The 144179-nt window shown below is 36.9% G+C and overlaps 4 protein-coding genes across 4 annotated transcripts; all 4 read left to right on the forward strand.

Moving 5' to 3' along the window:
- Window positions 1–3054: 3054 nt before the first annotated feature.
- On the forward strand, window positions 3055–16298 carry LOC139716831 (acid-sensing ion channel 1-like). Its single transcript, XM_071628364.1, has 10 exons — window positions 3055–3281; window positions 5843–6010; window positions 6797–6955; window positions 7624–7748; window positions 10606–10772; window positions 11477–11621; window positions 13187–13243; window positions 13833–13977; window positions 15374–15465; window positions 16165–16298. Exons 1-10 carry the CDS (start codon window positions 3055–3057, stop codon window positions 16296–16298), a joined length of 1419 nt encoding a protein of 472 aa, XP_071484465.1.
- A 7101-nt stretch (window positions 16299–23399) lies between these two features.
- On the forward strand, window positions 23400–38363 carry LOC139716832 (acid-sensing ion channel 2-like). Its single transcript, XM_071628365.1, has 9 exons — window positions 23400–23557; window positions 29125–29292; window positions 30424–30548; window positions 31525–31712; window positions 32710–32854; window positions 33833–33889; window positions 35608–35752; window positions 37135–37226; window positions 38236–38363. The coding sequence occupies exons 1-9, from the start codon at window positions 23400–23402 to the stop codon at window positions 38361–38363; spliced, it is 1206 nt and encodes a 401-aa protein (XP_071484466.1).
- A 3423-nt stretch (window positions 38364–41786) lies between these two features.
- Window positions 41787–56873, forward strand: LOC139716833 (acid-sensing ion channel 1C-like). Its single transcript, XM_071628366.1, has 9 exons — window positions 41787–42013; window positions 42709–42876; window positions 43987–44154; window positions 50144–50268; window positions 50890–51077; window positions 53117–53261; window positions 54523–54667; window positions 55860–55951; window positions 56749–56873. Exons 1-9 carry the CDS (start codon window positions 41787–41789, stop codon window positions 56871–56873), a joined length of 1383 nt encoding a protein of 460 aa, XP_071484467.1.
- A 3133-nt stretch (window positions 56874–60006) lies between these two features.
- Window positions 60007–72015, forward strand: LOC139716834 (acid-sensing ion channel 4-like). The gene is made up of 10 exons (XM_071628367.1): window positions 60007–60032; window positions 61446–61703; window positions 62849–63016; window positions 64208–64369; window positions 65082–65206; window positions 65782–65969; window positions 68050–68194; window positions 69639–69780; window positions 70329–70420; window positions 71891–72015. Exons 1-10 carry the CDS (start codon window positions 60007–60009, stop codon window positions 72013–72015), a joined length of 1431 nt encoding a protein of 476 aa, XP_071484468.1.
- Window positions 72016–144179: the final 72164 nt, after the last annotated feature.

A 144179-nucleotide genomic window follows, 5' to 3' on the forward strand; every position in this document is an offset into this window, starting at 1 on the left:
TTTTTTTTAGTTTACGTTTAAAACAATTCAGTGACAACGATTCAGTGATGTTAGAGTCAAGGCTATTCCAGAATGTCGGACCTGTATGTACTATTGTTTTAAGAGCAAATGCAGTTCTTACGGGGAGAAAAGTGAAATGAATTTTCCTGTCTTATAGGGTAGGAATGTATAACTTTATTTTTTACAAACATGGGAGTGAAAGCATAAGGTAATTCGTCTTTAGTTTACTGGTACATAAATATCCCAAGGGAGTTATGTCATTCTGTGTATTCAAAGATGTACATGTATATAAGGTACCTCTTTCTTTCGTGAGGTATTCATTAATTGATATAACTTGTCGAATGACACCTATTATACTAGTACTGCAAAATGAGGAGCCACTAGACAATGTTTACGGTTACAAAAAATGATAAGAAATGACATAATCACAAAAGATTTATTTCTTCTCACACTTTATCTTATTTAAAGCATTAATCATCCTGTGTTCTACATACATTTCAAAATATAGTAGGCGGTATTCGTTTTGATATCCATCGCATCAAGGATCACATTGTGTAGAAGGATGATAATTGATATCTCCTTATAATTAAGGCTTTATTGCGAACATTTTATGTGGTGGGATGTTTTGTGATACAACAGACACATATGCATCAAAGATATCTTGATTTCCTTTTAAATCACTGCTCCCAAAGGTAAACAGGACCTTTAAATTCCCGCATTTTCACTATGATGTGCTTTAAATTCTTTAAATAATTGTCCAAAAATTGTGAGGAAAGACATCTTCATCTTAAACCAATGTTGTGTCTGATTGGCATAATGCATTGAACATTGTTAGATGGACTATGACATTCATCTTGTGATTTGTAAAGCTCAATTACTTTCTTGTTTGACCTGGTTTAATTACCCATTTCACTCTATATTCATAAAGATTACCCTAAAAGTGATGTGATCTTCTCCCTTGAAATTGAATTGAAGTTAGACGTATAAATGTGTTTGATTAAACATGTGGTTGCAGAAGAAACAACAACGAAAAAATGCGTAGCAAATATTGACAAACAGCTATTAGGGACTAACAGTTACGTAATCTTTGCAAGTCCATCATGCTTTTTTTTTCCGTTTCCTCTTAATCCATCTCTCCATGACTACTAAAACAGTCGAAAACATGCAGCTTTTAACGACACCTTATGCAAAGCAGGTTCGGGAAGATCTTTCAGTGCACATACTAAGTGTGTGTTCATTTATATTATGCTCGTACTTGACATATACATTGTACAATCAAGTTGTAAATAAAGCTCATGACAGCTAAAAGTAAAACAATGAATGCACTCTAAATTACAGATTCGTTTATCTATGTCCTTATTTCTTTTGTGCATGGTGATGGAACTTTATCTAACATTCACGCAATGCACCATCCCAATTCCCTTCGACAAGCAGGGTACACTTGAACAAAATTGACTAAAGAATTCTTTTTCTGAAGAAAGTTTTCTTTTCTCTTTCTTTTATTTTCTTTCTTAAATATTATCAAACTTATTGTCCTTTTTTTAAACCAAAATTTTCCAAATATTAGAGTAAAAGGTTGTTAAATTGCAATTTTAAATCTGCATATGCTACTTCGTGTGTGTGTGTGTGTGTGTGTGTGTGTGTGTGTGTTTTATTTGGGTTGTGTGTGTGCGTTGGGGGAGGGGTGATATCTCCTCCCTACACCCTACCCATTTTTGGTTGCTGCGTTTATGATACTAGGTTTTCAAATGATTTGAGCAATAGATGACAATCACGTCACAATTCCAGAATTTAGAGTGTTATTTTGTTTAATAAATGACCAACGCATCTTACATTATTTAATGTTTATGTAGAAAAACTTTCAAATATACCAGATATATATATTGTACACTAAGAATATGAACTTCTAATGGATAATATGCAACAGGTAATTCGTGGGTGAGGGGGATATTCCTGGCCCATCCATTTCATCCAGTTCGTTTCATAAATGTTGGTCATCATGGGCTCACGAACGGGTAGAAATGGTGTCTAATGACACGTTAGTAAATAATAATGGTGTTGCGTAAACGTTGATTGTGTCTAGGAAAAGAGATTCGCCCGTTTGTGCAGGTCTATTATTGGCCTGGCCATCTCTGGGAAGCCAAGCGAAGTTCATAATGAATGTTGCTTGGCGTTTAATTAACGTGAGTGCAGCCAAGAGTGAACGAATACTGCTTGTTGACTACTTGCTTGTCACTGTGATATCTTAATAGTTAATGTCATGTCGATGCCATGGCTTGGTTTGCTGAAATGGTCACACTGCTGTCAAAAGGAATTAGGACTCGCATTACATCACTTTAATAGCGATATTGCTAGAAGCCAAGACGTCCGTTGTACTAGTTCACCTGCAACACTCAGTGGAATATAGCGGGGATCTAAATAAGGAACGCAACGGGAAGACTGTCTACTGGTAATCGTTCTACTGACAGGTAAATGTTGAATACTTTCGTTTCGTTCTCTCTCTCTCTCTCTCTCTCTCTCTCTTTATTTTTCATCAAATATTTTCGGAACATGCGATTTTTATTCTATGGAATTTTCACAATTATCGTGGCATTCGCTGGACGTATGTTAACCCATTGAGGATGGACTGAATTTGCTACAACACTCATTTCCCATACACACTTGCCCGAGTTTGTATATACTCGAGACTCGTCCTCAACGGGTTAAGATGGTGAAAACTCCCTTCAAATCGTCAGGGGACATTAAAAACCTTCTCTGTGTTCTCTAATTACTCTCATTTGCCCATCTTGAAGATAAAAAAATAAGTGATAAGAAGTTACATTTTACACAGAGAAGATCTACATACATATTTTTTTTTTTTCAAAATGAAAAAAAAAGTGGGAAAGAACTTAAATACTGGTTTGGGCAATAAGATTATCTTATTCGATTACAATTTAGTCCGCTGGATACGTTAATTGGTTGCAATCAGACAGAATGGTGGAAAAATCATTTAAACACTTTCTTTTTCAACTCCTAAATTTGCTGCTACCAAAAGACGTCTGTCTCTGACGAAAAATGCCCATCAACCACGTCGATGTCCGTCCTTTAAAGGACATAACCAAGAAGAAGATCTTCGTAGACGTGGTCAGTGATGGTAAAGTCGGACTGGACAAACCCGTAGAAGCCCAGATCTATCGGGACAAGGTTTCTTGGTACGCCATCTTCTACAAGTACATTCCGGAAGCTGTGAACCTGTCTGGGATGAAGTACGCTTTCAATCCAACGGAAGTCAGATGGAGGAGGTAATCATCAGATCTGCAGGAGGCAAATTTGAATAGCAGGAAATATCATGAATTCAATCTCGGTTTCAAGGTCCTGTTAACCTTTGGCAGCTGCGATTATAAAAAAAAGTTCAAGTTATCACATTTTGACGCATAAGTATCTCAAAACATCCTCCCGCATAAAAGAAAAAGAAATCGCAATAAATCCTGAAATATAAGGAGATACCACTTTCTTCTCAACAAACCATAACTGTAGATGGTTTCGTCTTGGAATATTTTTATCATAACTTATGTTCACATTTTTGATATCCATCAATACCTAACATTGATTATACTGATTCAGACAGTGGTAGTTTCTATCCCTAACTTATATTTTAGAACTATTTTGAGGCACCACTGCTGGGTTTTTGTTTCATCTGCAAGTGGTAAATTATGCCTTTGATATTATGGGCTATAGAACAAAACTAGGCAATGTTACACTCTAAATAACGCACTATAATTATGGATCGTGACAGTAATTAGACAATAATTAAGTTGCTGTCACACTGCTCAAATTAGCTCTATAATTACTGAAGTTAGCTATATGATCACGTTCATAATATATTGCCTGTCAGTCTGCTGTCATCTATTTTGTGTACATTACTATTTGAATCCACAACAAGCTAATGGAATAACGCCATATAAATCCGCTGGGATTCAAAATGAGAATGTGTTATCAAAGTGACAAAGTTTGCTCGAGATAAAGGTTTGCACATCCGTACATTTGTGTGTGTGTGTGTGTGTGTGTGTGTGTGTGTGTCTGTGTGTGTGTCACTTTTACTGCTACATAGAGTTACTGTTTGTTATTCATTATCTTTTTTTATTCCGATGGTTCGTACATCCGAAAATGAAATAAAGCTCGATATTCCCCGAGATTCGTCATCCGAAGATGACCCCCCCCGAATAATCATTAATCGTAGAACGAAATAAGGCTTGTAATTTCAAACGTTCGTTCGTACGCGTCTTATTTCATTTTCGAAATAACGAACATTCGGAATAACGGCATAATAATACTTGAATTAGAGTGCCCTATTTCATTTCCTATCAACGAACATTTAGATGTACGGAAAACTCGCTAAAATTATCGGTTTTATAATGCACTGGAAATATTTGGATCATTGGAACAAACGTCATTGAAAATTTAACTCACAAGTACATGTCGCTCCTGAGGTAAATTGCTTGAGAGAGGTTTTTTTTTTTGTAAGAGAATTTCCATTTTATGTGTATTTCATATGACCGTGATAAATGCTGTTGACTTACAGTCTGCTATCTGTACATACTACTCTCAGAAGATCATGCTGCTAAAAAGTCGGACGACATTAAACTAAGCCAAAATTACTGTACATGAATATCAGGCCCCTATGTAAAAGGTAATACGTATACCGCTACTCCTTTACTATCTATATTTCCGCTCACAGAATACGTCATAAATATGTGATTCTATACGCATATTCGATTTGCATAGTTTTCTCTGCAGGTTTCTCTACCTTTTTTCTCCATACCAAAAAAAAAATAATAATGAAATTCTATGTGCATTTATATTAAGCTTATGCACTTTAATCTTGTCACTTCTGTCATACTAGGCAACATGTACAAGTAGTTAGTTAAACATGCCAACAAAGTGTTAACACCTTGAGGAGTGAATAGATGAATATCTAGTTCACGATAGTTATTGTCGTCTTCTTTTTTGCACATGCGTCTTCACTGACATCTTTAAATTGCTGATGAGAAAACAACAACCACATACTGGATGGAAGTTTAATGTTTCACTTCTTTTCTATGCATTTTAGTTTTAATGCACTAACAAAATTCCATTAACTTGAATTCAAATTGTGCATGCGATTGACGAATTACCCTACATCAACGTGAATTAGCGTCGAATTAATATCTACTTAGTAGTAGCAATGATTAAAAAAACTCGCAGGCATACATACTCTTGCGTTGATTTTTTGTAAACATAGAGCTACTACTAACACTAATTAAAGTCGGTACTAATTTACGTCGATATCAGGGAAATTCGTCCATCAGTTAAAAAACCCCAAAATACTCATCTCAAGAATTTCATTAATTTGAACAATTTCTCAGTACCCGCTTCATGCTAAAATGATTAGAACTTTCATTGGCTATAGGGCAAAATCTCGGTGTCCTATAGTGGACATACGCCTGCCTGGTGATCAGGGGGTCGCAGGTTCGAAACCTGCCCGAGTATGTACACCCATGATTTGTTTTTCTTTCTTTTTCTGTCATGGCTACTACTTGAGACACTCACTCGGTGTTTATTTACGTCAATGTAGGGCAATTTTTCATCCCATAAAAAAAAACCCCAAGAACTTGAGGCTACAATTCCATTAATATGAATCATTCAAGTGTTCTTGACCTATAATCTTGGTTGTGTAGATATTTTTCATTGTTCCTGCAGTCACATATCAGTTATCTCTTCAGTAAAGATTAGATAAGAAACGCGTAATAAGTTGAAAAAAAAATGAAAACTTGAACAGTTAAGCCTATTATTTGAAATCCATTTTGTCTTTGGTTTTTGGCAGGACAATTTGGATGCTTGTTTTACTCACTGGTGTCTCAGTCTTGACCCAGCAAATCACCGACAGGATCCGCCATTATCTATCCACTCCAGTGAGTGTGGACGTGGTCTACGAGCACCAAGACTCAGTACCATTTCCGTCCGTCGCCATCTGCAATATCAACGCCTTCAAGTATGATAACATCTAACTCTATCTTACACTCACTCACCCACCCCCCCCCCCACACACAAACACACGCTCAAACATATTTCTTACAAAGTTCATAAGCAGTGAATACCTGGGAAAGTTCTGATACAATACCAAAGTAATCCACTGTCGTATAATATAACATGTACATTTACTCTCAAACTCATTAAACCTTTAAGTCTTTGGACGATTTCTTTGGCCTTTACCCAATAATCAAATATTTGTAATTAAGATAAAAACAATTCCATCTTAGAAGCATAATGAAGTGTAAGTAGTAGTTCATGTGGGTGGGGCTGGTCATTAGGCGTTTATGTAGGAGAAAGCATATCTTAAGTTGAGCACAGATGTTTTACAAATAATTAAAATCGATCTTCATTATAAACAGTTGAGATAGGCTTACATTTATGGTATGCTGTGTGTCTCAATAATCTTCAGCAGTATTCTAATTTCCAGATAAAAATAAGATTTTCAAAACCTTCTCATGGCAGCCATTAACGCAAAGACTAGAATAAGTTAAAAAGATTTTTTTTTTCTGCGAATTTCAAGAACAATTTCAAGTGAATTCTGAAAGGCTTCAAAACTGAACAGGAAAGCTAGTGGTATACTATCATTTTGATTTGATCTTGTAACATTGAAGAGCGGCATTCTTTTAGAAACATCCCACTATGCCTTTATCATTTCATCAAGACGAGCGTTGAATACGTCTAACGTGAACTGTAGGTTTGCTGTTGTTAAGATACTATTCCTTATTTTTGTTTTTTAATCAAACAGTTCATCACAGCTGAGGGACCCCGAGATGAGAGAATTTCTCGAAGAGTGGCAATTGGGGGATCATCTCAACATATCAAGATACCAATCTGTTCTGTCATCCTATGAAATGACAGACATGTACTACAACTTCTCGCATCTCCTCAATGAAACAGTTCTGTCGTAAGGTTCCATTGAAGTGTGACTGTTATTCTAATTTTGCACTCCTGTCAAATAAAAGCAATGATATGTCACAGATGGTGGACATATGTATATGTTTTAATATATCCTTTTCTATCATATTGTTTTGTCACATCATACATAGATCTGGTTACTACTGATTTCAACTAGACGTATTGTTCCTTTCAACTCTGATTGCTTGTTTGTAGTGGTTTTTATGCTTATATTTATGTAAAATGATTTTACATCTATATAGTTGGATTGAACAGAACCTTGCTGTAAAACAGCATTCACTTGCTGATCTTGCTATCCTGTCAAAATATGTTGAAATAAAATAATAAAATAGAATAAATATATTGTTTTAATGACATATAGATATTGCTGGACCCGAAGATCTAAAGCGAAGTGCGTTGGTATATATGTGAACTGGTTTCTCCGTTCTGGTATTACATATATATATATATATATATATATATATATATATATATATATTTTTTTTTTTTTAATGTGTTATATTTTTTACTGAATATATTTGATAATATCTCGTGCAGAAAGAGAGAAACAATATAAGAAAAGAGCAGGCTGCACAAAGGATGTACATGTTATATCACGTGAATTTGGATGATGTGGTAAAAAACATGTAATCTTCCTTCTATTGCTATGTGACTTAGGGTGCATTGGAACCAAGAAATATTGAATCACTCTGTGATGACAATGAAAATGACAGATTGGGGAATCTGCTTCGTGTTCAATGATATCGACAACGGTGAAGAGGGTCTGGTAGTCACCAATGCAGGTAATGATACTCCTCCCCTCCCCCAGTTTTTAAAGGGTCTCCATCGCCCTCTCCTTATGTACTGGAACGATAACAGTTTTCTGTCATCCACACTAAAAAGGACTCGTTACAGAAGGAAAGGAATGTAAAAAATCTCTCGATTTCAATTTTTTGGTGGTCATATGTATCGTGTATTCATTTCTGATATTCCCATTGTTGTAATGCATGTTCTCAATAATTATTGGAAAACGAAATACGTGACTCAAATGGTGTGACAGGTGTAGTGCTATTCTTGTTTGGAAAGAGGGGATTTGAACACAAAAGATCCTAGGTTCAAAGCCCACACGTGGTTCAGCTGTCAACTTTGGACAGTTACCAAACAAACGTATCTTGTGACCTCAATCACGTTAAAGGAACATTCCAGACGATTTTCATAATTCCACGTCATGTAGTACATAAATCGACAACTCCATGTATTTATTTCTGGAATTTATTGTGGTTCTTGAGTACAGAAACAATACTCTGAAAAACCTTAAAGAAATTGCACTGAACAAGGATGATGACATAGGAGGCTCACATATTTCAAAAAATGTAGGAGTGTAATTCCATTACAATACCGCTTGCTGGCGAGTTCACCTGTGCATAATCCATGCATACCTTTTTCTTTTGTTCTGCTTCCATGAGCCCCAACTCATGCATTCTTATGGTGACTCTGCCATGTCATCATCCTTGTCCACGGCAATTTGTTCTAATTTTTGAAAACATTCTCATTCTTCATCCCAGTTATCATAAATTCTGAAACTCTGTCCTCAGCATAACTGATTTTATAGCTGCTCAAATGTAAAAATCTGAAAATCATCCGGAGGTCTCCTTTAATGTATAAAAAGGGGTGTCTTTCTCCTGAATCTTGTACAGTGCGTATCAAAATAAAAAGGTAATCCACTTTTGGAGGGCTACTATTTCATAATTGTCATCTGTGGAGAGTACAATTTTGGTTGTGGGGGAAGGGGAACTCTTCTTCTTTCCATTGATACCTAATTTTGTTGACAAAATGTCAAGCATGACTGAGCACATGAACTTTAAAGACAACAATGACAAATTGCACGTTTTATACCAAGTTTGCATGTTTATTGAGACATTGCGTGTCTCATTGCATGGATGAGATCTGTCAATGAAAGTGGTTAATCATCAGGCCAGTTTGCACGACTGCAGGTTTGTGTTTAGGGCTTCTTCTAACCTTTTGTGGTTCATAACCTTCAACAAGACCACATTTGTGATAAATTGGTCGTTCCCATAAAGGCTAAACCATTATCAATTGTTTTCTTTTCATATTTAAGACACGGTTTGTCGCTGCGAGATATCTGTTGAAAATGAACAGAGAAAATGGATTATGTGGGTTGGCTTCTGTGGCAGTGATCAAGTTACAATGAATTGGACAGGTGGCAATGCTAAAGGGGACCCAAACCCAAAGAGCAATGTGGAATGAGTGAAAGCAGCAACATTAGAAGAACACATCAGTGAAAGTTTGAGGAAAATCGGACAATCGATGCAAAAGCTTTTTAAGTTTTTGTGTTGGAACCGCTGGATGAGGAGACTAATAGAGTTTATGACGTTTGAGTGGACAACATTATAAAGAAAATGTAAAGAAAATTCCCCCCCCCTAAAAAAAAAATCACGAAAATTACACATTCCATGAACTTGATACTGACGTACGTTAAGGTTAGCAATTATTCCCCCTGATTTCTGTGAGCGGTTAGTCATGTGCTTTTCCAAAATGCTAGAAAAGTGAATTTTTTTTTTTTTCAAATTCATGAAATTTTCCGTCGAGATTTTTTTCTCCATTGCAACTGATTGACAAATTGCCCTACATCGACGTAAATAAGCACTGAATTGATCACTGTTTTTGTATTAGCCACGATGAAAAAAAAATAATGGGAGTGCTTACTCGAGCAGGATTCCAACCTACGACCTCCTGATCTCCGGACAGGCGTCATCTCCACTAGACAACCGAGCTTCCGCCCGACAGCAAGTGTTGATTCTAATCCTTATACACGCCCATGATGTTTCATCATGGCTACTACTAAAACACTGATCAATTAAGTGCTTATTTACGTCGATGTAGGGCAATTTGTCAATCGGTTGCAGTGGAGTAAATTTTTTGGGGTAATTTTCCTATATTTGCTTTATTTTGTTGTCCACTTATACGTCATAACCTCTAGTCGTCTCCTCATCCAGCGGTTCCAACACCAAGACTTTAAAAATTCATAACTTTTGCATCGATTGTCCTCAAACTTTCATTGATGAGTTCTACTAATATTGCTGCTTTCACTCAATCCACATTGCTCTTTTAATTGTCTAGAGTTTCCTTTAAAGGTTATGGATCATAAAACCTGCATTCGTACAGGCAGGCCTATTTGACCACTTTCATTGACAGATTTCATCCATGCAGTGAGACATGCATTGTTCCTTCACAATAACGTGCAAACTTGGAAAAAGAGCAAATTGTCATTGTTGTCTTTAAATCTCATGTGCTCAGTCATGCATAACATTTGTCAACATAATTTGGTACCAATGAAAAAAGGAAGAGATCTGCTTTCCTCACAATTAACATTGTGCTCGCCATAGCTGACAAATATGAAATAGTAGCCCTCCAAAGTTGGATTATCTTCTTTTATTTGATACGCACTTCAGTAACTGAGAAAGGTGTGTCCACCGAGGATACCAAGGATAATACTGATATGATTGATCCAAGTGGGTATTGTCCGATAATGTTTTGCTTTTCTGCTACTGCAAGTGTTGATGTTGTCACTATCATCATCATTTTTGTCATCGTCTGATAGAAATGATTCTTTTTTTACTTCAATGTTTGGTAAACCAGGAAGCTCACGGGGACTAGAAATATTTCTGGACGCCCACCAGGCTGAGTATTTTTTCCAGCCAACAGCGATATACGGAGCTGGCTTTAAAGTTCTCCTCTACGACCGTGGGACGGAGCCCGTGATAGAAGGAAAGAGCTTTGCAATTGCCACAGGGGTGCAGACATGGGTTGGGGTAGAAATTATAGAGGTGATTAGTTTTTTGTTTCTTTTATTCATTCCAATTTATCCTTGATCAAGGAGCTTGACCTAGTCCCATGCCTTTATTGTAAGGGTGGCGTCTCACTTGGTTCATATCAAGCATTTCCATTTAATAAAAAAAAATCATAGAGTGAAGATAAAACAGAAAGCCACAAAATGTGTTTTCTGGGATTAGACGGGTTGACAAGTTTCTTTCGTGATAGGAAAGGAAAAAAATGTGGTAAAATATGTGTGTGATTATAAAACTGTAACACTGGAATCATAACTTACACCTTGTTCAGTTTTGCATGATTGTATTTTCCGTATCCCGTTATATTTTGCTTTACTTACTTAGATTGTTGTCGCTGTTGGGACAATCACAACAAAAAGGTTTAAGAAAAGAAATGGCGGCTGAGTCTAAGGAGAGCAATGTTCACAACCAGAAATCTAAAGTTTTTGAGAAAGACCTAATGAATATTTCCCTTTGAATCGTTTCAATTTGAATACATTTGTTATATTACACATAAACTAATATAAACACATATCATCTTTTATCGTCAGGTTCAAGGTTTAAGGACTAATGACGCAATCGAAGTCATGAAGGGATATGGTCGTTAGGTTTATCTGTCGGATGATATCCGTCTTTGTGCTCTCCGCCAATGTTCCATAAGCTTTCTTATTCGTGACTTCCAGGTAAATAACCTCGAAGAGCCCTATGGTCAATGCAGCCACAGGACGCTGAATCACTTCGCCAATTATTCTTACGTCGCTTGTGAGACAGAGTGTTTGTCCGAGTTCCTGATTGGTCAATGTGGCTGCAAGACTCTTGCTATGACAGGTGAGTGATCTTTTCGTGAAGTCTGTCCATCCAAAAATTTGGCAATTTTTGTCTGTACGAATGCCTCACTTGAAGTAAAAATTATGACTTGACTAGATTACTAAATGGTGTCAATTTAAGTTACAAGTGTAATTCAACTTAATACATTCTTTTCTAAGCGCTCAAACGTGCCAATTCTCCAAAAATCAACCAAAATTCACAATATTTCGTCGGTGGCGAAAATCGCCAACCGATCGGCTACCAAAACTTCCCGAATTTTTGCCAGTGATAGGCGTCGGGGAGCTTGACGTTGCGATCCGATGTCGGGGTTTCCAGCAACGCGTGTGCTATCGAGCATTCACAAAAACAAACAAACACACAAACAGACAAAAAAACAAAACACCAACAACAACCACGTTCCCCCTTCCCGACGGTTTCCTTTGAACATCGTCGAGGGAAGGGGGGGGGGGGGGGGGGGTATGGTCCTCGGCCGAGTCAATGAATACAGAGAAAAAAAAACGATGATACGCGGCTGATTAGTCAATGGACCCAGGCCGAGTCAAAAGACTAGTACGTCGCCGATGCATCGTCGATTACAAGTGCTTTGTACAACTGCGTTTTCTTTATAAATCACTGACATGCCCTCCGATATAGCTGCGGCGTGCTGGCGGTTAGTCGTTATCTAATCACCGTAGGGTCTTAGATGTGTCGCCGACATGCTGCATCGGCCTGGGAACAATGACTAATCGGAGGCGTTTCTTTTATCAGTCTGCGATTGCACAGTCACAAAAAATTCGGCCAGTCCTTTCTTCGCCGATTGATCGCAAAATGTTATCTCGCACTTAAAAATGACCGACAGGCAGCCGATCACCAATAATAGTCTGTTCTGTCGGTCGAAAACCCGATTGATCGACGAAGCATCTCACATTTGCCGCCGAATGTGCCTCTCTCAACCCCCCCCCCCCCCGAAAAAAAAATCCATCAAAATCCCATTGCGTCGGATCGTTCATGTCAAACCAGCTTTGTTAAAGAATGTCATCGACCTTTTGCCTACTATTGTATCAATCTTTCATTAAGTTTTCGTTGATCGCAAAAACTCTATAAGACGCTCGTCAGCCACTCTGCAACCGGTCAGTAACCGATTTGCAACTGAACATTTCTGATTTTTAGTCGTCAGTTAGTTGTGGAGGTCGGCAATGGGTCCTCGCGTATGTGTGACATGGTCTATCAAAATCACATGTTATGACAGTGTATGAGTTTGCAAAATAAAGTATTTGCATGATTGATTGAATCCTTCAAACGCATCTCAGGAACAGGAAGAGAACATAGTTGGATCCAGTTCGATGAGAAATGAATAGATTGCTTAAGTTTGACAGAATTACAACAATTCCCATTATCAGCGGTATTTCTGAAGATTGAACTATTTTCCTTTGTTTTACAAATCCTTTTAACATTGTAAAGAAGCTATCGGATTACCCTATATGTACTACCGTATGCAGTAACTAGGGGAATATTTTGAAGAAGGCTTTGTGCAAGCTAGATGTGGGACTGACGATTTGATTCTTTAATGTGTTTCATACACACAGGCGAAGCCAGAGAATGCACGGCATACCAGTACTTCTCATGTATCTCACCAAATATTGGTAAGGCTGTTCATACTCCAAGGGGATTCTTTTTCTTATTGTATAATATCTTTACTTGCTTTTGCCAACAACGTGTGTCTACTACTTTGTAGTATTGAACGTATTTCTTGACGTCACAGCAGGAGTTGTATCTTATTGTTTTTGTATTGTGCTGTATCTTATGGAGCTCAGGCTCCTATACAAAAATACGAAACATAAGAGATCAATGTACCTTTTGAAGTGACAAAAGGCCATAATTACAGTATAAAGGTTACTTGTGCACCGAGTGCTGAGTCCAGGACGTAATGATCAGCAATTACACCTTGATGTTCTCTATGAAGCCTGTGTGGTCTTAAGCTTTAAAGTACGTAAGAATTTGTCCCCAGCCCCCTGCCCACCAAAAATATAATTGCCTCCGTCTTAGAAAGAATAGTGGAATCAATAATAATTTAATATTTATCCGCTTTGTTAGATACTCCAGAAAAAGAATCAGTGAAAGTAAGTCAGAACTTGGTGTGAATTCCTTCCTTAAAACATCTGTCTACGAATATCCCGACGTGAGCCCAGTTTATGATGATGTTAAACATGTGTTTTGTTTCCTTACCTGAAGCTAATTACACGTCGGAGGGATGTGACTGTCCCATGGCCTGCTTTTCCCGCCAGTACGTCGAGTCCGTGTCCTTCTCAAACTTCCCTTCCGATTTTATGGCGAGCATCATTGCGGAATCATACAGCACGACCCCGTCCAATGTCCAGTTAGTGATCATTCTTGCATTGATCAGATAGATTTTATCTTTTGTTTTCTTTATTTTGGTCCTGTGTTGCACCCGTGCTCCTCATCTATTTTACATACTCTGTTCAGATTTTGGGACCTACGTTTAACAAACTTGCTTTAATTCGAAGTAGGCTCCATCATATTTCTCTAGCATTTATACGTAGAGCCAAATTTACGAAGAATGACCGCTATGTTTTATATGTTTACATCAATTTACTGGGTATTCTAGTCGGATATTATGTTTCACTTCATTTTATCATATTTGATGTACCGTCCTTCATTGAAAAATATGACATGAATTGAATTGAATTGAATTTCAAATTGAATTATAAGTGCAGCTGAAGACAGAAATCAATGCAAGAACACATCTTTTGTAATGAGATAGGCCTTTCAAAAGACTTTTTGATTTTTTTTTCTCGTAATAAATGGAAATTATTGACTTGAACTAGGTAGAATCAATTATTATGATGCCACAATGAAAGCAAATGCATGTGAGACCTGAATTGAGGATTGCAGAAGACTGAGCAGTACAGGAGAAAGAATTGTGATGGGGAGGTTCCATTTTGCTTATATTATTATGCATCTTTGCATCTATGGTATAAAAAACAGTCTTGCCAGAATTGGCGATGTGTTGTACCACGGACAAAGTTTTTGACTGTTCTTCTATCAATATATATATATATATATATATATATATATATATATGAAGAGTTTGTTCGCAAAAAACCGATAAGTCCATTTTTGAAGATTTTGAAGTACGGTCTCTGTCATAAGGTACAAAATAATACCTTTTGAATGATATATTGGTCACTACATATAAAGGTACATTTTTGAAGTTATGGTCAAAAGAAGCCAAACTTTTCTTATTATTCCCTTTATACTTCTTGACCTTTAATATCAAATATCTCCATTTGGCAAATATGGACTTATCGGTTTTTGCGAACAAACTCTTCATATATATATATATACATATATATATATATATATATATATATATATATATATTTTTTTTTTTTTTAATAGCATGGGCTTAAGAATCTCTGCAATCTGATTAGTCAATCATCATGCATTGATTTTTACTGATTCACAAAGAGCCATTCGTCCGGTAAAACCCGAAACATTGCCATTCGTCCGGTATAAAATCCGAACGCATGGTCTTGTGCTGTGTTATAGGGTGTACCGGAGGCATGATGGAAAGAGAAAAGAAGAATAGAACAACAACAAAAAAAGTAGTGGTTCTACATGACACTGATGCAACTGCCAAAAAAAAAGTGAGTAGGAGAGGCATCGTTTTAGCTCCGAGTAAGCGATAATTTATCATCATCATTATCAAACGACTAATTGAAAGTTTTACTTTTTTTTCCTCCTTTAAACAGGAAAAATATGTGTGCTGTCAATATCTTCATGAAAGACCTGTCCGTACAGAAAATTTCCCAGCAGGCAGACTACAGTGTGGCAAGCCTAATGAGTAAGTCATGTCCGTTGTGAATGAGATTGTTTGAAACCTTCTGGAAAGAGAAGCCAAAACCTGTCTCCTATAATGTTGGTAGATCATAATGTGTCCGCCTATTTATGTAACTACAAAAAGTATATATGCAAATGAATGGATGTCTTAATAAATCCCCCGAAATTAAGAATATCACTCATTGCATCATCGAACTGAATTGAATTGAATTCATTTCCACGTCATGACATCGTAGGGAGGAACACCCTGATCAGCAGAGCTGTTTTTCACAGGTGTCCACAAGATCAGCCGAAGATGACTATACTCATTCATCTTCATACAAAATCTAAAACATGCACACAAACACAAACCCAAGACAAACATATCCACTTCTTGAGTGTATATTTATGATCAACATACTTTGCAAATTATTGGGTGACATCATAATAGAGTGTCAAGTAGCAGTGTCTCATCTGCAACGACAGCGTATACGGTATCTTTATAAAACATGCTATCACAACCGAAGCAAACAAAAACAACTATAAGACAATAGTGATAATGATGATGTATTATATAAATTATCAATAGCAGATGGTGAAAATGATCTTTAGAAGTAAGGATGATGATGATCATCCAAGCTAATCACTAACACATCGTCAGAATCTTCAGCCTGAAACACTTTAGTTTACGACGATGTATGATATTGATATGTTCCTATCCCAGGTGATATAGGAGGTTCGCTCGGACTATGGCTGGGAGGGAGTGTCTTAACCGTGTTTGAAATCGTTGATCTCATCGGATACTCGGCTTACGTGCATTCCAGGAAAATACCACAGAAAACGCCTTCTACATCTTAGAAAAATACAGCCTTTATCATTTTTACTTTGATGTATTTCTTGACACTGCTTATAAATGTTTTTATATCTGCTCTGTATACAGTTTTTGACAACAGATCAATATGTATATAAAAAAATATACTTGTGATATATAACATATGCATGAGATACATAGTGTATGGGATATGTGGTTAATATACATTCATATATTGTTATTCATTGCACAAACTCCTTTGAAATAACGCTGAAAAAATTTGGTTTGAAATACTATCTGCAGCTCTCACAGATGTTTGTATGTATGTGAATGTGTATGTGAATGTGTTCATAGTATGTTTATTCATGTGTAATAATGATAATAATGATAATAATAATAATTATAATGATAATAAACGGTATTTATATAGCGCATATCACAAAAATAGATTAATGTACTATCAATATGCATGATAACTGTTTATATAAATTATGTGTAATTTACATGCATACTGCCAATGTGGCTCTATTGTGTGATGTTTTATTGATGAATAGGAACTTGGTCATAATGTTTTCATTTATCGTTATGGATTGTTTTTACAAGTGTTCACTTCTGTTCAGTGTAGACATAACTTCAACATTATTTATACAGAAGCGTTACATGACAAAATATTATGCACGTTCAGCAGGTTTAAGAGTTACTATATCAATAGTATATGTCATTATTGGAATTCGTATACATTGCATCTTACATGTGTGTGTACAGGCCTTGCTTCTTTGCATTTTAGATATCAAGATTATGGAGCCGATTTTTATGTCACAAAATTCACAAGTAATTACTTTCATGTATGGCAATGTCATTTTCGGCAAGAAGTGTGCTTATGATAAAAGGTAAAATCACATATTGTATTAAAAAGGTATGGATTAAACTTGCTTTTATACACGCTTACCTTTAATGCAGACCCATATTCAATATCTTGTAGAAATATTTGCAAAAATAACTTGTCTTGGGCAAATTTTACTCAACAGCCCTCAGAGTATCATTCCAATTATTTTCCGGAATCAAGGTTTCTCCCGGGCCAAGATGCCATCATTCATAAGGCGATACAGCGCATTGCAGAAATCAAATAAACTGACTAAAGAAATGGGTATTACCCCCCCCCCCCCAAAAAAAAAAAAAAAAAGAAAAAAAAAAGAAAGAAAAAAAGAGGGGTAAATAAAGCCATTGTGATGCAATTCAATAATTTTATTGGATGAAATTGTTAAAATGAAAATACTGCACTGAAGTCCACTATAGAAGGCCCTATTTGTTAAAAAGATATGACTTTGGGATGAATGCAGCGTTTTTAAGGTCCTGCTTTAATACCTTTGAGAGCAGTGATTCAAAAATGTTCAAGATATCCCATTTGATGCATATGTGTAGGTCTATTGTATCACGAAACATCCTACCAGATTTTTTTTTTTAATTTTTATCTATTTTACTAAATTTTCGCGGTACAGCCTAAAATATAAGGAGATATCAGTATCTATCTCATTAAACCGTAACTGTAGATGGTTTAGTCTGGAAACATTTTTATTATAAATATTGTTCACATTTTGTGTGTTTAACAACATTTAACGTAGATTATATAGATTCATATTTTACAGTGTTTGTTTCTATCCCTAACTCATATTGTAGAGCTATATGCTGGGTTTTTTGTTTCTTGTGCGAATGGTACATTATGCCTTTAATGCCGCGACTATTACTTAGATTCAATGCTCCCGACAATTTATGTCGCAAAATTCATTAAAGGCTGGGCGAAAATAATCTAGTTTGTGTTTTAGTTAGATATAATCAACCTGATCACATTGTTACTAAAGAAAGGGGAATATTTTTATGTTTTTTTTTTGGTCGAAAAATGAAATATAATTTGTATTGAATTGGACTGAGTGGAATATTGATATATAATAAAAGCGGTCGTGCTAATTTCACCTTTCAACAATATGCTCATGTGTCTTAATTTGTTTATGTGTATGTGTTGCGTGTGTGTGTGTGTGTGTGTGTGTGTTTGTGTGTGTGTATTATAATTATGATATATCTATGTTTATCAGTTTGAGCGTCTGTTTTTAAGCAATCAATGTTTAGATTGGGTGAGTGACGGGCTGCCGGACCCTCGACTCATTATTACCTCTTTGTGATTTTGCAAACTCTTATAAGCTCTGCTCGTAGACATTTTCTTTTTATCTTAACCACAGCTATATCCGGTTCAATGTTAGCATTTTCACACTCAGACAAAGACACTCAAACCTTTTGAACTGAATTGTACTGAATCTTGTTGGCAGTTCATATATCATTTTTCTTTTTATTAATATTACAAGGAAAGTCGTTTTAGTTATCTGCCAATATATAGACCGAAAATAAGTTTTAATGAAAAAAAAATACACTCAGACAAAGGAAGTATCATTAACCTTTTGATCTAAATTGTAATTAATCTTGTTAGAAGTTTATATATCCATTTTTTAAATTGATATGACTAGGACAGTTGTTTTAGTTATTTGCCAATATATAAACCGAAAAAAGGTTTTAATTTCAGACACAAATGGGGTTTTATACTGATAATTGTAATGCGGTGAAGTACGTCTTCCAGTCCAGGCTGGCTAAGGGATTAACAAGAAAAGACCGGATTTTGATTTAGGCAACCCACCTAATAAAAAGGCAAAACACAACAAAACAAAACAAAACAAAACAAAACAAAACAAAACAAAACACCTGGACGTTAAATATCTACATCTATCATGCAGCGTTGGAGATTGCTGCTGATTCTTCTACCATATACTACGGCCTCATCATGTATGGAGCCCAGATCAAAATTAACGAAAGACTCAGTACACTGCATCAATAGACACTATAAATTAAATCATCCATGCATGAGGTGGGTAATACCAACTTCAAGGGTGAATTAAAGAGGAAATCCACCCAAAAAATTAATAAACTTCAAAAAAAAAGAGAGAAAATATTACCTACATAACGATACAAAAATGACTAAGATCGGATAAGGAAGATATGCCATTTTGAAATCTCACATTTTCTTCGGAAAACATTGCTTGACCAGTCCTTATATGAATATTCAAATCAGCAAGTTAACGATGTCATGCCCTCTCAATTTCTTATTCATTTTATATACAGAAATGACCAAAATCTCATAGTTCAGCTGTATGAATATAAAACTTGCCTTAAAGCCTCCCAGGATAAAAAAGAAAGTTTTGTTAACTCTAAATTATCTTGGCATTGGGACATGATTTTACTTGTGATAGCTAAAATTGGCTAAAATATTCCCTCCTCAAAAATTAATAAAATCATGTGTAACATATATGAACAATATTGTGAGGATATGACATCACCTACTCGCTCATTAGAACATTTCTCCCAATATGTGAAATTACAAAATGTCATATCTTCCTTTTTTTCTCATTCCATTTTTGTATGATTCAGTAAGGAACATGTTTTCTCTTTCTTGTTAAGTTTACTTTATTTTTGGTGGATTTCTCCTTTAAGTAGGCCATAGGTCTAGGATCACTAAGCCAAAAACTACTTGATACAACCTGCACGTGATGAGATAACTATTCTTGCTATGCTGGGATGATGCAATACAGAATACAGCGTGATTCAATTGTAGTAATCACCACATTACAGAGTTTTTTTTTCCTATTGTTTCATTGTGTTTAATCAGAAATTAGTCTATAACTAGTCTGTAACTATCATTGTAATCTTGATATACGTGATAGACCAGGTATGAATTTGAATAATTAAGCAGTATCCGCTACATGCTTTTAGGATTAGAAGCAGCACTTGTTGTCGGCAGAAGTTCGGTGGTCTAGTGGAGATGATGTCTGTCCGGAAATTAGATCGTAGGTTCTAATCCTGTTTGTGTACGTACGCCCATGATTTTTTATCATGGCTACTTCTAAAAAGCAGTGATAAATTCAATGCTTATTTACGCCGATGAAGGACAATTTGTCAATCAGTTGCAATAGCATAAGATTACCAAACCAGCACTCTCATTCAAAGTGAATGGACAGCAAGATTGTAGGTGTGTGTGTGTGTGTGTGTGGTGGGGGGGGGGGGGGTGATTATACAGGGCAAGGGTACATAAATAATAGCCTATCATAAGTGTTTTCATTTCATTATTATTTCATTATTCATTTTGCGAAAAATTATGCCCGGCACTGTCAACCAGCACTTAACAAACATTAAGGTTATCAATGTTCAATATTGCGTAACGAAAGTCGTTGCGAAGAAGTTAGATTCATCCCTACTGGTACAGTAATTGGCCAAGCCTCCATTATTACTGGGCAAATTAATGCCTGTTCATGAGGAATATGGTGTGAATACAATTAAGCGTGATTTGATGACAAGTGACTTGCAAAAGCATCGATTGCCTTTTGCCCATTGTTTACAGTGTTTTCTTAGTGGCCTGTTAATGGTATAGCTAATTGCCAAGAGAATCACAGCTTGGGTTAGGAATAATCATCTAACGAAATGGTAAATTGGTGATGTCAATTGAGGCAAAAGATCGATACCAGTTTGCAAATGACTGTTGTCAGTAAAAGAATGCTTAGGAGAGGTAACGTTTGAGGAAGACAGGCCAATCTATATTCTGACAGGTAAATTTATACATATTTTCAGTTTTCGTCATTTACATATTAGAATGCATTAAGATCGAACTTCAGATTTTGTGATTTGAAGCTGTATGAGACATGCCTTGTCATCTGTATATTAGCGTTTGGAAAATATTTATCTTTTAACAGCTAGTCACAGCAACTGCACAAGTTTTCTACTCATAACGCCGAGGGGGGCACGTGCCCCGGGCGCCACTCCTTGGGGGCGCAAAAAAAAAGACGAAAGAAAAAAGAAAAAAGGAAGAAAAAAGGGAAAAAAGAAGAAGAAGTAGAAGAAGAAGAAGAAACAACTCACCGGAAGGGGGGAGGAAGAATGGTGGGGGGGGGGGGGGGCAGAAAACCAAATCAAAAAAGATAAAAACAAAACATAATGATTACTCGGACAAAATGACAATGTTTATTGTGTTCACACAAGAATTCCATGTTATGTAAGCTGAAATACAACAATTTGCGGCTCGCTCGCTGCGCTCGCTCTCTAAATTTTATATATAAGAAGAAGAAGGTGAGAACAAAATGTGATGATGGCGCGGACAAAATGACAATGTCTATTGTGTTGACACATGTCATTTTATGTTTAGCAGGCAAAATGTTTCACGGAGCAGCGGCTGCAATTTCTTTCGTTCTGAAGCGATCGCCAATTGGATCAAAAGAAGGCGCCAACGGTTTCGAAAATACGGGGGGGGGGGCGCCAAAAAAATAAAACAAGATAAGAACAAAACGTAATGATGACGTGGAAATATACAAATTTCGGCTTAATCGCTCGTACTAATTTAGAGTATTTCTTCAAGTCCTCAGTTTGTTGGTAAAAATCGTTATCTATAAGGCCGTCACTATATCTTGATTAGAATTGTAAGATTTGATAAGCAAAAAATGACAAGAGTTCCATGTTTTGTAAGCTGAAATACAAAAATTTTCGGCTCCCTCGCTGCGCTCGCTCGCCAAAATTTATCAACACAAAAAGGAGATAAGAACAAAACGTCATGATGACGCGGAAATATACAAATTTCGGCTCACTCACTCGTACTAATTTAGACTACTTTTTCAAGTCTTCAGTTTGTTAATAAAAATCGTTATCTATAAGGCCGTCACTATATCTTGATTAGAATTGTAAGATTTGATAAGCAAAAAATGACAAGAGTTCCATGTTTTGTAAGCTGAAATACAAAAATTTTCGGCTCGCTCGCTGCGCTCGCTCGCCAAAATTTATCAAAACAAAAAGAAGATAAGAACAAATCGTCATGATGACGCGAAAATATACAAATTTCGGCTCACTCGCGCGTACATGGGGGGGGGGGGGGCATTTCATGAAGCAATTTGTCAGATATCTCGTCTGACAAACTGTTAAAAGCTACTGAAATCCTTGCTTCTGATTGGCTGAGAGCAAATATTGTCCGACAAGTTGTCGGACAAAATGCTTCATGAAATGCCCCCCTGATTTAGAATATTTTTTAAAGTACTTAGTTTCTTAGTATAGATAAATCGTTATCTATAAGGCCGTCACTATCTTGATTAGAATTGTAAGACTTGATAAGCAAAAAATGACAAGAATTCCATGTTTTGTCAGCTGAAATACAAAAATTTTCGGCTCGCTCGCTGCGCTCGCTCGCCAAAATTTATCAAAATTCATTACATTTAAATCACTTTCAAAAGACCCCTTTTAAGGGCTTGAAAAGCATATCATGTGGAATTTGCTTAAAGTCCCTACCGGGATCGGGTTGGGGTTGAACACTAGTCTTTTTCAGAAATTAGGGACGCAATTTTCGCGCTTGCCCCGGGCGCCGTTTTCCCTAGATACGCCACTGATTCAAGGAGACATCCAAATAGTAAAATTGTAGACTTTCACATGTGAATAACTATACGTTGGTTGTACTGGGTACAGTGCTTCAAAATTTATAGTGATTAGGATGAGGAATAAGAATGCGTTCAAAATTCACAAGAAATCACAATGAACAAGGATGAGGACATGGCAGTTTCACAGTAATAATGCATTTAGTTGGGGCTCTCGGAATCAGAAGAGAAGAAGGTAAGCATAAATTCTGTACAGGTAAACTTGTTAAGCAAGTGGTATGGTATTGGATTTACATAGCCACATTTCAGAAATATGTGAGTCTGCTATGCCATCATCTTTGTTCAGTGTCATTTGTTTCGGGTTTTTGAGAACATTGCATTCTCTGCTGAAGGATTACAATACATCACAAATCTATACAATTTATGGAGCCGTCAATATTTGTTCTACTCTATTTGAAATTATGAAAATTGTCTAGCTTTTGATACCCTTAAGAACATATCTGTCTTTGTTTTCAGTAAGATGATGATCGCTTCGCGAACCCCAGTTGATCGTATTCAAGAAATAACTTTGACAAATCATTTTATTAAATGCCTGCAGCTGACAGAGTTCCATCAAACACTGGTCGCTATGCCTCACACTCACATTGATCCACTCGCTGAAGGACTTTACCAAGCAACAGACCGTCATAGACGTGGTCAGTGATGGCAAAGTTGGACTGGAGTGTGACGGGTGTCATCAAACTCAAGACGTATCGGGACAGGGTTTCTTGGTTCACCATCTGCTACAAGTACATTCCGAACGCTGTAAATCTGTCTGGGATGAAGTACGCCTTTAATCCAGCTGAAGTCAAGTGGCGCAGGTAAATGTTAGTTTTGTTTGTTTGTTTGTGTGTATGTGTAGAATCATGTCATCGGCATTATGTAATATTTAAACATGATATTGTGATTATACGTTTGGAAAAGTAACTCTTGGTGATTTGTGGAGGAAATTACCGTTATTTCAATCGAGCGTGTAGCGGTGGCATTGAAATTGTATCTTTTGTATCTTTGAATTTAGATTATTACATGCATTTATTCAAGCTCTTGTCACCTTTCCAGCAACCTATATGATATGTGGTAATCAGTTTTGCATAGAGATGTTTTCTTCATATCCCATATTTTTCTTTGTGTAAATAATGATGAATGTTGGACAGTGAACATTGATAACGCCTGGTAAGATCCTTGCGGTTTGTACCCACTTGAGAGAAATAGATAATCATCAAAGTCTTTAGTGACTAAGATTCAGTTCAATTCAATTCAATCAAATTTAATTTGATTTAATTCAAATTAATTCAATTTAATTCAATTCAGATCAATTCAATTCAATTCAAATCAATTCAGTTCAATTCAATAGTTTATTAATTTCCATCAAAGAAAAATTACTAAAAGTGGTACAAGTTGTCAATTTGACTTTCATTCATCTGATAAGTACAGTTCATCGGACACAATATAAAGTGTTTGCACATATGATAGATCGTTGGCACTGCTCTTTGTGTTACGACATAAGTGGATAATCTGTTGTGGGAACATACACACAGACAGACAGATGGACATGCCGACAGACATGTAATCAACATTGTAATAAGGAGTAGACTGACTTCGCAAGCTAATGTGACAATCAGGAAGGAAGACAGCTGCTATCCTCGAATGAAGACGTGATGCCACGCTTTGTTACGTTTCGTCGCTCATTTCTTCCCCCGTTTTTGTTTCGCTTCTTTAAAGTTTGGCTACTTTTCCTCTCAGAACCTTCTTATGTGTCTAAAAGCAATTACATTACAATCAAAATTCCATGACAGATATTTTCGTTAACCGTATTATGAAAACCACCAATTAAAATTCATTGTAACAATATCAATTGAAAAAATTCTACTTTCGCAGGGCAATTTGGCTTCTTGCCTTTCTCATATGTGTCGCGGTCTTGACCCAGCAAATTAGTAACAGGATCCGCCATTTTCTGTCGACGCCAGTGAGTGTGGTCGTGGTCTACCAAGATTTAGTACCATTTGCATCCGTCGCCATTTGCAATATGAACGCCGTCAGGTATTTTACTTAAGATTCTCCAATACACAAGCACACACACACAAACGCACACACGCACACACACATATGCACCAAAGAGGATAAAAATAAGTTAGGTGTAGGGTAAATGAACTAAGCATCAATAACTAGCACATAAACAAACAAACAATGACAAAGAAGCACAGACACATTACTTACAATGTACATAGTTTTTATTCGAAACGTGATAAATGAATATCACAATACACCAAGAGATATTTTGTCAGCGACAATCATTGAACGGACTTCAATTTAGAATATCCAACTTTGTCAAATGAGGATTCTCTCCTCTCTTATCAAAATATTAATCATCTAAAAATCTTGTAATTATTTCATTTTAAAGTGCCTGCAAAAACTGTTCGCCTGATGTTTGTAATTGTCTATATACTGACAAATGTGTGTAAAACTACTATGAAATTATATAAGATAATGCTCTTATTGCTTCTGTTAAGATGGTACTGAAAATACTTCAGCACGTATGTCACATCCTCGGCCTTAACACGCAGTAAAACGTCTTTCGTGCGTTCCTTCCTCTCCGTGTGGGTCATTCCTGGTCAGTTTTCCACTAACAGACCAACATGACTGCGCACTTTGACTAGAATTTGACCACAAATTAAGCATCGATTTGATCGATTAGCAAGGCGTGTTGTGCAAAGCCGTGGTAAATCCCTCTCTTTGAGAAGCTAGAATTGTTTCCGGAAATAATTTAACATGTAGCGTTGACGAGAAACTATATACGTTGTAGACAGAACTGCATGCCATACAGCCTCGCTGAGTTCGGTGTGTTTGGACTTAAATCCACTCTTTGAATCTCTATCCCACAGGTCGTCGCAGTTGACTGATCCGAGAATGAGAGCATTTCTCAGACGGTTTAACCTAGTAGAGCTCGAACCGAGATTGAACGTATCAGAATTCGAGTCTCTTCTTTCGTCATACGAAATGACTGACGTGTACCTCACACTGGCCCATCAGCTGAATGAAACCGTGTTAGCGTTTAACTATGAACTTCAATCATTGAAATGCAACAGTTTGAATTTGGGGATATCCCCTGCCTTTCATTTGTTCAACAAATTCATTTTGTTTACTTGGGCATTTTGGACTAGCCTACGGTGTAGAAACACGTTATGTAAAGAATAAAATGGTGTTGCGTAACGTTAATGCCCGTCGGTCGAGGAAGAAATTCACCCTTTTGAGTATATGCCTGGGTGTATCGGCCTAATCATCTACATTGATCTATGGGAAGCGAAGCGAAGTTCACAATGAATGGTGCTCGGATTTCAATTAGCGTGAGTGTTCAAAGCCCAATCTTGTTGACTATAATCGCTGGTCATTGTAGCATCTGCCTTGTTTTTAATCATGTCGATGCCACGGCTTGCTGGCTGAAAGAATCACGCTGCAGTAGCTGGTAAAAGAAATCATGACTTGAATTACCTCACTTTGATAGTGGTATCACTGGAAGCCAAGACGTCCACTGTATCAATCAGTTCACCTGTGACACTCGTTTGTGGAGTAAAGCGAGGATCTATTAGAAGAAACGCAACAGAAAGACTGTTCCGTTTTTCTTCCGACAGGTAAATTTTCGATAATTTCTCTTGTTTTCTCTTGTTGGTATATTCGGAACATACGATTTTTATACTAATGAATTTCTGATCATGTCTTTTGCTGAACGAATGTTGGAAGTAAGAAATTACTGGCCATGTTTACCAAACGTTCTCATTTCCCCATCAAGAAAAAAAACCCAACAACTAGAAATAGTAACATTCATATACGGCGTCTTTTCCACTGGATACAAAGGGCCATGAGATTTCATCCCTAGCATTGCCTAGTGGCCGTAGGAGTAGTATACAAATTACTCATTCAATTCAAATACTTTTTTTTTTGTCTCCCACAGTTGCTGCTTTCGAATTCGTATAAGGTCTACAAAAAGACGTATGCCTCTGGTCGAAAATGTCCATCACCCCCGTCGATGTCCATCCCTTGAAAGACCTTGCCAAGAAGAAAACCTTGGTAGACGTGGTCAGTGATGGTAAAGTTGGACTGGACACACCCGTAGAACCCCAAATGCATCAGGACAATGCTACTCGGTTCGCCATCTTCTACAAGTACATTCCGGAAGCTCTTAACCTGTCTGGGATTAAGTACGCTTTCAATCCGAAGGAAGTAAGGTGGCGGAGGTAATTATGAGATCTTAACGAGGCAAACTTAAATTGCAAGAAATATGAACTAAAAATCCCTTCAATATAACAGATTACTGAACAAAGCTAGGCCTTGTTACACTACCAAATAACACACAGTGATTCGTGCCAGTAATTAGGAAATAATGTAGTCACTGTCACGCTGCTCACATTAGTTCGATGTTTACTGGAGATAGCGGGCGTTTATAATATGGCTGCCGTTCTACCGTCATTTTTTTTTTTGTGTGAACATTATTACTTGTGTCTACAACAAGCTCATGTAATAACACTGTCTGCATTTCATTTGCAAAGTCAAAATTTGTTATTCAAATGACAAATTTCTCTCGCGATAATTGTTTTGCGAATCCGTACATGTGTGTGTGTGTGTGTGTGTGTGTTACTCTTAATTGCTATTAAATATGGTTACAATTTGTTATTCCACAAATTTCTTATTCCGATGGTTCCTAAATTCGATGACAAAGTAAAGTTTGATATCCTCGAGGTCTGCGTTCATCCGAAGAGAAAAAAGTTCGTTATTCCAAAAATTTGCCAATCCAAAGACTAAATTAGGCTTGTAATTTCCAAGGTTCGTTTGTACGCACCGCATTTCATTTCTGAACTTACGAACTTTCGGAATAATGCCATATTAATGTCTATATCAACAAACTCTGTTTATTTTCTAGATCTTCGTGATTCGCGTTTCGGAGTGATGAACATTCCGAATATCGAGCAATACTCGCCGAAAGCCATCATATTTTCTGATGCGCCCCCCCCCCAATAAAAATGGAGCTTTGAAACAAGCATTTGTGATATTTTGAATTAATGAACACATCTTAATACGCTTATGGTACATTGCTTGAGAGAAGTTTGTGTGTGTGTTCTTTTTTTCTCATGAGAAAATAGTTACGAATGTATAAATACATATCATGCCATACTATAAATTCTAGTTGCAGATGGTCCTGGTGCTATAACAGTCCGGTGAAATTAAAGTAGGCCAACAACTGTACATGAATATTATAACCCAATGTCAAAGGCAATGCGTGTTCGCTACTCGTTCATTATCATTTTTTTCTGAACACCGAATGTATCACAAATATGTGATTTTACACCTTCTAAATTTGGATGTATAAGGGTTTCTCTGCCTCTTCTCTGGTTATGATGAATTTCTATGTAAATTCATATTAAGCTCATGTAATTTGCCTTTGTTTATGTTGCTCCTGCAATGTAGGTAACATGTATTCCATCACAAACGTAGCCGAATTAGTTGAAAATATCAAGAAGCGTGAACGGCGTGAGGAACGAAAACACGAATAGCTGGTTCAAGATAATCATTAAACATTGTCTTCTGTCTCGAATACTTTCACTGACATCAATGATTACCAAAAATACTGAATAAAAGTTCAATGTTTCACTTCTTTTAATTTCATTTTAAATAAACTGACAAAGTGTCAGTAACTCATTGAAATTTTGCAATTGATTAGCAAATTGCCCTATGACCTAATTAAGCACCGAACCAATCTTTGCTAGTAGCAGCCACGATTAAACAAATCATAATCACGGACATAAATACTCTTGCATCTATTTTGTTCCCATCACTAATAATAAACACTGTTTAATTTGATGCATATTGATTTCGGTGGAGGAAAAATTCGTCCATCAGATGAAATTAGCGATTGAAAAAAAAATCGACGCAAGAATTTCATAAATTTGAATAGTTATGCAGTTCCCGCTTAATGCTAAAAGGGTTAGAACCTTCACTGGGTGTCGGGCGGAAGATCGCAGGTCTAGTGAATATTCGCCTGTCTATTGAACAGGGTAGTAGTTTCGAATCCTGCCCGTGTATAAACTGTCCATGATTTTGTTTTAACTATTGCTACTTATACTAGAGATTGCTCATTGTGTACTTATTTTGATACGTCGATCTAGGGTAATTTGTCAATCAGCTGCAATAAGAACAACTCGAGGCAAGAATTGCATGAGTTTGACTTATTCAAAATGTTCTTGACATAATCTCGGTTGTGTAGATTATCATTAATTGTTCCTGCAGTACGGTATACTTCGATTATAATCTGAGGTTAACATTAGATAAGTATCGTAATAAGGTGAAAATGAAAACTTCGGTACTGATTTTGTGAAACCGATTTCGTCTTCGACAGGATAATTTGGCTACTTGTCCTACTCGCTGGTGTCGCAGTCCTGACACTCCAAATCACCGACAGGATCCACCATTATCTATCCACTCCAGTGAGTGTCGACGTGGTCTACGAGCACCAAGACTCAGTACCATTTCCTTCTGTCGCCATCTGCAATATCAACGCCTTCAAGTATGATAATCTATAACTCTCTCTTAAATGCATACACGCACACACCCACAAACACGATACAGATACACATACAATAATCCACCTGCATATGTATACACGTCTACTCTCAGAACTCGTCCAACTTTCAACTCTTTCGACTATTCCTGAAACCTTCAAATTTGAATATTATTATTAATTATCATTTAAAATGAAGATTTTCTATCATTATAGGCTCCTCAATGATAGTAGAGACGTGGGCTATCATTAGCAATAGGCAGATCTAAGCGTTAAAAAGCTGTTAAAATTTATAATGTTACTTATTGTCATGCAGACATTGATATAAGAAATAGAATATCTGAAAAAGGCATTCTTTTTTAAAATACTGACAACAATATTAAAATGATTCTGACAAGCCGTAAACTGATGAAAGAAACCAGTGATATATTCTATAATCTTAATTTGATCTTAACTTCTTAAAGATTGACTTAAAATTGTACATTCATGAAGAAACATCGACATGAAGTCTATTTCCCCAATATGAGCGATGAATACACGTCTGATGACCTCTGCAGGTCATTGCAGAAATCATATTCCTTTACTTTTTTATCAAATAGGTCATCAAGACTGACGAACCCCCAGATGAGAGCGTTTTTCCAAGAGTGGCAATTGGGGGATCGTCTCAACATATCCAGATTCAAATCTGTTCTGTCATCTTATGAAATGACCGACATTTACTACAACTTCTCGCATCTGCTCAATGAAACAGTAATGGCGTAAGTTTCCACTAAAGTGTGACTATGATTCTAATTTTGTCCTCTTGTCAGATGAAAGCAATGATATGTCACAGATGGCGGACAAATATTTAATGACATGAATAATGGCATGAATAAAGTATTACTGAACCCAGAGATCTGAAGGGATGGTGGCTTGGTAAATGCTTACATGAACTGGTTAATCTGTTCTTATTTTAAATTTGGCTTTTTTTTCAAATTAATTACTTAATTCATATAATAATATTCCGTTCAGAAAGAGATAAAAAATCTAAGAAAAACAAAACAGACTGTATAATATTTTTCTGTAAATGCCAAAGTATGCACATATAAGATATTTCGTGGAAACATACAATTTTCCTTCTATCGTTATTTGACCTAGGGTGCGATGGGACCGACAAATATTCAATCATTCTGTCATGACAGTGAGAATGACAGATTGGGGAATCTGCTTTGTGTTCAATGATATCGACAACGGCAAAGAGGGTCTGGTAGTCACTAACGCAGGTAATGATACGACTTCTTCCCTTTGGTAGAAATGTATGTTTATATATGTGATATTATAATAATTATTATGTATTATATATTAAAACAAAGACAGGAACAAATAACAGATAGTAAAAAGTTTGAGCAAAGAAAGTTTTCATTATACATGTAATATTTGTTTCTGGTCAGTTTTCCCTTTCTTTGTTTCAATATATATTACAAAAATAACAAAAAGCTGCATCGCTTCGATGATCCCTCGCAGTTATTCCAGAGTTTATTTACATCCTTCGGGTTTATGTCAGGTTAATGAGTGTGTGTGTGGCACACATACACACACTATAGTTTCTGACCACACGAGTAAAGAGAATTAAGGATTGGGGACGAAAACCGAAGTAGGGCTTTCAATAACTCAGTCGGTAGATCACGGGTCTAGTAATCCGAAGGGTCTCGGGTTCGAATCCCGATTAAAACCATTTTCTTTGCTCTCAGAAAAAAGTTAAGGAAAGTTTTGAATATGATTCGTGGCCGTTATGCTTGTCGTGATTTTATTTCCTTGTATTCACGTTGTTCCGTTAATTTCCCATAAAATGTACTGTGTAATTTGTACTAGATGATTTTCAATATTTTGTGTTGATCGATTAGATTAGTTCTTTTTCATAAAGTCCAATATTTGTACAAAAAATACATTTGTATACTACGTTTGTCATGAAATTGAAGAAATTAATAAATATCAATATTAATCAATCAAAGCACGTCTCTTGTGACCTCAATCATGTTAAGTTAAAAAAAGAGTGTCATCTCTTCAATGTTGCAGTAACGGAATTCAGATATGTCCAGCTAGGATATCAAGGACAACTGTGATATGACTGACGAGATCCAAGAAGGTATTGTCTGACAAAAATTTGTTTTACTGCTACTGGAATTGCTATCATGGTAACTATCGTTATTATATGTATTTTCATCTGATAGAGCTTATTCTTTCTCATTGGTAAATTAGGAAGCGCACGGGGCCTAGAAATCTTTTTGAACGCCAACCAGGCTGAATATTTTTTCCAGCCAAAAGCGAGATACGGAGCTGGCTTTAAAGTTCTCCTCTACGACCGTGGGACGGAGCCCGTAATACAAGGAAAAAGCTTTGCAATTGCCACAGGGGTGCAGACATGGGTTGGGGTAGATATTATAGAGGTGAGTGTACTCTGTTTCTCATATTTATTCCAATTTATCCTTGATCAAGGAGCTTGACCTAGTCCCATGCCGTTATTGTAAGGGTGGCGTCTCACTTGATTCATATCAAACATTCCAATTAATTGCAGAAAAAAAAATCAAAGAGTGAAGATAGAGCAGAAAGCAACAGAATGTGTTTTCAGGGATTAGACGGGTTAAAACATTTTTTGCCTGACAGGAGAGGAAAATATGGCAAAATATGTGTGTAATTGTAAAACTGCAACTCTGGAATCATAACTTATACCTTGTTCAGTTTTGCATTATTGTATTGCCTATATCCCGCTATATTTTGCTTTACCTAATTACTAAGATAGTTGTCAGTGTTGGGACAACCAAAACAAAAAGGTTTAAGAAAGATATGGCGGCAGAGTTTCAGAAGCAGCGACGTTGACAACCAGAAATCTAAATGTTTGTAGAAAAACCTTATGAATATTTTGTTTTATATCGATTCAATTTTTATATGTTTGTTATGTATATCTACGCATAAACTAATATATACACATAAAATCTTTTATCGTCAGGACAAAATGACGCAATCGAAGTCATGAAAGGATATGCTCGTAAGGTTTATCTGTCGGATGATACACGTCTTAGTGCTCTCCGTCTATGTTCCATAATCGTTCACTTTTAAAACATCCGAGTCAGAAATGACCCGGAACTGGGGCCGTTGGGTCATACACCGTTCCGGGTAAAAAAACAAAACAAAAAACAAAACAAAACAAAACAAAATAAAACAAAACCCAAACCAAACAAAACAAAACCCCAAAAAATTACTTGGAATTTGGTCATGAAGACCCCAAATGGGGTCACCCTGACCCAATTCATGACTCTGAATGGGTGATATCTGACCCAATTCCTTGTCATTTCTGACCCGGAACTGTGTGTGACCCCAACGGACCCAGGTCCGGGTCAGTTCTATCTCGGATGTTTTAAGAGTGGTTTATTTCGTGATTTCCAGACAAATAACCTCGAAGAGCCCTACGGTCAATGCAGGAAAAAGACGTTGAATCACTTCCCCCATTACTCTCACGTCGCTTGTGAGTTAGAGTGTCTGTCCGAGTTCCTGATTGGTCAATGTGGCTGCAAAACTCTGGCTATGTCGGGTAAGTTAGCTTTTCGCGAAGTCTGTCCATCTAAAGAATTTCCTATACATTATTTTTGTCTGTACGAATACTTTCACCTGTCGATGTAACATTTGACCGGATGCATGCTAGCAATTGCTTGTGTTATTTGAATCCGTATATGCATAAGAGCAAGCAATAATTATTGCTTGCCAGCAGAAGCTTTTGCTAGCAAGCACAAGCAATTGTGCTTGCGACCAAGCATTTGCTTAAAAACGTATGCATAAAACATACCTTGTTCTTGCCAGCAATTGCTTATAATTTTCCAAGCTCAGTAAAATGAGCTTGAGCTTTTTCTTAGGTTGAACGGACGCCCCTTTTTAAATATAATTTTCATATTTATAAAAGAAAGACCACATTTGTGCAGGAGTGATATAAATCTACAAGAATATACTCACTAAGTGCGAGAAAATTTTTCGTTTCATCAACGGGAAGGTGCAGCAGACAGCACTCAAAATGTGATGAAAAATAGATAGAATATGTCTGACTTCGTTGGAGAGTGAGAAGACCTCTCTGCACGTGCAATCTGGTAGATCCGGGCTTCTATTAGCAGTGATGGGAATCAGCCAGTACGTGTGTGCGTCTGTGTGTGCATTTACGAGTGTCATTTTATAGCTCTTTTGCTATGTCAGGATATATTTTCGAACACACACACCATTTCAAATTGTGTCACACTCGCCTTTGTTCTTGTCTTCGCACAGGCGTGACGTCCCTTTTGTTGAAAACGCAAGCAATTGCTTGTTCGGGACAAGCAAAAGGTATAAGCACATGCAAAAGGTTATGCATATGGATTTAAGCAATTACTTGAGGTAGACCGTTGGCTAGACGAGCTTGTTCTTCTGCTTGAAGCAATTACTTACAAGCGATATTGCTTGTTTTATGCATTCGGCCCATTAGCACTTCGTGCAGGCTGCAAATGGAACTGACGATGTGATTCGTTTATGTTTTTCATACACACAGGCGAAGCCAGAGAATGCACGGCATACCAGTACTTCTCATGTATCTCACCAAATCTTGGTAAGGCTATTCCTAATCCAAGAGGATTTTTTTTTTCTCCAAAAAGCGTATCTTTACTCATTGCTCTTGCCAACAGAGTTTTCTGATATTTTGTTCTTTTAAAAGCATCTTGACTTCAGAGCCATTGTATCATAGTTATTGTCTTTTTATTGCGTTGTACTTTATGGAGCTCAGGTTTTTAAATACAAAAGTACGAAACATAAGAACCCAAATGTACCTTTTTAAAATTTTAACTTTTAAGTGACAAAAGGCCACATCATATTAGTGTATAAAGGCTATTTTTTGCGCCGTGAGCTTAGTCCATCCATCCATGTCTTTTATAGTTACACCTCGTTGTCCTCTAAGAAACAGTTTTGGTCGTTATTCCTTTTTAAGTTTCATGTGACCGTGCATGACAAAGCCAACAAAAAGTCGCACCACTTGATTGTACATGAGGATTCAAAAGGTGAAGTTGGTCAACCAAGTCAATTTTAAGTTTTTCGTGTTTCCTGAAAGAGCTATTCTTCTTCCTCATTGTTCCCAAGTTTGGGATCGTAAAATAAATGGAAAAGTGTGTTTTCACCATTAGACCCAATTTATTTGTAGAGTAGTGTGATCAGACATGTCATCGAGTCCCTTTTTCATTTCTTTAAATCATTTACACAGTCTTCACCTTCAACTCTAACAACTTCTCTAAGGATAATGCTACTGCTTTGAAAATTGCCATTTATCACGAACAGAATATGAAGAGAAAACTGAATTTCAACTTAATTTGCGTATCCCTTTATTGTTGTTCTCCGGTGGTTTACATCTCTTGTTTGTCCCATTCGTTTACAGCTAGCACAGTTTTGGTAAGATTAAGTGTTAAATAGACCCTGTACCTAAGATATTTTTTTTCTCTCATTTCACACTTTCCAGAGTGTGTGCTTTCTTTCTAATATCTAAATAAGTTAGGGGGGCTCATTTGAATTGACTATTATATCATTGTAAAACTTAAAGTGTGCTCTTTTAGAATCTGCCCTTGACTACAAAATCCATATCTGGCGACTTTTTGTTTCTTTTGTGATGCAGGGTTATTTTTAAAGTACGTACGATTTAGCCACCCCTCACCAAAAATGTAATTGCCAACGTTTGCGACAGGGTAATGGGAACAATAATAGTAAATTTAGCCGCAGTTTGCAGTGGAACTGATTCACAAGTTCACACGTTGTTTCCTTCCTTTATAGGGACTGTATAGTAATGGTTGAGGTGGGGATTCATGTTTTGAACATTCTTAAGTGAGATAATGAGAAACCTCATTGGAGATATGAAATAACATGTAATTTTAAGAAGAACTCAACGTTTATTTGATGAAAATTGGTTTTTAAAGGGCTGAGAAAGTGATAATAATAAAAGGCGACATGCCACAACTTTATTAGGATCTCTTTGTTTTAACTTGCTTTTGGATATCTCAGCCATTCCAAAACCAAGTTTCATCAAAAAATAAACTTTTGATACCCCTTAGAACTACATGATCTTTGGCATCTCATAGAGTAGTTTCTGAATATCTAGCAAAACGTTAAAAGCTAAATCCTCACCTCTACCAGAACTGTACACACCCTTTAAATATCTACCCACGATTAAACAGACATCTTCGTTATACATTTTTCTCTTATTTGTATTGAGATGATAGCTCAGATCACGATATTAGTCCAGTTTGTGATGATGTTAAACATGTGCTGTTTTTTCCTCACCTGAAGCTAATTACACGTCGGATGGCTGTGACTGTCCTCTGGCCTGCTCTTCCCGCCAGTACGTCGAGTCCGTATCCTTCTCAAACTTCCCTTCTGATTTTATGGCGAGCATCATTGCGGCATCATTCAGGACGACCCCATCCAATGTCCAGTTAGTAATCTTTCATGTATTGATCAGGACCTTGTTCTATGAAGAGTTATAATTGATTGAATATGAACTTCCTCACCACACAGCCTACATGGCAAGGAAATTTATAATCGATTACATCCTTCGTTAAAACGGGGCCCTGATAGATGTTTGTAAAGATATTCGATAGATGTTTGTAAAGATATTAGATAGATGTTTGTAAAGATATACGAGGGTAGTTTTTTTGAGAGTGGTGACAGATATTTGTGGCAAGAACGCATCTTTTTGAGTGAGAGAGGGCTTTCTTAATTAAAGACTCACTGGTTTTCTCTTTAAAAAGAAAATTATTGACGTAAACTAAGTAAAACCCAGTCAGTAGTATGATGTGCTAATGAAAGAAAACGCAAAACGTGAACATTGTCAACATGGTCAAACTGGACTTCTGCTTTATCCATAACTATCTCTGGGCTGATCAACAGGAGACTTTGAGATATGGGAGTAAGATTGCTCACGGGAGAATTTCCATTATGCAAAAACATTTTTCTACGTTTCAAAAACAATCTTTCAAGTAATGATGATTTGTCATGCCACAACAAGCGAATCTTCTTCTAATGTATGTCTTGTTTTTACAAATACACTATAGCAATGCTATTTAGGAAACGGTCTCTCAAGTAATGGTGATGTGTCATGCCGCGCAAAAACAGAACAAAACAAAAAAACATTCGAATCTTATTCTGATGGCACCTATATGTCTTATTGCAAATACATTAAAGCAATATTATTTTGAGAGAAGTAATATAAACTTGTACTTTCCAGTTTTTTTTTTCAGAGCAAACCTTCCAAGTTTTTTATTTTTCCAATCTCCAGTTTCGTTTTATAAGACTGTAATTTATTTGTACCAGTACAAAAAAGTCGATATTTCCCGTATTTTGCAAATTAGCATTTGCCAGGAATATGTATAATAACTCTGAATAAAAGTTCGAAGGGACGGTCCATAAGCGTTTATGAAAAGATTAAAATCATGATAGATTTAGCGTAAACACTCTCCTTGCAGTAATTTCAAACACACACATACACACACACACACACGCACACACACACACACACACACATATATATATATATATATATATATATATATGTATATGTATATGTATATATACAGCTATTTTATTTGTATTGTTTTAAAACATCTAACAACCTGTTTAGCTTTCTCTTACAATTTACTGAAAAACAACGAGAGCAGCAAACAGCACCGTTGGTACTACAAGACATTGATACAACTGTCCAAATAGTGAGTAGGTGAGGTTTCGTTTTCAACCCTGAGTATTAAAGTGATTTATAATCATGAATGAATCAATGACCCAGACTGAAGTTTTGTGGTTTATTTCGTCCTCTCTAAACAGGAAAAATGTGTGTGCTGTCAACATCTTTATGAAGGACCTGACCATACAGAAAATTTCTCAGCAAGCAGACTACACGGTGGCAAGCCTTATGAGTAAGTCATGTGAATGAACCTGTTTGAAAGGGATTAGAAAGATCAGCCTAGACTACAGTATCATATGTCCTGGCTTAGTAGACCATTGTATCCGCCTATAAACTAAAAGATTATGAGTAGTATAGAAATGAGATCATCAATATTAAATGCTCTCCAAAAAATGAAGAATATTAGTATTATACGTTCCAATTCTCATAACCAATCAATCATGGGGGAGGGAGCATGTATGTGAGAAGTTCCCCGCCTATAAATGGAAGAGACCCTTGGACTTCGTAAAAGATTTTGATAATGTCAATGTCTTTAAGAAAAAACTAAAAATTTTCACTTGGACTAATAGCCTTCTTTGAGAATGAACATGTTGCAGCCTAGAAACGTGTAATATTCTTTCAGATTGTGTTAAACATACTGTAAATTGTGAGCGCCTTGAGCAGCTATGAGTGAATAATTTATAATGTTGTTCGTTAAAAATGTCTATACATGTTTTATATGATCATGTATATTAGTATTGCTGATACTACTACTATTATTGCCATTATTATTATCATTATTATTATTACTATTTATTATTTTGTAATAGTCATCATCATCATTATTATATTATTAAATTGAATACATTTCCGCCTCATAGGGTAGAAATCCTGATCATCAAAGCTGTTTACCATTAGGGTTCACATCATCAGTTATTAAATGATCATTACTCATTGTTTTAATACAAAATTGAAAAAAAAAAACACTCACATAATTATTGTGTGACACCCTGTGTGTGGGACCAACATACTTTGCAAATTATTAAATTACACCATAAAAAAGAAAGACTCAAATAGAAATCTCCCTTCCGCAATGAGAACATATACGGTATTTAAAAATAAAACATGCAATCATAATCAAAGCAAAAGAAACAACTATGATATAAAAATGATGTTGATAATCATATCATATCATATCATATCAAACGATGTATGACAGAGTGATTTGTTGTTTTTTTTTTCTGAAAAATATTGAATCGCAGGTGACATTGGAGGATCACTCGGACTATGGTTAGGAGGGAGTGTCCTAACCTTATTTGAACTCGTTGATCTCATCGGATACTCGGCTTACATACATTCCAGGAGTATACCACACCACAAAAAGCCCTAGATCTTTGAGAAATCTTAGAGGCTGGTGCAGACTTTATCATGTTTACATTGATGTATTCCTTGGTGTTGAAGATAAAACGTTTCTTTAATGTGCTCTGTATTTTGAGATATGGATACAAATCAATATGTATTTTTATATGTATATAATGTATGTTATGTATATTCATATATATTTACATGATATAGCATATAACTATATATACATACATATATATATAATATATATATATAATATATATATATATATATATATGTGAATATAACAATGTATTCATATAAAATTTAATGATTGATTGAACCTTATCTCACTGTATAAATCCTTTGAAATAGCTATGATGGCATTTGGTTTGAAATACAATCTCCAACTCTCACATAAGTGTATGTATGTATTATTATGGGTATTTGTATGTACCTATCAAAATGTATAATTATTATTTTTTATTCTATATCATAATTCACATGCATAAGTTAATAATGGTTGTGTGGCCAATCGATGAACTGCAGCTCTTCAAAATGTTTTCATTCATTGTTGTGGAGGGGGTGGACATTTTTCTATGTGTGTTCTTCCTCTGTTCAGTACACGTACGACATATGTACAGATGCCTTATGAAAAACTACGCACATTCAGTAGTTTCGGAGTGACTATGTTCAATAATATAGGTATACATTTAACTTAAATTCATGTACAGCATATTTTACATGCGTAAATACATGTGTACAGGCCTTGCGTCTTTGCATTTGAAACATAAAAAAATAACGGAACTGAATCACAAGAAAGCGAATTACTTGGAATCGTATTTTGTAAAAAGTGCGTTAATGCTTAAGTTGTAAAACATCAAAGTCATATGTAAAACTTGCTGTTATATATGTTGTATGTAATGTAGACCTATATTCGATATCCAGTACAAAATATTTCGGGACAAACTTTTACGAAAATAATCTTTATTCAGCTCTTAGTATATCATTGTTCGATAAATGATAAATTGCCTTTCTGGATCAAGGCTACTCCCACTCAGATGCCATTTCATAACACGTTAGCGCAGAACTGAAATCACATACGGAAAATATAAGCACACACACAAAAGTGAAGTACATAAAGAAAGGGTTACGCAATTAGCATGTGAAAGAATCTAGATACTGATATTTGTTTAAAAGGTATGGCCTTCGAATGGCTTCGTCCCTGCGGCTTTTCTATAAAGCAAATAGTACATGAGTTTAACGAAACATATTGTCGCAAAATAAAATAACGTGTTTTATTAATCATGGTATCAAACCAATTTCCTTTTTAAAAGCGTCTATAACAATACCGAAACATTTCTTGGTTGTCGACAGGAATTAGCTAAATAGTAGGAATAATGTGCGTTCTCCTTATATAGAAAGGGAAAAGAAAGATAAATTCTCATAACCATTGATATCCAAAACAGTTAAATTGGATACTACAACAAATTTCACCTGTCTTTATAATTCCAACTCTTATTCTCGTCCTTTCATGACAAGCTAGAATAACTAAAAGGTTCCAGAATAAGTGTATACTCAATTCACGTTTTCATAGTTTTACTATTTATTTACTGTTACTAAAGAAAGTGACATTTATATGTTGCTTTTTTGAATGGAATGAAATTCAAATTGAATTGAAATTGAATAGCCAATTAATGGCATAATAAAAGCGGTCGTGTTTTATTCACGTTTTTAAAGTATGAGTAAGTGTAATCAATAATATTGTGCGTTTGTGTGTGTGTGTGTGTGTGTAAGAATGTTGATATGTACCTCAGTTTGAGCGTCTGTTATTACGATCCATGTGTAGAGAGGGTGAGTGATAGGCTGTCACGCCCTCGCCTTATTAAATACAAAAAAAAAAATAAATATCTTCCTTCTTTTTTTTGGAAAGTGTGTGTGTGTGTGTGGGGGGGGGGGGGGGGTTAGGAACCTCAAGATCGTGGCAATGTGGTCGAAATATTTGGAGATGAGATTAGTTTATAACTATCATTTTAATCTAGACATACGTGATAGACCAGGTACTTGATATGAAGAAACGAACAATGGATTTTGATATTCCAGAATACTTTCTAGGCATCTAAGATTACCAGATCAGCACTTTCACTCAAAGTGAATGGACACGACTTCTACAGATGGAGGGGAGGGGGTTGATTATAAAGAATGTTACAGCCACTCAAAAAGGTAAATTAATAAAAGATAGCCTGTGGTAAGTGGTGTCATTACATTATTCATCATTATTCATTTTGTGAACCATTGCATCCGGCACTGCCAAACTGCATTGAACACAAATGTTAAGTAACGTTTGATATTGCGTAGCAAAAGTCTTTTCGAAGAAGTTAGATTCATCCTTACTGACATAATTGGTCAAGCCTCCGGGCAAATTAATGCCTGTTCATTTTTAGGAATAGGGTGTGAATATCACAATTGAGCGTAATGTGAGAAGTGACTTGCGCAATCATCGATCGCCTTTTGGCAATTGTTTACTGTCCTTCTTAGCGGCAATTAGATGGTGTAGGTATTTGCTGAAAGGGCCATAGCTTTGGTTAGAGAATAATTAGAGCGCAAAATGGTGATTGGTGATGTCAGACCAAGGAAAAGTGATCGATTCCAGTCTGCATGCGACTGTTGGCGGTGAAAGAATACCGGGGAAAGGTAACGTCTGCCGAAGGCGAGTCAATCTCCATACTGACAGGTGAATTTTTCTAGATAAATTCATTTTCTCTTTGTCATTTAAATATCAGAATGCATTAAGGACTTCCGGTTTTGTGATTTGAAGCTGTACCAAACATGGCATGTAATCTATAAAGTAGCGTTTTCTTTTAACAATTACAGCAACTGCCAAAGTCTTTACTCAAGTTCGCCAAATTTGATGACAGGTGAGTGTCTGTTTGAATCTTTGGAAGATATGTCTCTTCCTGGTGCTGTCTTTCCTGTCTGTCTGTCTGTATTTCCATTAATTTTTATCTTTAAACTAAAACTAGTTGAATGCAATGTCTAACATTAAAAGTGTTAGATTGAATATCTGACAAAAAGATGGATGAGTGAAGTCATTTAATAAAAAGTAAAGCTATATATCAAACATATAAAAGTTAGATTTCGTTTTGCCAATTTACCATTAATTTACCATTTCTTTTTGAAGAATGTTAAGAGAGAGAGAGAGAGAGAGAGAGAGAATGTGTGTGTGTCTGTGAATGTGTATGTGCGTGTCTATAAAAATGAGTTAAGTAGAATTTAATTTCTTTCGAATACAAGGGGTGAATCCACTTATCAGTTTCGCAACTGTTTACAGCTTGACTCCGCTTTACATTGTCTTTTTGTGTATATGATTGCTTCTTGTTCACCAATGGAGCAAATGTCAGAAATAGAGTTGAGAAATGATTTTATAATATTACTGCAGGTGATAGAGTTTTATCGAACAGTGGCTACTATGCCTCTCACCCGCATTGATGTCCACTCGCTGAAAGACTTTGCCAAGCAACAGACCGTCATAGACGTGGTCAGTGATGGCAAAGTTGGACTGGACACACCCATCAAACTCAAGACGTATCGGGACAGGGTTTCTTGGTTCGCCATCTTTTACAAGTACATCCCGGATGCTGTTAACCTGTCTGGGATGAAGTACGCTTTCAATCCAGCTGAAGTCAGGTGGCGAAGGTAAATGTTAGTTGCAGCTTTTTTTATGCGTAGAAACTTGTCAACGATGTAATATGTAAACATAATAGTTATGATTAAACAGTTGAAAAATCAACTCTTAGATGAATGAATCTTGGTGGAGATTCGTCACTTAATAGACAGAATGATAATTTTCAACCATGTGTGTAGCTGCGCCATTGATACTTTTCTTGAATCTTTGAATTTAGTTTATACTGTTTGTACTGTTGTTACCTTCCGAGCAAACTGTCTGCCAGTCTGTGTGATATGTGGTAATAAGTTTTGCATAGAGAAGATTACATTTTCTATGTTTACCATGTGTTCTTGGTGTAAGTAATGATGAATGTTTGACAGCAATAATTGATAACTGGGGAACACGGTTCTATATTCATCGTGTCACTGCCGACAACCAGGGATATCCTGGTGGTAGTGTTGCTGTCCGGAAAGCAGTAGATGACAGGTTCAAGTATAACTGGTTCTCTCTTTTTCCCGACATATTTGATAATTTACAGATCAGCAGTAGCAATCTTACGAAAAAATAATTTGTAGAGGGAGGCAAAGTGAAGAAATTTGCACGTGAATGATTATTACGGTATAGACAAATTTCCAATACAGTTATTTTTCATTAGACGTGATATGAAAATCACAAATTATTCGATTGTAAAAAATATAATTTGAAACAATTTCTACTTTTACAGGACCATTTGGCTACTTGTCGTTCTCGCATGTGTCGCTGTGTTGACCCAGCAAATTAGTAACAGGATCCACCATTTTCTATCGACGCCAGTGAGTGTGGACGTGGTCTACGCGTACGAAGACTCGGTACCATTTCCGTCCGTCGCCATTTGCAATATCAACGTCTTCAGGTAGGCCGATTGTACTTAAAAATTCTCAAACATACGCACACACACACACACACACACACACACACGTCCAAAATAGGATGAGAATAAGTTAGGTTTAGGGAAAATGAATTGGTTACACTGCTCGTAATTCCGTAGGTTCGTTATTCCGAAGGCTCTTTATTCCTGGAAGATTCGTTATTTCCAAGGTTCATTGTTCCGCATTTTATTTTCGGATGACCTAATCCTCGGAATAACGAACCTTCGGAATAACGCCACAAATTTTCGGATTAACGAACCCTTTTTCATTTTCGGATTAACGAACCTCTGGGTATAGGGAATTTGCGTGTTTCAGATTAACGACCCTTCGAAATAACGAACCTTCGAAATAGCGAACCTTCGGAATAACGAATAACACCCAATAAATTGAAACTCAAGAACTAGCATACACAAACAAGGAACCACACAGACGCACATCAGCAGCAGACACATTACTTACAAGGTTTATGCGCAAGACGTGATAGATAGATTTCACATTACATTCAGGGATATTTTGTCAGTGACATTCATTGAAGGGACTTTCAATTCGGAATATCCAACTTTGTCGAATGAGAATTCTCTCCCCTTCATAAATCATCCAATCGTCCATCATTCACCTGTTTGTTTGTAATGGACTACATACCGACAAGCGTGCGTAAAACTCATTTCCAATACGATGACAGTATTCAAAAAATACGCTTGTTTGCTTCTACTTAGATGGTGCTGAAAATACTTCAGCACGTATGTCATATCCTCGGTCTTAATACGTAGTAAAATGAACGTGAGCCTTAATTTTTCGACCGTTTCTTTCTCTTCACGGGGGTCATTCTGGTCAGTTTGCAACTAACATGTGCACTTTCACTAGAATCTAACCACATACAAATACTAATTTGTTTGATTAGCAAGGTGTGTTTTGCGAAGCCATGATGGTGCCCTTTCTTTGGGAAGCTAGAACTATCTCCGAAAATTATTCAACATGTAGCGTTAAAGAAAAACTCTAATACGTCATTGACAGGACTGCATGCAGTACAAGTTCGATGACGTCTGTTAACTGTGTTTGAATTTGAAGTCACTCTATGAATCTTTATCCCACAGGTCGTCGCAGCTGACTGATCCGAGAATGAGAGAATTTCTCAGACGGTTCAACCTATTAGCTGCCGACCCGGAACTGAACGTTTCAGAATACGAGTCTGTTCTTTCCTCATACGAAATGACTGACATGTATCTCACCCTGGCCCATCAGCTGAATGAAACCGTGTTAGCGTAAGATGTGTGTCGTCTTTCTGAGTGTGTGTTATATCTCGTTCTATATCTATCTATCTATATATATATATATATATATATATATATATATGGGTGAGAATTTTGAACTATGTACAATTGCCATTTTCCGCACCTTATGACATTCTTTCCTTTACAACATGTCAGGATGATCTACGAAACCAGATTTTTTCATGTCATCTCAAAGATTGGTAAATTTCCTTTCAGGAAATGTATGGTTTGGTTGACTTTTGCCTGATATTTTTCATTTGACAAGGACTTAAAGTGTAAAAATACGGTAAAAACGCTATTTTCGAAATAAATTATGTTTTTCAAACTAATGATGTGCCTTTTTTATGGTACGTGGCATCTAATATCTGACCATGTTCTGGATCCTGACATATCATGTGTATGTACCACAAAATTATAAGAACTTTATGAGCACGTATGAAATTACAGAGAACAATTGAAATATCAAAGCCCTAAACAGACGAACGTCCGTGATGCTTTTATTTCTATCGCTGCTGCAAATTCTACTTTGTTGTCCTAACTGTAATGCATACGAAAATTTAGTGTTCCACCTAATGAACATATCCTGCAAAAATTGTACGTCTGCTGGCTGTACATGGGATGTAACATTCTTTTACGCAAAATTATACTCAGTTTTCGTCACGGACGTACTTCCGCTATTTTCTAATAAAGATCGCAGCCCATCAAACGTTATTGGCAATATTGTTCTGAGTCGTAATCAACTAAGGTCTAGCCACATGATAATATGTTTGTTTTGAGTTTCTGTCCATCCTTTGTCAAATAGGAACCGAAATTGTATTTTTAGACGAACCTCCGAGAAAAAAAGAACGTCCGTGATTATTAAAACGTTTTCGAGTGGGACACCATCTTGCTTTGATGGCAAAGGTACATTTTACCTTTGGCTCTCTTGCCGAGGAGCTGCATGTCATTTTTGGAGCGGACTGAGGCTCGTCCGCAGTTTTTGGACCATGCAATTCACCGAAAACCAAGCAAATAATCAATATTTTCTCTAAAAATTCACCTCCTGATCCCGCTCTGAGCAATACATATGTTGTAAGGATGTCAAATTTCTTATAATTTGCATTGTCAATACCTTTTCAAATTTTTGAAAGAGTTGGGAAGGCTAAGTACTCTCTGCCGATTAGTTATCCGTCCTGGAACATGACCCTAGTAGTAGAACGAACGTCCGTGACAATTCCAGCGAACGTCCGTGACGTATGCAATCCCACCGATAGGGATAACTTGTCCCGAAAGTGTCCTGTATTCTTTAAAATTTTTGGCTCCAATAGCGACAAATACATTTTTACAAAGTAGAAAATGAGTTTAGGGCAGTAGTTTCAGAGGTGCTCTGTGATCATGATGAACAAGCAGTTGAAAATGTACTCACAATTTTACGCTTGTTTTCCCTCTAATTATACAAAAAAACAGCTTAACACTGAAAACAAAGTTATAGGAAAATGGAATTTTGCGTAATCTGTAATTTCTGTGCATTTAAATTTCTTTCTAATGAGGTTCCGGAGACAATTTGTACTGCTAAAGGTTCTGAAAATTTTGCTCACGGACGTTCTGTCCGAGAAAGGAAATTTCTGATAATTACAAATATATCACTGCACATTGAGTTAATGTTACTTGAAAATATTACCAAATCACCGAGTCGCTTATACCCAAAAGTGAATAACGTTCAGCACTCAATTTACCTGTAATGAAAAACGGAAAACGTTTTGGTCACGGATGTTCGTTATTAGAATAAGTCAATGGATTACATAGTAGGAGAAAGAAGAACAGCGCCACTTTTTAGTGACAGATGTTCCAAGTGTTTATCTTTTGAGTATGGTAGCTGCCGTCTCAAACAGAACACATCCAATTTTGTTCTCCATAACGGACGTTCGCTGTGATTGTCATGATATTAAATGCCTTAATTCATTCTTATTTTTCTCTTCACGAAGATTTTTCTCTCATTCCCTAAGTAGCCTGAACATGCTGCGACTAAACAGAAAACAAAAACAAAACAAAACAAAGCCGAAAAGTGCTACGCAATCACATTCAGGATAATGACGGAAGAAGTCTGTAATGGGCATGTGTTGAAGAAGAAACGGACAAGTTTCAAAAGGACGTGGAAGCAGTTGAATGAAAATGACTGAGAAACAGAGAAGGGATCGAGCTCCAACACACAGAGAAAAGATATGCGTGTGCATTCCCGTTATACCAAATTCCTCTGGAGAAGTTCTTTTTGTTTGTTTGTTTATCTTTTTATTCATCGAAATGCCGTCACAAGCGAACAAAAATAATGCAGTATACAATAATTGTCTGATGAAAACACGCAAATCCTCCGCTTATCATGAGATGTTTTTTTTTCATACTCATCAACGAAAAGCAATGTTAAATTTTAATTCTTTCCAAGATTTTTTTTTTCCATTTTACATTTTAAGAGACAGAGAGATCGTCAATTTCTTTGTGCTCTGTTTGTGCTTACTTTGAAAACACATGCTTAAGAAAGTAATGATTAAGAATAGGTTTAAGGTTGCACTTTGATACGTTCGCTATTCCAAAGATTCGTTACTCCGAATGTCCAAAGGTTTGTTATTCCGAAAATGAAAAAAAAATCGTAGTTAATTCAGAAGGTTTTTTATTAGAAATGATCTTATTCCGAAAGTTTGTTAGTCCGAAAGAAGTATCAAGGTTCATTATTTTTAGGTCCTTTTTTTTCTAAAAGTGGAATGGGCCTGATATTCGTTTAGGTGAAAACGGTTATCATGAGGTTTTGAAATTTGGAGGATTTGGTTGTTAACTTGTTTCTCCACATTTGGATAAGCGAACCTGATTTTTCATGTTCCAATTAATGAACCTTTCGATTTAACCTTCGGCGATTCCTATCATTTACCGAATAAAAAAAGCTTATGATTATACGAACTCTATCAATTTTCGGATTGACAAACTGTATGAATAACGAGCCTCCGAAATGACGTGCTACCAAATGTTTGTTATAACAAACCATATTGTATAATATCGAAGTCACAAACATCCATCCAAGTTATATGGACTTATTGTGTCTTGTTATGACGAAACTTCGAAGTATCGAATCTAATATCATTTCTGACTAATATAATAACACAAATTTTCCTCGGTAACAGTGTGTAACACAAGGAGCAAACGCACAGGGATTTCTTCCTAACGTATTCGTTTGCCCTCCCCAGCTAAACTTCGTATTTCTGTAACGGAGCACATTTCTTTGGTTTTTCTATGTTAATTCTTTGTCATATTTGGCTGTGACCATGTTCGTTATAAGCAAATTTTGCATTGTAGACTTTAGATAACAAATTTAGGACCTGAATCTTTACTTCGCGATAACGAAATTTTGATAAATATATTCGTTCTCAAGGATAGACTACGTCACTGAGATTACGCGTACGTTTGTACGATCATTTAGATGAGATGGAAAAATTGTTTTCTTTGGTTCCTCATTATGAGAAGATAAACAAGCTTATATAATTGAGAATTGGTAATATCTATTCAGGATTTTGCAGAGGAGTTTGTTCTCGACATGAAATTGCTGTTTGTTGTGAGCAGTGGTGAGTAGAATGCGTTTCCAACTCAAGAGAGCTGCATTGTTCAATATCTTGTTTGTTCCGAACGTCCGTGAGCTATGTGCGAACCTCCGTGATGAAAACTATGCTATGTTTGTTGGGTTATAGAGACTGCCTAGATCAGATACATCTTAAGAATGTATGTTATTATTTTGGAGTGAGGATTAAAGTATGGGATAGTGAAATAAGAGGTCAAAATATTGAGTTTCTGTAAAATGCGCGTAAAGTGGAGAAAGTGTTTAGCGGAAGAGCAATATTTCAACAGAAATGACGAATTGGGTTAAATCATCAGTTGTCTACCATTACGTACAGGTTAAGAGTACAAGCTTAATATTCTGCCAACACGTACACATGTCCCTTAAGATATTTCGTTACGATTTTGAACTGAATCATATCTTTGCAAACTATGTTAAATGGTATTCAAATGTATGTGCAGTACTATTCCTCACGGACGTTCGCTGCTCTGGACATGGTAAACTTCCGCGGTGAATAAAAACGTGTTCCTCTGGGAAAATCCTAGTATAATTGGGTTCATATTAAAGCTTGGGTCATACTCTTTCAGGTAAGATAAATGATTTGGAGAATTTCCTACTTTTTAAATTTTGCCTTGTTTTGGGTCAATTGTACATCGTTCAAAATTCTGACCCATTATATATATATACATACATATATATATATATACATGTATATACATGTACATAATAATCTCCTATATGGGTGTATCTATTTATATATATATATATATATATATATATATATATATATATATAACTATGCATATATATGTTTAAAACACTCTATATACATTGCATTTTCAATCAATGTGATAGAAGATAATTTGCGAGATTATGTACTTAAAGATGCGATAGGAAAACGGTTGTTAATATGCGTTTGAGTAGCATGAATCGTGTGTGTGTGTTTGTGTGTGTGTGTGTGTGTGTGTGTGTGTGTATGTGTGTGTACATGTCAATGTGATCTAAGTACTGTACATATGACGGGAATTGATCCTGACCGCAATATGCGCGGTGTGTCACTGTGAAACATATAAGGGGGAGCAATCTAGTTTGAGACAGATGTTGCTTTTTAACTTCTTAAGTTTTTTTTTTTCGGTCTGTCATAGCCTTAGATAGTGTCTAGCCATAGCAGATAATGGCAATAACAGTTTCAGGATGGTATGATGCGGCATGATATGGCAGGTACAATACCAAACAATATACTATTGTATTATTTTGTCAAGAGATTCAGCTCACTTCATCAATAAACAACTAGTACTTCAACAAAGAAAACATATCATTGTTATCTCGTCAAGTGAAATACGCTGTGTATAATAAAGATACGTATAAATGTAACATTTGTATTCATGTGTTTGGTGCATATGAATTAATCCAAGTGTTTTGGTTACTTCATTCAATCTTGATGATCATGATGAACTTAACGCCTTCTTCCTTTGTTTCTCTTGTTTCTTATCATATCATGTCAAACATTTTATATTATCCTTTCCTATGACATCACATCACATCTAATCACATTACATCGTATCACATCACATCACATTATATTACATCGCGTCGCGTCGCATCACGGGCATCGCATCGCACCACATCACATCACATAACATCACATAACATCACATCACATCACATCACATCACATCACATCACATCACATCACATCACATCACTTCACATCACACCACATAACTGACCACACCACACCACAACACACTCCACATCACCCAATCACATCACATCACATCATACCACACCATATCACATACCACACCACACCTCACCATGCAAATCACATTACATCACATCAAACCATACAATACCACATACCGCACCACATCACACCTCACCAAATAAATTCACATCACATCACATTACATCGCGTCGCATCGCACCACATCGCACCACATCACATCACATCACATCACATCGCATCGCATCACATCGCATCACATCACAACACTCTACATCACACCACATAACACACTACACCACAACACATCACATCATATCACATTACATCACATTACATCCTATCACATCACTTTACATCACATCACATCACATCACATCACATCACATCACATCACAACACATCACATCACATCACATCACATCACATCACATCACATCACATCACATTACATTACATTACATTACATCACATCACATCACATCAAACCACACAATACCACATATCACACCACACCACACCCACCAAATCACATCACATCACATCACATCACAACACACCTCACCAAATCACATCATATCACATCACATCACATCCATATGACATGACATAAAATATGACATATGACATGACATGACATGACATGACAAACCTCATACGGTAAATCACTGGTGCAGAATCAGCTGGAATCAAAATTACCAGAACAATTCTGTCCTGACTGTGAGGATGACCGACTGGGGAGTGTGCTTCGTGTTCAATGATATAGACAACGGACAAGAAGGTCTACGAGTATCCTCTGCAGGTATAGATACACCTACCAAAATTAACACTCTTTCCTGTGGCCAATTAATGTAAACCTTACCTCGGTTTTGTAATTTCATATGCTTACCATGATATGACATATAGATTGTACCTTACTCATTCGGGTTAAGACACGCTTGTTACAAACATTTGTGCTTCTAATGAAGTGCTCCAAGCATTTCCAAACTGAGCGCACGTAGTTATGTAATATCATATTTATATTTGCTGGATATAAGTGTCATTGAACCTGACACTTGAAACTTAATACTTGTATTGTTACGAATGAATGGATGAATTACTGGATTTTTACACGAATTGCGTGGATATCTGCCCGGAACTCAATTACGAGAGTGACTGTACATTCGACTTCCCTCCAATTGAAAACTTATGCCAAATGCAATCATCTTTAAACATTATGCTTAGAACGCCCAATGTCTCTCTTATCCAGTTTTATATTGAAGGTACATTACTATATTGGGATGCTACTTTAGGACGCCTAAGGACTCTGAAACTGGAATACCACGTAATCATAAATAAATCATAAATCAGTATCATCGTTATCATCACTGTTCCAATTATGAATCTTAACATCGGTCACTGTTGTTCTCTTTCGTTTCATCAGGAAATTCGAGAGGTCTAGAAATCTTTTTGGACGTCTTACAGACGGAATATTTCTTCCAGCCAAATATGAGGGTGGCGGCGGGATTCCAGGTTCTTCTCTACGACCGTGGAACAGAGCCCTTGGTATCAGGACAGGGATTTTCCATCGCCAGTGGCGTGCAGACAAACGTTGGGGTCGATATCATTGAGGTTGAACACTTTTGATATGGTCTCGTTTTGGTTGTTTCTGTTCTCCTTCACTGTAGTTAGTCCAGATAGATAGATAGAGATAGAGAGAGAGAGAGAGAGAGAGAGAGAGAGGGACGGGATGGGGAACAAAGACAGTCTCATCCATATTAGTTCCGAGTGTGATTCCAGATGCAATGCTCGCTCATTTATCCCAAGTCAACTTGTGGTTTACCCAGAAATGCGACACACGCACACACACACACACACACACACACACACAAAGATACATCCGAACCTTTCAACTAAGACTCTCACGAAATATATATCGGTATTATTACTAAAGCCAGTAATGTTTCCTCGTCACCTGCTAAAGGAAGAAGACCTTGTGCTCTCACAATGATCACTCTAAGTCATCCCTGTGAAATGAATAATGGGCATTTAGTAATCCTCTCGTATTGACTGTAGCATACTTATTATACGTGTAAACCAATTAAAAAGTCATGGGATCCCGATAGAACGGGGGACACCCACCGACCAATAACAGTGAGTACAATGTATAAGCACATAGGCTATCTTGTCATTTGTGAGATGTGCGTTATGAATACGAGTGACTTAGCTGAATGAAAACAAGTATTGAAAATCGAGTACTAACCGAAAATTACTCACTCTGCATTAATAAGAACGTTGTCCCATATGACTCGCCCATACAAAAGGATCCGGAAGGCGCCTACGGCTGAGCCGAGAAAATTGAGCTCTACTATTATTTCGATCGAATTTCTGTTTTTTGACAAGATTTTGTCATTTGATTCTTCTATCATTCGCCGAAATTTTGAACGTTAATGATCAAAGCAAAGACGAGAAATTTTTCTGGGCCATGATTTTCCGACTTTCAACAGAACAGAAACGAGTCCGAAGATTTGGATTTAGCGCCGCAGATAGGCTCCGCCTTATAGCTTTGAGGGAGTGATCTTATTGGTCAGTGTGTTGCATCCTGGTTACTAATTGTGACACTTCACCTCAAAACAAACAAAAAGTCGCCAGACATGAATTTTTAATTAAGACCATATTCTGAAAGAGCAGACTTTAAGCTTTAAAGGGATGTATAACTCAAATCAAATGGACTCTTCTAACCTGTCAAAATATTGGAAAGAAAGCACCAACTCAGGAAAAGTGTGAACTGAGAAAAGAGGCTCTGAAGTACGCAGTGTCCATTCAAGCGCTTAATCTTTTAAACCGTGCTGGCTGTCCGATGAATGGGACAGAAAAACAGGAAGTAAACCACCAGAGTAACAACAATGAAGGGATTATCAGATTAAACTGAAATTAAGCATGCCTCATTAACACATTGTGTCCATAATTAATGCCAACTTTCAAAGCAGTAGCGCTAAACTTTTAAAAGTTTTTAGAGTTGAAAATGAAGAGTGTGGACAAGGTATTTCAGAAATGAAAAAGGGATTCTAAAGACACACGTAATCACACTATTCTACCAAAAATGTTCGAGATAAGCTGCTTAAAAGACACACTTTTCTGCCCGTTTTATGATACCAAATTTTAGCATAATGCAAAAGAAGACCCGCTCTTTCAGAAAATATGAAAAAGTCAAGTTTGGCTAGGTTGACCAATTTCACTTATTTTCAGTCCTCACGCAAAATCATTGTATGCGACTTTATGTTCATTTTGAGGTGCACGGTCACAATTTTTTGTGCGTAGACCGCTGCGCTAAGCAGGAATATGAACATCGCGGAGTTCAATTGCTAAGAGCATACCTTCTATCGTGTCGGAAGGAAAACTGAGAAGGCGATTTTCTCGAAACGCTGATATTCTAAACCAGTCAATATGTTCTTTTAAAATCTTCGATATCTCCACAACCAAGAACGTTTATGAGTTAAGTTATACATGAAATTAAAGAGGGAGAGTAAGGCAATAATGTCATATCGTGATTCAGAAAATCGGCCTCCCCCTACATTTAGATCCTTTTATTGCAGTGGGTCACCCTCGTAAAATTACCACATAATTAATAATTACATTGTCCCACAATCTTCCTTGTACGTGATGCACAGATGACCAACCTGGAAGAACCCTATGGACAGTGCAGGAACAAAACATTGAAGTACTCCGACAGGTATTGCCACATTACTTGTGAGGCAGAATGCAAATCCGAGTTCCTGATTGGTCAATGTGGTTGTAGGACAATGGCTATGACAGGTTGGTTAACGTTGATGAGATCAATTGAAATGAATTGATTGGCGTTCACATTTCGCGGTTTCGAAGGGAGTGCATTTTTTTTTGGTTATAAAGTTCTTTGATACTGCGCTAATGTAATCCCTTTTGAGGACGTCAGAGGATTTCGCCCTGATTAATTGTGAAATATATATCATCGTTTGTTGATTGACATACTGGACAAAGAAGAAACAACAACAACAACAAAAACCCACATTTCCCTCTTACCTGTCCTGGCGCAGTTAATGAAAATGAAATTGATGTCATAGGAAATTACAATAATCATTAGAGAATAGAAGAATGGCAATATCTCCTAATAATCATAAAATGAAGGATTTCACGTAAACTTCCTCTACTGAACCTTTGTCTGTATCTTCCACAAGTAATACTATAATGTTATTAAAGTGGTATGATTCTGAAATGTAAATACAATTGGCCATTGTCATTCTTATTTTCATCTTACAGACTTTATTAAATGGCCCCCAAAAGTAATCAGACACAAATATATTTAGGACAGGCTTAATAGAACTGGAAATCATCAGCTAAGAAAATTTATTTATTTGAATGCACATTGCTAGAGTGGATATCATCTCAACAATGAAGTAGGCTTCCTAATCCTCCAACATTTTGACGAATAAAAATGATATAAATGGGTCTAGGCCAAGTAATTATTTCATTTCATCTTATTTCATTTCCGACAAATTCAAAGTGTACAGTATGGCATTTGCATATAAACAAAATAGTGTACAATGTTACTTTTGCATATGCAAATGAGATTCAAATGCAAATTATTTTTGTTTACAGTAAAACGATAAGACCTTGAAGGCTGACACCTTTGATATACATTTTGTCTTCTTCATCACATCCAAACAGGCAACGCCAGAGAATGCACATCATATGAGTACTTCACATGCATCCTGCCTTATTCACGTAAGAATCTAAATAGACAATGCCTTTTTCAGTCTACGTAGAAAAAAGGGATATAAAAGTCAGAAGTGCTTTGATATGCATACCCACTACCAGGTATGAAACAACATCATGCCAGAAAAAAAAATATGATTTTTTTTTTATATTTCAAACCGTCTTTATAATGCTTCAATCGTGACCTGTACATCACTTTTATTTACATCAATGGTGAACATTTCATGTCGGTGCAAGAGCACTTGTAGTTGCACAGTTCGACATTGCGAGCATAGTTTACGACGTATCTTTTAACAGAGAGTTCTTTTTTTTTTTCTGCCACAAGAAAATTTCACATCGGAAGCTTGTGACTGTCCTTTGCCGTGCTTCACCCGAGAGTACGTCCCCTCCGTTTCCTTTTCCAACTTCCCTTCTGATTTTTGGGCAGATGTCGTCGCCGGATTATTCCAAGAGACCCGTTCAAGCATCCAGTAAGTGATTGCTCCGTCGGTAAATTATTCTACCCATGTACGATGACTGAAGCTGACTGCTTGAGAAATTAAAACTAGGGATTTATAGAAGACCCATTTGAGTAATTGCATAGTTTAGCGCATGTATTGTGTCCACTTAATGGTGGTAACAAGGAGAGATGTATATCAGATATTTTACACCTCACAAATTCAATGTGAAAATACTTGCTTAACTTCGGAACGGAGCACAACAAAAAAAATTAATTAAACTTGTGAAGATAAAAAGGAATTTACAACAACGGTACTACAAATTTTCACAATTTTTCTACTTCTAATGACCGAGTGAATGTCACGAGACGGAAACCCACGAGTCAAAGAGCCCACGAGTCATACAGTCCATGAGTTATACAGTCCAATGACAGCTCACGAGTCATACACCCCATGAGTTCGACACTGTAAAGCAGACAAGACGCACGAGACAGACACATTTTAAAAGCCCCGTGTTGTATCTGTCGAACACGTGGGCTGTTTTTACCTAGTGTTGAACTCATGGGCTTTATTTACCTATTGTCGAACTCCTGGCAGCCTGGGCTGTATGACTCGTGGGTGTCGGTCTCGTAGGATGATCCCTAATGGCCTTATTGGGTAGGAAACAAACAAACAAACAAAAAGGTAGAAAGAAAAAGACCTATGAACTTAAGCGTCGGCAAAGTGAAGCTTCATGCAGAACAAGCAGGAATCTTATCAACCGTATTACTTTGAATATAGCTTAATGTTTTGGTGTTTCACGATGTAATATTATTTTGATCGCAAGTAAGGACAACTCGTGACATTTTCACACTGAGTTCAATACTTTACAAAGCGGAAAAGTACCAGAATAGATTATATTCTCGACCAATCTCATTATTGCCAAGTTAAAGGGTTAGATGTCGAGAACATTTCTAAAGGAGTTCTGCAATGTGAATTGTGTTATCATTCTATTGCTGCTGCTAATGGCCATGACCTATATGGCTTTGCCTTTTATTTCATTCTACTCGCCTTTTAAAAAAGATGGTTTGCAATGTTGTATTGTCTACATTCTTTTGGAAAACTTCTTAAATAAACCCTCATTAATTTTATTGGATGAACTGAAAAGGACAATAACTTTGGTAAAAGTTTGGACATGTATTTTTTAGTCTATCAACCTCACTTCTCTCTTTCGTTGTATAACCAGGAAGAACCTGTGTGCCCTTACTGTTTATATGAAGGACCTGTCCATCCAGAGAATTTCTCAGCAAGCAGACTACACATTTGCCTGTTTGATGAGTAAGTGAAGAACAATATAGCAATATATGTGAGATATGAACTATATGAGATATATATTATGTGTGTATGGATGTATTTATGGATGTGTGTGTTTTTGTGTACAACACGTACAACGAAAGCAGAAAGGCGCAAACAGTGCATTCCTGAATTCAGTATTATTAAAATGTAATTGTGCTGGATTTTTCAATGTTACGATGTCGAACTGAAAGTGAAGTGGAGATACAGTGAACTGTAAGAGTATTATGCTGCCAGTTAATAAGCGCTAGTTTTAGAATCTCGTGGGGGGGGGGTGCTTTTCATATGACAGTTCGAACAAATTGATATTAAATATCTCATTTCTCGCACAATCGTATTAGCACAATCGCATTGTAATTTAGTGCTCCTGAAATTAACGGAATTCTTATTTGAATGACTTTCAGAATTGCGCCCAGAGATTCAAAAGGTGCAATATCAATATTAACAAACGTATGAAAGTGTCAGAGATCAATGCACGAAGTGAATTTCGTTGCTGTCTTAAAATAGGCAATTGTAACAAACTGACGAGCTGCATCATAAAATGTATGAACCACGTTGCCTTGCAATGCAATGTCTGGTAAGATTGTATTAGGAATATAATGATAATTCATGTTACCACAGGACACTGTGATATCAAGTTTAGTATAATGAGATTGAGAATGATACTGCTTAAAATTCAAATTGTATTATGAATTTTCCTGGGAAATGAGCGTTCATCTTAAATAATAAAATTAAATACATGTATCGTCACTAATTTTCTGCATATCCCTCGCAAATTTCAGGTGACATTGGAGGATCACTCGGACTATGGCTAGGAGGGAGTGTCTTGACCTTGTTTGAACTCGTCGATCTCATCGGATATTCGGCTTACGTGCATTCCAGGAGGATACCAACATCCAATCCTTAGATCGAACCAAGATAAGGCGGAAAACAAATTCAAAACAAACTTCAGCGTTTAATTATGTACACGTTTATCACTTACGTTTTGCCAAACTCCATGATGTAATATTTCTCATGAATCTCCGAGTCAAAACGCTCTAATTTTAAACTCTAAACTACTCTAATTATATTAATTTTACACTTCAGATATAGAGAGAAGTATCACGGTAGATATGACGAATATTACACCTCCAACATTACTATGTACAACATATTTGCATGTCCTTTAGAACGTTTTGACTATCCAATTACTTAACTCTCTATGTCACGTATAGTTAAATCACTTTTTCGAGTGATCTTATGGGTTTGTCGGCCAATAGTTAGGGGTGAATACTATTGTAGAGGTTGTCATAATGTGATACATTCATAATATTGTTCTGTGTATTGATTGTTAAATGTATATGTCATTATTGTGATGTCCGTATGTACATAAGACGTGGAATATCTTATCTATTCATCTTTTTTTTTGTTCTGAAAAGAAATGAGGAAGAAAAACAAAACATTGAAAGCAGTCTTGGCTTTTCACTAAACAAAAATGTCTAGCCATCCCGACTTACAATTCTGAATCTGAGAAATATATCTTATACACAAACAGTAACAAAGATATTAGGCCATAAATTTGACACCTGAAAATGAACATATTGTATTAAGTCAACTACTGGTACAAGATCACAACTTTTCTTCAATTACAATTAGTTAAAGCAAGAATTTATGATTGCATAATAACATTCACAGTCGAAGCAATTGTTGACTCGACAAACAAAATTTAATGATATCTTCCAGGGTTTAGTGTTTGGATAGGGTTAAGTTTGATTTCCTTTATGAACAGCTACTTCATTTAACACATAACTCAATCACAAACCTTTGATAAACTCATTTCAGGAAAGAAACTTGAGATACAAGGAGAGAAAATGAATATCCTTCTTCATATATTGTACCATAGACTCATTTCCCCCCTTTTTCTTCTTTTTCCTTTTTTATTTTCGTTTTTCCTTCCTAAGTTAATTTCATGTCAGTTGACATTGGTTTCTTTGATTTTGTGTACGTATTTTCCGAGGGTCCCATACCCCACAAGCTTTGCTTTTTAGTGGGACCCTCCATTTCCATTCTAATCTTTGTGTTATGTATATGTACACTGCAAAAAGTCCGGTGTTAAATAGTGAACACCGAGCTGGTGTTAAATTGTCGGTGCTCATTTATGGTGTTAAAATAACACCTCCGGGTGTCATTTCCAAATTTTAAAATTGTTTTTTGAAGAGTTTCTTAGTAACTGCACTTCTTGTTGATTTTTAATTTAAACAAGACAATCAAGAATTCTACATTAAAATACTAGATTTTTGAAAAAATGTGAAAATAAATTTACACCAAAGTAACACCAGCTGGTGTGGTCTCTTATTGAAGCTGGACGGGTGTTATACCATTGATATTAAAACCAACAAATATCAAAATCAACACCATGTGGTGTCATTTTCTAATTAACACCAGTACAGTGTCAAAATAACACCAGGTACAGTGTCAAATTAACACCACGAAGTGTCAGGAGAACACTTTTCAACACCATCACAGTGCATTTTTAACACCTGTGGGTGTGGTCCTTTATTGAAGTTTGATCGGTGTTAGATTCAACACCCGTGGTGTTAAATCTAACACCGATGTTTTTACAGTGTATGTACCTCAGAAAGGAATTTATGTTGTTACTCGTGACCACTTGTACGATTTCTTTGAAATTGTTACAAATATGTTCTGTAAATGTATTGTAGATAATTTTCCCTGTTTATTCAATGGAAATGGAAATAAGATTGAAATAAATTGAAAATTGAAATCAAAAAGAAATGAACAGCTGTTGTTCTATGCCGACATGCCACATCATATTATCTTGGCAGCTTCTATCACGACTTATCGTTGCATTGTACAATGTATAATTATATATACATTTGTGCACATCCGATAATAAAGTTCAATAAAAACTAATGTATTCCATTCTATTTTCTCCTAAAGTGACTCAAAAGAATGAATTTCATTGCTTTCTTTGTGTGTGTAGGCGCGTGAGAATTTGTGGCGAGGCTGTCTGTGTGTGAGTAAGTTTTGCACATGTTGCTTGCGCCATGGATTGTGTGTAGTGGGGAAGTGCAGCCGTGCTCAGCAAGCTGCTTCCTTTTGATGTTTGTCCATTCGACGAGTACACATGCATTACAGCAATACCTGTAATGTGTTTGATTTAGTGCTGTTATCAACTTCATTTTGGCACACTTCATTACGGGGAGATATTGTAATCCTACAATCAGGCAGTTTACTCGCCCTAAATCTATAGCCATCATATGACGCTTTCGATCTAATTTTGGTCACATTACGTTTATTAGTCGGATATTCCGTGGATCTATTTGTTGTGAAACTAGGTAGACAGATCGCATTACTCGACTTTAAGTGAACTCTCCATTCCATGGACTCTCTACATTATACGATGACACAGTTTTAGAGTGAACCTATCCTAATCAATCAAAAAGTTGTGGACCAGTATGCTTGTAATGATTTGGTTGTAATCTCCATATTCATCTTTTCTTTATTCTTAACAGAACCAATTTAAAGGAACTATTTACCATTTGGAGCAAGTATTTCTACATGTTCGAATTATCACATTTGATGCACATGTTTAGATCAGTTGTATCACAAAACATCCTATCATAATATTTAAAGATTTCACAATAAAGCTTTAAAAATAGAGAGTATCCCTACTTTTCTCAAACCATAACTGTAGGCAGCTTATCCTACATACAACTTTAATAAAACTATATGTTCATTAATTTTTCTTTATATCTATGTATTAACAACTAAACATTGAGTATACTTAGCAATATGTTTATATCGGCTGTTTCTGTCCCTAACTTACATTTTAAAACTACTTTAAAGAAGTAAATCTGGGTTTTTGTTTCACCTGAAAATTGTAAATAGTGCCTATACAGTCAACTCTTTATGCTTGAGAACAGACAGAAAAAAAAAACAGAAAGAAAAGTAGAAGAATATAAATTAAAACAAAGCAGAGCCAGAAACTGTACAGGAACATTCACACGACGGACACATGCCAACCCAAACAGATACTGAACATGACGCCTGACATAAAGGTGCAAAGGTTTGAATGAAAGGCAAAAGTTCATGCGATTAACATATATCAGTACTTTTACAATTATCATGGTAGGCCTATTTACGGAATACATCAGGTTGGGGAAAAAAAAGGAGAAGAATCCATGCAGGGAAGTAAAAAAAAATAAAAGATAATCAAAATGATTTCATCAGCTAAGAAGATTCTGACTATTCATTTTTCTCCTTGACAAGACCATGTATTTTATTACCACCAAAGTGTGTGTAGATGAACTGCAATGTATCGAATTGCGAGTGGAAGGAAAAGTGAAATCACGATAGTAATTTCTATCATCCGCCTTTATTGAGCTTTTATTGAACATTTCTCTGCTCTTCTAGCTGAATTATACAGATCGAGAGCTTATCAATATAACCCTGAGCACTCGACGTTTCCTCATTAATTTAAGATTATGATGTGGAGTTGGCATTAGGGCGATTTAAAAGGGGGTAGAGAGAGAGGGGGGAACGAACGTCAATTAAATACCGAACAATATTTGCCTTCCCTTTTTAACGAAAGCCGTTGGCATGGTGACGGACCGAAAGGATGGCACCATCATCGCCTAAAGATTAATGAACGTTCTCTGACGAGGAGATCGATAGCTTTCGATTCCAGATCGCCTGCACAGGGAAGAACATACGTCAGTCAAAAACTGAGCTTAAAGGATTTCCTTAAAAAAAAGGTAAGATCTGCACTATGTTTCATATATTTCTTTCCAAGCTTCCAACATTCTTTTCTAAGCATACTTTTCCTTGTTTTTCCCCGTTCATTATGGTGCCAAAACAATTTTATGGTGTATTTCCTCGGTCGTTGTTGTTACTGGTGCGTAATTTGCTCTGTTAAGGTCAAGAGAGAATGAAATTGGTCGATAACCTTACATAAGACTACGTGGCCAGTTTAAATTGCTCCTTTCCATCTCTTTTATCTAAAAGGCATTGTTTAGCATTTGCAGATGAAAAAAAAAAAACTCACCTTCAGTGCTTCAAAATAGTTCTAAAGGGATAGAAACAACCAGTGTAAAAAAAACCCAAAACGTTAATCAGTATAAGCAATGTTAGGTATTGTTGAATATACAAAATGTGAATAATAGTTTTGATACAATTGTCGAGATTTAATCGTCTACAGTTATGATTTAGTGAGAAAAACAGTGATATCTCCTTATATTTTAGACTTAAGTGCAAAATTTGTATTTGGTACGATGTTTTGTTGTACAACTGACCTACACATTATGCATGAGTTATAATAACTGGAAAATCTTTAAATCACTACTCCCAATGGTAAACAGTGACTTTAATTACCAAAAAACAAAAACAAAACAAAAACACAACAACAACAACAACAACAAACACATTATTGATCCAAACTACTTGTACTTAATCATGTTAATGTTTTTACTGTCACTTGCAGGTCAAAAGCAGCTCGAACAACTGGTCCCATCATGCCAATCACCCACATCGATGTCCACCCATTGAAGGAGTTTGCCAAGCAACAGACCGTCATAGACGTGGTCAGTGATGGCAAAGTTGGACTGGACGCACCTGCCAAACCTCAGACTTATCGCGACAAGGTTTCTTGGTTCGCCATATTCTACAGGTACATTCCGGACGCTGTGAGCCTGTCTGGGCTGAAGTACGCTTGCAATCCAACGGAAGTCAGGTGGCGAAGGTATAACGTTTGATTGAAATGATTAAACTTGATTTTAAATTAAGGAAAAGTGTAGACGGTACTCTATTAATAATGTGTAAGAGAGAAATTTGCTCAAAGAACAGAGGGTTTAGGTCAAGGGTCTAGGCAATGTATCACGCAAAGGGGAATGATGTTTTAGTAATTTCTGTATGATCACATCCTGCAAAATATTTCCATTGAGCGTTAATAATCATCGATAACAACAAACTGCACATTGGCAGATGTATTGGTGATATCCATACCCGCTCTTGGTCTCCCAGACTCAGATGAAATTCAAGCTCTCTAGTTTGCTTCAAACGTGTGTTTTTCCTTCTACATATGTTTTATGTATGCGTGTGTGTGTGTGTGTGTGTGTGTGTATGTAAATGTGTTGTGTGTAATTTTTGTCCGCTAGCTACTTTGCCTTCCATCAGGTTATCAACAATCAGTGTATCTTTCTTGTATTTCAAAAACATATCGCCTCTTCTTTTTAACACAAAATGCAAGGACACATAACTAGTGTTCACCCCCAAAACCCCTACCCCGAAGAAATGAATAAACAAAAAGAAAGAATAAAGCAACAGAAATGGGAACTTCATGATGTGTTCAGAAAATAACTGCTAATGTCAACTTGAAATCTTGTTGCCTGAAGTGTGATACGATTCGTTAAAGGTCGTGCTTACCTTTGGGAGCAGTGGTGTAAAAAAAAAATGTTCAGGTTATCACATTTTACGCATTTTATGTGCAGGTCAGTTGAATCACAAAACGCCCCATCATATGAACAAAAAAAAAAATGCGTTGAAACCCACAAATATAAGAAGATATCACTAATTTTCTCATTAAACTATAACTGTAGACGGTATAGTCAATTATTATAAGCCATTTTTATCATAACTACATTGTTCATATTTTGTATACTTAACAAGATTTAGCATTGATTATAGTGATTAGAATTTTTATAATGGTTGTTTCTATTCCTAACTAACATTTTAGAACTATTTTGAAGCACTAAAGCTAGGTTCTTGTTTCATCTGCAAATGATAAAGAATGATTTTGATATACATTACAGGCGCTGCCAGGAGAACCCCTGTAAGGATTTATGATCTAATTTTCTTTTGATTGGAACATGAATACTTCTCCCTCAGAACTATTTGGCTTCTAGTTGTGCTCACCTGCTGTGGCGTATCTACGCAACAGATAATCAACAGGATCCTGTACTATATGTCTAGGCCAGTGAGTGTGGATGTGGTTTACAAGTATCAGGACTCCGTGCCCTTTCCATCCGTCGCTATCTGCAATATCAACGCCTTCAGGTAATGTCGTCGGGAAACCCGCAAATCACAACAATTAATACAATTCAACAATTATTATTGCAACACACAAAGTGAAGAAACCTTTATTGGAAAACACAGATGCTATCAGTATCCTTTGTCAATAGAATATTATATTTTTCACGGTTTCTTATGACATAACATTTTTTTTTTGTAAATTCAACCACATGGAGACTTTAATTGCAAAGCAACTTATCTCCTTTCTTGTAATTCCTTTTTATGAGATATTTGTGTTTTGTCCTGTTTGGACATTAAGAGAACGTAAAGAAAATATGGATTTTGAAAATGATGATGTTAAGAATGTTCCTTGGTATGAAAAAAGTGATTGTCGTGATTGTTGGAGAGGTTTCACTTTGCTCTATCGGGTAAGGCAATTACTTGTACTTTATAATGTTGACATTTTAGAACCCAAAGAGAGAGAGAGAGAGAGAGAGAGAGAGAGAGAAAGGAGAAGTTGGAAACAGATGAGTCACACCGGCACCCGCGTTCTTTCCCCCTTTTTTCAGGCTATTCAATCATGAGCAATTTGTGGTTTATCATTCAGATGCGTAAAATAATTCTTAACAGATCCATTCCCTCTTCATGTGTGGTAGCACAAAGTTGCTATGAAATCCAAATCAGATTTTCTCTCCTCTTCATACCACTTTGTGTTTCAGAATACAAATTCTTACAGGTCCTATTTGCCTTTTGGAGCAGTGATTTCAAAACTGTTCAAGATATCACATTTGATGCATATGGGTAGGTCTGTTGTATGACAAAACATACTACTATATAAACTTTTTTTTTTTCAATAAAGGCTAAAATATGAGGAGATATCAGTGTTTTTCTCAATAAACCGCAACTGTAGGTGGCTTAGTCTGGGAACATTTTTATCATAACTAGTGTTCACATTTTGTGTATCTAACAAAGCTTAACATCGGTCATACTGATTCAAATTTTTACAGCGGTTGTTTCTATTCCTAACACACATTTTAGAACTATTCTAAAACACTAATGCTGGGGTTTTTGCTTCAACTGCAAATGGTAAATTATGCCTTAAATGAAAGCATAGCGTGGCAAGGAAATCTTGGTTCTTGTGGTTAAAACGCAAAGCTGTAACATAGATTATGAAACAATTTGAATCGATACCCAGAGTAAAACAAAAATGTGTCAAACACTTTTCTAACTTCACAGGTCGTCGCAGTTGAATGACACCGACATGAGGAAGTTTCTAACGACTTGGCAAACGATGGACGAATCAGTGAATGTAACCGCATTCAAGTCTGTCCTGTCATCGTACAATATGACCGACATGTACTACACGCTCGCTCACCAGCTCAATGATTCCGTTAGACAGTAAGATTTATTTCAAATTTCATATGAGATTCTAATTTTCAAAAGCCCAGTTTTGTTGATACAAATTCAAGGGAAACTACAATGTATACAACATTATAATTATGTACATACACACGTGAAACTAACGTCCAAAATAACTGTGTTATTGGAATAAAAATTGCTGATTAATTTTACATTTCTTATAAGATCTCCCTTCACATTCTCACGATAGAGTAATTCAGGAGAGAACAAACCTCTTAAAGTAAAGTAAAAGGTCATGAAAACTTCTGAATTTCTTTTGAGATTAGAGATTTGGCATTGAGGTTGATTTACTGAAAGTTCCTTCGCGTTTCATTGTTTTAAACAATATGACATATACAGTAAGTAGTATTTGTTGGATTGACATCTTGTGACATAAAATTATCTTGGTTTCGTTATGTTGAACTGCGATGCGCTATCATGTATCACGTGTTTATGTAACATCATAAGCGAAGAAGTGTTTTGTATCAAGTTTACTTGTTCACACCAATCGAAATTGCAGAATAGAATGAAAAAAAAAATGTAACTGAATATCACGGACTGTAAGGAAGTTATTTTGACTTTTTTTAAACCAAAAGTAGTCACAATTTCACCTGAAATTACAGAACTGTCAAGGAAATAATCACCGAGACAATTGCATGCTTATAGCTGTTGTCATACATAATTATGTTTTATTCCACTCTCTCTGTTCCAGTATCAAGTGGAATCAGAGGTATTACGACACTTCTGTCATGACGGTTCGAATGACCGACTGGGGAGTCTGCTTCGTGTTCAATGACATCGACAACGGACAAGAAGGTCTAGTAGTCTCCTCTCCAGGTAAGAAGAAGAAACAGTTGAATATAAGTTTTAGTACTCAAGTCTTGGAAGGGATATCAGTACTTTATAGCGCGCAACTCAGTTGTTGTGATATTATGGAATAGATGAATGTGTCTGTGAGCATTCAGACTGCTATCAACGCTGCATTTTATTTCATTGAACAAAGGCAATGAGGCTGTCATGCGATGATGCGTTTTTTCCTTTTTTCTCTAAGATGTCTAGAAATTAAATGCTCAAAGTGTTTTAATAGCATTAAATTGTAAATGAAGGAATGACACAAAAAAACGTACGCACGTGATTCTTGTAAAGGCAGTTTTAATGCTAGAGACGTTTATTTGATACCTCATACAGAACAATGACTTGATAGTCCCCTTTCAGTAACGGTAGGAAGACAAACTAGTACCTGCGTTCTCTTGCAGTTTTTATCCTCATTTAGGAGTCTTCCAGGGGAACTGTCATGAGGTTCCTTATAACATGTATACGCACACTTCCCACCAATCAGAGGAGAGCTGTACTTCAAAGTTCGGTGTAAGATTGGGTATTTCCATTCTCTGCCTTCTCACACATCCACTCAGGGAGGCTGTATGGGTTCGAAATCGTGCTCAGCGCGGAGCAGGAGGATTATTTCTTCCAGCCACAGACGAGATACGGAGCTGGCTTTCAGGTTCTTCTCTACGACCGCGGGACGGAGCCCCAAGTTGAAGGACAGGGGTTTTCCATCGGAACGGGAGTTCAGACTACTGTTGGAGTGGATGTTGTGGAGGTGCGGTATTGTACACATATCTCTTTCTCATTCTCCCGTTTTCGCTTTGCATGTATTTAAGTTGCAATCGAATTCCACTCATCAGTGTTATTATTTCTAATGCTGACAAAAAACGTTCCCAGATTTTGTTGTGTAGAAGGATATAGTTATCGTATATAGTGTAATTTTGGTTGAGACTTAACTTCAGGTTTTTATCATTTTTTGGAGAGAAAGTGAGAACCCTCTTATGAAATATGAAAGAGCATGTAATTCCATGAGGATTTCAACGTTTATTTGATGAAAACTGTTTTTGAAATGGCTGAGATATCCAAAACAGAGTGATCCTAATAAAGTGTGGGACCCACATTTTTATTACAATTGTTTCATTTTACTGTGTTTTTGGATGTTTCATCTATTTCAACCCCGATTTTTATCAAATAAACTCTGTATTCCTCTTAAAATGGTATGCTCTGTATTATTTCATAAGTGTTTTCTTGATATCTCGCAAAAAGAAGAAGCATAAGCCCAATTTTCATCTTCATCGGTACTGTACCATCCCTTGATATATATGAGCATTACCAGTTTGACCTGACAACAGTATGAATTTTGCAGGCACGGTGCATGCGAGTATGATATCGTACCATTATTCATAGTGCAACCATAGAGTAACTCACTGCAGGTGCCCTGGTAAGTACGGGGGAGTCTCACAGACACCACCACATAGCATAGGGGAGACCGGGTCTAGTTGTTACACGGGCAAGTTGTTACACTGTCATTTTCTCTATTATGATCAAAAGAGTGCGTTACTTAGTAATATCAAATCAAAACGTATAGCCAACGATCTCTGCATGCGAAATCTGGCGTTGCCTGGACGTCACATGTAGAAGGTAGGTCCAAAAAACACTTTTTTACCTCTCCGAGTAAAATTTTGAAAAATTCGATTTTTGTTTATTACACCAAATCCATTCTTCTCCAGTAAGTGATGAGTATGTGGTTGAAAGAAGCATGTTTTGGCTGTCTTTTGGTGAAAGTAGCAACACGTGATGTTTGATTGTTTATTGGCCACACGTGTGAAAAGTTTTTGAAACGCACTGGGTCAAGTTGTTACAACAACTTGACCCGTCTGGAGAATCGAGTGGTGTAACAACTTACCCCAATGCACTTTCAATTGAATTTATGGTTATACACACACACACACACACACACACACACACACAAACACACACACACACACACACACACACACACACACACACACACCCACACACACCCAACACACTCATACACCCCAGCATAGGCTAACATGCACACCCAGACAGGCTAATATTAAGAATTACCTAACACGTCAGATCTGCATTACCCGATATGAGTTGACTTTCTACGGTGTAACAAAGTACCCCATGTTGTGTAACAACTTACCCCAACATCGGGGAAAGTTGTTACAAAATTTTGTGTTTATTGATTACGTAATATCTTGTTTATATTATCTGGACTTCCAAAGTTTGTACTGTTTTTAATTAAAGGAGGAAATAAGGTATCCTCAAAGCAAAAATGAAGCCAATTCCTCTATTCATTTTTTGTACAGACCTAAAAATGTGAAAATTGTAACAACTAGACCCGGTCTCCCCTACTCCTTATGGTCCTAGGCGCTCTGAGATTGACGCTTTTAAGAAAGGGCTCACTGTTATATCCCTTCTATCTGGCACCATAAACCAAAACTTTCAGAACGAGCAAAATGGAAGTGATCGTGCCAATATACTTTTTTTTTTTCACTGTATGCACTGACACTATCTTCTTGGCTTGATCATATGACCACATCGTGTTTTCACCTCATGTCGAGCAAAGAATTTCATCTTGATGTTATGTTCACATTTATATATACAGAATTTCATCTTGGTGTTATGTTCACTATAAGCAACACGTGTAAACCTATTACTCCTGTAATCATTCTTTCATTAAATTTTTCTCTCCTCATTATTTGATGTGGTACATGCCCGACGTAGTAACAAAATGCAAACACGTCATCATTGTTGTCATTTTGTTGATGTAATTATTTATTACTTTCTTTATCAATTCGTTTATATGGATCATAATACACCAGGTGAGGAATCTGGAGGAACCAGTCGGAGAATGCAGAAATAAAACGCTGAATTATTACGACACCTATTCCTACCCTTCGTGTGCACTGGAGTGTTTATCAGACGTCTACATCAGGCAGTGCGGTTGTAAAACCAAGGCTATGAAGGGTAAGTAAGCATTCTAGACAGCACTTCGCATCGCAAAACCCCTTAGATATGGCGGGATCCTAAAGATGAGGTTCTAGCACCTAGCTGCAAAATGACTACACCAATTCAAACTATGAGTATTCCCTACTAACTCAGAAGTATGATAGAACATACAAATTCCTGAATTGCTACTTTTTAGACTAAAAAGTTTGAAGAATTAGGGACAAAATGGAGAAAAAACTACACGTACATTTAGGTCTGCGCCTGTAAATGTCAAACTTGAAAAATTACCTACGTGAATTGATAGGCAAGACCCAATTCCTAAAACTAGCCTGTTTGACTAGAAACAAACAGCCAGAATGCATTTGGCTTATCATATTGAAGATGACAAGGTTCCGAATATTTGCGTGCATAGGACATAATGTCTCAACTATATAGCGCAGTTAGCACGTCAATATCAAAATTGTATTCAAGGGGTTTGAGACAACAAAAAAAAATACAGCAACAAATAAGCTAGGATTAGTCATTGGCTACATCCTTTTTACCTTTTTATTGCTGAAATGTTATTAAAGGTTAGAAACAAATAAATGACTAAATGACTAAATAATAAATATATATATATATATATATATATATATATATATAGATAGATATAAATATCTACGTTTCTGTCTTTGTAATCATATTTTATCCATGCTCAACAGTTTTGCTTGCATAGTCACCCTGATAGAAATATTTGTTTTGAAAGTGTCATAAAAATGTAATCGAAGTCCACATACTTAGCGATACGAACCCGACTGATAGTCAATGTGGCAATGAAAGGTCAAAAGACACCGTGCACGAGTCATCATCTTTTATCCTGCTTGGATAATGCAGTATTGTGTGATGAATCGGATTTTACTCATCCATGAGGAAAACATTATAATGACATTTGCTCCTCGTTTTCTCCGTTCAACACCACAAGATCGCATTGAATATTTTTCTTCTCGTTTCATGTTTATACGATACACAGGCGAAGCAAGAGAGTGTACAGCTTACGAGTATTTCACATGTATCCTCAGAGGTACAGGTAAGACAGCAGAAGCTAGAATTAGAACAGACGTAATTAAGTTATTGCTTTTCATACATGCAGACAGGGCGAAAATTTTGTCGAATATCTTATACTTATCACTAAGTAAGACGGTATATAATCACTAGATACACATTCAACGAATTTCCAAAGGATGCACTCATAAGGTTTTTTTTTTTTTTTTTTTTTTTTTTTTTAATCGGCATTACAACCCATCATTCATGTAGGTGTCTTGGGTAAGCAATATCATTCATTCAGTAATGTTTGAATACAGTTATTGCCAAAGTCTTGTCATAATATGTTATGTATAGCGTTAGTGACTTCAACCCGCCTAACATAATAAAAGCTGCGATGACTACAAAATCGTGTTCACGCAACGTTTTATTTGTTTTATAGGGAATCAATCTATGGACTGCGATTGCCCCATGCCCTGCTTCGTCCGCAAGTACGAAGCTTCGGTCTCATTTTCCACCTACCCATCTGACTTCTGGACTGATATTGCGGCCGAGGAATTTGATTCTACTCCATCCGATATCCGGTAAGTGTTTTATTCACTTTCATGCTAATTTTTTGGTCTTTAATTTCCGATATCGACTGACGAATACAGACGAGTGTTAAGAAAGAAAGAAAAAAAAAAACCGACATACATAATTGAGAACAGTGACGTACGTATAAATTATCCTGGTTTGTTTCATGAATTTCATAGTGTCGACAAATGAGTGTCATACAATGCAATGGATTGATCATGGATACGCTGTAGTGAATGCCAAAAGAGAATACCATTTAAGTGTACTCACTTCTTTCTCGTAATATGGAATATTTGTGTAGAAGTGAAAAACGACGCATCATAATCTTGGAATGCACAATAATCAATGACACTGAAAGCAGAAGCATGCAATTATGCTATCATCGAAGCATAAGAGCCTTAGATTTTACCCTGAGTCTAACTTGTCTTTAAACAGCAAACGTTATTGCAAATTATGTTTTGAATATCAGATCCACGCGATTAATTATTCACAAGTATCCTCAAAATGGAAGAAAATGAATTATGATTTTTAATGTATGGAAATATTTTTTTTTTCTCAGGTCAAATTTCTGCGCATTAAATATCTTCATGAGAGATCTTTCCGTCCAGAAAATATCGCAGCAAGCAGATTACACCTCATGCGCTCTTTTGAGTAAGTCGATCTTATAAAGGGAACTGTGTTACATATATAAAGAGTAAAATAAATCTATGAACTGCCTGGGGTTAACCAGGGAGGTGAGTTTTAATCCCACCACCCTGGGTTAGCCTATTTGTAACTATGGAAAATAACGAACACGTGCACCTGAAAGACTTCAATGAACCAAGGAAGGAAGGACTTACAAACAGTGGAAGGGATATGCCAGAGACCCATTCACGAATAGACAGGACACAGTGATTATTATATATATGAGATTAAAACCTAAAATGGCATTAAACGCTTTATCCTGGCGAGGAAATTAAGCGCATGTTTTAGAGACAAGACACCAAACAATGTGTGTATATATATATATATATATATACATACATATACACATTTATTGTACAGATACATACATAAGCATAATTGCTTATGCATATGATTGTGACCGTGCATCACAAAACCGACAAAAAGTCGCATGCACTGATTTTGTGTTATGATTGAAAATAGGTGAAATAGGTCAACGAAGCCAATCTTGAGTTTTTCATATTTCTGTAAAAAACAGGTCTTCTTGTTTATCATACTAAAAAAGTGGGATCAGAAAATGAGCTGGGAATTGTGTTTTTAGCAATTTTTCTTGAACACTGCTAGTGTGATTAGGTGTTTCTCACAGAGTCCTCTTTCCATTTCTTATAAACCCTGTCCATACTCTTCACTTTCAACTCCAATAACTATAGAAAGAATAATGCTACTGCTCTGAAAGTTGGCAGTAATCATCTGCAGAATGTCTTGATAAAGCGTGCTCAATTTGAACCTAATCTGATAATCCTTTGATTGTTGTTGCTCCAGTGGTTAACATCCTTTTTTTTGTTCCATTCATAGCACAGCTAGCATGGTTTGGTAAAGATTAAGCGCTTGAATAGACCTTGTATTTCAGAGACTCTTTTCTCAGTTCACACTTTCCAGAGTGTGTGCTCTCTTTCCAATATTAGGATAGATTAGGAGAATCTATTTGAATTGAGTTATACATCATTTTAAAGCTTAAAGTCTGCTCTTTCAGAATCTGCTCTTAACTAAAAATGCATGTCTGTCGACTTTTTGTAGGTTTTGTGATGCAGGGTCATATATTTGAGATTTGACGTATTGGCTCTACGAAGAAATGGAAAAGTTAACTTGAAATGCAATGAATAAATCATGAGTGTATTCTACTCAAACTTTCGGCGTCCTACGCCTTCTTCTGTTATACATGTATAGGAGCATTATGTATTCATATATGTATATTGATACAACCAGATGATTTAATAAAGAAAAATGAAATTATATCTGCAAATATACATTTTAATACATAAACACAAACACTCAAAAATACGACTGCTTTATTTCCACATGTACATTTGTTTATATGAGTTCAGTTTGTCATATAATAATGAATAATCTATCTGCATTGTTCAAAGTTGAATTCAAAATTTCTCTTTAATCTTGCAGGTGACATCGGAGGCTCCCTTGGGTTGTGGCTAGGAGGAAGCATTCTGACGGTTGTTGAGTTGTTTGATCTGTTCGGATACTCCATCTACGTACATTCCTACAGGTTGCCGTCGAGGTATACATAAACAAAAACCAAACACCTCTGATAAAATGCGCTACCTGTGGTGCGGAAGAGAGTTGGAAAAAATGAACGGTTGAAGAGGACAGAAATAGCCATTTATTATTACCAATAAACTGTCTTCGAGCTTAAAACCGTGTGACCTTGTAAGGGTCGTATGCACGATGATGCAACAAGAGATTGCCGGGGCGGTGCCCCTTGAGGTTTTTAATCTTTTATTTGGAATAAATTCTTTTAACTAAATAACAAATTGATGGGATAAAGGCATTAAGAACCCTTTAAAAATGATCCGCGGTACGTCTTTTATTTGAGTGAGTTTTGATTTAAAAAATTGATTGGTGACAATAGATCAAATTGTAAATTTTGATGTAGTAATTACTATGATGTAAATAAGAGTGCAATGACCGTACCTTGGTTCAAGCTTATTATGTAGGCAATAATGTAGAGGGACCAGTGCATGTAAAATTATGCTGTAAAATGGAGAGACGCGCCTTTAAGATTTAAATACATTTTCAGCCCAACTACGCACAATCAGGAATACGGCATGCAGTCTACCGCATTTTTGATAACTACTGCTTACGGTTGTAAGAATGAAGGTTGCTATATTATTTTTGTTTCCTTGAAATCATCAGTTAATCTATCTTTGGCGGTTAGTGTCTGCTATGTGTCTATGTGCGTGTGTGTGTGTGTGTGTGTGTGTGTTTGAGACGGGTGAGGCATGTGTGATATTTGAAGTGATTGGACTCAAAATGAAAGAAAGTACATTGACACATATCACTTTTTTGATAAATCGCTCTCTTCATACCTATCCACATCATAATGACTTCTCGTTCCTGTGAATCTAATTACTTTCAGCATAAATAACTTCCAAAAATCATAGTAAGAGCAGTGTGTGTGTGTATGTGTGTGTGAGGGGTGAGGCATGCCATGCAGCGTGATATTTGGAGTGATTTTTCTCGTACTGAAAGGAAGTACGTTGACATATATCACTTTTTGTAAATAGATCAGTCGCTGCAGAACAATGCGTATCACGAGGATTTCTCCTTCATGTAAATTTCATTACTTTCGGCATTAATAGCGATTTACTTATGCATGGGATTGTGTTTATATCTCGATGTATAGTACAGTGTATAAATTGTTCATGAAATGAGAGAGTGGTCTTTTTATACAGTTGCTGACAAGCTTTCACAACGAAATGTAAGCATTCTTACTACAATATATCACTTATTTATCTACTTTTGTATCATATGCAGTAAAATATCGCGTCCAAAGTATTTTGTACCTCACTGTGGAGGTGGAGTACATTTCCTTTTTTGATTTTCAACCCTCTCCCTTAAAACAGAGAGACACATACGGTACATGCCTAGTGATATGCGCTTTATACGCACTGTATATTGGACTACATTGAAGTGAATAAATCTAGATGAAATATTATTTTCTGTTAGTTCAGTTTCAACAAAGCACTGGAAAATACAAAATTTGGAAATTCGGAATTTATGAGTGTTAATTGTAAAGTCTATTCAACAAAGCACTGGAAAATACAATTCAATTCTATTTGAGCTAAATTGACTTACTCTCAAATGTTCACAATGAAGGGATTATCTCTGTAATTACCATAATTAATGAGTGCATTATTAAATGTGTATATGAAAACATACACACATTCACACGAGATAAACACACACTTTCCTGCTCACACATATATATATATAATTATATATATACATAATCATATATACATACACGTAATCAAAACACACGTATAATCATGTATGTGACCATGGATTAAAAAAAACAACAACAACAAGTCGCACGCAATAATCTTGTGTGGGAACTCAAAAAGGTTAAACGAGCAAACCCAGTCAATCTTGACTTTTTCATGTGATCTAAAAGAACAATTTTCCTCCTATTTATTATACAAAAATTTAGGCTCATGAAAACGAGATGAAAATTATATTCTTGACAGTTTTTCTAGATCTTTTTTTGTTGGTGTTGGTAGAATAGTGTGATTGACTGCCAACTGTAACGGTCCTTTTTGCTATGGCAAGGAACCTTGTCTGGTTCTGTAAAAAAAAAATCAATAATACTGGTATAAAACCACAAGAAATCAGATTCTTATATCGAAATCAAAAGCAGCAAAATCACCAGTTGAAGATTTATTTTGTGACGAAACTATTAGCGAGAAAGTTATGCTGTAACGGATCGAGACATGCCACCTTTTGGCACACCATGGCAAAAAACAAAAACAAAAACAAACAAACAAAACAACTAGTCAAACAAACACACACACACACACAAACAGACCGTTGCCGTCACAGTGGAGGCTTTTACAGGGATAGCATGGAAATGAATAAATGTCATGCACAAAGTAGAAGATCAAGGATATTACATGTATAACTGTATTACTATGTTTTGTGGGGAATGCACCCTCCAAGCATTGCTTCTTCAGCATTCCTCCCCATCTCCTACATTTTCTACACTTTAGAATGTTCTGTGTGCTTTTTCTTTTTCACCCTATCATTTTTATAAATATAGATTTCATTTATCATATTTGGTAATGTTGATGAAAGATATGCACTTATATTTCATGTGAAAAAAAGAAATGCATTTACAAGTTCTGCTGTAGATGGAAAAATAAATGAATGGAAAAAATATGCTACGTGATGATGTTATCGAAGTGTCTATACGAGCTGGCAGATAAAAGCGCGCAAGGTAATGAGTGTTTAATGGATGACAGCGCTGACAGAGAGATAGTGTGTGTGTGTGTGTGTGTGTGTGTGTGTGTGTGTGTGTGTGTGTGTGTGTGTGAGAGAGAGAGGAGAGGGGAGGGGATAACTAACTATTTTTGAAATATTGCGGTCATTTTTTGGTCCAACCATTATAATCGAGCGTTCTTTCCTCATCAGACAAGTAGAAGAGTGAAATACATGGATTGATGTACGTATGGCAATTAATCGATCGAAAAGATATACAAATATTGAATTACTAGTATTTAATTCAATAAAATGGAGTGGGTTGGATACTTATATGTTTCTGAAATTGTTACTACATTTACGTTTGTTTGTAACCGTAAATGAAAGTGAATGAATGAAATAAAGTAAAATTAGATGATCGGTAAATCAGTGCAGAGTCAGTCTGTCAGAGGAGAAGTTTGCAATCCTTTTATGCTAATTAATACGTGTTGGATCTAGGATACAAGCCATTAACTATAAATTTGTAATGTCTTATCCATCATCACCGGATTTCGCTTGACGCCGGAAGCCAACAAGGTTTGCACAAATCATTTAAAGACAATTTGCGCGTGAACCAAGGACATGTTCATTATTGGGAGAGCTGTCCACATTGAACATCAGCCATGTTTAAAGAAAAATAAATCCATCCATAAAAGCAAGGCCACATATACTTTGAGGTTTTACCTTCAAAGCGTTATCGTTATATGATTGTGGCACAGCACTTAATAGCATTCAGGTAAACTCTGTTGTTATCTGTAGCGAAAGTCCGTCGAAAATAACTACGCGTGTGTGTGCGTGTGTGTGTGTGTGTGCCTTTGTGTGTGTGAGACTGTGCGCATGTGCGAGACTAGCTGAATGTGCAATCAAGTGGAGTGACAATTACTTTATTCATCTGTTCATTGTCTACTTCTAACCTGAAAACTGCACGCATCACGATGCCTGATATAAATATTGGATTTAGAAAGGAACCCTGAACAACGCTGAACATCAAGCAAAAGAAAAACAAATAAAACAAAACAAAAGAAGGGCGTGTAGGTTTAGGCTTTGATATGGCATTGGGCTGGTCGCCTTTCAAAAGACACTTTTTTATCTACAGGTCGCCAGGTATCAGCAGGGAGATGGAATGACCTCTTTTCATTTCCCTGAAATCAGTGACTAATCAATGCCTTTGAATCCTGTATGGAACCACATCATTTTAATACCTCAATCATTGGAAAACAAACTTTAAGAAAGAAGACTGACATATGAGAAAACTCTTAACTTGACACCGTTAAATTGAATTTTTGTAAGTATTTCCGCTAAGGATGAAACACGTTGCCTGCATTCCTGCTTGCACGAAGCGAAACAGAACGAAATTATATTTTCTGAGACCGACAGAGTAGAAATAGAGCTGAAATAATTGGTTCAAAGATAGCACCAGTAAAAGAGAATTCTTGTCATTACTGGGCACTCATTGTTAGAATGGACAATTGCTGTTGAGATCTGCACTTGATATCAAGCGGCGTAACAAATCTGCATAAAATTGAACCAGCTTGGAAAACTGACATGTGCTAAAATCAACACCCTCCGTTGAGTTCTTCCTCCATATTTGCCCACTGCTTTATACATCAAAGATGGCAAAAACGGCATTGGCATCTTGAAAAGATGATACTTGAATGAATAATTTAAAATTCCACTGAAGACATAGCAAATTATTTTTTGTCGTATCTTTATTTTTCTCGCGTGAGGATAAAACATGGAGTGATGAAACAGAACTGAATGAAATGTCGAGTGCCATGGCACCGCATCAGCTTGTCCATGACGAAGTGATACGATAACATCACCTTCATCACAAAATTATGATGCTAGGAGCATCGAGGGGGGGGGGGGGGGGGGAGGGCTACAGCCCCCATCCCAGGCGGCCACCTACCTTTATGGGATCTAACGATATTCCTAATTGTTATTCCCGTTGCCTAGCAGTTAATGGACAGTGCGAATAATTCCCTCCAATCAAGGAGACGAAGGGTCAATATTACGTTTGTAGAGAAAGAGAGTTGATTGCTATACTGCCATGACTGCCAGGAAAAAAACGAAGTGTCGTCCAAACACAATAAGGCAGTGTGGTGCATTTTTCCTGAACACATGAATTACCAAGGCAGTCAAAATCGATGACGCATCTTCAATGCCAGGTGAGACCAATACACAGAACCTCCTGAAGCGATAGCTTTTCGGTTTTTTTTTTTTTACATTAATTATCCAAGTTATGGTGTTCGAATGTGTCATCCTAAGTCGCATGCTACTTCAATGGAACAGGCTCTCAATATAATATTACAATGACAGTAATGAAAATGTAAGTCAGTGAGTTGGTACAGCTGCTTTAGTATTATTTTAAAAATGATTACCAGTCATTACGCTATTAACGAGACAGAAGGAAAAAAAATCCATCCATCATGAAGGATTCTTCAAAATGTTCGTATGTTTTTGCAATCAATTGTACTTTTTCGTTTTGCAACGCCATTTATCAGAATTAGGTATAATAAGTCTAGGAGAGAATGTATCAATCTTACTATAGAATATCACTTTCTTGTGTTATCTCTCAATTCCCCTGACCGTTGAAATTAGCATATTTTTCTTGTCTTCTTTCAGGGCACATGTACTCCTTTGTTTGCCTTCTTTCTTTGTCGTCTTTATATCATATTTCCTTTTTGTTATTTTCCTCTTTTAAGGGGGAAAGATCTGTCATCTTTTCTTTTCACGCTGCGAATAATGTTTCAATAATACAAATGACTTAGTGGTGGAGTAGTGGTGCATGATGCATGATGCTAAAAGGCACGTTGATATTCAGTAAATAAAACACTTCGCAATTATCGTTCAGTGAATTGTGCGATCCGCTCCTTTCATAACGATCATTCAGAATGCCTGACAGATCGATGGATGCGTGAAGTTGCTGAAGGAGGCTTTTTCTAGCCTCACCGTGTTAGCATTGTACAGATTGGCATACGTGATTTGCTAGTGTGCCAAGACATTTTTGTGAAAGGGATTAACGAGTCATTTTTTTTTTAGTCTTGACTACTACTGAGTGACAATAGGATCGCAGACCGAGAAGTGTTGCCATGCCTGTAAGAAGAGTTGATGTTGCCAGTGTAGGCCTAGAATCGAAACAACCAGGACTTTCTGTCATCCATACACCAGAGATCGGGACGGATGACACCACCTTGAGTCCTCCTCCTTACGTGAGATACCGGGATAAAGTGTCATGGTTCGCCATTTTCTACAAGTCCATTCCCGAATCAGTGGGACTGGCGGGAATCAAATACGCCTTCAACCCAACAGAAATTAGAACGCGACGGTAGGTAATATTAATGTTCTTGTTCACATCGATACACAGGAACAACTTGCTTTTCAGCATTATTCCATACGTACCAATATACATAAACATCGTATGAAAGTTCTCCTTTTGATTTTATAATGAACTATATACTCGTTCTCATCATTATCAAAACGAGCCCTTGGATTATGCCGTTATTACAGGTGCATGGATTTATCGATAACCATTATCAGTACTTTATCTTATCTGTTTACATGTTGAGCCAAGATTACGATATAGTAGGCCCACTGATGTTGAAACACCCTCCCTCTCTAAGGGTGGGATTTCACGGAGCACGCGAACGATTTGCGAATGACGCGAATGGCAAAATCCAGCATTCGCATTTTAGTCTGCAAAAGATCGCCAAACAAACGTGAGGGTTCGGAAGCGTCGTCAATTGTTCGCGAATGTCGTTTTTACTTCGGCGAGAATTTCAAAAAAGTTTGAAATTTTTTGCGAACCTTTTCCGCACGATTAGTCGGGATTTGCTCGTGAATTGTTCTCGAAAGTGTCTTTAAAGCTTCGTCATAGGCGCAAGACCTTCGCAAGACACGCGCGATATTCGCAAAATGTTCGTGAAACCCCAAACAGACTCCGAAACTTTGGAGAATGTCTCGCGTATGTTACGCGAAATCTGCGAAGTTTTTCCGATCATTTTACGACGTAATCGCAAACTGTTCGCGTACCTTTTGGGACATTCTCGCGAACGTTTACCGCACGTTTGGGGGATGTATGACTTATACGTTATCTACAGATAAAAATCGTAGAATACATCTAAACATCAAAGAATTATTAACAACTATAGTAAGAAAAGAAATTAAAAACTAGCAAAGAGAAAGAAATGTTTGATATAATATACAAAAAAAATCGCAGAATACACTTAAAATTAATCTCAAGTATGTAAAATTTCATTTGAACTATAGAGATTATGTGTGGGAGGAACTGCTAAAAAATCAAATGCTTTACTAGTGGAGATAGGAAAAAAATGTAGGCAAGCACACGATAGAGAAATGAGAGAAAAAGAAAGGAGAAACAGAGCAAAGAAAAAAAAATTCAACTGAAGACAGCTTCCACCTCTCCTTGGGTACATTTTCTCCCATGATTATTGAAAATTTGTCGTTGTTCGCATTTCCGTCGCGTGTTCTTCGTGTACGTAACATGCTGTACTTTAGCAATGATACACACGACATTCGCACATACGTCGTGGAAACTTCGCACAAATTGCGCAAGAATAGTTTTCGGCTTCATTGTCGGAACACATTCGGAGAAAAACTTTTCCGAATGTTGGATTTTGTCATTCGTGTCCTTCGCAAATCGTTCGCGTACTCCGTGAAATCCCACCCTTAGTCATTGACATCTCAATATGATGGCATCGATGGCACTTGCAAAATACTCTTCATATGTTTTGTGGAGGAAGGAACCCAAACAATTGCCGCGTCGTGTGCGTAGTAGACAAGTTCCTCCACTTGGGGTGGCCTTTCGCCGTATAAAGCTTTCGAAAGATAAAACAAGACAGATTCTATGTTTCTATGTAGGCCTACACTCACCAAAAAGGAAAAAAAGAAAGAAAGAAAAGAAAGCAATTTTTTTTTTCCAGTTCCGATCATTCATGAAGGATTTTGATATAAATCAAAATGGGGTATTTGTAGAAATTTTCTAGTAATTCAAACCTCAAAGGGAATAAAGCAGAGAAGGTGATAACATGTTGATATTTTTTATTTATTCTTTAATGTTAACAATTTTAGTATTTATGACACGAATTAAAGAACGAAATATTGCTTTAATTTTTCCTATTTTGAAGCAACAAATAAAATTCCTAAAATTTTGTTTAATATTGCTTCTTCTGTAATGTCATTTTGATTTCGATTTGACAGAAGAAATGTATTTTTCCTTCATTATTTTTATCCTAGTTGTCATTGTTTTATTGAAGAGCACCTTCTCAAGATTGACAGCTTGATTATTCTTGCAATTTATTTTGTTTACTTTGGTGCCTTGGAAGAGAAAAAGGGATATATTAACACATGCGCAATGTTTCCCGTTTAATTGACCTACCAGGTTGACAGGCAATTAAAGCACATTTAATGTGGTAATACGTTTAACATACATAGTATCAAATACATTAGTTTTTGTCCAAATATTCTATAAGAAATATGAACTTGTTAATATGAAAAAGTGTTCGCATCCATCATTCAGGAGAGTAAATTTGATATTATGTATCTGCAAATATACGTACATATACACCTGTCCAGTTACATTATATAGATTGTATATGATCTTCAATGTACTATACGATATCAAAATTATAATAATTATCAGGGATAATTATCCATTAGGAGTGTCTATTGGCTGGAATATTGTGCATGAAAGAGTTCGTATATTTTGCTGTGGTTAAAGGGATTGCATATTTTCATTGAGATGGGGTTTAGGTTTCCAACTTTTCGCTTTATAATTGAAAATCACTCATGAAATATAGAAATGGATACAATTCTAAGATTATTTGATGAAAATTTGATTTGAAAAGGCTCAGATAAGGAATACTTTGTTTTACATATTTTATGCATTTCAAAACTGATTTTCATCAAATGAATTTAAAATTCCCATTAGAATTGCATGCTCTTTACTATTTCGTGAAATGGTTTCTAAGTATCTCGCAGAAAGTTAAAAACCGAATCCTCACATCAACCAATACTATATCATCCCTTGACAAAAGTGCATTTATTACAGATGATTGTCACTTGGTACCAAATCAACCAATCGTACATATTGATAAAGGTACATTACATACATACTTCAGGTGTAGACCTTTCCTGAGAATGTTATTTTACTGCCAGATAAACTGAAGAGAAGTAAAACATAATGACAACTGCATGACAGAACACATATCATATTTTTTTCAAGGAATCTAGTGGTACAAGTTTCAAGTGTGCGATACATGTATAATGGAAAACATTTTTATAATTATGCTTTTTGTGGTAAAGATGTGTTCATTCATTTTGAAATGTGACATTTATTTCAGTGTTTCATTCTATTCATTAAGTTTAGCCCTTTCTTCTCAATATGTAAATGATCTTGTGTGCGTGTGTGTGAGAGAGAGAGAGAGTCTTGTAGAATATGAAAGGGTATCTGTATTTCAAACTTTATAACAATTTCATTTTGTTTCATTTCATTTTGTGCAAATTTGAATGGATGCGATCATGCTATCTAATCTCGCCCGAATGTTGGATATGCAATCAACTTTATAGGTGCAAAGTTAACGATTGCAGAATGATAATACCCGAAGCAATATTTCCCCGGACCACATTGATTAAAGATAAATGAAACCGAAATATGCATATAAAATAAGTGAGAACGGCAATTTTGGCAGAACACATAAGAGAAAATGGGGTCATCCCACGAGACCGACAACCTCGAGTCATACGGTCCACGAGACCGACATAAAAAAATAGGTCCATGAGTCATATAGCCCATGAGTTTTACGACTCGTGATTCATACAGCCCATGAGTTCGACACTGCGCACAAAAGGCCCATGAGACCGACACTATTAAAGCAAAGAAAGCCCACGCGACGGACACTACACAATAAAGGCTCACGAGACCGACAGTACACAAAAGAGGCTCATGAGACCGACATTTATAGGCAAAGAAGGCTCACGAGACCAACAGGATGAGCAGCGCCATCTACATTACAATTACCTGAACAGGATGTTCCATGAAGGGGAAAATCACATACTGGCGGCTGCAATTTCGTCACGCTATCGAGCGAGAGATTGTAACTAATTGAACAGTACCATCTCAACGACATCAAGTAAATATGTATTTCTACACGTGACGCTTTTAGAGGGCAGTTCTGTAACACTAAGAGGATCGACATTGTTATCAATATATATATATTTTTTAAAGATAGAATTGTCCTCTTCATGGGGCCCCCCCAAAAAAAAAACAAATATGTATGAAAACATAATAAAGGACAAGAACGATGTGTGGTTTGACTTTAGATGCCATCGTGCTATTTTTAGCAGGCTTTCCTAATTTCTAGATAGACGGTGGAGAGGATGTAATTTTTTTCCCGCTCTTTTCTTTCTCGCTTCACTAGTTAAGTATTCCTCATTAGATATCCTATCTCCCTGCTTATACCCGCCTACATTTTTTTCATTTTTTTCTCTGTAATTATAATGTATGACATTTCAAAGAATGAAAATGTTTTATATCGCAGCGATTCACCTCGATTTGTGGCTTGTATCTGTAAAATTATTCTCCTCAAAACAGTACATTTTTCATGAGAAAGAATTGCTGTTTTCATGAATGCACCTTCTTTTCCGAATCCTTAAAACTACCTTAATAGACGATTATATCATTTTCTGTGAATTTGTACTAAATCAGCACCTTTGCAGATGACTACTCCCCTTCCATATCATATAGAGCAAGTGTGCACTGCAACATTGACCATTTTCTTGACAAACACTCAAACACGCAAACACAATTAAAAATCTTGAACAGTTCAGGGGGCGAGGGAGGGCAATTGACGGGGTAATCCCCAAGCACCTCTCCTTTTCCATCTCTCATATCTTCTTTATGCCATTATCTGGGCACCCTATACAATTAATTGGTCTATAGGTGGCGCTGTTCATCCTGTCGGTCTCGTGGGCCTTCTTTGCCTAGTGTCGGTCTCCTGAGCCTCTTTTGCCTAGTGTCGGTCTCATGAGCCTTTTAAGCGTAGTGTCGGTCTCATGGGCTTTGTTTGCATAGTGTCGGTCTCGTGAGCCTTTTTGTGTGTAGTATCGAACTCATGGGGTGTATAATTCGTGGGCTTATTCTACTTGATGTCGAACTCGTGGGCTTTATGTACTCAATGTCGAACTTTTGGGCTGTATAACTAGTGGGCTGTATGACTCGTGGGCTGTATAGCTTGTGAGCTGTATTACTTGTGGGCTGTATGACTCGTGGGTGTCGGTCTCGTGACGTGCACCCGAGAAACTTTGAGTAAAATCCAACAATCAATTCATAACTTACGAATTTGCAGGTTCCGCTTAACTCTTAATGTGCCAGGCCCAAAACCCCTAACGTGCCAGAGGTTTTTACCTAAAGCTAGAATGTTTCGAAATTGGACCGACAATGAAATTTAAAACCGCCATATCTCTGAAACTATTGACTGTTTTGAATTGAGTTCTACACAACATATATCAAAAAATGTTTGTTCTTTCATGTCATGTAGTCAGTTTGCCATAATTTCTATCTGAACCTGAAATATTGCAGAAATAATTGGTACATCAAAAAAATTATTAGAAATTTTTGTGTAGTATGGAAAAAAAGAGTCAGTCGCGGTTTTTCTTCAATAGAACGCTCCCTTGACTCTGTGAGAAAGCTTTAGAGCAACATCTCCTCTTTCAAATGATAACAAAACTGCCTTCTAGAATTGTATGATTCCAAAGATACTAGCAGTTTATTTTGTCTTAGCAATTTCTCTTTCTGCCTCAGTAATTCATTCCCAAATGTGACTTCTTTAGTCCCAGATCCTGTATTTGCAACTGAAGTAATGTCCCTGGCCCTGGAGGAGTGTCTTTTGTCCACTTGAGAAGGAAGAACCTACTAATCCTCCTTTTGTCTCAGCGGACAGGGGGCGGGCGTATTCTATTGAAATCGGCTGGCCTTTGTCCGCGCGTAATTCCTATGCTAGCATGGGGGACGATTAGTGACGTTTACCAAAACAAAAGGATGAAAGACTTGACCGACGAACGAAAGCTGACCCTCTTTCAGGGACAAAATCAAAGCAGCTTCCCGCAGGACAGCATCCAAGTGGAACAATGCGAGTGGAACCGCATAGACAATACACGCAGATTCAATAGCATACACACGCGTGGTTTACCAATGAGACTTTTGGTCCATACACATCTTGCGGAGGGTGCGCTCACTGCGGATTTTCCCGACGTGAAAAAAATACATCTAGCTGAAAAATCATGTATTTACTCAAAAATTTCCAATGTAAACATGGTCATATTTTCAGTGGAAACGATGGTTATACTAATCAGCTACCAGTACATATCATTGGCAGTTTCTTGGTGTAACACATTACGGTACCACAATAACTTAAATGATCAATGCTTTTCTCGCTCTTCTTAGTCGCCGATCGGCGACCATGGCACGTCAGGACTAAGGTCGCCGTTCGGCGACCATGGCACGTTAAGAGTTAATAGGAAGATTTCTGCAGTTTGAGACGTCACATGCAATTACGAAGAATGATATGCCAAAAATAAAAAGAGAACCCACAAAATGTCATATTTCATGAAAAAAACACGCACACTCATTCGACAATGTTGTTCCTTTGTTTTCTGAAAGAGAAAAGTCATAAGTGTCCTTTCATTTTGTTACAAAATGTAAATACATTGAATTTATTCACATTTTCTTTATTGTTGTCCATTCGTAACTTGACGAAGTGTTAAGTCTTTCATCGAACGATGGCTTCACAAAAACATTAAAAATCAATTACTTTTGAACAATTCGACAGATGTTCTTCAAACTTTGCTTTACTGTGATCAACTTATGATTATTGCCTACATTTCTGCTATGTAGACTCTTCTGGCTGCTTCTGGTCTTGTCAGCGATGGGAGTGACAGGATACCAGTTGATTGACAGGTCCATTTACTTCGCCAGCAACCCTAAGAGTGTCGACATTTCCGTGGACTACGACAAGGAGAAAGACTTTCCCTCCGTCGCCATCTGCAACTATAATACTTTTAGGTAATCTCGAAGCTCACCTACGGTTTCTAATAATGTGTTTGGACGCCATACTTGAACACAGCTTTTTGTTGATTTTCATAAAAAAAAAAAGGATGGGATACCGAGGAAATTCCCCTCGACAACTTACGAGTGCATTGACTGATGAAAAAAGTAATGGGCCTACAGTACCTTCTCGCCCAAACACAGAAACGCAAATTATTCTGTAGACGGAATACATCCCATACTAGTACCGGCAACTCGCTATAGTTCCAACAAAGATGCCAATTTACAGGAATTTTGTTTTAAAAATGGTCTATGGCACCGCGTAAGTGCCGAGTCTACGCTCATTTGCTAATGTCACTATGTCACTTTATCACAACAGCATCGAATTTTCAATGAAGTATATTTCCGGTGTGTGTGTGTGTGTGGGGGGGGGGGGGGGTGCACTGGGCGCCCGTCCCTTTTATTTTCTGTTCTTTAAAGCCCAAGAAATATCCCGTTTTATGATGTCCTGACATGTACTTTCATCCCTCTTATCTCTATTATAATTGACCAGGCCACGTTATTTCGTGTTTTGCAGGGCAGACTTTGTGAGCGGAACAAAGTTTGGAGACTTTCTTTCGGAGATATTTTTCGATCCCGAGAGTATCAACATGACTGAATACAAACCCGCGCTCGAAGCCATACATAACATGACAGGTTTTTATGTCAACACGAGTCACACGCTGGAGAGCACATTGATATCGTAAGTTTGTCTAGACCCTCAAATAACGTACATTTCCTAAATGGTATCTACAGTGTGTGTAAGTTTATGGTCGATTGTTTTCTTTGTCTAAGTGACCTCATACAGACATTGTAAAATTGTGTGGACAAATCATTTTCTGCACTTTTTGATCTGATATTATTCATATGATTTAGCAATTTCTTTCGAACGAAGAAAAACATCCTAAATATTCATGATACACCAGTTCTAATATCTGTCTCCATCTGATCTTTCATCTGCTGATTCTTATGATACCCCAAAAGTCCGCAAACAAGAGGTGCAGACTAATGCATTACCGTTTATGCCAATCTGATCTGTTGAATCATACCAGTCCTTGCATGAATTCGTCAGTCTGAAAAGCACGTGATATACGTCTGCCCATATCCACTGTGGAGCAACCCACTTGATTTCTCTTAAACAATGTTTTGCCGATCTGTTCTAGAAAATCTGTAGGTCTATTGTTTAACAGAATTGCCCTGGTTCATTACACAGAGGAAGCTGGGGACAGCAACCACTGACTGTGGCTAACTTCACCGTAAAAATGACTGATTGGGGTGTGTGTTTCGTTTTTAACGATGAGAATAACGGTCTGCCGAAACTCACTCTAAAAGCTGCAGGTAATTACATCTCATTGCACATGTTGCAATGGCTTATCAAGGAAAGCTCTCATTCACCTCTTCTCAGACTTTGATTGTTTTTTCACATGACACGAATGTTTGTTCGGGTATAGATGTTAAAACATTCGGAACATCTCAAAATTTTATCAGTAAGTAGGAAGAAAATACAAGAACATGGAGGTCTTTTATGGTTTAATTTAGTTTAGTTTATTCTTTATTCGAAAATCACACCCGTCACACGGACGGCGCAGAGGCCTATGAGTGATAAATATACATCAAACATAGAAAGTAATACAGAATATTATGAATATATCATGTAATAGATACAGACAATAACAAATAATTTAACACAACAAAAGAGAGAATATGGTGGGCTAAGTAATACATGAAAGAGATATTCAGTTGTGGGAATATAATAAATTATTACGGCACGTTAGAATAAGGTTGGCAAAACTGGCTACTTGACAGCACAGTGACTCTGATGACATAAAAAAAGGAATAGTTGGTAAATAGGCAACTGAGGAAAAGTAGGATTTTTCTGATATAATACTGAATAACTGTGATCTGAAATCATATGCAGAACAAAGCATAAAACAATGAAACTCATCTTCTACATCACCGGAATTACAGATTATACAAAATCTTTCATCGTGTGGCACATTTTTGTAACGTCCGGTTTCAAGGGCAATAGGGGTACAACCACTTCTGAACAGAGCTAATGCTCGCCTATATATAAAAAGATCTATTCTGACACTGACTAACATATTTAGAGGGGAACAGTATTTACGCGCATGCGCAAGATTGCATACAGAGAATGATCGGCACGAGGCGTGTCGATCATTCTCTGTCTGCAATCGTATGCATACATATGTGCGTCAAGTGTATCAAATTGACGTTAATACAGCAGTCTCGTTCTATAAGAGAGTTGCCAGGGTAGTATCGCGGAAATTACCCTAGCTGGTCATATAGAATTTGGCAAAAACGTCGGAGTAACATTTTTCGGGAACCACTTTAACAGGCCGGGTTGAAAAAAAAATACCCTGACGTTTCCCTGACGTTGCCGCGGAAAGTCTAGTTTGAAACGCTCTGTTAAAACTGGACTTTACACAGTAACAGAGACGGAGAGAAAGAATCGAAAATCCCCCCTCCCCCCCCCCCCCCAAAAAAAGAAGAAATCGTCAAAGCGAAATTTTCATTTTATCGGTTCCAACTTAAGTTTGGAAGGGTAATAATTTTCTGACTTCTGCTTAACAAACAAAATTGCTTGCATGTCCTAAAAGTCAACCCACCCACACACATACACACACAAGCGCACACGCACACTACACAATCAACACACTGTCGCATAACCAGTTCTGGGTTTGCATTAATATTTTCAGAATAAGGCCTATACTATGAATTTGATTCGTACATCCATGTTACTTGTAACCCCTAACGAGTAAACAGGCTTTTATTATTTCATCACCGAACATTTCCGGCTTCATCATAGGAAGGAGGTACAGTCTTCTACTAACACTGGACGCCAAACAGTTTGATTATTTCTTCGAACCCAAGGGCCGAGGTTCTGCCGGCTTCCAAGTCGTACTCTACGACTACGGCACCGAGCCAGACATAGAAGACTCTGGCTTCGGTATAGCACCGGGGGAGATGACGCTAGCTGGTGTAGACGTGACCGAGGTAAATATAGAATGTATGCTGCTCGCAAACCACACCGCTTATGTATATCTGCAACAGGTTGTCCCTAATGTCGTTATATCGTCGTTAGTTTGTTTTTCAAGCTGCACCGTACCCGATAATGCTTGATAGTGTTGTGGGCCATTTCTCCGTAATTTCCACATCCGTGAAGTTTGGGACCTGCAGTTTTACAAGCTCGGTTTAATGTAGGCCCCATCATAATTATCAATTATTTCTGTTACTTTCTTTCTTGAGACACCGTTATACCACAAACATGTCATGATCATTAAAATTTTGTGCTAAAATAAGTGAAATAAATTAGATTTGTTATCTCTTTGGAAAAAAGAGAATAAACAAATCTGAAGTAAACTGGATATCGTAGACGTTTGATTATGTATCTCGATTTCATCCCATGTCATTCCACACAGGTAAGTTCACAAGCGGTTATCTCATCCCTCATCTATACCATTTCCCCATCCACATTGGCAGAAATAAAATACTTGCCCTTTTTACATGAAAAGAGCAAGTCTTCTCGAATTATTTTGTCTGAGTTTAAATACATTATTAAAGGCTATTCTTTTCTTCAAGCAGTAAATGTTTGATGCGAAGGTGGGGGCATGCAGTTTGGCCATGACTGCTTTCATTGCCTGCAGATCTTTGCTCACCATAACATTATCAGGGTAACCAACAGAAGGGCCGACCTTTTTATCTCTTCGTGACCTCTACCTATTGCCAAAGATGACTTGTACATTCAGTGTCATCGTTTTCTAAGTGTAATTCGATATACATATACTATATATATGTATATAATAATAGTAATAATAATAATAATAATAACAATAATAATAATGATAACATCCAGTGGGTTTTTGTATCAGCACTTCCGTGGTTGTCTCTGACAGTAGTTGCTGGTCCTTAGCCGAAAGATTTAATTTCAAATCAATCAAATCAAAGCATTTTGGTTACTCCATTACCCGACTCTCTACCACAGTATACCAACTTGCCGCCCCCTCATGGGCAATGTGGCGAAAGGGTTCTGAAGTACTACAACTACTATGGACGAACCGAGTGTTATAGGGAGTGCAATGGGGATTACCTGCTCGAAGCCTGCGGCTGCAAAACTCTAAGCATGAGAGGTAGGTACGCAGTAGACGCAAGAACGCGTTTTAGCACCAGTAAAAATATTAAAAAGCTAATCGTATCGGTCCTTAATGTAATGCATTTAATGCTGGATGTATTATCAACCGTACATATGTAAGATCGCACCTAAATAAAACAAATTATTCCAGTCAAGCCTTTTATGTAATGCACTTTTAGCTGTAGTAATATAAAAAGTCAGAGAAAACCCTAATTGTGATATCAACCCTTATTGTTGTAAAGTGTAAAAGACTAAATGTCTTTTTCTATCAACTCTGATCAGAAAACAGGTTTTACAAAATAATGAAAAAGTTTTGAATGGCGTGAAAACCTGTGTGTTTTATTGTGAGTAAAAAAAAAATGAACGGTTTCGTAAGATACTACCATACACACTTACCAATAAGGTAATAGACGATGTCGTCTATATATGTGACCGTGCATCACAAATCCAACAAAATGAAATAGGATTGTAACTAGGAATTTTCCCACGTTTAATGAAATGAAAATAAAAATTATTAGATTGGACATGGAAAATAATTTCAGATGTCAGTAATACAAAGAGCTATACTTGCTGACACAATATCAGTTTTATTTGTCGGAATCGTTCAGAAAAGTGACAAAATCGGCTTTCTATAAGGGTACATTTTCAAACATTCTTTTTTGAAGAATGCAGCTCTGCTTTACACTTTTGCACATTATTTCTACGTCTGAGGAGGGTTGAATTCTATTTTTGTTGCAGCATTAGATTATATTTTGATCCTGGTAATGAATAAAAACCCAAAATAAACCAAACATCATGTTAGACCTTCACATAGATCTTTAAATCACTCAGAAAGATGGAGCCATGAATAAAAATGAACGATCATGCCAGGCACCAATGCACCTCATGAATGCTCTTGCGCAATCCCCCCTCAAAAAAACAACAACAACAAACAAACAAACAAACAAACAAACAAACAAAAAACTGAAAGCTGTTTGAATAGTTATTATAACCAGTTTGACCTCAGCTCTTGTACCGCTTTGGTTTAATGTAATATCAATGATGAACTGTACGTTAACCCGTTGAGGACGGTTTGATTTTCCTACAACACGCATTTCCCATAGACACCTGCCCGAGTGTACTCGGGACTCGTCCTCAAAGGGTAAAAAAGAAACCCCCATCAACCAACAAAATTAATCGCAGAAAAGAAGGGAATTAAATCAATATGAAAGAATTGCCATGACATAATTCACTTTGGATTTTTCATTTATTCAAATTCTAAACTCCATTTTTTGTTAAAGTCACTGTGGGATCCTGAATCTTCTTTGACGTATTCATTCCACTAGTAACAAGTAATAACAAGTAATAATAGCGTGTTTACAGCTATTAAAGATAATACAGTTAAAGAGATGGTACAGTATTGGTTAAGATGAAGACTCAGCTTTTTTTTGGAGATACTTAGAAACCACTGTATGAAATGTAAAAGAGCATACAATTCTATGAGGAAGTCAAATCTTATTTGATGAAAATCAGTTCTGAAATGACTGACATATCAAAAAAAAAAGAGTAAAACAAAGCTATACTAATAAAAGGTGGGTCCCACCTTTGATTAGAATCACTTTGTGTTGAATATCTCAGCTATTTGAAAACCAATTTTCATCACCTAAACTTTCAATCCCCCTTACAATACACGCTCTAGCCTTTAAGGAGGTTTCTCATTATCTCAAAAAATGATACTAAAAAAACGTCACACAGCTGAGGTCTCATCCGATCGTAAAACTGTACGATCCCTTTAAATTCGTCTGTTGAGAATGAGAAGGGCTTTAAGTCTTCTCGAACACTATAGGTTTTGTGGTCACTTAACGCCCTTATCATTCTCAACCGACGAATTGTTTTTGATATTATTGTCAGAGTGCATGAACCCCCCAAAAAGGAATAAAAGTCTAACCCCACGATTTTGCATGACGACTCAAAAGTGAGATGGGTAAACAAAGTCAATCTTGATTTTTTTTTCATAATTTCTGAGAGAGGTATTATTCTTCTACATCATGCACAATATTATTAAATAATGAGATCGATAAATGAATGGGAGAGTGTGTTTTCAGTAGTTTTTTCGGCCCTTTTTGTAGAGTAGTGTGATCAGGTATGTCTTGGAGGTCACTTTCATTTCTTGAACTTTTCTTAATTTTTAAAAAGATGATAAGTCGACGTTTATCAAGGACAGAATGCGAAGCTTCTCAATTTCAGATTAATCTTATAATCCCTTCATTGCTGTTGCTACGCTGGTTTACATCAGGTTTTTTTTTTTCATTCATAACACAGCTACCACGGCTTGGTAAAGATTAAGCGGTTCAATAAACCCTATACTTCGGAGCCTCTTTTCTCAGTTCACACTTTTCCAAAGTGTGCGTTTTTCCCCAATGTTTGGATGTAGATATTTAGAATGCATCATTGTCGAATTATGCATCTATGCCTTTAACTAAAAATCCATGTTTGGCGACGTTTTGCGATGCAGGGTCACATTTGTTTATGACCTATCATGTACCCAAACTTACCAGAAATAAACAAAGAAATTTCAGCGTTTTCAAACGCTGAAAAGAATTCCTCGGATGTAAAGTAATGAAGCAGACAGAAACAAATCCGTAAAAATTCCAATTCAATAGAAAGACATACTTTTATATGTTAAAAAAGTTAATCATCTTCATAGGAATAGTCATTGTGTCATCAGCTATTAAACAGTCTGCCTTAATTTGAATTTCATAACTCTATTCCATCAGGTGATGATCGTGAGTGTACTGCTTGGGAATTTTTCAACTGCACTGCATCTGCCTTCTGTAAGTGATTTTTATTTGAGATATTGTTTGTGTGTGTTTGTGTGTGTGTGCGTGTGTGTGTGTTTGTTTTACTGATACAATTGATTGCATATCTTGCACTCACTCTCTTATTACTTGCTGTGACATATAGATTGAAGCTGCCGATGGTGGAAGCGTACTGGAATCTAATTCTTTGGATTTTAGAAGCTTGTTTTTAATTCCCTGGACTTTGTTTTAGAACATTTATCCTATCCAAATAGCACCACGAAGCAATATTTTAAAAAACATTCTTGACTTGTCCCACATAAGACGCTATCTGCTTTTTCATATGTATGTCAAGACATAACAAGATTTCAGCTCGCATATTCCTTGTAGAAACTTTCGCAGCATCTGAGCAAACTTCGGTAAAATCATGGAGGGCATTTTCAAGTCACATTTCCCTTCGACGCACTTTGTCGATAGCTCTGTTTGCCGCATTAAATTGAGTGTGATATGAGCCTTTATATATCATAGTATTATCTATTAATATCACTTGCAATCTGTTTATAGTTAATTTCTCTGCTCTTTTCTCTTCTGACTTGATAGAGATCATTACGAAAATGTCCACTAACACTTAGCCATTTGTGTGTTTGTTTTCATTGTTTCATATTCCACGTTATAACAAGACCAGTAGACCATAAACATGAGATGCTGATTTCAGATGAATTCGTACATGAAATTTAAAATTGAAAGGAATGACGAATTATGAAATAGGGAAATATAGACGGTGAAGAATATAACAAAAAAGATAGGTAAGTATATATGTCCACTACACAAGATTACTAGAGAGTGGCGTGATCACGTGATCAAGGCACGGGTCAGATACAATGACGAAGTATGCACATAGAAAGCCAAGGAAAATAGAAAAAAAATCGCTATAGGTATGAATTCAGGAAAACGAATTTGAGTTTGAATTTGAGTATTAAATGGATTAAGAGATTGACAATGGATTAAATTGTTAAGATAATCATGTTAAGATAGTCATGGTTATTGAAACTCTGACCTTTGTCGACTGACCCATGTTATGGAGGCTGTGATTTCAAAACGAGATTAATTTAACATCAAAATAATTTCTTTTTTTCCCCTTATTTAACAATTTCTTGTTTTTCCTTATCCCGTTACAGATGACTTCATTGATAACACAGAGACGCTCTGTGATTGTCCGCCTGATTGCTCAAGGAGAATTTACTCAGCGACCGTGTCCCATGTGGAATACCCAAACACCTTTTTAACCTCTCCCTTGAGTGCTGTCTATGACATTTACCCAGCATACTTCCAGTAAGAATGCAGATCCTACACAAAAGTTGGCCAACCCCGATCCCCTTACAAAAACAGATATATATTATGTATATATATACATATATATATATATATATATATATATATATATATGTATATATATAAGTATATACATTTGATGATTCTTTCCTATTATCAAGAGTGCTCGATGTCTTCAAAGGAAGAGCTTTAGACAGAAGTTATGAAACAAGTTCACGTGGTTGACTGCAGGTTCATCCGTATTTATTGCTAAATAAGTCTAATAAATACGGATGAACCTGCAGTCAACCGTGTGAACTTGTTTCATTACTTCTCTCTCTCTCTCTCTCTCTCTCTATATATATATATATATATACATATATATTTGTATGTATAGCTACTAGATAGAAAGATATCAAATTTCATATTATATTCATAAATGTTATTCAGTTATACTCATAAGACAGGTGAGCACGTAGTCTACCTGCTTATATAGAAATTCCCTGAAAAGACAGGTTCAAGTGAGGGTGAAAGAGTATTAAATCAAAGAGTATACATACACTTCTCCCAAGTTCAATTTAGTTTTCCATCTTTTCATTACAGTTAACTTATGTGTGTGGATAAAGTTTTTCAACGAATGCATTTACCTGTAAATGCACAGTTTCACAACATCTCCACTCAAAATACAACGAAGGAAAGCAAAACACAAATATGTTTAGCCAAACATGACCATAAGTAATAGACAAAGAATGATAATTCGTTCATTACCACATACAGATTCGTCGTGCCCCTTGAGACTTGAATATGGAAACCATAGCAGCGTAGCAACAATTCATTGCTGGAGATCAAATATCGTAGTGTTTAGTGACGTATTGGAGACAAAAGTCAGCGAACGAAACGCCATGAGTATGCTACGTACAATGCTGTTGTGCAAACTACACATTGTGGATGCTTTTTATCGTTTGGGTTTCTTTTTTCTTTTCTTCCCAGTATGGCCATTTATATTCTCCGATCAGTATCTGAAGGATCGCAGTCTCATTTCTTTCTTTCTTTCTTTTTTTTTGTAATACAAAGCTGCACTATGTATTGCGATTCGATAACCAGTTATCAGAATTATGATTGATGTTGGTAGATGGCTGTAATTATAATGAAAAGAACGATACAAATGTGATTAGATTTTTAGCGTATACTATTAACGTTATGTGCACTACGTTGAAAGTGTAATAACAAGTATTATTCAATACTTCAGATGGTTGATCAAGAGATAATACGTGTTATTTTATCCCTCTTTGTTTGTAATTTGTCTTTAGAGAAAACATTTGTGGGCTTACCGTGTTCTTCAAGGATATGACAGTCCAGAGGATCAAGCAGAGAAAAGCTTACGACTTTTTCAGTTTATTATGTAAGTATATACAATAGGGCATGATTATCATCAAGTTATGTCAATAGATTTGGATTTTTCGTGGGGCAAAGATGTTATCAAAAAGTAATTGTCTAGCGATATTTTGCCTTTTGAAAATAAGAATTAGTTTGAACGAAGGCCTTACTTGCAAAAAGGCCTAGATCCATTTGTCATTATTCTTCACCCGCCTATATTGACATTAAGCCCTTGGATGACAATAAATATAGAGCACCTGAAAAAAAAATCCAGGAAGAATGTTTCGAGTTGTTATGAATTTTGTGTTCGTTCGATTTTTTTTTCTTCAGAAGGGCGTCAATACTTTTTTCCCCCAAGGGGCCTATATCCACAATCTATTTATCCTATATATCTTCACTGGCTACAACGAAGCCACCATTGACTCTATTGACCAATCAGAGATTTCAACACAATCTGCAGGATGTCTTTTTTTATTGTAATTTTTTAACCTTTGGTGATGAATCTTAACGTAATAAAGAACTTTCTAAATGGGAACATAAAAATGTGTAAAATAAAAACCGCTGAATTAGTAGAAATAAGTTAAAGCACATTTAGGAGTTTTTTTTTTAATAAGAAAACTCTTCATATATAGAGACATATAAATTGTCAACCACTCTTATCAACACGTCCGTGCTGTTCAAATGTGGCTTGATTATAGATGCATGGGACTAAGTTTTTTTTTTTTCGTTTTCCGGGATTTCATTATTTCAACTCACAGGTGACGTAGGCGGTTCCCTTGGGTTGTGGCTGGGCGGAAGTATTCTCACACTGTTTGAAATCGTAGATGTCATCGGCCATTCTGCGTACGTGTACTCTCGAACGCGACCTCAGCCGAAAAGCAAGACTACTGTCCAGCGATGAAAGAATATCATTTTTGTGCCATATGTCGTAAATATAGTATTTGTACTCCAATTCTCTCTTTTCACCTCTCGTTGTGGCGATTTACCAGAAAGAAGTGCTATACGGAAATTATCATATTGGGTGAACTGTAAACAAGCGCCAGTATATTATGAAATCTGGTCATGACCGGTTTGTCATACCCCTGCAATGTTGTCATCAGGTGCCAAGTAAAGGAAGCCTTTTGAACCCGAACACTGTCGTCAAATTTTCCTAAAACGGGAAAAGTGGTCACTACTCCTCCTCAATTATTTAACGACAGATGGTTGATAGTTCAGGGTCATCCCACGAGACCGACACCCGCGAATCACACAGGCCACAAGTTCCACATGGAAAACAGGTCCATAGACCATGAGTCAAACATCTAAGGAGTCGTACAGCCCATGAGTTCGACACTAGGCAAATAAAGCCCATAAGTTCGACACTTATAGGTAAAAACAGCCCACGAGTTCAACAGATACAACACGGGGCTTAAGGTGTCGGTCTCGTGGGCCTTGTTAGCTTATAGTGTCGAACTAAAGGGCTGTGATATGACTCATGAGCTGTAAAACTCATGGACTGTATGACTCGTGGGTGTCGGTCTCGTGACGTACACCCGATAGTCCCTCCCCCCTCCAAAAAAAAGAAAAAAAACCAAAACTAAAAACAAACAAACATTGTTTCCTGTTACTAGTTTTGTTAAATTACATGAACATTCACTCCCGTCTGCATTTTTCCTGAGAGTCCTGGAATCATAAGCTGAAATGTTTTGAGTCGATCAAAACACTAAGTTGAAGTGTATCAACACACCCTCTTTCATGTCTGTTACTCAATGTATGACTATAATTGATAATCCACATCCACATTTTGTCATTTGTAATCAATATGACTTAATTCAGTAATCTACGGATTACTACTTATAATGTTTTACAAATAATTCAAACCTGATTTGCAGGCATTCGGAATCGCTCAAACTGATGATTTAGGAATGTACGAGCCTCAGAGTAAATGGTTTGTGATTTATTTCGTTTTCTTCACTATATACGTCTATTCCGCTGGTCTGTATGAATGAAAAAAAAAAACTGTTCTTTTTCTTTTCTTGATAAAAGGTGATATCCAAACGCATTCATCACAGTAGCGAACAAAACCAAGGCGCATTGTCGACTTTGGTTAATACTTCGTGAATCTATCGAATATGGCGATCTTTTTGGATGTCATTAGATTATGAATGCTATTATGAAATTCTGAAGTATCTTGTCTTACTAACAACCAATTTGAAAATTTAATTTAACATGTATAATCTATAATGGTTTTTATCTTGCCTGTTGTTTCAAACCGTGTCTTTTTTTTTTACTCGGAGACAAAGGCACACATCAAAGCATGATTTTGTTGGTAGAGTTTTAATAATTTTGATGTGATTTGAACCCGCGCTCATGTATTAATACAAAATAGGTGTGAGATTTGAATATAATGATGTAAAATGTAGAGTGTTTAGTGTATAGTGTATTTAAGTTGACTGACTAATTTCCAAATCAACCTCCCCCCCCCCCCCACAAACTACAGACTGTCACCAGCTCAAGGGAAATGCTGTTTCACCTTGAATTTTGTGCATGATTCCAATACTTTGCTTTTGGACGTACTTTCTCGTACTGTTTGTTTGTTTGTAATCTATCATTATAGATTTGAATGAAATTATACAAATCTTTGGAAAAAAAATGGTCAATACTGTAAGTAAGGCCTAGGTTCTGCTGCTCTTGCTCCTAAATGTGAATGGAATAATATCAAAATGAATTATGAATTATGATATAAGAATTGTTGGAAATTATGATATAATTAGTGTACGATATTATGACCTTTGATTTATTACATTCTGACCTGTGCTCTTGTATTTCTATGGCAAAATTAAATGATTGCTCTCAGCTAATAACCAATGCACTTATGGAAGATTATTCATCACATCTTACAGTGTCATCAAAATGTATTGCAAAAGAAGCCAATGCGGAGTGTTGATGCTTCCACACATACGAATATTGACCCATGCATGGCATGCCACAATGTGGGGAATTCGTCGAAGACACGTCATAACAGAACGAAGTCTGGCGTGTGACATGAAATGCAGTCACATATTGAAGTACAACCCGACCTCGGTTATCCGGCCATGTTGGGACCGGTGCGGCGCCCGTCCAGATAAGCGATTTGTCTGGATATAGAAGTAATGAAATGTATATAATTATGTATAAATACATGTACAAGCAACTGCAAAGACATCGCAATTAGAGCTGAGAAAACGAAAAGTAATATGCACGAGGTGGTATGAATACACAATGCAGAATTTAAGATGTTGAAATTTTGTCGTTATTGTTTTTATGATTAAAGAGATGGCATAGTATTGCTGGATAAGGATTGGGCTTTTAACTTGTTGTGGGATACCAAGATACCACTTATGAAATACTACAGAGCATACCATTCTTGGATGAATTTAAAGTTTGTTACATAACAATCGGTTTTGGAATTGCTGAGACTCCCAAAAATAGAATAAAACAAAGTAATCCTAATGAAAGATGGGTCCCATATTTCATCAAGATTGTTCTGTTTTGAATATTTCAGCGATTTCAAAACTAGTTTTTATCAAATAAACGTTGAATCCCTCTTGGAATTATATGGTATATCATAATAGGTGTTACAAGAAAACATTTTCCCACTTTTGGTCCTTAATAGATAAAAAACTATTATGTCAGATTACACTGACATTTATATGGACAATAGCTGAATAGTGTACACTTTTGTTGGAGGTAATTTGAATATGATAGTATAGATCTGTGTCACTGAATTCAAGATTGATTTTCGAGTTAGGTTTTAGATTTTGCTCTGTTTTCAACCCTCTGTACAACATGCTGATTTTGCACAGGGGTCAATTGGTGTGTATGGGAGTGTGTGGTTAACACCCTGACAATAGCCTGGATTGGAACGCTCTGTCATGTCTATTACATATGAGAATTTCTACTATCACAGCTAGTGCTTATTCATCCTGAAATGTAGTGTATGCTATGGTTTAATAAATACATGTGCTTATTTTTTTTTTTTCACGTGCATGCATTTTACCCTTTGCCATGAATTCAGCAGTGCCAAGGGCAATCCATTATGAATTATTAATAAAGCATTCATCAGCCTTGGAGGAAGAGACCAGAAGACTAGTCAGCAGAACTCTGCAAAGGTGGTATTTGTGGTATTCATGTCTATTGTTCAGGGCCATTGTAAGCACACACTCACACACACATTATTGTTTCTTGTGTAAAGTTCAATTCTGTACAGAGGGTTCAAATTTGACCAAAACCTGGAACTTAACTTTGAAATCAATCATGGATTTAACGAAACTGATTCATGATGTAATACTCAAATCACCTCCAACTAAATTGTACACTATTTAGCTATTAGTCATATCAATGACAGCGTTATTAGATGTATAGATGTCGAACTATTAAGTATCAAAAGTGGGAAATGTTTTTTTTTTGTAATGGCTAGTATTTCACAAGAGGTTTCTCATTATCTCACCCAAAAATGTAAGAAACCTGAAATTAGGTCTCAACCAAAACTATATGATCCCTTTAAGAGACGTGTCTTTCACATTAGAATATAGACGTAAAGGTCCGAATTCACGATGGTAGTGCAACTGAAACCATTGTTTGAACCATGGACAATTTGTATGGAGCGCCAAGTGTCGACTTTCCAACGAAAGGATCATTTCGTAACGAAATGACAACATTTCATCCACGGAATGATCATTTCGTTAACGAAATGACTGATTTCGTAACAAAATAGGCCATGCGACACTTGGCGCTCCATACAAATTGTCCATGGTTTAAACCATGGTTTCTATTGTATCACCTTCGTGAATTCGGGCAAATATGTGCATAATTTGATCAATTGGTATTTCACATTAAAAAATAAATGTGACCCGCAACAAAAAAGGATCCGAAAGTTGCTGATGGGTGAGCCGAAAATTGAGTTTGAAGTCAGATCGTCAAAATCGGTCAAAACCATCGGATTTCTGGTTTTGGCATTATTTTTGTAGTGTAACGTATAGTCTGCCACACAAGTACCGAAATTTGGAACCTGAATGATCAAAGGAGCAAGTAATTAGCGTTAACTGGGCCATGATTTTCCTACTTTCAACAAACCAGAAATGTGTCCGAAGATTTGGATTTAGCGCTGCAGATACACTCCACCCCTAGCAATGAGGGAGTGAACTTATTGGTCAAAGATTATGAAAATGTAATAGATCTTGGTGTCTACCCTCTGCTATTTCCATTCATAAATACAAAGGTCATCTTGTACTCCCAACGCTTTTTTTTTCTCTAGTTGAAGTCTAAAAAATCGGTGATAACTCAATATCTGTATTGGTAATGATGGAAACATTGATATCATGATCGGAATAAAAACTTATTCACTTAAACATTACGTGACATACACGGCGTCATTGCACGCGCATCAATAGTGTACTGCTGCTTTCCTGACTGCGTGCTTGCAGTGTATGTGTGTGTGTTCAGTAATTGTGTTTGACCTTTTTTTTCCCTGGGCACCGATCACAACGAGAACCCGTTTTTCCGTAGATTCCCCTGTATATAATCAGTTAGTATCCAATATCTGAATATTATGGAAGTAACATACTGTAGACTGGTTCAAATTCATTCCGTGTTCTGAAAAATTATTTTAGTCTCTACACACTGAATTTTCAAACGTTTGTTACAATAATTGACTGATCTTTGGATGTACATATGTTACAAATGTGATTTGTGTGAAAAATAGCTACGCCATAATGAAATGGATGAAATGATACTTTCTATAAGGCATAATAGGCCTCTGTACTTCCACATCCTATGTAGTGAAATCCCTTAAATATCATGTAGCTGCAGTCACTGTCCTGCATTAAAAACTAATATCTAACATCGAAAAGGACTTACATACAAAACCCAGTCGTACAAACAGTCAAACAGATAGAAATATTGACATCAGCGAACACATACTTATTCAATACAGCTTTAGTTTTATGGCGCTTACGGCAAGATGCTACGTGCCGTACGTTTGTCAGAATACCAAAATATATTATCGGCATTTCATTGTGAGCAGAGTGCATACATTACCAAGTTCAATTAGTTAAAACAGGTAAAAAAATGGTATGACGTGTTGCCATGTATTAGTGACCAGAGTAACCCTAACATCTTGGTCCAACACTATTAGCAAGCCACCACTGTTCAGAGTTTTACATGATCGTATTCTATATTTCTTCGTCTCATAAGTATATTCCAAGGAAACGGACAAAAGCCTGACGTTTTTCATTGCAACTTGTTTTGTTTTTTAGAACAGCAGGATTCCTTAAATAATTTGATGCTTTTTCTACACAAAGACGCCAGATCTTTTAATCATCAGAATCTTTGCTCATTTATTCCTGAGTAGAACGAAGAAAGCAAGTAAACCAAGATCAAAGCGCTGAAAGACAACCACAGGGAACCACATAAGTATACGTTTATGGCGCACTGTCATTTGTTGCTGGTTTATTTCTTTTCAGAACGACCAATTAAACCATGCAAAGAAAGAGCAAACTAATTAAAAAGAAACAAAATATATACATTGTATGCCAAATTGGCATATCAGTATACATTGTACTTGAAGTAGACGATAAAATACTTACTAACTTCTTCATATTTTCACGTTATGTCAGTGGATCTTTTGACTCACTCTGCTGGCGACGTTTAATTATTCTCCTTAATGCACCAACTAATGAAGAGTCTAACGAGTTCCGTGTGCAAGCAGTAACGCTTTTTTTGTTAATGAGTCAAAAGTGTACAAATTCTACACAAAAACCTATACGGACACTTATTTAATGTTGCACGCAGAGGGAGGGTTAATTAGTTTATTAAGAAGGGTTTCATTGGACAATGTATACATGTGCGTGGTCGGGGCCCCAAAATCAATACACCGTACAAAGTGGCACTTAACGTCTAACCATGGAACAATGTAGTCATTTCTCATAACGGTAGACGCGTCCGCTGGTATCCTTCTCCATTAGTTCCGTTTAAATTTCTCGTCAAGGGTATTGGTTAGTACGCGAAGCTAGCGAGCTCAAACTTCAGAGTGCAGCAAGGGCCTGGAAGTGATGTATCGCACAGCTGTAGCAGTCTGCGGAATTTCTCTGATGGTGTGAAATAATTGTAAGTAGAAATCATTTTTATCCAGTCAGTAGGCCTATAGTCTTCTTCCGCAACAAAATTAATCTACTGTAGATTACTTTATTAACTTATTGTAACTGTATTGTTATCATGGTTGCTAGTATTATTTTTCATGATTAAAATCATTACCATAACTAGAGAAGGACTCTGAGAGCGCAGACCTCCGCCAAGCATGCAGCTCATTTGAGTATCTTTTTGAGTATCATTTGAGTATCATTTGAGTATCTTTTTTAGGTAGAAATGTGCGCTCTACAAGAGTCTCACTATTATTTTATTATTATTATTATTTCCATCACTGTTCTTGTTCTTCCATAGAGAGATTTCCACCCATACGTAAATATAGCATGCTGAAGTGTGTATAGTGTGCTGGAAGTCACCCGATTTCCCATATAGAGGCCTTTGTTACGTCATAAACCCTCAACTGCACGGCGCGCATTGTTTGCCCTCGCCCTAGAAACTAGAGCACGCACTTTAGTGCGCGCATGCAAACCTCAAATACGCGCATCCTCAACTCCAAGTTCATTGACCCTACCTGCCAAAATATCAAAAATCCTTCATAAATTCCCACAAAATTCTCGGATCACTACCAAAAGTTAATCGTTTGTTACTTGTGTCATTCTCAACCTTTCCTGCAAGTTTCATTCTAGTCTGTTAACTACTTTTTGAGTCATTTTGCACACGGACAAACGAACAAACGAACGAACGAACGAACAAACCAACGGTAACGCAAAGAGATTATAACACAAGAGGGCGTAGTCCAGTGGGGAGGCAGCCGCGCGAGGTAGCTGCCATTTCCCGTTGTGGGAGCCGCCATTGCACGGATCCTGGCAGCGCACTGTTTAATGCGCTCGACTTGAATATTCGGCGCAGTGACCTTGCGTTATTTTATTGTGACGTCACAATGGTCATGTTTAAGCGTCATAATGGTGCTGAGGTTGTTTGATTTTATTGCTTGAGTGGGAATGTACGCGAAACAAACGTCATAATGCTCAAGTACTGTCTAGTCTACACCCAAGTTCCCACTCTTTATTTTGCGAACAACAAAAAGGTCTGGACTCTACCAAATGGTTCAAATGATATGATACCATCGTAGAAACTAATATTCAAACAATTAACCACATTGTGATTCTTAAAATGAAAAGTGTAATGAAGAATAACATATCATTCCAGATATGATATGAGAAGATATGACTTGAACGTAGACTTAGATCCAGTGCCAGGAGCTGAGTGTGCGCTCCCTCTTCAATTTTGGACGCACTATTTGTACGCACGCGTATGGCGACTACTTACTCTATAGGTATAATCTCTTTGCGGTAACGAAAACATAACCTCCCCCCTTGGCGGAGGCAATAATGTTGAAGGTATCACTAGGCCCTGATGTGTAACAAGCCAAAAAGGCCCCACACATGAATTCTTAGTCCAAATCTGATTCAAATTTAGTAAGTCGCAGTCGGTGCAATGGTTGGGACAAAAAAAAAATCAATTTCTAAAGCAAGAAGAGTGGCTAAACTATCAAAGCTTAAATGAAACCTAATCTGTTAATACATTATATTCATATAGCATTATTCTTTCAAAACTTATTAGACTTGAAAATGAGGAGCGTGTTAAGGGTTTTTAGCAAATGAAAAATGAAATTTAATCATTAGGCCTACTTCATCACACCATTCTAAAAAAAAAAAAAAATCTTAACGACAAAACTGCAAAAATCACAAATAACAATTATTTAATTACTTTATGATGCAAGGTCACATTATATCAAAATGGCATCCATTTTACTCAATGCCTAGCTTGGTCATATCTTTCCAGTCATCAAGCAGCTTGTTATAATTGTTATCAAGTAGTGGAATTCTTGCATTTATTTTTCTGGCAATTTCATTTCAACTGTGGTACAATGTGAACATTATGCTTTTGCTTGTGTGCCAACAAGGTATTGTTTATGATAGGATTTGAAGAAAGGGGTAATTTTGAATCTTGACTTGAGAGAGACGAGGATCACGGACCAAGAAGTGCCGCCATGCCTGTCAGACGTGTAGACGTTGCCAGTGTAAGCCTAGAATCGAAACAGCAGGAGATAGGGAGGGATGAAACCATTCTGAGTCCTCCTGCTTACACGAAATTCCAAAGCACAGTGTCATGGTTCGCCATGTTCTACAAGGCCATTCCAGAGGCAGTTGGGATAGCTGGACTAAAATACGCCTTCAACCCAGCAGAACGTCAGACGAGACGGTAGGTTATGGCATTGTTCTTGTTCATGCCCATAGACATCAACACTTGGCTTTTGTTTTGGAGTTTGTTACGAAATCCGTCATATCGTCGACAAAATTACTGATTTTGTAAGGAGATTGACAAGTGGCGCCCCGTAGAAATTATCCTCACGTTCAATAGCTGTCAATAACTTCGAGGTTAAGGATCACAGTCTGAACGTATGAACAATTATAAAGATAGTAACATACTTTCTTTTAATATGCATTCTAAGGGAGCGATTGGAGTGACAAAGAGACACTCTATGTGTACGCTTCCATTATGTATGCGGCTGCAATCAGGCAGAACTACGTATATCCCTTTCCCAATTACTCCAAAAATCAATCAATGTTACACCTTTCTAAACTGGGATTGGATGAGCTTTCTTTTTCTTTCTTTCTTTGTTGTTGTTGTTATAATTGGTTAAAGAATTGATTTCCTGCAAAACAATATAGTTTGGCCCTATTTGCCCGAGTTCACGAAGTTGGTAGAAATGAAACCATGGTTGAAAGGTCTCACACCTGTAAATAAAATTGAATGTCCCTGACGGCTTCACAAAATCGTACCAAAGATACTAAAATAAATGAAGAAAAAAATGACTGAAACTCAGAAATGCAGTTTGGCAAAAAAAAATGAGTAGCTGCAGATATTAAGTATAAATTCCTCTACAAACTGCATTTTGGTTGGAGGATGAAAGCTTTTCTCATAAAATTTGAAGGGACTATATTTGATTGGGCGCATTTTCAGAAAATATTGGATTCTTTTTTTAAGTGAAAAGAACCTGTAGTCTGGCTTTGCGAACCCTTGGATAGAGTTTGAGCTGAACCCCCCCCCCCCCCTTTGAAAATTGATGGATGAAAGGGTATATCTCACTTATACAGGTTAGTGAAGATGAAACATCTCATTCCTCCCAGCTATTTTACAGATTTTTTTTTTTTAAATTTTTGAATTGTAATACATGTCTCTATGTGAAAATATTTACCCGTGTGTGTCCTAAACTATGGATAATTTGTACGGAGCGCCAAATGTCGCATGGTCATTTATCAGTCAATTCGTCACGAAATGATCATTTCGTCGACGAAATGACTGATTTCGTAACGAAATAGGCCATGCGACACTTGGCGCTCCATACAGATTGTCCATGGTTTGAACTATAGTTTCAATTGTACCACTTTCGTGAATTCGGGCCATTAAGTACTGAGAATTATCAATTTTAAAAACTTACGTAATTTTGCTAAACTATGAGCAGACAAATTTCCGCTATCGTAATCAGGCAGAACTGCGTATCTCCGGGCCCAAAGGCCCTGTTGATCATCTGCGTAAGTCTCTGACAGTGCCGGGGGTCTTTCACGCAGAACTACGTGTATCTCTCTACGGACTGTCCAGCAGAGTCGGCTATAGGTCAGTTATTCAGCGCATGCAGCGTCCATCAACTAATATTGTGTTTATTTTAGACACATTTGTTCATTGTATAAAATCACCATACCTGATTCGCATTTAATTCCACGTTATTAATAACCTTTCATTCCTATATGTGACCCTGCACCTCAAAACAAACAAAAAGTCGCCAGACATGAATTTTTAGTTAAGACCATATTCTGAAAGACCAGACTTCAAGCTTTAAATGATGTATAACTAAAATCAATTGGACTCTCCTAACCTATCTAAATATTGGAAAGAAAGCAAAAACTCAGGAAAAGTGTGAACTGAGAAAAGAGGCTCTGAAGTATAGTGTCTATTCAAGCGCTTAATCTTTACCAAACCGTGCTGGCTGTGCGATGAATGGGACAAAAAAACAGGAAGTAAACCACCAGAGTAACAACAATGAAGGGATTATCAGGCTAAACTGAAATTAAGCATGCCTCATTAACAAATTCTGTCCATAATTAATGCAAACTTTCAAAGCAGTAGCACTATCCTTTTAAAAGTTATTAGAGTTGAAAGTGAAGAGTGTGGACAAGGTTTTTTTAGAAATGAAAAAGGGATTCTAAAGACACACATAATCACACTATTCTACCAAAAATGTTCGAGATGAACTGCCAAAAATACACTTTCCTGCCCGTTTTATGATACCCAATTTTAGCATAATGTAAAAGAAGACCCGCTCTTTCAGAAAATATGAAAAAGTCAAGTTCGGCTAGTTTGACCCATTTCACTTATTTTCAGTCCTCACGCAAAATCAGTGTGTGTGACTTTATGTTCGTTTTGAGGTGCACGGTCACATATGTTAAAGTAATTTTTTCCCAATTGTCCATTTCTGCCGTATTGATTTTGTTTTGATTTTTTTTATTTTGTTTTGATTTCTACGTTCAAGGTACTACTTGATAGATCCTGACGTCTAGATACAGAGATAACATTACCAAAAAAAAAAAAAAATTGTGGCAAAATTCGCGAGGGATAACATGTGCTGAAGGAGAATCATCCCAAATTATATAACTTGAATGAAAGTAGCTATTTGGATCCTAGGACCCGTTAGTGAGGGTTTGAGAAAAAACCGGAATAAAGTTCTGAGAGTAAAAATTTTCAACATTATTCAAGTTTCAGTACCGCTTTTTTTTTTCCGGATGAAGAAAGTACTTTAGTCAGCGACGTCAGTTTTTCTAACGATATGAATAAAATCAAATTAGTAAGAAAATTTCACAAAATATCCTTCTTTAAAATGAAATGTATGTATTCCCGCTTTGAGGATATCAATATCGTTCCCCCTCCTACTGAAAGAGATAAGCCAAGTATTCTTTCATTATCATTAACATTTTGGGCACAGACAGTGATAAATAGAAATAATCATAGATTAACGTTAATGTAATGACTTAATCCATTACAGCCAATTGTGAAAACGCAAGGTCCATGTAATCCCCTGGAATTGCCCCAAGATGATATACAATGCACAGATGAATGATCCTCGATGCATCGATGAATAGTCCCTCCGAAATAAAAAGAAAATTGTAGTGGCTTGTAATATATATACTTGTGATTTCAAGGGCTTTCAAGATACCCTTGATAGCTGACTCACTGTCTAAAATATGTGCATGATATCATATCTAAAAGTAAATACCAATCACGTTTGGCTACAAGGACAGTGTAGGTATTGCATCACCTATAGCCAGATATTAATTATGGTATTCTTGTTTGGGGGAATGCACCTAGAAATCTTCTTGACATACTGTTCCGTGTTCAAAAACGCGCCATCAGAAATATCAACCATGTTGGATATTTGTCCCACACGAATGATTTATTTTTCAAAAATAAGATACTGAAAACATCAGATTTATTTAGTTACAACGTCGGCATATTTATGTATAAATTTTCTGCCAAGGACTTAGCGGATGTTTTCACTCGCATGTTCAGGAAAAACTATTTGATTCATAATTATCCTACCCGCCAAAGTGACGCATTTCACCTTCCACGTACTCGAACAATTTTCGCTAAAAAAACGATAATGTATACGGGCCCTAGATATTGGAATGACCTCTCCCCCGAAATAACAAGCTGTTTGTCTTTATATTCCTTTAAACGCAAATTAAAAGAGTCTTTATTGAGTGCATATCTTGCAGAAACTGAATAATTGTAATGTCTTATGTAATATTGTGGTATGTTATTGTCCGATCAAACATTCTTGTCAACACGCTGCAGATTCCATTTTAGGTCTTGCTGTCAGGCTCTCCGAATTCATCATTATCAATTCCACATTCTACTTCGCTTCCCTCTCCTCCTCTTTCCCTCTTTCTCTGTCTAGCTTTCTATACAGAGCTTGACGGCGGACACCAAATGGCTTGATAGCAGTACATGTTACTTCTTGTGTCTTACTGATCATATCCTGGCGATAGCTTTAATGCAACAACAGCTTATAGTGTACATTATGTATATACCAGAGTAGGCTTTATGATTATGCAAATCATGTTGTCCTCCTGAAACCAATGATATCTCGGTCACAGTAATAGTTCACATTTTAGTTTTTTTTTTCTTATTTGGCACCCTTATATCATCTGGTCTTATCTACTATCCGTTCTCCGTTTCTTTTTCACAAACACTAATTACTCGGGGCTTACAGCCAAACAAGCTTGCTTTCATGTAGGTCCCGCCATACTTTTCTTTGATCAACCCCATCTCGATTTCGAATTTGACCAGTTATTACATATAATTACTGTGTTATCACCATGTATATTGTTGTGTTTTGCACATTGTTTACAAGGTGAAAGAACTTGTTTGATTTCTGTTATAATGTCCACAAATGAGAAGTATGGAAATAAAATGAATTGAATTGAATTGAATTGATATATTTAGGAACTTCCTAGAACATTCTAGATTGTGTGAACTATTTCCTTTTACATACATGTATTGTATAGCTATACTACATAGAAACGTCTCAACAAATCTGGTCAATTTGTATACATGTAGACATTCAAGCAACCATACAATACATTTTATATCTACCAGAAAATACATTCATGACGATAGGAACAACATCTGTCGAAATAATCATCTTCTAGGCTCTTCTGGCTGTTTCTGGTCTTGTCAGCAATGGGAGTGACAGGATTCCAGTTGATTGACAGGTCCATCTACTTCGCCAGCAACCCTAAGAGTGTCGACATTTCTGTGGACTATGACAAGGAGAAAGACTTTCCCTCCGTGGCCATCTGCAACTATAATTCTTTTAGGTGACATTAGAAATTCTTGCAGCGTACATGTACTAATGGTATCTAAATGTGAAATGACTCTTTAAACTCAATATCATTGATTGAAATAAAAAACAAACAAAGAAAGAACGGATTCCGAATAAATTCCTCGCAAATTGTCATGCTTGCATGGAATCTTCATATTAATGATTTTATGATTTCTACTTTTAACGTAATTCCATGCATGCCCACATTGTGCAGTATTAATTTGGAATCTTTTCTCCTTTTTGTTTTCCTTCTCAACTTCAAGCAAAAATCCCGTCACACAGACGCTAGTCTTTTGCCTGAAATGAGCATCATGACAATTCAACTCCGTTTGTTTCTTATGAAGACACAACAAATTGTGCTGTGTTTAAAAAGTGATTTTAGCACAGAAGCTCCACAAATCTTTTCTATTCATTCGAAATGTAACCGTGTCTCGTTTAAAATCTACCAGTGATTGCGTTTTATGAAGTCCTTGCAATCACTTTGTTATATACATGTTTATCGTAATCCACTGTCCGCGTCGCATGGATTGCAGGGCCGACTTGGTGAGCGGAACAAAGTTTGGAGACTTCCTAACGGAAATATTTCCTGATACCTTCAACGTCAACATGACTGCATACCAAACCGCGCTCGAAGCCATCCACAACATGACAGGTGTTTTTGTCAACATGGGCCACACGCTGGAGAGCACATTGATATCGTAAGTTGATCTTAATAACCCCCTATATATATATATATATATATATATATATATATATATATATATATCAAACATACCTCAGTTGCTATTTGTAGAGTATACCATCACAATCATGGTCAATGACAGTGACAGATTTATAGAACACATCTTTGGATGTCCTTATTCATCATCTTGTGTAAAGTATACAGATCTTCTCTTTTTCTTGCAGGAGTGACTTCATGCAGTCTTTCCCATGAAGTCACTCAAGAAAAAATTATGTGGTCACACTTCTGCTGATCTTCTTGATCGAATGTTAATGGTGTGATTTCCCCCAATATGACATTTCAATTATTAACAATTCGTTAATTCTTTCCATTCCTTCTTGATGGTCATTCCCTTTAAAAACACCAGAATCTTTTGGATTTATTACACAGAGGAAGCTGGGGACAGGAACCACTGACTGTGGCTAACTTCACCCTGAAAGTGACTGATTGGGGTGTGTGTTTCGTTTTTAACGATGAGTCTAACGGTCTGCCGAAACTCACTCTAAGAGCTGCAGGTATTTGCATCATTTCAAATTTTTATTCCTTTTTTCACACATGGACGTTTCTTCTGCTAGAAACAAAAACAATACAAAAAATAAAAACACTTACTCAATATTGGAAACTGTATTAGACATTATCATAAATAGACAACTGGAAATGAACCATGAAAGCGTGACCCAGTTTGCCTTTGATTGATTCCAGATTAAGTCTTGGTGCGCGGCTTAATGATTCTCTTATTCTGATGCTCAAACGAAAGTGCTACCATTGTTCTCAGAATTCAGACTGTATGCAAACTGTGGTTTTCAGGATTACTAGATTACCTTTAACCCTTAGGCTTTTATCGCTTCATAATTTTCTTTCCGGCTCATCATAGGAAGGAGGCACACCCTGAGACTAACGTTAGACGCCCGACAGTTCGAATATTTTTTCGAACCAAAGCTCCGAGGTTCAGCCGGCTTCCAAGTCGTACTCTATGACTACGGCACCGAGCCAAGTATCGAGGACTATGGTTTTGGAATAGCACCAGGGCAAATGACGTTAGCTGCTGTAGACGTGATCGAGGTATATAGAGTGTCATCTTAACCTCATTGTCTTAACAATCTTTAGCATATTTTGATCGTGGTTACTGTGTTATTTTTTAAGCTACACTTGATAATGCTAGTGTTTTGAATATTGCTGACATTTATACAATAATTACTTGCCTCACGCTTTCACCTTGAGTCATTCCACACAGCTAATGGCGCTCCGGTCCCATCGTTCACAGGGTAATTCTAACATTCCCTTCTTTATAGATCATCTCCTATCTTCATATTGCCATAACGCCTTCTGTACCACGGTGACCACTTCCCATCCTCATCCAGTGGCGATTTTGAATTGTTTTGTTAAACCTGATTTTGCACATCGGCAAGCATGAAGCACTGGCTTTTTCTTAAAAAAACTAACAAACAGTTGATCATTCTGAGTTTTTGTCTGATTTTACATGTATTATGTCCTTTTTATGACGCCCTGCCCTGTATATTTCATGCGAATTAAAGAACAATGCAGGTTATCCACCTCTGCTTTCTTAACACGTAAACCTTCCATTATCACGAACTTATTGTGGTCCATAAGGAGGGTCAGACAATTCTAACTTCTACTATTTGCGCAAGCAGACCTGCACATTCAGCATCATCTTTCTTTTGGTGTAATTCCAAATACTGAAATATGACCGTGCATCACAAAACCAACAAAAAGTCGCACACACTGATAACGATCACTGATTTTGTGTGAGAACTGAAAATAGGTGAAATAGGTCAACCAAATCAATCTTGAAATTTTCATATTTTCCGAAAAGTGCAAGTTTTCTACATTATACTAAACTTTGGGATTATAGAACAAACAGAAAACCGTAAAGTTTTCTTGAACACATTTTTGTAGAATAGTGTGATTAGGTGTGGCTTATAGAGTCCTCTTTACATTTCTTAAAAACACTGTCCATACTATTCAAGTTCAATTCTAATAACTTTAGACGAGATAATGCCACTTCTTTGAAAGTTGGCCTTAATCAGCTACATAATGTGTTAAAAAAGTATGCTCAATTTCAGTTTAATCTGATGATATCTTTGTTGTTGCTGCTCCAGTATTTTACATCCTGTATTTTCTTTTCCATTCATCGCGCAGCTAGCATGGTTTGGTAAAGATTAAGCGCCCGAATAGACCATGCACTTCGGAGCCTTTTTTTCTCAGTTCGCACTTTCCAGAGTGTGTGTATTTCCAAATTCAGATAGGTTAAAGGGCTTTTTACACTTGTAAATTTTTGCTTAGCCCCGGACCAACGGTGGGGCTAAGGGGGGGGGGGGGGGGCTTAGCCCCACCGTTGGTACGGGACTATCCTTAGCCCACTTTCTGTTTACACTCGTTTTTGCCAAAGTGGGCTAGCCCCACCGATAGTACGGTACTATCTGGCCCTGCAAAATAGCAGGGGTTAGCACCGCAATTGCGGTGCCAAGCAAGTGAGTGTAAACAGAACGAAAAAATAATCCTGGGCTAAGCGACGGAGACGAAGTCCGACCCTCACTGACCAATCAGAAACGAGGTAATCAAGTGCTGCCGGTGCGTGCGTGTACGTGTACAGTACACAGCGTAATTATGAATATTCATGTGGTTTGGAAAGTCCGGGGCTAAGAAATACGAGTGTAAAAAGGTCAGTTTTCTCCTTAGCCCCGGACAAGAGATAGTACGGGACTAATTGGCGAGTGTAAAAAGCTGAAAAAATTGGTACGGGACTAACGATAGTCCTGGGTCAGAGAAAGTCCGGGGTTAAGAAACACAAGTGTAAAAAGCCCTTAAGAGAGTTCATTTGAATCGAGTTATGCATTATTTCACAACTTACAGTCTGCCCTTTTAGAACCTGTCCTTACTAAAAATCCATGCCTGGCGACTTTTTGTTGGTTTTGTGATACGTGGCCACATAAAGGACATCTAGTGATTTGGGTGGTAGAAGGCTTCACGGTGTACCACGGATTCTTTCTGGAGTATGTGAGTGGCCCTGAAAAGGGCCTACCCAATCTCGACGTTTCGGCAAGCATGTTCTCGCCGTTCTCAAGGGAATGAGCAAGTGAGAGGAAAATCCGGCTTAAATACCCTCAGGAAGGATCAAAGGGACTTTGGCTTCCCGGAGGGAAAGTCTTTGATTGGTTGAATGGGTCACAGAAGGTAGGCTGGTCAAGGTTGAGTGCACACATTCACTTCCTGTGTGTGGGGGATGTCACGGTTGACTGCACACATTGTGGTGTGTCTAAACGTAAGTATCAATTAGGGCCACTATTGTGTGGGGGCTAATGGGTGTTAATTAGCCTGCTTGTCAAGTAGAGCTGGCCAGATATTGCTCAGGTGGAGGCCATTATCCTGTGGGACAGTGTTATGAACCTCGATTTCCGGAGCTTCTCTGACTCGTCGTTGATACCAGTTGGGGACTTGTGTGATGAGTCTGCTTTCATCCCCTAGGATCCTGTGTTCACAGGAATGAGCATGGTGAATGATAGCAGATTTGTCCCGTCCGTCTCGTCGGCCATGGGCCTGATGTTCCTTTAACCGGGTGGCAAAGGATTGGCCAGTCTATCCGATGTAGACCTTGCCGCATTCACAGGGAATACGGTAAACTCCAGGAAGGTTCTTGAAGTGTCGTTTGTCCTTGGGTGTGGTGAGGAGAGATTGAAGTTTGGTTGAAGAACTGTGACGAACTTCAACGTCGGCTTCTCTCAGAATCCTCTGGATCTTGTGAGAGGCTGCTCCTATGTATGGGAGGATCACTCTCGACTTCGGTTGAGTTCCACTATCGTTCCGCACAGGTAGGTGCTCTTTGGAAATCTTGTGTGGGGGTAGCTGTTGTGTTTCAACACCTGCTTGATGTGCTTCAGTTCCCCGGTATTATGGGTGGGCTTGGTCGCTGACCTCGTAGGCTCGCTTAACCAACGTCTTGTTGATGGATCTGAACACGGACGGATGGTGATATGAACTGTAGTTCAGGTACCGGAAAGAGGATAGCCCCCTGGTTCTCTATGTCCGTGGTGAACTTGATGGATGGGTGTTGAGAGTTACGGTGCTGCAGGAAGTTGTTGATTTCCTCTGCACCATGTTGCCAGACCACAAAGGTGTCATCCACGTATCTAAGCCCCACTTTGGGTCGGAGCGTCGCTGTCTGTAGTGCTGTCTCTTCAAAGTTTTCCATGAACAGATTTGCAACTATAGGGGACAGTGGGGACTCCATTTCTGCGCCTTCTGTCTACTGGAAGAAAGTGTCTCTCATCCCAAGCACATCCCAAGCAAGTCATGGATCTCTGTTGGAGACAGTTTGGTCCTGTCTGGTAGAGTTCGATCAGAGTCAAGTCTCTTGAGGATGGTAGCGCACGCATCCTTAACTGGCACACTCGTGAATAGTGACTCAACATCAAAACTGACGAGGAGATCACTATTAGAGACTGTCATCTGACGGACTTGGTCGATGAATTGTTTGGATGGAAGCCAAATGTTGAGCCAGTGCGTACGTAGGAGAGCCCCTGGTCGAGACGATGGGTCTAAGTGGAATGTCCGGTTTGTTGCCCAAACAGTATTGGGCACAGGCCCGATGAGCTACGTAGTTTGCAGTACAGGGTTTGGGACAAACGTCCTTCCGTTGTAGTGAGAGGAGCTTGTCATTTACCCTTCGCTCTAGAGCTGGTGTAGGGTAGCTGGGTAGTTTCCTGTAGGTGTCGGTGTCAAGCAAAGTGTGAACCTTGGTCTCGTAATCCTCTTGATCCATCACCACAGTTGCATTCCCCTTGTCTGCTTTGAGGATGTGGATGGAATTGTCCTCTTTGAGACCGGAGATGCCTGACTTCTCGGCTCTAGTGAGATTAGGCCGAGTTGGATTGACCGAAGTCAGTGCCTGGGTGATTTGGATGCGAACCGAATCCGCCTGCGATCGGCTGAGGTGTTTGAGACCAGGTTCAATTCGCTGGATGAAGTCCTTCCGGTTAACTTGCTTAGTGGCCACGGCAAAGTTCAGTCCAAGGGAAAGAACCTGATGTTCATCTTTCGTCAACTGACGTCGACTTAGATTTACAATGGTGTTGCTGGGCCGCAAGGTACGTGTCAGTTTGTTCGTGATGGGGTTGCGAGGGATCAATTTCTTGAATTTTCTCATTTGTCGATTCCTGGTGGTCTGGAAGACAAATTCACTCGAAGATTCGTTGAATCGATCAACCTTGCACCAGTCTTCCTCGGAGAATGTGGACTGAAGGTTGTCTTGAGTCACCTGTATGTCCTGTTTGAGTCGTCTGAGCTGGCAATGGGTGAATCCGATCCGTTCTCGTATGAGGTTCTCTGAAGCTTGTTGAAGTATAGCCGCTGCCCGTCTGGAGTGAACAGGTGCATGGAGCACCAAACCCCGGGGGATGACCCCCGTATCTCTGCACCTTTCGAGAAAGGTGAGATTGTTGACAAGTCTGGCTTCCTTGATCTTCGCTCGCTGTAGTCTTCTTGTATCCTTGAAGGTCTGCTCCCCATAGAGGCGTATGATGAAATGTTTGAAGGATTCCGTGCTGGTAGAACGTTGGGTGGTAGAAGGCTTCACGGTGCACCACGTATTCTTTCTGGAGTATGTGGGTGGCCCTGAAAAGGGCCTACCCAATCCCGTCGTTTCGGCAAGCATGTTCTCGCCGTTCTCAAGAAATTTGAGCAAGTGAGAGGAAAATCCAGTTCTTCAACCAAACTTCAATCTCTCCTCACCACACACAAGGACAAACCACACTCCAAGAACCTTCCTGGAGTTTACCGCATTCCCTGTGAACGCGGCAAGGTCTACATCGGAGAGACTGGCCGATCCTTTGCCACCCGGTTAAAGGAACATCAGGCCCATGGCCGACGAGGCGAACGGGACAAATCTGCTATTATTCACCATGCCCACACCTGTGAACACAGGATCCTATGGGATGAAAGCAGACTCATCACGCAAGTCCCCAACTGGTATCAACGACGAGTCAGAGAAGCTCTGGAAATCGAGGTTCATAACACTGTCCCACAGGATAATGGCCTCCACATGAGCAATATCTGGCTATCTCTACTTGACAAGCAGGCTAATTAACACCCATTAGCAGAAAATCCTCAGCAAATCCTCTTTCAAACTGTCTGGTTTCCTTGTCAATGATGTCGACTTTTTTTTCCCTCAAAGTGGTGCCCCGTTTTCTTTATGTGCCCCCCGTAGACAATAACCCCCGGCTAAATAATGATTAGTGATAAGTTAAGAGTACAGATTGGGGTTTGAATTAGGTTTAGGGTATAGAGTTTGATATAGGGTTAGGATAAGGTGCAGGCGCATGATTACGGTTAGGGTCAGGGGAAGGGCCCGGGGTAATTGCCAAGGGGGTGATTGCCCTAGATCCTCAGGTGAGTGAACACGGCAGATTCGTTCCCAGTTGATTCGGACGCTTGTGGAGAGCCTGTTTAGTTTCTCCCGTGTGATTGTCTTTACAGTCCTTTCCTTGGCACTGAGTCTGGTGTATTACATTGTTCCTCGACGTAGAAACAATACAGGCAGTAACATCGCCTATTCACCCATCACGGATTTTCACAAGTAAGTCCAGTCGAACAGATTTCACTTACACACTTTTGGTATCCAGTGATCGTTTCACTTCCATGGTAGAAGCTAGTCTCTCACATGGAAGATCTGAAATCAATATAACCCTTCGGTTTACCTCAATGTTGCCTCACTTTCTACCACAGTATACCAATTTGCCGCCCCCTCATGGACAGTGTTCTGAAAAAGTTCTGAAGAACTATAACCACTACGGGCACACCGAGTGTTACTTTGAGTGCAGTGACGATTTCATACGCGAAGCATGTGGCTGCAAAACTCTTATGATGAAAGGTAGGTAGCAGCAGACTTATTTTATGGACTAGATATAGGTAACAATGTATCACTGAACTTATAAAACGACTGAGAGACACGACAATTTAATTCACTTCTAAAGAAAGAAAAGCAACAACAACATTCTTCGGAGAAGAGTCCGTCGAGGCAGATCACGTGTCATCAGCGTTCGAGAAGTAAAAGAAAGACAGAAAAGAATAATAGTACCGATTGCTACACGGAATAGAATTGCGCATTCCTCCATGGCGTGCATGGACGTTCAAGAGGTGTAGTCATTACACTCTTTCATTTTTAATAAACCGATGTTTTAAGCCGTCACTATACGGTAAATATACAAATCAAAAGTTGTTTAAAGCGTCTTTCCAGAAGGGTCGTAAACGTGAATAAACAAGGAGAGGATCCAATTCGAAATAATTTCACAACACGTAACACTAATTTCATACTCTTGCACATATCTGTAGAAAAGATTGACCGTTGCTAAAATGTTTTTAAAACATTGAAGGTAGACTTCAAAATCATTTGATAACTTTGCAGAAAGATGGTGACATCAAACTGCAACCATCAAAGATTTCATCTGTGGAATTTGTTGTTGTATCCCTCCCCCCCCCCAAAAAAAAAATAATAACACGTATTCGACATGCCGTAATTCACGTGGATAATTTGTTTGCTCCTGCCAGGATAATTTGCCCTTAATACAAAGGTGAAAAATAATTTCTTTCAAAGTCCACATTCCATTCCTAAAGATTAGAATTCTTACATTTTAGTGTTTAATTAGAAAAAGTGAATTTAGCTCATATCATAGATAATATTTTTGATTTTTATTACAATTTGTGTTTGTGTATGACGTTTTAAAAACATTTCTTTAGGTGTGAAGTGGTAAAGAAGAAAGAAAGAACCAAAAACAAACAAACAAACAAACAAACAAACAACTAAACGAGTTCATTGGAATGCATGTCAAAGATACCAGACAGATTTCACTCACCTTCATGTGAATTGCCAGGGAAATACTGTGTCGCCATAAACTGTTGAATAGTTTGCTTTTTGTGATAATAATGTAAATTTCATTATAAACTTCTTTCATCAGGTGGTGGTCGAGAGTGTACAGCTTGGGAATTCTTCAACTGCACTGTTTTTGCCTACAGTGAGTAATTTTCATTTATCTTGGTTTATATTTTTTTTTATACATGCTGATACAGTACAGTGCAGCTTTAACTCCCTGATTACTATTGTATATATCTAAAGATCAATCTTTGCCGGGTTGGAAACGTACAAAAAAATGGAATTTTGCATATTGAGAAGATTCTGAATGGGTTTCTTATTAAAGTCCCGTAATCTCGTTTTACAACTCGCAACCTTCCCCAGATAGCTGCACCTCATAGTCATAATTATTTTTTAGAACATCCTTTGCTCATCGGAAATGAGAAGCTACCTGATATTTCCCGACTATGTTATAATTCAGCAAAAAGAAACCATGATATTGGGAATTGACGGTCTTTCCTGATTGCTCACTTTGCCGCATTACATTAACTGTGAAGGGGAAAATGGTAAAATTTCATTTTTCCCCATATCTTGGAAATGACTCAAAATACTGTCATGAAATCAGTACATACAATTTGTGCGTATCTATATGCTGCCTGAAAATGACTCCCTTATGATTTTGTATCTGATCATTCGGTCTAAAGTTAGGTTCAAATGCTAAAATTCTATTGACTGCTGAAATTACATTTTCCCATACCTAGGAGATTACTAAATGCATAAACTCGATTGAAATACATTATATGTATATGCATACATTACTGCACAATGTTTCTGCAGGGTAAGATTTCGGCCATGGAATCATTGGTCAAGGAAAAGTTTTCAAATGTTATTTTTTTTCTTATAGCTTTTAGAAATACCAATATGTATTGTTATGAAAATTCATATTACCGGTTAGTAATTAACTACAAAAAAAAAAGTGTGGGCTGTATGGTTTAGGGCAAGTATTGAAAGGTCAAGTAAAAATGCTCACATTCACGAATACCTGCTTTTTAAAACAATTTAGCTACGCATCAAAATTAGATTTAGATCAAGGAAAGTAAATATTCAACACACATGTGACGAGCATGCCATTTCAGTCCTTTGCCAATTATGCTACGCCTACGTCTCTAAATTGTCGGACGTAGTGTAGATGTATTGGGAGAACCATACATTATGGCGGAGGCATACCAGTCGCTATAGCGATTTTTCTAGTTTTTTTTTTAAATACCGTTTTGCTCCCCATTCGACACATCAGTCTCTTTTTCATCCTGTTACAGGTGCTTTCGTAGATAACGCACATACACTTTGTGATTGCCCACCTGACTGTTCAAGGAGAACTTATTCAGCCTTCGTGTCTCAAGTGGGATACCCAAGCACCTTTTACATCCACCATCTGAGTAATTTGTTTGGCCAGAACAGCGCTTACTTTCAGTAAGGATGTAAAACCAATCTTGGCGCACCCCACCACCCAAACAGATAGATATAATTATAACCAAAGAAAAAAAAAACACACACACACACACGCAAACGCATTATTTCCCGATTAGTTGTTTGTTATGAAGGGAGCGGAGTGACATATCGCATTCGATCGTTATTTTATTTTAGATCTTTTTTAATGTTACAAAGCTGCATAAAGTGTTGCAATTTAATAAACATATATGATGGACGATGGTAATGGTATTAATATGAGATTGATTAAAATATATGATTAAATCCTTGTGTATACACTTAATGTAATATCTGCTACGTTTCAATTCAATTCAGTTCAATTCAAATGATTTTATTTCCATATAAAGTAATACAAATTGATATACCAAACGCTTACATGAGTACATAACATTAATAGTAGAGCGGTTAAGCCGAAGAATTGTGCAAAATTTGACTAAAGCATGAAACTTTCACCATTGGTAGTACATGCTAAAAGATTAATTTTAAGATCGGGAGGTAAGTCGGAATTGACCTCTGATGACCTCCAGAGGTCAATGAACTTTGGATACAAGAATATCGATGTTTTGAGACATTTGTGAATGATATATGTGGTTATGATGCACTAAACATGCAACCATACTTCAGGGAATCCATTTTCTGACTCCACAGAGCATGGACAGGTTTGAACCTTTGACCTCTGATGACCTTTAGAGGTCAATGACCTCAAAATGTAAGAAAATTCATATTTTGCATCATTCATTAACGATATTAACAGTATAGTAGAGCGGTTAAGCCCTCAAAATCATGAGAATTGTGCAAACTTTGACTAAAGCATGAAACTTTCACCAGTGTTAGTATATACCCTAAATTTTATTTTAAGATCGGGAGGTAAGTCGGAATTGACCTCTGATGACCTCCAGAGGTCAATGAACTTTAGACACCAGAATATCGATGTTTTGAGATATTTGTGAATGATATTTGTGGTTTTGATGTACTAAACATGCATCTATACTTCAGGGAATCCATTTTCTGACTCCACAGAGCATGGACAGGTTTGAACCTTTGACCTCTGATGACCTTTAGAGGTCAATGACCTCAAAATGTAAGAAAATTGATATTTTGCGTCATTCATTAATGATAAACACAGTAATAATGTACTTAAACTTAATTTTTCTCACGGGGAAATTGTCTTCACGTTCAATATAGCCTTGACAGGCTTCTTCCTTCGACCTCTGATGACCTTGAGAGTTCAAGGACATTAAAAATGCTACAAAATTGATATCTTAATGCGTCACTCGTTACTGATACATGGTAATTATGTACTGACAACTCATTTTTGTAAGTGGAATTGCCTCAATGTTCCACAGAGTCTTTGTAGTCAGGTTTCTATATTTGACCTCTGATGACCTCAGATGACATATGATGAGGTCAATGACCTAAAAATATCGGAACATTGATGTTTTGTGCATTTGGTTGATGACAAACATGATTAAGACGTCATATTCATTTGCATTACAATTGAATTATTTTCCTACTCCAAAGAGCAAGAGAAATTACTCACGTGTCTCTACCTTTGACCTCTGAGGGCTGTGACATTTCAATGACCTCAAAATGCCAGAATATTGATATTTAATTTTAGTCAATGGTAACCTCATACACCATGCAGGGGCGGATCCAGGAATTCTCTAAAGGGGGGCGGGGGCGCAATGAATATTTCTGGTGTCACTTCCGGGTTTCATTTCACTTTCTTTTTTATTTCTTTTGTTTTTAACGATACATAAAGGGGGGCGTGCGCCTCTTGCGCCCCCTCTGGATCAGCCACTTCGTACAATCATGCATTATGCTGTTAGCATTTATGTTATAATAGAAGAATGTTGTTATTCCATGGAACATTGGTCATTACCCTGTGTATTATATCCAACTTTGACTTCTCGTGACAATGAGAGGTCACTGACCTTTTAGAATATCAAATTTGTGTAGGCTTGCCTACATTGATGTTTGGCTTCATTGGTTTAATCGTAAATGCTTAATCATGTACAAATCACGCCTTGACATTGGATCATCTTGAAAACTTCAAGATACTGTGAGGTCCAAGACATGCATTCAACATGAAGCATTCATGTGTTTTGCAACTAGCTACTGCCATCGGAGACCTACCGAGGAAATAGATTAGCATTTATGACAAACTATGGAAAAAGCGGATTATGTAAAATATTATGGAGTCTCCCACAGGGGGCTCACAACCCCACAGCAGTCTAAAAAGGCTATACTTCAACCAAAGACTCTTTCCAGACGAAGATATCATAAAGTTCAGGTGCTTTGCTACTCCACACTGCTCAGGACTCTCCTGGAATATGCATTCTTCATCTGGGATCCATTCACACAAGCAAACATCATGAAGTTTGGAATGATCCAGGGAAGATATGCAATCCCTGCAAGTACACCACAGGCAAATTCAGCGATGTTGTTCTGCATGAAGAACTCAACAATATCCACTCCGCTGGAAGTTGTGGCTCTATTGCTGCATTCTCCAAAAAGGGCCAATGGCCAGAAATGTCAGGCATCATTTGCAAGAACACAAAGTAGGCCTTCTCGCAAAGACATTTTTTTCCCTTTTATTTCTTTTTAATTGCAGAGTTCAGAGGAAAATCGCTGATGTTCATGTAAAATGAGTACACGCCCTTTGAGTTGCTCACTTTTATTGCTATAGAAATACACATTATGTGCATCATGTCAGTCATTGAATAATGTGCGATTTCATTTTCAATCTTGTATTATAAATTATTTTCTACATGTACAAATAAAATCATGTCAAAGTGAACAACTTTCATATCAAAATACAAGCGAGAATACTAAAATTTAAATAGATGTAATATTGTGCAAGGCAAATACCATGCATACAATTTGTACATCATCTCAAGGTAAACAGGTGAAATTGATAAACAATTTACATGACTTGGATAGCGACCACTGAACAATTTTGTTTCTTACAATTCTCTCTTATTTTCAACAAGTGGAAAAAATACAAGCAAATACCAGGGCATCAGATTGGAGGAGGGGTGGGGTGGTGGTAGGGATAGCTGGCCCCCACCCCAATAAAATTCTGATATGTGGACCATGTTTTGTTTTGTTTTAGTTTATGCTTTTCTTTAACAGAAAACTGCCCCGGTTTCTACCCTTAGATTCAGAAGTGCATACTACTTTTACTGATAATTTCCCAAATTATTCCATCAGAAATGTGTACACATAGGATTTTTTTTTTATTTCTGTTTCAAAAGTTCCCTCGCATGGGAAGGGTTGGGGACAGCCCCTTTCATACCCTCCTCTCGCTACATCAACCATGCATTGATTATGGCTACACATTTTGGGATGGCATATTTTTCTTTTTCGAAAGGGTAGTTCAACCCAGAGTGGCACGAGATCATTAAATTGAAAACAAAAGAATGCAAAAGCTCCATAATGTGGGAGGGGGGATACCTTCACCACATCCTTCCCTTGAATCGTCTCCCTCCATCGATGACTGACTTACGACACCTCTCTGATACGAATTTTGAGATATTTCGTCGATGGTGCATGTGTGCCAGATCGTTGAATCTCATTTCTCAAAAGACAAGAGCTCTCTGGAATAGGAGTGGAATACCCTACCTTCTCTAACGCTGTTCTTGCTGGGTCCCCCCCCCCCCATATCGACTTGGTACACTTTGGTGATCCATGATTTTCAAAAATGGTCCACAAAACATATGCATCACGTATGCGGGGGGGGGGGGGGGGGGAGGGTAGTCTGGGCTCCGTCCCCTTTTCCTTGGTGCGATAAACCAAGAGAGGGCGCAAATTTTCTGATGGCGATAATCGAGAGACTGCGCAGTTCCTCGGCGTATCGCAATCCTCGGGTGTCACGCCCTCATACGTCTTGTCGCTACACTGAATCACCCCTACGAGTAAAAAGAGTCCAGAAGCTAGACTAGGGGGGTGGTGAGATGCGCCAACACCCCATTAAGTGACATATAAGTGATGACGCACACATCAACAGCTGCACTAAATCACATCCCCGACCAATACCCCTCCCCCCTCTGTTCCACTCGTTTGCACATGGACTTATGATTACACATATTTTCCAAGTCCCCCCTCCCACCTGAAAACAGATGCACACCCCTGCTTTGTGCACACAGCCGATGTATAGATGATTACCCGGAAAGTTCTGCGGAAAGAGCAGCCTTTTTTTTTTTTTTGGTCACAGAAATGCATGGTTTGTAAGCCCTACATTATAAACAATTAACTATTTAGCTATTGCAATATCAATATTAATATCCTCACATTTCATTTGAGGTCTTTGACCTTGTGCGATTTCATAGGTGAAAGGTAACTGGCTTGTTACTAAACGAGGCCTACGAATGCGCTCTAGAACATCATCATGTTTACCATTAATCAATATTGCCAAACTATTCTGATTTTTTGAGGTCATAGAACTCTCGAGATCATCAGAGGTCAAAGGCAGAAACTCGTCTGTGTGATTTGGAATATGACGACAATATGTGACCCTGCACCTCAAAACAAACAAAAAGTCGCCAGTCATAATTTTTAGTTTAGACCATATTCTGAAAGAGCAAACTTTAAGCTTTAAAATGATGCATAACTCAAATCAAGTGGACTCTCCTAACCTATCTAAATATTGGAAAGAAAGCACAAACTCAGGAAAAGTGTGAACTGAGAAAAGAGGCTCTGAAGTAGAGTGTCTATTCAAGCCCTTAATCTTTACCAAACCGTGCTGGTTGTGCGATGAATGGGACAAAAAAACAGGAAGTAAACCGCCAGAGTAACAACAATGAAGGAATTATCAGATTAAACTGAAATTAAGCATGCCTCATTAACACATTCTGTTCATAATTAATGCTAACTTTCAAAGTAGTAGCACTATCTTTTCAAAAGTTATTAGAGTTGAAAGTGAAGAGTGTGGACAAGGTTTTTCAGAAATGAAAAAGGGATTCTAAAGACACACCTAATCACACTATTCTACCATATATGTTCGAGATAAACTGCTAAAAAACACACTTTCCTGCCCGTTTTATGATACCAAAATTTAACATTATGTAACAGAAGACCCGCTCTTTCAGAAAAGACGAAAAAGTCAAGTTCGGCTAGGTTGACCTATTTCACTTATTTTCAATCCTCACGCAAAATCAGTGTGTGCGACTTTATGTTCGTTTTGAGGTGCACGGTCACATATCATTGTAAAACAAATACGCTTGTTTTGCACATCTTTACCATGTTTATCACCAACAAATGATGTCATAGCTCAATATTATTATTATTCTGAGGTCATTGACCTCTCAAGGTCATTAGAGGTCAAAGGTAGAAGCTTGTCTGCTCTTTAGAATATGAAGACAATTTCATTGTAGGAAAGATATATTTGCTTGTTTTGTATATCTTAACAATGTTTACCATTAACCAATGACATCACAGATGAATAAAATCATTATGATATTTTGAGGTCATTGACCTCTAAAGGTCATCATCCCCCCCCCTTTACAGAATTCCTGGATCCGCGCCTCCATGGGGTATACGGTTACCATTGACTAAAATTAGATATCAATATTCTGATATTTTGACGTCATTGAAATGTCACAGTCCTCAGAGGTCCAAGGTAGAGACACGTAATTTCTCTTGCTCTGTGGAGTAGTAAAATAATTCAATTGTAATACAAATGAATATGACATCTTAATCATGTTTATCATCAACCAAATGTACCAAATATCAATAATCTGATATTTTGAGGTAATTGACCTCATCAGAGGTCATCTGAGGTCATCAGAGGTCAAAGATAGAAACCTGGCTACAAAGACTCTGTGAAACATTAAGGCAATTCCACTTACAAAAATGAGTTGTTAGTACATAATTACCATGTATCAGTAACGAGTGACGCATTAAAAGTTCAATTTTCTGACATTGTTAATGTCCTTGACCTCTCGAAGTTATCAGAGGTCGAAGGTAGAAACCTGTCAAGGCTCTATTGAACATGAAGACAATTTCATCGTGGGGAAAAATTAAGTTTTAGTACATTATTACTGTGTATATCATTAATGAATGACGCAAAATATCAATTTTCTTACATTTTGAGGTCATTGACCTCTAAAGGTCATCAGAGGTCAAAGGTTCAAATCTGTCCATGCTCTGTGGAGTCAGAAAATGGATTCCCTGAAGTATAGATGCCTGTTTAGTTCATCATAACCACATATATCATTCACAAATGTCTCAAAACATCGATATTCTGGTATCTAAAGTTCATTGACCTCTGGAGGTCATCAGAGGTCAAATCAGACTTACCTCCCGATCTTAGAATAAATCTTATGGTATATACTAACACTGGTGAAAGTGTTTCAAGCTTTAGTCAAATTTTGCACAATTCCGCCGATTTTGAGGGCTTAACCGCTCTACTATAAAAGGAACTTTCAATCACGTAGTTTTCAACAAAACATGAATACAAGTATCATAATGATATCAACTCTGGTTTGGATAAATATACAACAGCTTGTAAAATTTGTGAATTACTCTAGAAGGTGAGGGCATCTCAAGATTCGTCAAGGACGCCATGAATAGAATTATGATATCCTGATGTCAGGCGAAATAATCAGAAAATGAAAAAAAAGACTATGACAAGGACAAGAACAAGAGTAGGGACGGAACAGACAAAAAATAAAACTAAAGATAGGCATGACAAAGAAAGGGAGGGGAAACAAAACAAGACAATGCATACATTCAATTATCTGGAAAAGTCACTAAGGCATGAGTGAGAACTTAAAATTCTATAAAAATTTAGCTTAAAACACAAACTCTTAGATTATTTAAAAAATATTCATCATTAATTTGTTCACATTTTTCTAAAATAAAAATGACAACAACAACAAACATTTTTTTATCTGTTTGTTTGCTTATGTGAGGATGACAGAAGAATTTTTTCAGTTCTGATTTACTAGAATGAAAAGTTAGAGCATCTTTTAATGTATTATCCAGGCTGTTCCAGAACCTCGGGCCAGTGAAAACGAATGTACTTTGGGCGAGAATTGTACGTAGTAATCGTAAATGATATTCACTGGAACGTCGAGTAGGATAATTATCAAGTACAGCATCATTGCGTCGAAAAAATTTGATCAAATATTTGTGGTAAACTCTTATTATTGTATTTGAACATAAATTGACCCAACTGAAATAAATATAAATCACTTTTCTTTCATAATTTATCATCACAAAACAAATTATCAGTATGAGCACAAAAATTTAAATTAGAGATTACTCTTATCGACTTTTTATTGCAATAATAAAAATTTTTCCAAAAGGAATTGATGCGTGTTGCCCCACATTAAAATCCCACGATTCAAATACGGTAAAATAAAATTGGAGTAAAGCATAGTTAATGTAGAATTTGGTTAAAAATATTTCACTCTATTTATTATACCTATGTTTTGAAATTGTTTTACAAAGAACATTGACCGCGTCATAACTGGATTTTTTCCCCAATTAGCTCTAGAAAAGGTATGAGATACGCTTCGTTTGCAAATTGTCTTTAGGGAAAACGTTTGTGGGCTTGCTGTGTTCTTCAAGGATATGACAGTTCAGAGGATCAAGCAGAGGAAAGCTTATGATTTTTTCAGTTTATTGTGTAAGTATTATTAACCATAACTTGATTATACCAATCCTTTTAGATTATTTTCAGAGCACGGATATATTAAAACTAAAACGTAATTATCTCCCCATATTTTACATTTTGAAAGAAATTACTCTGTTCATCTTTCTTTTTGTTTGGTTGGTTTTACTGCTTGATTTTTCCACGTTTCAATATAAAAATTACAATATCAATAACAATATCTTCAACTCTAAGTGCTTTTCTGTCTTTCAGAACGAGAGTGGGATGATCAAAGTATAAGTTGGACTGTGAGCATATTGTTATTGCTATTTTTTTTTGTGATAACAAACGTACCGATCTTTGTTTTGCAGCAACCCCCCAACAATGTGGCAATAATCCAGATGTGGAAGAATAAAGACATTGTAAAACACGCAACGACACTTTACAGATACCAAATCCTTCAATTTCTATTAAAGGCTATATTTTTAGATATTGAACAAAATACACTGTTGACATGATCATGCCCAGTATCATATTGCCGTTTATAGTTATAAACCCTAGAAATGTAATTATAAACAAATCCTACTGAGATCACAATGTTAAGGTTTGCAGGTGGAGCATGTCTAATTATGTTTTTGGTAGTCATTGAATTTCACACAAGATGATTTTTTTTAATGATATTTATTGCACTTATTGATCTACTGAAAAAAAAAATCCATGAATTTTAGGTTTTATTTCGTTAGAATCGTACGGGTCTTTATTCTAGGTCACACAAGAGGAGAACAAAACCTAATGGTGCTGGCACATTTTAGTTCTCTAAAGATACACAGGTTCAATAGAACAGTCACAAAGTATGGAATGCCACATGTCCATGCATGCCGATAACAAGGAGAAAATTATATCTGGTGTGTCATTATTAATGCGATGTAAGTGGACAAAAACAAAAACTGTTTTGCACTTCCTAATTCCAGACACTCAAACTTGACAGATAGAAAAAGAACTCAACACGTGTGCTTCCCCCTCCCTTCTCCTAAGAAAAAAGAAGGAAACTCAAACTCTGACATTGCATCCCAGTGATTCCTATGACATTGCTTGTTTCGCCACAAAATTTTTCTTCATCTGAATACATAAACACTCCACAAAATATACAAGTATGTGTTTGTTTGTGCATTTGAGGCCATGCATTTCAAACACTTTTATCAACACTTCGTTGCTGTTTAGAGATGCTTAAGTCGAAATACATTTGACCAGAAATAAGATTGCTGTTGATATTATGATCATTGTTTCAACTCACAGGTGACATAGGCGGTTCCCTTGGGTTATGGCTGGGCGGAAGTATTCTCACACTGTTTGAAATTGTGGATGTCATTGGCCATTCTGCGTACGTGTACTCTCGGACGCAACCTCAGCCGAAAAACAAGACTCCTGTTCACCGATGACAGAATGCTGTTATTGTATCATATTTCATATATGAAGAGCGTGCAACCAAAAGGCGCTAAATCAATAGAAAAATGATGGATTTAACACATTTTTGAAGCAAGCTTCCTATAATAGTAGTCGTACTCTTACTCTCTTTTCTGCCTTTCTTTCTGCTCTGTCTGTTTTATATTATTGCTTGACAGTGACTTTAGCCTCAAATCATTTTAGCGACTAACCAGGAAGGATTGCCATATACTGAAGTTGTCATTTTTGGCTTTATACACTGGCTCTTATTTAATTAATGATCAGCGTGAACTGTAAACTAGCACAACTGTAACGTCCCTATTAACTATGAAAGGGAGTATTGATGTTAGCATTGAAGAAATGTGAAAAATAAATGTCGCATGAAAACTTTCCAATTACATATTGAATTTGATCATGACCAGTTTTTCATACCCCTACCATCTTGTCATCAGATACTAACTCAAAGGAAGTATTTCGTACCAGGAACACCCCAACATGGAAAAGGGGTCAATTATTTTCCTAATTCATTGAAATGAGAGTTGGTTGATAGTTCAAAAAATAAAAAAGACCAACTAAAAAAAAAACAAAAACAAAAACAAAAATAGGCCTACATTGTTTCCTGTCACTGGTATTGGTAAGATACTTCAATATTCAATCCCATCAGCCAATATGTCTGCCTATCCTGACTAGTGGGAACATAATCCGATATGATTTGAACCAATCATAAGCCTAAGTTGTTGTATAATTATCACACATCCTGTAGTTTCGGTCCCACAAAGTATGACCTTGATTAACAAGGTCTTGAACAATTTTCATCCATATAAATTTATTTGTAATTAACATGAATCCATTTATCAATCTACAGATTACTTCTTGTACAATGTTGTTGAAAATTGAAGGCAGGTTTGCAGGCTTTCTGAATGGCACAAATTTTGAGATTTAGGAATGAACGAGCCTGAGGGTTAATTACAAATGACTTTTTTTTCTGTTGTCTTCTCTAGTTACAGATGTTTTGCTGGGCTGTGTGAATGAAAAAAAAGAAGATTTAAATGAAAAGGGATATTTAAGAACATTCATCATAGTATGGTACAATAACAACGCGTATCATTTACTTTGGTATATACCTCATGATAATATCAGATATGGTGGTCTAAAAGCTTCAAAAATGTCTTAAGTCTTTTAGGTCATTACGTAAGAATTTTGATTTGAAACTATGACAAACGTATCACAATTGATTGAGCTTATTTTGGTAATAACCAATTTTGAAATTTGATATGACGTGCATAATTACAGTCACTCTTTACTTGCCTCTTTCTGTTTCCACATCACGACTAAATGCTCACAAACATCAGCGCACATCACAGCACAATTTTGTTTGTAGAGTTTTAATAATAATAGGTTTGCATACTCTGAACCCGCGCTCATGTATCAACACTGATTATGTATGGCATTGTTTTGATATGAAATATCTATTTACCCTTTGGTTCAAAAACAAATCTAGTTGACTGATTAGTAAACGAATCACCCCTCCCCCCCCCAAAAAAAAAAAACACGACAAAACAAAAAACCAAAACAAAAACCAAAACAACCTACTATTGACTGTCACCGGTTTTAGAAGAGTACAAGTGAGATAGGTAAAACCTGCTGTAAATGCAACACGTTCGGGATGTTGTTTCACCTTAAATTTTGTGCTTTGTGATTCCTATACTTTGTTTTTGGACATGCTCTCTGGTCTTTGAGTTGTTTGTACTCTGTCAGGTGTATCGAATGAAATTATACAAATCTTTCTGAAAAGAAAAAAGTAAGCCTAAATACTTCTGAGTCCGTTCTGCTGCGTTTGTTCGTAAATGCGAGTGGACTAATTCCACAATGAATATTATGATATGATTGCTGGATAGTATGATCTTGGATTTTTATATATTCTGACATGTACTTTTCTATTTCTTTGGCAAAATCGAGTGATTACTCTTTGCTAATGGACTTATGGAAAGATCTTCATAACGTCTTACAGTGTCAGCAATATTCATCGCAAAGAAAGCCATTACAGAGTGTGATAGTTCCACACAAACGAATGTTTGGTCTATGCCTGGCATGTCACATTACAGGGAATACTAGTATTATTTGCCGAAGACACATCATAATAGAAAAAAAAAATGGCGTGTGATATAAAATGCAATCACATAGTATATAGTCCTCCCTCTGTTATCCGGCCATGTCAGGACCGGCGTTGTGCACGTCCGGATAAGGCGATTGTGTTGTACACTAATTACAGGAAAAATGAGTGTATTAGTATGTATGTACATGTATGTACAAGTAGTTGCAGACACAATCACTGACAATGGCCAAGCGTAGTGTACGGTCCAACTGAATTGTAATCTAATTTATGTTAGCCTGGTAAAGATCATACTCTTGTTCTTTGGGTGCTGGATTGTCGAGTTTGGATTGTATATCGCTATATGTACATATAAAAAAGCCATACCACGTCAAAAGCATATACCAGTTAGAGTTCAGAAAAAGAAGTGTATAATGCTTGAGTGAAATAAATGAACAATACAGATTTTTAGATGTTGAAATCGTTTCGTTGTTGATGATTGAGAGACGCGTCATTCACATTGAATTCTTGATAAATTGGTATTAATTGAAATAAAAGACACCTAAAAATGAATATTTATTTTACGACGGGAGCAGGCTGCTATCAAGTAACACTTATGGTTTAGGAAATTCAGGACCAAGTCTTAACTTCCTGTCAAGCGGCATCATCAAGTGGAAGATATTAACACAATATAAATATATGTTAATGTGTTTCATCAATGATAAACCCAATCATACATCATAATCATAATCTAAATATATTGGTGAGGAGTATAATATATGTATCATGAGTGACAACAATAACGATTACTTGGATACTTGTGTTAAGCAAATTACCTACTTCACTGATATTTACCTACTCCCTTAAATGCCGCTATATATATTTTATACATGCATATATATATATAAACTATATAATTATTTTAATGTAGAGATATTGTTGACAGAAAATGAGCATAATAGTGTGATGCAGGACATCACAATCAAATCATTTACTAACTACATAATTTCACAGAATTTTTATTCATTCTCCTTTCTCCGTATGGCAACATTTACAATTTTTTTCAACATGATCAAACATAGTGATATACAAATATGAAACTCATTACAGCTAGTTTCAACAATTTCAACAATTTTGATTACAAATACATTTAAGACAAAATTACAATACATGTCTTATGAATTACCATACAGAACGGTCGCCGATAATAAGCTATAAGCTTGACCCTTTGGCAACCGATAATACAATACGTTAATGCAACAAAAGAAGGGGGTCCAACATGATGCTCGTGGATTAGGGGGATAATTGGAGAGACAGAAAGAGCAGGAAAAAGAGGGTGATAGAAACCTTCCGATACCAGGCTTGCCAAATCAAACTCACAGTAAATACATACAGGTGTACATATGATTATAGATTACAGGGATGTATTCACATTTCACACACACATAGACATGATACAGTGTTGCTATTGTCAAAAAAAGTTACATTGAATTAAGAATAGAAGAGTAGTAAAAACAACTACGAAGTATACACAGTTCAGCGCCCTACCAGGGCGTATAGAAGAGGATAACTTTCCCGACATAACAAGAATAATAGATATCAGAGACAAAGTCGTATATAATATGGGAGGAGCGCGGAATGGGCACAGGCAGGTGCGTCCCGTATGTGCAGAGTCTCAAGAACAAACTATAAAAGCCAGGGATAAAGAATGAATAGGGTAGGGTTTCTGCAAAGAACATCACTGATCGTGCAGGTACTGTGTGATCAACATGTTCTTAACTGCTTTCTTTGAATAATTATTTATGGACTTGATGTTACGTAATTCAGGGGGTAATTCATTCCGAATATCTGGGCCATATCTGGGCCAGAATGTTATTGTTCTTAATACATCTGATTTAAAAGTTGATATATTTTAAAAGCTCTTTAACTTAATATATTTTTCGTTGATACTTAGATATTTCATATGTTGATTTAGATAGTCTATCGTTATGTGTATATGTATGCATGTGTATATCCAAGTATGTGTATGTATGTACGCAAAAGTGTACAATGCATTTAGCACAATATGAACATGTGCATATGCATATATTAAACGTGTACACATTACAGCTGTTTGTATGATTATTATTGTATTTTGAAAATTTTCATAGGGGAATTCAATTTATATTTTAAGTCTTTGTATTATACATTATGCTTTTCTTATCTGTTGATGAGATAATGTTAGCTGTGTGTTTGTGTTGAAGTAAATTATTGATTTGTGTAACAGGAATATTTTAGAAGATTGCTACTATTATATGTCATATAATATACATGATATATTTTATATATATATATATACACACACACACATATATATATATATATATATATATATATATATATGTAAATATATACCATGATTGTTATACATTGCACTATGTAACATATATTTATTACATCATGGCACATTATGCCATCTAGACTATTATCAGACGCAAAAACACTTGCTTTTTTGACGTTGTCATTGGATCTTTTGACTCATTATGCTGGCGACGTTGAATTATTTTTCAACTAATAAAGAAAAAGAGTCTTAACAGCTAGAAATATCCCGTGAGCAAACAGAAACGCTTTTTGTGTTAATGAGTCAAATGTGCCCAAATTTTACATACAAACATACGGACAATAATTCAATGTTACACGCAGAGGGAGAGTTAATTAGTTTATCAAGATGGGTTGTATTACACAATGTATACATGTACATGGCCGGAGCCCCAGAATAAATACACCGTGCAAAGTGGCACTTAACGTCGAACCATGGAACAACTTGATAATTTCTCAAAACGGTAGACGCGTCTGCTGGTATCCTTCTCCATTAGTTCCTTTTATATTTCCTCGACAAGAGTATTGGTTAGTTCGCGAAGCTAGTGAGCCCAAACTTCAAAGTGCAGTAAGGACTTGGAAGTCATGTATTGCACAGCTGAAGAAGTATGCGGGATTTCTGTGATCGTCTGAAATAATTGTAAGTAGAAATTATTTTCGTCAAGTCAGTAAGCAGGCCCATAGTCTCTTTCAGCTACAAAAATGATCGACTGTAGATCTGGATGGTCTTTACATTATTGTTATCATTGTTGCTAGTATTTTTTTTTTCATTATTAAAATCATAACTTTAATGATGTTGAACGTATCACAAGGCCCTAATGTGTATCAAGCAAAAGAGTCCCCAACATGGATTCTGAGTCCTAATCTATAATTTAATTTTTGTAAGCCGCAGTCTTTGCAATGGTTGGGACAAGGAAAAACAATATTCAAATGTCTAAACCGAAAATGATGACGGAAATATTGAAGATGAAATTAAATGTAATCTTTCAATACACTATATCCATAGCATTATTATTTTCCAAAAAAAAAATAGTGGCATTATTCTTTCCAAAATTATTCGACTTGAAAGTAAAGAGCGTGCTGAGGGTTATCAAGAAATGAAACATTACATTCAACTCATGATATCCCACTATTGTGAAAATGGTGCTCTTACAAAACAGCAAAAGTCACAAATACCTATTTGCCTATAGTGAACCCATATTTAGAATAATGTAGAAGAAGAATTGCTCTTTCGGATCAGAAAATATGAAAATATGAAAATATGAAAAAGCTTGACGAGGTTGAACCTTTTTTTACCTATTTTGATTTCTTACATACAGTCAAATTATGCGACTTTTCTTTGTTTTATGATGCATGGTCCCATATAATGTCAACCAATTCCATTTTGTCTCGATGTCTCACTACTATTATGATAATAATTTTGTTATTGTTATTATTATTATTATTATAAATTAATGAAAGTAATGAAATTCTTATATTGAGTTCTTTGGGCAACAGAGGTAAACTGTGTACATTCTGCTTGTGTGTTGTAAGGCATTGTTTAGGATTTGGAGAAAGGGGTAACTTTTAGTCTTGACTTGAGAGTGACGAGGATCACGGACCAAGAAGTGCCGCCATGCCTGTCAGACGTGTAGACGTTGCCGGTGTAAGCCTAGAATCTAAACAGCAGGAGATCGGGAGGGATGAAACCACTCTGAGTTCTCCTGCTTACAGGAAATTCCAGAGCACAGTGTCATGGTTCGCAATTTTCTACAAGGCCATTCCAGAGGCAGTTGGAATAGCAGGACTAAAATACGCCTTCAACCCAGCAGAACGCCAGACGAGACGGTACGTTTTTGGCAGCGTTCATGTTCATGTCCATAGAAACCAACACTTGAATTTGGGTGTTGGGTCTTGGTGTTGGGCATTCTGCCTACTTCAGAATTTTTGTTGCCTTTGCAGATCCCTTTACTCTTTCTTGAAGGTTCTTTAATTCTCTCCAAGCTACATACTACATAAGTGATTTCAAGAGCCTTCCAGATTCCCTAGCTGACTCACTGTCTAAAACATGTGTATAATAACATCACACCTAAAAACAACTACCAATCACATTGGGCTACAAGGACAGTGTAGATATTTCATTAGCTAGCCAGATATGCAGGCACTTGCTACCACATTCTAGATTGTGTGAACCAAATTTATTTCCTTTCACATACAGGTAAACTGTAGCTATGTCACATAGAAACGTTCCCGTTAATTTGGTTAAATTGGTATATATACATGCCCACATGTAAGCAAACATAATCCATCTTATATCCACCAGAATGTACATTCATGACGATAGGAACAACATATGTAAGAATAATCATATTCTAGGCTCTTCTGGCTGTTTCTGGTCTTGTCAGCGATGGGAGTGACAGGATTCCAGTTGATTGACAGGTCCTTCTACTTCGCCAGCAACCCTAAGAGTGTCGACATTTCTGTGGACTACGACAAGGAGAAAGACTTTCCCTCCGTCGCCATCTGCAACTATAATTCTTTTAGGTAACATTAGACATTTTTGCTATGGTATATAAATGTCAAGTGACTACTTGAACCCAATATTTCTAATTAAAACTCAAATAAAAAACAAAATCGAAGAACGGATACCATATAAATTCGTCGCAACTTTGCTTTGATCGCTCTGACAGAATCTTGACATCAATGATTCTATGATTTCTACGTTTTTTTTCGTAATTCCATGCATGCACACTCAATCCTGAATCTTTTCTTCTTCTTTTTTTTTCATTCCAACTTCAAGCAAAAATCCCGTCACACAGACGCTGGCCTTTTGCCTGAAATGAACATCATAACAATTCAACACGGTTTGCTTCTTATTGAGACACAACTTATCGTGATGTGCTTACAAAGTGATTTTAGCACAGCAGAAGCACTACAAATCTTTTTTTTTTCTCATTCGGAATGTAACTCTGTCTCGTTTAAAATCTACCAATGATTGCGTTTTATGAAGCCCTTGCAATCACTTTGTTACATGTTTACCGTAATCCACTGTCCTCGTCCCATGGTTTGCAGGGCCGACTTGGTGAGCGGAACAAAGTTTGGAGACTTTCTTTCGGAGATATTTCTCTATCCCGAGAATATCAACATGACTGAATACCAACCCGCGCTCGAAGCCATCCACAACATGACAGGTGTTTTTGTCAACATGAGTCACACGCTGGAGAGCACATTGATATTGTAAGCTGAGCATATTACACCCCCAAAAAACAAAAACAAAACCCAACCAAACAAACAAACAAACAAATACAAAATCAAACTTGTCCCAATGCCATTAGTACAGTTTACTAGTACATGGTTAATGAAAGCGACATATTTAAAGAACACATTTTGGGATATCCTTGCTGATCATCTTGTGTGAAGTGTACTGGTCTTTTGAAAAAAAAAGAATAACAAAACCTATTCTTTTTCATGCAGGAGTGACATCATACAGTCTTTTCCATTGTTTAGTCCCTACGATAGATTAAGCCAATCAAGAGAAATCATGTAGTCAGAATTCTTGTTCGAATGCTAATGTTTCGATTTCTTCAACATATACATTCTAATCATCGATTATCATACCGGTTGTCTTGTCTGTCTTTTGCTAATTTGCCTTTTTTTTCTGCTATATTTTGAATTATCTTTGCTGGTAATCTTTTGTACAGTATACAGGTCTCATATTCCTTTTTATGTCGGAGTGACGTCATGAAGTCGTTTCCAATGTTCAATCTTCCATACGATAGATAAAGCCAACCGAGAGAAATAACGTGGTCGAATTCTTCTGCCCTTCTCGATCAAATATTTTCATGATTTCTACATAAAGATTCTAATTATTAATTACTCTGCCTATTCTCAAGTCTATCTTCGTCAGCTTATAGTTTTTGTTTTATCTTCCTATCCATACTGGTAATTCGTTGATTATTTCCGTTTATTCTTGATGGTCGTTCCCTTTAAAAACGCCACAATCTTTTGGATTTATTACACAGAGGAAGCTGGGGACAGGAACCATTGACTGCGGCTAACTTCACCCTGAAAGTGACTGATTGGGGTGTGTGTTTCATTTTTAATGATGAGACAAACGGTCTGCCGAAACTCACTCTAAGATCTGCAGGTAATCACATCATTTTAGATTTTGATTACTTTGTTCACACGACATGGACGTTTCTTCGGCTAGAAACACGAAGTCAAAAAAACTAAACAAAACAAAACACTTACTCAACATTGGCAACTGTATCAGATAGTATCATAAATAGACAGCGGGGAATGATAAAAAAACCAACCATGAAAGCGTAGCCCAATTTGCCTTTCATTGATTCCAAATTAAGGTTTAGTGGGCTGCGTAATTAGTTTCTTCTTCTGACACTCAAACGAAAGTATTACCATTGTTCTGAGAATGCAGACTCTATGCAAACTGACGCGGTACGTGGTGTGCAATAAGGCTGTTGATGTTTTCAGGATTACTAGATTACCTGGATAATTTTATATTACTTGTGACCCTTCGGCTTTTATCGTTTCATAATTTTCTTTCCTGCTTATCATAGGAAGGAGGCACACCCTGAGACTAACGTTAGACGCTCGACAGTTTGATTATTTCTTCGAAAACAAAGTCCGAGGTTCAGCCGGCTTCCAAGTCGTACTCTACGACTACGGCACCGAGCCAAACATCGAGGACTCTGGTTTTGGAATAGCGCCAGGGCAAATGACGCTAGCTACTGTAGACGTGACCGAGGTGGGTGAATACGGCAGATTCGTTCCCAGCTGATCCGGACCAGCGATGCTGGTTAAAACGTTTGCGGAGAGGTTGTTTGGTATCTGCAGTGTGATTGTCTTTACAGTCCTTTCCGTGGCACTAAATCCTGTGTATTGCATTGTTTTTCGACATAGACACAATAAAAGCAGTAACATCGCCCATTCACCCATCACGGGTGAGTGCTCGCCAGCTAAACAGAGCTGAAGAAGTGACTCGGACGAGTCACAAAACTGTTCTCTCCATAATATTTCACAAGTCCAGTTAAACAGATTTAAAGGGATGATACGGTACAGTTGGTCGAGATGAGAATTGGACTTTTCTCTTTTTGCGAGCTACCAAGGAGACACTTATGAAATAGTACAGAGCATACCATTTTAAGAGGAATTCAAAGTTTATTTGATGAAATTCGGGTTTGGAATTACTGAAACATCCAAAAACAAAGTAAAACAAAGCTATTGTAATAAAGTGTGGGTCCCACACTTATTAGAATCGCTCTGTTTTGGATATCTCAGCCATTTCAATAAAAAAATTAATCAAATAAACGTTGAATTCCTCATGGAATTACATGCTCTTTCATTTTTCATAAGAGACTTCTCATTATCTCACCAAAAGAAAAAAATGTATGATAGAAACCTGAAATTAAGTCTCAACTAAAACTATACGATCCCTTTAAATTACACGCTTTAGGCATCCAGTAACCTTTTATATCATCTCTTCCATAGTTTTCTCGGCTGGTAGAAGCTGGTCTCTCGCATGGACGATTTGAAATCAATAGCCCTTTGGTTTACCTCACTTTCTACCACAGTATACCAGTTTGCAGCCCCCTCATGGACAGTGTGGCGAAAAGGTTCTGAAGTACCACAACCACTATGGGTACAACGAGTGTTACTTTGAGTGCAGTGAGGACTACATAAGCCAAGCATGTGGCTGCAAAACACTTATCATGAAAGGTAGGTATGACAGCAGATGTATTTTATGGGCTGGTATAAAGTACGAAGGGACTACTGAACTTTTAAAATGATTCAGAGACACGACAAAGATAAACTTTACAAGAAAGTAAACTGTCATCGGGGAAAATCCGTGGAGGCAGACCACGTGCCATCAGCGATTGTGGAGTAGAATATAAACAGAATGGAATAGTAGAACCAATCGCTACTCGAAATAAAATTGTGCATTCCTCTACGGAGTGCATGGAGGTTGAAGAGATACAATCATTAGTCTTTTTCCTTTTAAACTGATGTTTGAAGCCGTTATTATACTGTAAATATACACATTATTATTTTTTTTTTGGTCAGAATGAATCGAAACGTGAGTAATTATAGCAAGAAGAAGATCCCATCCGAAATATTTTCAAAATATACATCGCTGATTTTACACTCTTTCATTTTAGAAAGGATTGACCGTTGATTAAATGATGTTTGAAAAACATTCAAGCTAGACTTCAAAATCGATTGATAACTTTGTAGAAAGATGGCGACATAAAATTGCAATTACAGTACTCTCCGCATAATCGGGTAGGCTCGGGCAGAGCGTTTCTTACCCGATTAAGCGGAGTACCCGATTAAGAACACGTCGCATTCACAATTGACACACACAGTGTGTATGTACATGCATTGTACTCTGCACCAAACACCTACAGCGTATGCTTAACACTCATGCTTGCACGGCACATTATACATACCTTGCACTTACTCAGTCACGAGCAATAATTTACACTCTTTTTATGGACAAAATTAATCACTCCCCAAATGGTCCATCTTCTTTGCAAATTAAGCAGAGAAGGCGATTAGCCGTGGAAAATTTGACATTCATGATTTCTTAAAGTGTTATATCTGCTATAAAATGTGGGTAGAAAGTAGATAACAAGGAAATTATTTACCCATTTATGCGGAGAGGCAACCCGATTATCAGGTAATTTTAATGTGCATTGGAACTGATTTTGACATTACTACCCAACTAAACGGAGTACCCGTTTAAGCGATACCCGATTACGCGGAGAGTACTGTATCAATGATTTCATCTGGGAAATTTGTTTTTGTACCCCCCTCCCCACTAGATACAACATAAACTATCACGCATTTCAGGGAGCGGAACCAAGAATTCCGTTAAAAGAGGGGCGCCTTTACAAAATTAAAGAGGAGCGCACGCACCTCCTGCATTTCTTGTTTTTGTTTCTTTTGTTAAAACAAATAATAAAGTGGGGGGGGGGGGGGGCGCCCGAAGCTGAACAGTGTGTTTAGCTTTTACCATAGATTATAATTTTGTTTTTATTATATGTTTATGTATGACATTTTTAAAACTTTTCTGTGGATGTGAAGTTGTAAAGGAGAAAGAAAGAACACAAAAATAAAACCAAACATACAAACAAAAGAGTTCATTGGAATACATGTCAAAGATAACAGACATTTCACCCACCTTCATGGAAATTGCCGCGCAATTAATACTGTGTCACCATCAGCTGTTGAATAGTGTGCCTCAATAATGTAAATTGCATTATAACCTATTTTTCATCAGGTCCTGGTCGAGAGTGTACTGCTTGGGAATTCTTCAACTGCATTCTCTTTGCCGCCAGTTAGTAATTTTCATTTATCTTTTTTTCGACATGCTAATACAATACAGTGCAGCCTTAACTCCCTGATCACTTAAACCTGGCAAGGATGGAAACGAACAAAAATTAAATTGAATCTTGGGAATGGAGAAGCTTCTTTTTTTGTGTGTTTTAAAGTCCCGTTATCTCAATTTCAATTTCAATTTCAATTTATTTTCATATTTCTCGATGAAAAATTACATCAAATATAACAAAATTAAATGAAATACATGACATACATAGAATATTGCAAATATGTAAAACATAATAGTGGTCGATCTGTTCAGTTTGGAATCTGTGAATGAATGCTAAAGAAATATGAAGGAACCTACTTAAAAAGCGAGCTTGTTGAGCGTAGGTCCCGGATAAAAACGAGTTAAAGATTGAGAAGGGGAGCACGGGTACAACAATGACCGGAACATAAGAGAAAAAGAAAAAAAAAATAAAAAAGTACAAATATACAGTTATATAGCAAATTCTTCTCTAGTGCAGGTTAGGGATCGGAAAAGCCACATGCTGTATATAGGCGGATGATCTCGTCTTAGAACTCGTAACCTTTCCCAGATAGCTACACCGCATAGTCATAATTATGTTAGAATATCCTTTGCTCATTGAAAAGAAGATGCGAAGTGATATTTCACGACTATGTCATATCTTCAGGAAAAAAAAAAGCTAGACTGCAACTCGCATTTTCCATGGGAGCAAATTTTGCTCATCACAATGAGGAGCCTCTGAAATCGTAAGGTGATTTTTAAAGTCACATTCCCCATTGACGCTCTTTCTCGATTGCCCAGTTTGTGGGTTGTATGGTCTAAGGCAGGATCGGATGGTCAAGTAAAAATTCTCAAATCCACAAATACCTACTTTCTTAAACAATTTAGCCACCCATCCAAATGGAATCTAGATCAAGGGAAGTAAACACTCAACTTACATGTGACGTTCATGTCATTAGTATAGTCATTTGCCAGTTATCATTAACTTTCGTCTCACATTGTCAAGACGTAGTGTAGATGTATTGGGAGAACCATGCATTATGGTGGAGGCATTAGTCCAGTCAACCAGTCGCTATATAGCGACATTTCTAGTTTTTCTTGATGTCATTTCACTCCGCTATTCGACACATCGCTTTTTCTTCATCCTGTTACAGATGCTTTCGTAGATAACGCACATACACTTTGTGATTGCCCACCTGACTGTTCAAGGAGAACTTATTCAGCCTTCGTGTCTCAAGTGGGATACCCAAGCACCTTTTACATCCACCATCTGAGTAATTTGTTTGGCCAGAACAGCGCTTACTTTCAGTAAGGATGTAAAACCAATCTTGGCGCACCCAAACAGAGAGACATCGTATAACCAACGAAAACACACACGCACAGACACAAACACACACACACACACACACACACACACACACGCAAACACAAACACATCATTCCCCGATCAGTTTTTATGAAGGAGCAGAGTAACATAATGTCATATTATCGTGTTCAGTATCTTCTCTCTGTTTTAATGCTACAAAGCTGCATAAATTATTGCAGATGAATACATATTTGTGATATCATTTAATACAAGAATATTTATTCATTTTTTTATATTCTTGCCTATTCCTCATAGGAAGACGATGGTAATGATAATAATGAGATTTATATGATCAGATATAATTATGATTAAATCGTTGTGTATACCATCAACGTTATATCTGCGGGTGCTGCTCGTTATTCTGAAGGTTCGCTATTCCGAAGGTTCGTTATTCCGAAGGGTCGTTAATCCGAAACACACAAATTCCCTATACCTACAGGTTTGTTAATCAGAAAATGAAAAAGGGTTCGTTAATCCGAACATTTGTGGCGCTATTCCGAAGGTTCGTTATTCCGGAGATTTGTTAAAAACGAAAATGAAATTCGGAATAACGAACCTTCGGAATAACGAGCTGTAACTATATCTGCTACGTTGACATCATTGGACATTTTATTTTTATAATTAGATCTAGAAAAGTATCAGATACGTTTCTTGATCGTTCTTCGTTTGCAAATTGTCTTTAGGGAAAATGTTTGTGGACTTACCGTGTTTTTCAAGGATATGACAGTTCAGAGGATAAAGCAGAGGAAAGCTTACGACTTTTTCAGTTTATTGTGTAAGTATGATTATCATTTACTTGATTGTACTAATCCTTTGAGATAAATTACGAAGCACAGGTATAAAAAAGTAATTATCTCCCAATATTTTGCCTTTTGAAAGAAATTACTCTTTTCAATATACCTTTTGTTTGCTTTGCTGTATTTCTGATTTTTTCCATACAAAATTACATCAATAATAACAATAGCTTGAACTTTGAGAGCTTTCCGGTCTTTAAAAAGCGAGAGTGGGATGATCAAAGTATATATTTGGACTATGAGCATATTTTTATTTTGTGATGACAGGAGTACCGATCTTGATTTTGCAGCAACCTTCCCCTTCCCACCCCCCCCCCCCCCACACACACACAATGTGGCAATAATCCAGATGTGGAAGAATAAAGGGGGCTCATCCCACGAGGCCGACATCCATAAGTCATACAGCCCACGAGTTAGACATTGAAAAGAGGTCCATGAGTCATAGAGCTCACGAGTCGCACAGTCCATGAGTTCGACACTAGGCAAATAAAGCCGATGGGTTCGACACTAAATAAATAACAAATAGCCCACGGGTTCGACAGACACAACACGAGGCTGAATATGTTGGTCTCGTAGGCCTTGTAAGCTTAATGTCGAACTCATGTTTGTTCTCAATTGTTTGTTTGTTCATTTCCATGTGAGAAGATGGCTGCATATTCAGCTACGCTAAGCTTGTCTTCCATGGGGTCCAGTTGGATGTGAGGTGGGACCATTTCACCTGGTTAAACACCCTGGATGCATGAAGCGGGATCTTTTACGTGCATGAGTTGTGATTCTCTCATACACGGGACCTCCATTTTTTTTTTTGAGTTGACGGTATGATTTCACACAACATAGTCCTTAGGATCGTGAGGCAGACGCGCTACAGACTGACCCAACTCGCTGCAACTCATTGGCTGTTTGACTCGTGAGGTTTATAACTTACGGGCTGTATGACTCGTGAGCTTTATTCATGGGCTGTATGACTCAAGAGCTCCATGACTCCTGGGCTGTATGACTCTTGATTGTCGGTCTCGTGATGTGCACCTGATTAAAGACACTGTAAAACACAAAAAGACACTTTGCAGAAATCAAGTACTTTAAATTATGCAAGAAACCTATATTTCTAGATATTGAACAAAATGATATCAGCCTTCTCAGTATCGTATTGCCGTTTACAGTTATAAATCCTAGAAATTAGTTTAAAAGAATCCTAATGAGATGTAGGACATAACACATTTTATCAAAATGTTGCGATTTACACTTGGAGCAGGTCTTTTTATATTTTTGTCAGTCATTGAATTTCACGCAAGATAATTTTTAATGACATTTATTGCCCTTATTTATCTATTGCATAAAACTAAAAGCATCAATTTCAGTTTTATTTTGTTCAGGATGTTACCGGTCTCTCCTCTAGGTTACACATGAGAAGAACAAAACCCCATGAAAAAGAAATCTCAGGATATGAAATTCTTCGTTTATTCTGGGAAACGATTTCTGGGCATCACGTTGATCATGTTCGCGTCTATCTTGTATCTCGCGCACAGTGCGCACATTTTAGTTCTCTAAAAATACACAGGTTCAATAGAACAGTCACAAAGTATGGAGTGGCACATGTGCATGCATACCAATAACAAGGGGGAAATGATACCTGGTGTGTCATTAAGGCAATGTAAGCTGATAGAAACAAATGCTAGTTTGCACTTCCTAATGATCTATTCCATACATTCAAACTTGAGAGATAGAAAAAAAGGATCTTCTTTATCTGAATACATACACACATCACAAATGAAGACCTGAATATAAGAACGACCCAAGTCCAATTTTTGGCCAAATTCAGTTTGACATGGTAAATTGTAGCTTATGCATGGACTCATCTTGTGTATAAAGGATAAATCCTAATTACCCCCGGAAGTGCCTGAAATGAATGAGTTAAATCTTATATTAACGTAAGAATGAAGGACTTGGGTCATTCTTACATTCATATTATAGCGTCCTCTCTCATCCTTTTCTCATCTCTATAGCAGAATATCATGTATATGAATCAAAGAACGACCCAAGTCCACCACACAAAATGGCCTCTCCACAATTAATGTAAATGTTAATTGTCATAATAATATATGTTCTAATTTGTATATACAATGTTGCCTTCCCATCACAGTTAAAAAGAATATCATTGGACAAATAAAAAAGATATGGATTTTTTTTTTAGTTTACTCGAAATGGTCTATCATGGACTTGGGTCGTTCTTATATTCATATCCTCAAATGTGACCCTGCACCTCAAAACAAACAAAAAGTCGCCAGACATGAATTTTTAGTTAAGACCATATTCTGAAAGAGCAGACTTTAAGCTTTAAAATGATGTATAACTCAAATCAAATGGACTCTCCTAACCTATCTAAATATTGGAAAGAAAGCACAAACTCAGGAAAAGTGTGAACTGAGAAAAGAGGCTCTGAAGTACAGTGTCTATTCAAGCGCTTAATCTTTACCAAACCGTGCTGGCTGTGCGATGAATGGGACAAAAAACAGGAAGTAAAACACCAGAGTAACAACAATGAAGGGATTATCAGATTAAACTGAAATTAAGTATGTCTCATTAACACATTCTGTCCATACTTAATGC

This window comes from Diadema antillarum, unplaced genomic scaffold, assembly GCF_040938485.1.
Source record: "Diadema antillarum isolate AM-2024a unplaced genomic scaffold, OU_Dant_1.0 scf00000070, whole genome shotgun sequence".
NCBI lineage: Eukaryota > Metazoa > Echinodermata > Echinoidea > Diadematoida > Diadematidae > Diadema > Diadema antillarum.

Excerpts from the sequence above, each read along its gene's own strand:
- LOC139716834 (XM_071628367.1), top strand. The coding sequence starts at position 60,007 with ATGACGCCTGACATAAAGGTGCAAAG. Across the intron at positions 61,704-62,848 it reads ACGGAAGTCAGGTGGCGAAG|AACTATTTGGCTTCTAGTTG; the intron begins GTATAACGTTTG and ends CTTCTCCCTCAG. Across the intron at positions 65,970-68,049 it reads TTGGAGTGGATGTTGTGGAG|GTGAGGAATCTGGAGGAACC; the intron begins GTGCGGTATTGT and ends ATAATACACCAG.
- LOC139716831 (XM_071628364.1), top strand. The coding sequence starts at position 3,055 with ATGCCCATCAACCACGTCGATGTCCGTCCTTTAAAGGACATAACCAAG. Across the intron at positions 6,011-6,796 it reads TGCAATATCAACGCCTTCAA|TTCATCACAGCTGAGGGACC; the intron begins GTATGATAACAT and ends TTAATCAAACAG. Across the intron at positions 11,622-13,186 it reads CAAGACTCTTGCTATGACAG|GCGAAGCCAGAGAATGCACG; the intron begins GTGAGTGATCTT and ends TCATACACACAG.
- LOC139716832 (XM_071628365.1), top strand. The coding sequence starts at position 23,400 with ATGGCAAAGTTGGACTGGAGTGTGACGGGTGTCATCAAACTCAAGACG. Across the intron at positions 29,293-30,423 it reads TGCAATATCAACGCCTTCAA|GGTGCGATGGGACCGACAAA; the intron begins GTATGATAATCT and ends TATTTGACCTAG. Across the intron at positions 31,713-32,709 it reads TTGGGGTAGATATTATAGAG|ACAAATAACCTCGAAGAGCC; the intron begins GTGAGTGTACTC and ends CGTGATTTCCAG.
- LOC139716833 (XM_071628366.1), top strand. The coding sequence starts at position 41,787 with ATGCCTCTCACCCGCATTGATGTCCACTCGCTGAAAGACTTTGCCAAG. Across the intron at positions 42,014-42,708 it reads GCTGAAGTCAGGTGGCGAAG|GACCATTTGGCTACTTGTCG; the intron begins GTAAATGTTAGT and ends CTACTTTTACAG. Across the intron at positions 54,668-55,859 it reads GAGACCCGTTCAAGCATCCA|GAAGAACCTGTGTGCCCTTA; the intron begins GTAAGTGATTGC and ends TTGTATAACCAG.